This window comes from Amborella trichopoda, chromosome 11, assembly GCF_054954075.1.
Source record: "Amborella trichopoda isolate Santa Cruz 75 chromosome 11, AtrichopodaSantaCruz75HAP2 v2.0, whole genome shotgun sequence".
Lineage (NCBI taxonomy): Eukaryota > Viridiplantae > Streptophyta > Magnoliopsida > Amborellales > Amborellaceae > Amborella > Amborella trichopoda.
In genome coordinates, this window is record NC_142346.1 from 1,077,119 (window position 1) to 1,217,066 (window position 139,948).

The following is a 139,948-nucleotide window of genomic DNA, read 5'->3' on the forward strand; positions in this document are numbered from 1 at the left end:
AGGGAATAACTTTCTTCTTTCAAAACATAAAATTCATGTTTTTAACATTTGCCTCCTAAATTGTGACATCTAACTTTTTATAAGCCTATGAAATCCGAATTTAACTTGAGATCTAAGTAAACATTCAAGACTCTAAAATAACCCAAAAATAATACTAAATATCGATGTGAACAATAACACGTGAATGGTAATGTGTGAGAAGTACTGTGAAAATAAAAAAAAAATTGAAAACCCTAAAGTAAAACAAAGCTTAAAATCTTAAAAATAAATCCTAAAACCAAAACCAAAATGTACATTTTGTAAGATTGAACAAAAATTAAAAATAAGTCTCCCATGCCATCATTATCAAAGTCTTCCTTTTATTTTATATATTATTTTTTATCGATCTATTTCGTGTCTTGTAGCTGGGGCCCGTCTTCCTCCTTAGTCTGTTCACTCTTCTATCCTTGGACGTAGACCGTATCCTATGTGACTAAGGCCCCTTTCTTTGAGATTGAGAACATGTGGTCCTCACGGGGTCCGACTGATTCCTATAGCTTGCCTCACTGTACTCCATGTGAAGTCTTGTTCAGCATGTATTATTAATTTTTATTTTTTGGGGATTGAAGTGGCTCGTTCATCTAAGGGTATTTATCTCATACAACGAAAATACACTTTAGATATACTTGACAATATGGGCGAACACGTTCTAGTGACTTACTAACGGAACAACGTTTAAAACCTAACAATTCAAATTGTGATTTGCTTGACGATCCTTCTTCATATCATCGGCTTGTAGGCAAGCTCATTTATTTGACCATAACAAGGCCATATATTGTGTATTTAGTTCAAATTCATAGTCAATTCACGCAACTCCCCCGCAAACCTCATATGGGTGAGGCCCTCAAATTACTTCGGTATCTCAAAGGCAGTCCTGGTCAAGGTATCCTATTATCTGCTTCCAGCTCACTTCATATCACCGCCTATTGTGATTCTGATTTGGCCAGTTGTCCAATGACTCGTAAGTCTATTACGGGATATTGCATTTTCTTTGGTGCATCTCCAATTTCTTGGAAAGCAAGAAACAAAGCACAACTTCATGATCATCTGGGGAGGCCGAGTATAGGTCCATGGCATTTCAGTTTGCTCCTTGCCAAGTTGGGCATCAAGAATCTTCACCCTCTAACTTGAGGGGGAGTATTAGACTTATTCAAAAGTCCAAAAGTCTATCTCTCCAGATTTATCGTGTAACATATCTTTCCTGATTTAACTCATGTATTCAGGGAGATAAACCATGTAGCTTCTCTCTATATATCTCTGTAATTTCTCTTCTCTCGTTGATAGGGGACCTGTTCTCCTTTCTCTTTCACATTTACTCTTTTTTTTTTTTAATCTTATCATTCTCTTTCATTTTATGTTATGCATGTTTAGTTTAAATAATGGCTTCGTTTTTGTGATCTCCACGCTTTTTACTTTTTTATTTTTCTTGCATTTTATAGTTAGGTTCTTTACCTCTATGTATCTCTCTTTCCCTAGCTTAGTTGCTTGTTTGTGGTTCTCTTCTCTCTTTTTTGCTTTTCTAAATATCTTTTTGTTAAAAACTCTCTTTTTAATCTCAAACCCCTTTCGGAAAGTTCTTATGATCCGACTCTCTCTCAAAGCGTAATTTGACGGGACCAATACTCTTTCAACTGTACGATTTGTTTGCACTCGAAACCATGACGAGGGCGAAGTCCCTTGCTTGCATTTTCGAGTATAAACATAAATGTATACCCGATCATTCAATTTCTTTGCTCAAGTCTGTTTCTCTTTTTGGTGTGTATATGATTTGTAAATCATAATGCATCAATCTATTAAATTTTAAAAGAAATTACATTATCAAAAGTTAAAAATCAGGAAAAAATAATATTACTGTAGCAAAAATAATATAGCTGTGCTTGTATCCATATGAGTTGCATGCCAAATTCAGCATGCATATCACCATCTGTTACAACTGTTTTAACACTTTCTTCCATATTTGGTCTATTGCGTACCCACCTAGCAATGTTGCATTTTAAAATATAAATAATTAAGAGAATAGAATAAATTTGTTGTAATGTAGAGGCTAAATTTAATTTACCAAACTTGAGAGAGTGTTCCTTTGTCTTATAACAAGATCCCAGCCAAGTGATCCCCTTGCCATTCAAGACTTCTTCACATCGCTTTGCTACAATGGGAATTAGTTTATTGATTACATCTCTAAAAAAAAACCTTAAGAGTGGCAATCTATAATGGTTGCCTTCCAAGTGGAGACTCCTCACATGCTTCGAGTCCCTCCTCTTTACAATAACCCAAGCAGACTTTTCAAATCGGGTGCGGCTTACCTTCAAATAGTGTCGAGAAATGTAGTTTCAATATTGAAATTCATTGTGATAGCGTTAAAATATATTTTCATCTTTATTTATAAAGTTCAAAGCTTCAAAAATAGTATAGATCAATAGATCTATGAAAACTTGAAAAGTGACGATCCAAAAAATGCATTACAAAATATACTATTTTCAAAACCTGAGATCTATTTTTTTATCATGTCCATGCATCTTGATGTCGAGATGATCAATTTGAGAATATTTGGGCATCAAAACAACCTCTTCTATTGAGATTTTTGAGGTAGGCTCTAATTTGATTGTTCAGAGCCTCGGTTCTATGTAAATTTTTCCCTTTAAAATTTTCTATTATAATTTATAATTTAAAATATATTTTAATATTTAATTATAAAATTTATAATATCCCAAATATTTTCTTCCCGTTTGATGAGTAGACCACAGTATTTGGTTCCATTCATCAGAAACATTCTTTAAGTTCTTTGTGCCCAGTAGAACTAAAAGAAGACCATGTGAATTTGTGGCTACTCGATAGACAAGACTCCAGATAACCTTAAAGTATGAAAAAACTCAATATGGTTCAAAAATAAGATCATAAATGCTAAATTTGTATTATAAACTATAAACACAGCTAAACATAAGAATGAAATATATTATAAATTCACAAATTTGCATTATTAATAAGAAACATAGCCAAGCACAGTTTAATATTTTGGACTTTGCGTCATAAATAAAAAACAAAGCCAAACATAGCCAAATGTATATTATAATTTTTTTATTTTATATTATAAATTGGTATAGTAAAAAATATGTTTTAAATTTTCAAATTTGTATTATCAAGTAGAAACATAATCAAATGTTGCGTTAAATGCAATATAATCACAAAAATTGCATACCCTAAAAATTTAGAAAACACTCATGAAATTACAGCAGGGAAAAGTTTATATAGAGCCGAGGCTCTAAACAATCAAATTTGAGCCTACCCCAAAAATTTTATTAGAAGAGTTTGTTTTGATGCTCAAATATCTTCAAATTGACCATCTCGACATCAACATGCATGGACATGAGAAAAAAATGGATTTCAAGTTTAGGAAATAGTGTATTTTGTAATGCATTTTTGGACTGTCAATTTTTAAGATTTTTAAGTTTTTATAGACCTGTCAATCCACACTATTTTTTAAGCTTTAAAATTTATAAAAAAATATAAATATATATCTTAAGGCTATCACAAAGATTTCCAATATTAAAACCAGCTATTTGAAGGTAGGCTCTATACAAACCGCACCCGAAATGTAAAGCCGAACTTCAAAAATAAAATTAAAAAAAATGATGAAAACGCATTGAATAACACAATACTCATAATAAATATGAGAACCTAAACATAAACATTTGAATGCTAACCTTTCAAAAAACTAATTGAAGTAGGCTTACATTGGTCACTTTTGGCTGCCAAAACCTCTATTTTACAAACTCTATAATTCCTAAAAAGTTGTGGAATGAATGCCTTTTGATTTAACTTAAAATCCAGATTCAGTCCCTAAAAGAAATATTTTTGAACTAAAAAATTGTTGTTTTGGGGTACGGGAGTAGTTTTGGATTCTTTTTTTTTGACAAATATTATCAGATCTTATAAATAAAATGGGAATTGTTTTGGATTAGTAGAGGGCTAAAATGCCCTTAATTGCTATTTCCCCTTTTTAAAATAAAAAAAAACGAACCTCTTTTGCCTTTTTGGCGAGGCCCGTTTTCTCTTGCACTGAAATGGCCCTGGGCGGGTTCACAAGTGGCGCCTAGGCGACTTGTCTGATGCCCAAGGTCACCATCCTGTACTAGGTCTATGGAACCCAGCATGGTGTGGTGAGGCTTCCTAGCTGCATGATTGGCTTTGTCAGGCAGCTAGGCGGTTCGCTTTTTGAATCTTGATTATTTCCAATTATCTATTGAATCTTGATTATTTCCAATTATCTATTGATTTCCTACTTTTATAATAATGGATGGAGTGAATCTTTCGAAGTCTTAGCTAAAGCTTTGGAGCCTCCTTCCGTTTTTACAATTAGTTACTTTAGGGTAATATTTGAAGTTGTGTTGTTTATTTGTTAATGACTATTGTTATTACTACCCAATTAGTTTTTGTTGAGCTGTCATAAAATACTTGTTTTAGTAGATGGTGACTAAGTATTTATGTTGGGATGTAGTTTGTACAAGGTGTTTACCTTAAACAAATGAAAATAAGGTGAACTTCTAAATCTTGCTACAAGATGTGTTTTTGGTGCCGAAACTCTTATTATAGCCTAAAATTCTATTTTCACCCTTAGTTATAAATCTAGAGTTTTAAAAATGGTGTGGATTGTGGAGAACTATTAACATTTAAAAAATGTTGAAAGTAAATAGTCTAAAATATATATTGCAAGGTGCACTAAGTTTTTCCACATCGGAGAGAACTTTTTGACTGGATTTTTGAGGTGCATGTCACTTTTATGGTATAAGATTGATTCCTTATATAAATTTTTCCTTTATGTATTGCCTTATATCGTGCATAGGACTATATAGCAGAAAAGTCCATACAATAAACACAATATGTTTTTATTTTTTAATTTATGAGTGCTTGTAGCTAAAAACTAATATGAAGTGTACGTAAAGCTCTACTAGCAAAATAATTTTCTTTTCGAAATTTGAAATGTATAAGTATTTCAGTGAAAATAAATGAAAATTAACGCAAGGGATATTTTTGTTAAAATTGTGAGCTTGTATTGGCAATCCGAATATACATGAAACTACATCTCAAAAGAATCTCTTATTCGACTCATGTGCTTGGGTGGCGTTGCCTGAGACGGGCCGGCCTGGCCCAGTCGGCCTGACCCTAAACAAGCTCATGATTGTGTACAATGAAGGCTATGATGGAGTCCCAATGGTTTAGGGTCGGGCTGACTAGGTTTTTGGTGATTCTTTTTTTTAAACTTCAGTGGTATCTAACCACTCAAGCCCAAACACGGTTCATAAAATGCACCTGCGTTTGTTGATTTTCGAAAATCGATGGTTGAGATAAAGATCTTTGTGAGGCAATTAGGCTTAGACAAGTTCGACCAGTTTAATTTTAGACATTACTAATGGTTAAAAGAACGAATCGGTGGGGCGGATCGTCCACTCTCTATCTTGGTTCGGATACGTTGGATCGACAATCCAGATCATTCTCGAATTGTTTGGATCGATGATTCAAAATAATAGAAAATAAAGATTAAAATAGACCTTTATGGTGTGGGATTTAACGGGGACCATGGAATAAATTAGATAAGCATAAAAAACAAAAAAATATATAAGGGGGACCTAGGCTAGGATCCATAGCATTCCGGAATTTGTTTAGTCTCGAGCGATTTTGTGTATGGATCGTTGACCCGGATCGGAACTCGTTGGGGCATTACTATTGGGGACATGTATGACGAAGGAATACAATAGGAATCAATAAGACTATTTTGTGATGCTATAATTATTTTTAGCCCTCAGATGTGAAAGTGTGTGGGTAGGATTTGATACTTAGCCATGGTTATTTTTATGTAAACTAAGACTCATATGATTTTTGGTACTATTTCAGATTCTATCAGTGAGATGATTTTCTTTTCATTGTAAAAATGTTATAATTATTTTTAGCTGTCAGATATGTAATTGGGTGGCTAGGTTAAAAAATAAAGTCATAGTTGAAATCTTATTAAAAAAGCAAAAGTTTTCAAATTTTGTCTAAATCATAAAATTCCTGAAATTATCTTTAGCTACTGGATGCAAAATTGAGTAGCTAGAATTTAACACAAAAAAAAAAAAAAAAACCGTTAGATGTGAAATAAGGTGGATAGAAAGTTTAACATATTTGAAATCTTTTAAAACTTTCTTGGAAAAGAATGGCACACCCCAATCCACCTATACTTTTGACCTTGGTGATATGATAAATGGACCGGTCATCTTGTATGGAATCCACCTCTTCTTCGAGTGTAATTATTTTTCCCGAAACTTTTCGGGTGCGTTTGTGGAATTTAATGTAAAATGATGGGCCCGGGAGGACTAGTAATCAAAAGTTGGAACTTACTTTTCCTATAATCAAACGCGTCTCTTTGTCATCACTCTCCCGCAGTCTACATCAATCATGATCCTTTTCCCTCTTACTCTGGGCCATAGTTAGCAAATCCACGTTTGAAACGCTTTTTTTTTTTTTTTTTTCCAAAAAAACTGCGATTTTATGGAGAACATTTAAAACGGAGCCTTTTTTAATATGGTGTATATATCATGGTGTATCCATAGGTGTATTTTAAAATTTCTAATATTTTTAAACTCCCAATTTTTGGAATCCGATTTGTTGAGCCTAGTCCGATATATTTACGATATTTTTATATGAAGTGTTTTTGACTATCCGTATTTTTTACCCGATTTTTTCATCCGAATTTTTAAAATAAAAACTATTTATTTCCGACTTATGATGAGCCGAATTATTGATAGTCCCCGACTTGCTAACTATGCTCTGGGCAACCTTCGTTCGTCTATTTTTTTTGGGAAGGGGTGCAATGGACCTGAACCCAATCTAAGTCTGGGTGTGGGTCTAAAAATTGGACCCAAACACTATTTGGGGTTGGGTTCGGGTCTTACAAATACTTTTTGGTCCTAATTTATGAAAAATAGTTAAATATAATTAAGTATATATGTATTTTTATTTTTGGCTTGGATCCGATTGGGTCTGGATCCCACATTATATTTTAGGGTTTGGGTCTAGGTCTTGTGACTTCGAGTTCGGGTCCCATAATTCGTTTTTGGGTCCAGGTTTGGGTTCGACCCATTGCTACCCTAGTTTTGGGTCGACCAATTTAGGTTTGGGTTTAGATATGCACCATGGAGAAGTGAGTCATTCTTGGGTTTGGGTCTGGAACGTTTTTTTGGGTTGGGTCTGGGTCAAATTGAATGCTATATATATATAAAGAAGATACTACAAAACACGTATAGGTGAAAATGAACAGTGATTTCGGGAGTATTTTGATCAATTTATATTTTACGAATTATTTTTTTTATATTTTTATTAAGTGCGCCTCACTAATATGTACACATGCTCCAAATTTAAAGTAATTTGGATTTCTAAAAAAAAATTGAAAAGTGAAACACTACCGGGCCCGTGCGATGAAGTTTGGATGGTAATGAGGGTTGGCGAAATCATTGTTCATTTTTGCCTATAGGCATTGGGAAGAGTTTTCCATATATATATATATATATATATATATATATATATATATATATATATATATATATATATATATATTGATGTGGTTTGTATAAGATGCCCACATTATATACTAAAAGTAACGTGTCTTGAATGAAAGGTAATTTTGATCCATCCTGGACATTATCGGGTTGGGTCGAGTTCGTTTCAAGAACAACTTGATCTTACTAAGTATTTGTATAAAATGTAAGATACATATGCGACATTATTTATGTATGAGAAATTTACCAAAATATAAAAAAAAATCAGCTATTTTATATCTTGCCCAATTGCAACTATTCCAAGTCATTATCATGTCTATTTTCATAGATATTTTGAAATTAAATCAAAAGGCATAAATTTTTTATAAAAAAACTTATTCTTGGTCCTAGTAGGACCCAGTCAGGTTTGGTCCCAATAAAGGTCAATTCAGACCCAACCTGATCCACTAACACCCCTTGGAGAGTCGCATGGGACTCGACTTCTTATGGGAGAAAATATATAAAAATTTATTTCTTACAAGAAAAGCGTGATATAATTCAAATCATATTAATACTAAAAAAAGATAAATATTATCTATATGTCATAGTAAAACTATCCCTTTTATCCACGTCCACTCAACTTGTTGGACGATGATAGAGAGAGTAGGACACAATTCATGTATGGTGGGACCCCCTCTCTTCCATCCTTGTCCAACATTAATAAACTTCATTTTGATAAGGTCATGGTGACCCACATGGATGATTTTGTATGGGCTCTATTCATAGTACATATTGTATTTAATATATGGCATATATCAACCGTTCATTTTCTATTCTAAAAAAACAGATGGTGGGGATGAACTGATTTACTTGTATGCAGAATGGCATACTTGAAATCTAAGGATTAATGATCTTTGTTTTTTTATAAAACGGGTGATGGTTAATGGACCTCTTTTTTGGGTAATTCAGTGGGAAAGTCAGGCTCCATACCTGGTTTTGAATTAGTCAATGGTTTTTGAAGTTGTCAGTGAAAATGGAAGCTATACGGTGCAACTGAGGTATGAGATGGGCTACTTAAATCCTTTCATATGGTTAATGGTCCTTTACCCATACTTCTTTTGTTTGTTGCTTTAGTATTTTACTATGAGTAAGAAACACATATTTTGCATATGGGATACTAGAGTCCTTTGACAAATAATCTTAGGTCATACCCTATATAATTTGATCAAATCTTTTTTCCCGACGCTTTGGTGGAGAACTGAATCAAGAATTATTATTTTTATGAATCAAATCAATGAAAAAAATGATTGGATTGATGTAACTTATTTTTGGTACAAAAATGTCACAATCATCTCTAACCTTAATGTTTGTAATTTGGGTGACAAAAGAGTATCATTCTCCTAACAAACCTTGAGAAAATCCGTGAGACTTTGAGTGAGGCACACCCGAAGTGATTGATTTCACATCAGAAAGCCAGAGGTGATTATGACCTTCCTCTACCAAAAACCAATAGTGATCGATCTAGTTATATACTTTATGTTTTTATATAATTTCCCTTTGCATTTTATTTATTCTAGTAAAAAATGGGGTATTTGGCATTTTCTACTTTTTAATTGGTGTGGAAAGCGATGTTATTTTGTGTTCGGTGAGGTTTGTATAAGGTGTCAACTATATACTATTGAAGTAAGGTGCACTTCAAAACTATGTCGAAAATGCAATTTCGGTGCTGCAAAGTCTTGTGATGATATAAAAATTATTGTTCTCCCCAATTATGAAATTTAAAGTTTCAGAAATGGTGATGAACATGCAGATCTATAAACACTTGAAAAACTTGAAAATGGACGGTCCGAATAATGTGTTAAAAGATGAACTACTTTTAAGACTAAAAATTATCTTTTTTTTCATATCTATGAATCTCTAGGGCTAGATGATTGATTTGAGGGTTCCACTGCATATAAAAAAGCTTTCTTGAGTGAATATTTTGTGTGCACATTACTCCTACACTATAAGGTTGACACCTTATATAAACTTTTTGGTTTTGTATTTGGGTGCATAAAGAGAAAAGGAGAACCATGGAGGGAACCTTTAAAGTGATTGGGTGTTGCATGAGAAGTTGATAGGGCCTCAATACTTTTGTGGCTTGATTAATTTTGTTAAAGGTCAGGAGGGACCACCTGTTATTGAGGTCTTTGAAAAAGTGGAAAAAATGAAAGGAGGTTCTCTACGCCTTTATTGGATGACGTGGCAAGTTCTTATTGGTTGCAGTATTTGTTTTTTTTTGGTGACACGTGCTTTATGCTGCCAAATTTTCGGACTTTAAACCCTTCTTATTTTCCTCTTTGTGCGATCCATGTTATGAATCCTTAAGGGTAGGGCTGTAAATAGGACGGGCCTGGGTTAAGCTAGCCTTGATCTTAGCCCCGCTTTAGTCTCTACAGGGCCGACCCTACCCCGTAGCGGGCTTGATTGGGACGCTTGGCCTTGTCCTAACCTTATCAGGGTCAAGCCAGACCAAATATAATCCAAGAAGCAAAAAGAAAAAAAAAAGGCAAAATAGGTTAGGTCAGGCTGAACCAAGCCCGGCCCGTACCGGCCCTTGGGCTGTGGCAGTCCCGTGCTTCTCCTCATCTTGTGGCACATACTTGTTTTTGTGGCTAGGCCGATTGGGGCTGCTAGGCCCATTGTCACTCCTATTTTATGGGACGGGCCTTTAGAGAGCATTGCGATGATTGGGCTTGACAAAACTAAGACTATTGGTTGTAGGTAATTGATTTTGTGAATTAATTTATTATCATCATTGTTTTTTTTTTCAATTATTTGGGATCGGCTATTTTGTGAATTAATTAAAAAGCATATATAACGTCTTTTTGGGATTAACTCACTTCTTAGCAAAATACCTACTTTAGAAAATATTTTGGTTGGAAATTTTGATGCACTTATAGAATTACTTTGATAAGTATTTTTCTTAAAAAGTTAAAATTTTGATATTCTCTAGCCTAGAATTTGTTTTTTGAAAAGTTGACACTTTTTGTTTAATTTTGGGGTATTAAGTGCTACAAATTATTTATTTATTTATTTTGACGTTAGTCATTATGTTGAAGAGTCTGAACCAGACTCTTAGAAATTATTTTTGTTTTTGGGGAAGACATGCACTACCCGGTTTTTCAAATAGTTTAAAAGTTAGTTTTTTTTTTTTAAGATGATAGTAAAGTGGTTTTGAAAGTGTTAGTGAATAGTTTAAGAGTTAGTTTTTAGTTTTTTTTTTTTTAAGATGATAGTAAAGTGGTTTTGAAAGTGTTAGTGAAGTGATGTCAGCAAAACAGTTTTAATGTAGAAGTATAAAGTGCTTAATTAATACTTTATTAGAGTTCAAAAGCTTCGGTTTTAAATGTTAAATAATTTATTGATTTAATTATACATTTATGAGGGTCTCATGCGTTGTGGCTTTATAATTTGACGCATTCTTCGAGTAAATTTCACCTGAAGGCGTTCCTCAAATGTTGGGTTAGTAACGCCTTGGTGCGCCTGTTAGGATCAGATTGCATGCAACAAGGCCCCACCTCGTCAGCTTTGGGTTCATTCGACTGAACTCTGTCCGGTTGGAGTGTGGGTCCACCTTGTACTTTTTGGGAATACATGTGTCTTGATAGAAATCAACTATGTTCATCTTGAATATAAGGTTTCAACTTTACTTGTAAAAATAACGTTATATTAATCGAGAATTTTTTTTTATTTAGATGGTGTAGATTTAATATTATTTTAAAATACGTGTTAGTTTTTGAATTTGTCTTAAAAGACATTTTAAAATAAAAAATGTATATAGAGCCAAAGTTCTAAACAATCAAATTAGAGCCCATCTCCAAAATTTCACTAGAAGAAGTTGTTTTGATGTCCAAATATCCTCAAATTGATCATATCGACGTCAAGATGCTTGGACATGAGAAAAAAATGGATTCAAGTTTTGGAAATAAGTGTATCTTGTAATGCATTTTTGGATTGTCAATTTTCAAGTTTTCATAGATCTGTTCGATCTACACTATTTTTGATATTTTAAATTTTATAATTTAAGATGAAAATATATTTTAAGGCTATCACAAAAATTTTCAATATTAAAATCACATTTCTCGACACTATTTGAAGGTGCACTTCACTTTGATTGTTTAGATTAGAGCCTCTGTTCTATGCAAACGGCACCCTATTTTAAATCTACCATGGCCAACTAAACTAAACTGTAAAACATATAAGATATTTATATTATATAAACAACACCTATATGTATATGTATATGCAATGATTGCATGCAATTGTGTTATATTAGTATAATAACGCACAACTTCAAAAATTATGTTAAGAGTATTTATTTGACTCTATGTTTTAGACTATACTCAATTTACTATAATGAACCATCTCAAAAAAAAAAAAAAAAAAAAAAAAAAAAAAAAAAAAGAAAGAAAGAAAGAAAGAGAAGAAGAAAGAAGAAGAAGTAAAAGTGTACCAAAAACTTAAGAAGAAGAAGTAAAAGTGTACCAAAAACTTATTTTTTAACCTAACAAAAGCTGCCGATTTGATGGAATGATTAGATCAATACTTGAGAGTCCATGTTTATCCTTCTGTTTTGTTTTGTTTTTTATTTTTGGTTTTTTGTTTGCATGTGTGTGTGTGTGCGTAGATGGTCTTATAGGCATTAGATGAAAAATTCTAAAAAATAAAAAATTGATTTTGAGCTCTTAAAGGTTTAGATCTCAATATTCACCAAATGAACGGTCTGAATATAGTTGGAAAGTGACTGATTTTGACCTTTTCCATGATCCAAATTTAACATAGACTGTTAGGGTGGAGAGAGTGTGAGTATGAAATTTGAGATCATACAAATGCCATGAGCATAATTCTCTAAAAGAGCAATTTGTTGTTATACGATAACATAATAGTGACATAAAATCAGTCCTCCATATATATTACTTTTTTATATCTAGGCCCGGAGCCGATCTGACTTGACAAGTATGATATAGGTAAAGTAGTCTCTAACCAAGCCTAGATAGGTCAGGGGCTTCAATTTTTAATTAATGATTTTCCAAAATGCCAATCAAAATAGAAGTTACAACATGCAACTGAAGCACAGGGGATATATTATCACCCTAACTTCAACCCCAACCTCTTTTTTCATTAAAAAAAAAGGTTGGGCATGATAGGACAGTGTCATAGAAAAATCGAAAATATCTTCTCTTGGCACAAAATTGGATGAGAAATTTTTTCGAACTTTGCGTAAAGCCATCGGCTAGAGCGATCGTGACCTTTTTTTTATGCTAAAAAGTGGACAATCATGTTTGACATTTATAACAAATTATAATATTATTTGTTGGTGGTTGATTGCATGAGTTGATTGGAGATTTGGTAGTTGTTGGCAGTAGGTAGTAAGCGCCTTTTGTGCAGTTCTAGGTAATTTATAATTCGTTGTATGTTGTTTCTCTCTCTACTGGCCCCTCTTTTTCTCTCTCTTTCCACTAATAATTATATGTGGATGAGGTTTGTATAAGGTCTAGCCTTTATAAAAATAAGATGAAGTCTTACCCCAAATCTTGATTCGAAAAGCAGCAATATTGGTAATAAAGATCTTTATAATTACTCTAAATCAAATTTCAAAATAATGAAATTTAAAACTCAAAAAATTATACAAATCTTATGGATATCTGAATGCTTATTTTTTAGGCGAAATGAATGGTTTAGATAATTACAAATTTCAGTGAGTTATGAAGAGAGAATTTACTTATTTTGATAGGACTACAACCTTATCAAACGATTGTAAAGTTTATGTAAGGCTTAGGCTTTATGCAAATCAAATAAATGTCTCACCTCAAATCCTCATCTAGATAGCACTTTCAGCAACGAAAATTTTTATGATGGCTCTAAAATGAATTTCCAACACCGACAATAAAATTTGAAACTCAAAAAATCATACAGGTCTTGCGGATATTTGAACACTTATTTTTAGGAAAAATGAACGGTCTAGATAATTTGTTAAAAATATAAATTATTTTTTAGAGTTTGAAATCCTAATTTTTTTAAAAACCATAGTCTTCAAGTCAAGATGATCGATGTAAAGGTTTTTCATGCTTAAATTACAATTTTTGATGATTTATTAGGTGAGGCTTTATTGATAGGGCTGCAACCCTTCTAACCCTTTTCTTATTATATTCTCCAAAAAAATTTGCCGGCGCCAGTTACCATGCTTTTTGACCCATTTTGTTTATGGAATTGAAATATTCTTATGCCAAATATTATATGATCGCATATGTTTTCTTAGGTTAAACCTATCTAATAGTTTTATGGCCTCAAATTTTAGATATATGACCTCCTAGTCTAGCAATTAACATCAAAACAAAAAAAATATTTCGTACGAATTTTTATGTGCTTGAAAAAGTAATGCAATTAACATCAAAATTCAATCTCTTTCTTTTCCTTATTTTTATTTTATTTAAAAAACTCATGTGGTAATTTAATGGTATAAGAAGGATAATGACCTTAAACTTTCCTTTAACCCATCCCATGTTCGGGTAAAAGGGTATGGTTATGTTAGGTAGGTAGCCAATGTAAAATTTTATCAAAACCCATTATAAATTTGATAAACTTATATATGAGAACTCATGGTTTCACTGGGGATATGTCCTTTAATAGAACAGAATAAAGAACAAGGATTTATGTAGTCGATCCCAATTAATTGAAAAAATACTAAAATGATGTGGTGATTTAAAGTGGATTTCAACACTTTAGATTACAAAAATATTCCTAAATTGGTCTTTTACTAGAGGGAATAAGTATACAATGTTGATACGTATGAGTGGCTATGGGGCCTCACATGTCCCATATTTGTCTCTTTTATCATTTATTTTAATGTTTTAGTATTTATTACTTAAAAGGCTTCCTAGAGAGAGAAGATGCATTTATCCAACGGATAGATGATACCTACCCATCTCCCAAGATTAGAGGGCCTGTTTCTTAGAGATTCTAAGATGAAGCAGAACGTTGGAGAACGATATCCTCTATCCCTCTATAACTAGGTCTTTCATGATCATAGAGAGGCACACACAGAGAATTAATTTTTGAGTTATCAGTTGTTATGGTAAAGCCTGATCTTTGCGATCCCTAGGGTCACGACACTACCATTAATTCTAAGAGCTTGGTGTTTTTCATGTCTTGTCATAAAAAGTCCAACACTGGTATCAGAGCATTGATTTTTTTACTAATTAGGTATACATATCTATAATGTGAATAATCATTATATTTATGACATTATTAGAATGAATAAAATAACTGTAATTTATTTGTCATCTTCGGATATAATTGTAGACCCTTTAGCAAAGGGATTAAGTGTAGAAATATTATGCAACTTTGATGGGACTTGGAAATATCTAAGTAAGGAACTCTCAAATGAGATTTTTTTTTTGATGTCTTGATCATGAAAAGAAAAACCGCATTAGCGTGAAAAACCCCATGACATGACTTTGGATATTTTTTATGTTATGAGATTCATAACCGCATTAGCCTGAAAAAACTCATAACAAGGATATGCTCATAAATGTTAAAACCACTAAGTTGTATAAATTTTATGATATTTTAATGTATCTAGCCCTCATGGCCAAGTGGCAGATGTTGGTACGTGTGAGTGGCCATGGAGGCCCCACATATCCCATAATTCTTTATCTTATCATTTATCTTAATGTTTTAATGTTTATAACTTAAAAGGCTTCTTAGAGATAGAAAATGCCTTTATCTAACGGGTAGATGATAACTACCCATATCCTAAGATTAGATGGCCACGTTTCTCAGAAATTCCAAGAAGAAGTCGAATGTTGGAGAATGACATCTTCCATCCCTCTATAACTAGGCCTTTCATGGTCATGGAGAGGTACACACAGAGAATTAATTTTTGAGTTCTTGATCTCTGCTATCCCTAGTGTCACGACCCTACCTAATCATGGGGCCTTGGTGTTTTTCATCTCTTCCCATCAAAAGTCCAACATACAATGTGCTCCTGTGGAAGCACACTATATGCTTGCATTCTTGAAAGTAGAGATTTTTGCATCAGTCTTTGCTCGATGTAGGAGATGTAGGTTGGGTTGGGTCTGGGTTGACCCCAACCTAGACCCAACCCGACTACATATAAATTGGACCTGGACTCAACTAGGACAATGATCGAGTGCGTGTCAATTGGGATTGGATCAGGCCGGGTCCAGATCAATAAATGAAAAACATATAAAAAATATGGCACTTATTTTATATTGTATACAATATTATTACTATTTTTTATATTATTATATATAAAGTTGGGTCAGGTCGGATTGATCTAGACTCATATCTGACCTGACCGGTCAAGATCTGAGTTGGATCTGAACCCAGACTCGACCCCATTGGGGCCAAACCTAGACCCGATCCGTCGGATCCAAACTTGGACCCGACCACTTAGACTTGTTCGGGTTGCTCCGTCGGTTCGTGGGTCGACCCAACCCAATTTCCACCCCTAGCGCGATGCATCTTGGAATTTGTACTCTAAATGTTCATTTGCTAGATTTGTTTCTTCACGTTTGGTGAGTTCTAACCCTAAAATGTTTTCATTCAGATCTGTGGAATTTATAATGTGAACCCAATAAAGACCAAAACAATGTACCACCTTGCCAAACTTTAGAGGATAAGTTTATTTTGGATTCAAGCATTGAAACTACAAAGAAATGAGAGGCTATTATTCAAAATAAAGGTGAAAAATGAACATGTCGATGTATAGTTGGGATTGTCCTATTATTCATAAATGATGTGTATGCTAGTCAGCAGGCTTTCTTCTACTTTTATGGTTTCATATTCCCCATTTAAGGTCTCATTTGACATGGTTTTATATAAGGGTGAGTTTTGTATAAGGCACTTTATCTGTGCTATAGAAGCAAGGTGCACCTCTAAAATTTGTTTGGAGATGCAGTCGAGTGTCAAAAAATTCATGGTGACTTTAAAATCTATTTTTATCCTTAGTTATGAAATTTAAAATTTTAAAAATAGTGCAAATCAAGCAGATCTCTAAATGCTGAAAAATCTTGAAAATAGACGGTCCGAATAACTTGTTATAAGATGCACTATTTATAGGATTTGGTTTTATTTCTTCATATCCACACATCTTTAGGTTGAGATGATTGATTGGAGGATTCTCCAATATCGGAACACGCTAGACAACTTTTGAGGGGCACCTTACGACAATAATACCAAGGCCGAGCTAGCGGACCCTTGGGCCATAGTGGCCCAACAGCCCTTGATGCACATTTTGTGGTCCAATCCATAGTTTCTTAGGGCAGGGCCGATTGGAAAAGCTAGGCTTCCCAGTCCATTGTCAGCGCTAATCTAACACTAGAACCAAGGTTTGAAAAAATGGATCGGCAACCTAGAACGAACCCTCTAAAAATCGTGTCGGTCGGCAGATCGGCGATCCACATTAAAGAATTAGGTAGATTGGCAGCTTTCGGCCCAAAAAAATTTCAAAAAATCATTGAAAATCTCTAAAAGTAATGTTTTTTAAGTTTTTAAAAAATTGGGAGAGGCGCATTGTGTACTTCCATTATTTTGTAAAAATATATGTATATCGAGACGTCGTGTCTGGATGTCTGTTAACCATTCACTCATATCACTGATAAAAAGAACTTATAATAATCAACATAGATATAAATATATGGTTTAAAATAGGACATACATCAATTAAAATCAACCTGATAGCAAAATGAAATGTGCAGTTGTTCTTCCTCTTCATCGTATTGGTGCCACTCAATGAATTGTCTCGACAATTCATTGAGTCGTTCCATGTACACCTCAAAATTATCCGAACAAACTTATTATATATTCTATATAACAATAACAACTTAAAACTACATTAAATTTTTATTGCTCTATAAATAAGTAATTTAGTACATTAAATGCTGTGATTTTTTAATATATTTACAACAATAATTATATTCAATCAACATAATAATATTAACATAAATTTAATATAATCCTTTTCACATGATTATTCTGACATAAGTTTAACAAGTTATCAAGAAAAATGAACAATAACTATTTCAATATAATTATATTAATTTTTGTAAATTAATTTATGATTTTTTTTTTGGTAATTATATGTAATCAAAACTTAACTATATGTACTTTTATTTTTTGTAAATTATAAAAAAATATTATTAATCTAAAAAAAATTATTTTATAGACTATCATTTTTCTAAACGAACTTGCCCTTGTATAAGAAACAGAGAGAGATTGTTAATGGCAACGTAAACATGAAAATGTCTAACTTTGAAATAGAGGTTGGAGATATCCCACATCGGAGGATTGTGGGAGAAAATGTCACCATAGAAAGTATGAACCCCGTATCACTAAATGCTTATGATAGATGTAAAAGCCTATTGCTCACGAGGTAAGCGTGATGATAGGTGTTTATGTAAGTGAAATTTATGGGCCCCACCCCCACCACAATACTTTTTACTGAAAAATGTTGAAACTGGTCATTAAGAATCGACCAGTTCTCAGGCAAAGAACTAGTACAGACCGACTCGAATCGGTCGGTTCTAGGGCGACACTGCTGGATCCCAATATATTGAGAAATCTGGAACACCCCACCATAATACCTTTTATTGAGAAAATCCGTTTCATTAGGAATCGACCAGTTCTCTAGCAAAGAATCAGTACAGACCTGCTCGAACCGGACGGTTCTAGGGGGACACGACTGGATCCCGATATACTAAAAAATCTGAAACAGTGACGATGATATCCAATCCGGGTCAAACAATTCCATTCCAAATCAACGATTTTTTAAACATTGACTACAATTATTCTTTTATTTATTCTAGTTGAAGAGTAATTTCTTAGTAATTTATGGCACTAAGGGGTTTGAAAGAGAGGGATTTGTGGCTTTAAGCGTGCTTTCAACCTATGGGCGTCTTTGACACGAATACATGAGTGGTTGGCTGCTTGGTTTTATCCGTGGGTTCTTCTTGTCATGACCTCATTGTAGGGTATCAAATACTTTCAAGACATTGAAGCATCTTTTACCTTTAGGTCCAATAGGGTTAACGGAATTGTCTAGTAAGTCCGAATGGAACTTCATAATAGTTCTTGGAGCATTAAGCTCCAGTATGACATCATATATTTTTTTAACAAATATTGTTTACTTTATTTATAAAATTTATTAAAAAAGAATTATATAAGAGGAGATAGCTAGAGCGGACAAAGATGCCCCTTTTTTGCCAGAAAGTCAGCCAAAGAATTTGCCTCGTGAAAGTATGGCAAAAAAGAAATTGAAAGTGGAGCCACCAGATCTATAATCTGTAACCGGCTAGACCTTAGTTCCCATGGAATATGTTGCTCCTTGTACCAATTAATTACGTTCAATGAATCTCCTTCAATAATATAGCTATTCCCGATGTTTCTAGAGATAACTTTTTTTAAACGTTGCAACAAAGCCAATAACTCCGATCGGTTAGCCGTGGCTATACCAATAGGGCCAGCATATGAGAAGATGACCTTTCCAAAACAGTCTCGCACCACACCCCCAATGCTTGCCAAACTTGAAATGCCCAGAGAGCTCCCACCAAAATTTAACTTAATTCTCCCAGTATGAAATCATACTTCACTGCTACTCTTTGATTGTTCAAGTAGAGAGAGCAGTTACACTTCGCATTTGCTATCAGGAAAACTTAGGTATAGTATCAATAGGCGATAAGATGAGAGAGAATAAAAATATATTTGAATATTATGTTAAATATATGGGAAAAGTTTGTATAGAGCCGAGGTTCTAGATAATCAAATTAGAGCCTATCTCAAAAATTTCACTAGAAGTTGTTTTAATTCCCAAATATCCTCAAATAGATCATCTCGACATCACGATGAATTGTCAGGAGAAAAAAATAGATTTCAATTTTTGGAAATAGTGTATTTTGTAACGCATTTTTTTACCGTCAGTTTTCAAGATTTTCAAGTTTTCATGGATCTATCGGTCTACACTATTTTTGAAGCTTTAAAAATTTATAAATAAAGATGAAAATATATTTTAAGGCTATCACAAAGATTTCTAATATTAAAACTATTTTTCTTGACACTATTTAAAGGTGGGCCCTAATTTGATTGTTTAGAGCCTAGGCTCTATACAAACAACACCCTAAATATATACATGTATTAGTTAAATATGGTAAAAGTTTATACAGAGTTGAGGCTCTAAACAATCAAATTTGAGCCTACCTCAAAAATTTCATTAGAAGATGGTGTTTTAATGCCCAAATATATGCAAATTGGTCATCTTGGCATCAAGATGCATGGACATGAGGAAAAATTGGATTTCAAGTTTTGGAAATAGTATATTTTGTTACACATTTTTGGACCGTCAATTTTCAAGATTTTCAAGTTTCTATAGATCTATGGATTTACACTATTTTTTAAGCTTTAAACTTTATAAATAAATATGAAAACATATTTTAAGGCTATGACAAAGATTTCCAGTAGTTAAACCACATTTCTCGACATATTTGAAGGTAGGCTCTAATTTGATTGTTTAGAGCCTAAGCTCTATGCAAACCGCACCTTTTAAATATTATAAACTTTAATTAAATATTATAAAATAGTACATATTAAATTTAAATATTATGTTAAATATAAAATGTATTATTTAAATAAATATTAATTAAATAATATATACAATAAATATTTTTAAAATAATAACTATATTTGGATCGGGTTCACATGGACCCGCACTTGGATCTAGACCCAGAACTGAATAGTGATCGGGTCCAATATTTGGACCCGAACTTGACCCGCCGGGTCCAATTCCTGGACCTGGGTTAGGTCTAGACGTCGGGTCCAAGGTCGGGTCCGAGTCGATTGCCACCCCTTGTCCAAATCATTGAAGCAAAGGGGTCCGTTGAGTTGTACAGTGATCCAAATTTCCTTTATTGATCTTTGTAATAGTTTGAACATAAGCATTAATCTCTATTTTAAACTTAGACTTCCTTGTTATTCTTTGACACTTCAAAAAGTGGAGTGTTAAATGTGTAGGCAGATTTCGTTCATGAGACTTAGACTTCAGGAGCCTTATTTAAGATTTTAGAGGCATTTTTAAGCCATATTTATTAAAAAAAATCAATTATGTCCACTTTAATGGGCCTTATGGTGATATAGGGACTTGGCCTTACATAAGGTATGTAAAAGGTATGTTCTTTGATAGAGCATAATGACAAACCAAAAATGTTATAGCAAATCCCAAATTGTTGGAAAATGGCTCTGATGATAATAAAAGCTCATGATAACGTTGTTGAAAAGGGTCATTACAATAATCGTAACATCACATTGAAAAGTTATGCCAACCAAAAATTGTTGCAAATCTTCTTTTGTATATGGGAGGTATTACAATTTTTAAATATTATTGTAATTGTAATTTAATTAAATAATCGTTCAAATTATTTTGAAATAACCCTACGTAAATATCCATTATACTTTTCGTTAGTACCAAAATATCAAATACTTTCCGTTATTACTCGTATATCCTTTTTTTTCACTTCATAATGAAATTTAAAAAAGAAGACAATTTTACCTTTGTTTGGTTTTTGAACAACTGAAATAGCTGGAATTTTAGTTTTTTAAAAAGCGAAAATTAAACCTTTTCGGTATTTAAAAAAACTAAAAATTTTCCCGTGACAAGACCCTACTTAACCCCATCATAACGAGCATAAAGGTGCATTTTGATGATATTTTAGGGTTTTAAAAAATTTGTGTCCCCCAATACAGTATCCTAAGAACGTTTTTGTCCCCCAATATATTATTCCACAAACTTGAAGATATGTGCTCTCAACCTCGTCATACCTTTCTTTGTATTGCCTTATACTGTATTAATTTTGCCAGAATTAGTTCAATATTTTATTCTTGTATTAATATTTGTTGTGTATTATTGAATTGGACTTTTTTTGGATAAATATTGTTGAAGCTGTTTATTTATATTAATATTTGTTGTTTTGGGTAGTTTATTGAACAATCGATTTATTTAGTAGTACATTATGTTGATATATAGTAGCACACTATATTTTATTTGTTGTTTTGGGTAAATATTTTCAACTTGTTTACTTGTATTAATATTTATTGTTTATTGTTTATCTGTTGTTTATTTTGTGTTTGCATTATTATTTGTTCTTTTTTGTTGTTTATTGAATAATTGAATTTTTTTAGTGGTACAATATTTTATCTATTATGTAAAACTTACATTTTATGAACCCTAAATAAGTTAGATATATTCCAATTTTTTGTATTCCTTAATGTATTAATTTTATGTAACATGAATTTTGGTATTCATTTAATACAATAGCTTTGACGATAGTTACTGAGGGAGTGCAACTGGTATTTCGATATGGGGGACATTTGAGACGAATCCAAATGATAGATTGTTTATAAATGGGTAAAATTGAAGGTTATGAAGTATAATGGAAATAATTCATTGAAGGAACTAAAAAATCATTTTGGGAATTTAACATCTTGTGATCCAAACAAATTGACTATTATGAACCATAACACAATTCTATCTAGTGACATTAAATTGATTGATGTAAGTAATGATATAGATGTATCTTTTATGTTGGGAGGGGGGTCTTCAAGTATTGTTGTATACATTGCCTCTACAATAGTATTCGAGCGGAGATCTATGAAATTTCGAATGGCAGAACTTGTTGGTGATAACTCATATGCAAGGAATAGGTACATCTACAATTCTCATTTTCGTCTCTAATTTGCTTATTTAAATCTTTTATGTGTACAAATTGTTACTTCATTTTATACTCTATCTTTTGTTAACAGTCAGCGAACGCTCCTTTACCTAATCGACATGAGAACATTCAAGTGGTGCCTGAGCTTGAGCTTGTACCAAAGCATGATATGGAGGATATTGAACCAATTGAGTGTGCATGTAAAGGAGTTGGTAATTAGGTTCGATTGAAAATTGACCAATTTTTTGAAAATGTCTATGAAGAACAACATCATCTGGTTGATTTTGCTATCCAATTTTGAAAATGTCAATGAAGTATGATTTTGCTGTCGATTTCATTAACTGATCGAGACTTCATTACAATAAGATAACAATACATAACACTATAAAATACAAAAATATACAAAACACTCAAAAGTACAATAAGGGGTCATTTGGATACCTGGAAATATATTGCCTGTGAAATATATTGTTGGCGTAATACATTACCTGTAAATGTATTGTCACTGTTTGGGTACTATTTAGATGCAACCTGGGAAATACATTGCTACTGTTTGGCTGTTTGGAAGAAATATGGGAAATGCGTTACCAACATTGTACCAACGCTTGCCTATAAACTATCATTTCCTATAAATGCAAAATTAAAGTCATCATCACACCATTCCAAAAAGATTTTCTAATGATAACATCATCACCATTCCAAAAAGATTTTATTATAATAACTTGTACCATTCTAAAGTCATCATGATACCATTTCTTACTTATTTTGTATGCCTTTAGCACTTATATGAAACAATGTTTTAAAAAGCGGACCTCCCAGTGCTTGGGCTGCCACCTAGGCGGTTCTGGGGTCTAAGCACATCGTCCAGGCCTAGGCCCCCAAAAAAAATGGATATCCCTGGGCACCCACCTAGGTGCCCGGGAACCCGCCTAGGCGGCCTCCCAGGGCTCGCACTCGCCTTGGGGTGGAAATGCCCCTCGTTGAGGGTATTTTTGGATCATTTTTTAATACTAAAGATACCTAATTGTGGGTTTTAGGTTCATTTGAAACCTAAAACATATTAGAGCATATTTTGTGAGATTTAGGTTCATTTGAAACCTAAAACCCATTAGAGCTTATTTTGGAGAGAAAAAAAATATATATTAGGCTGCTGAAGTTCTGAGCGCTCGCTTAGGCATTGGGCGGCCTGGACCCCCGATCGCCTAAGTGCCGCCTAGCGCTTTTTGAAACACTAACATGAAATCACATGTCTTCTAACATGATTGAACTTTGGCTTCAACATGATAAGTTATTGGAATAATATGATTGAAATAACATGATTTTATTGTGATAAACATTATTTTTATTTATTTTTTATAAAAATCTTTCAAAAGTCTCTCTATATAATTTGAAATAAACAATAAATTTATGATTACAAATTCAAAATCTTTATGGTAGTTAAAAAATGGGAAGAAGTTGAAAGTTGGTAATTGCAGTAGAAAATTTTGAGGCATTGGAGGAGACTAAAGCTGTATCTTATTTCAATTGAGCTTTTACTAATCTTTTATGAGGATTATATTGTGGAGAAAGCTTTCTCTGTTCCCCCTACAACATAAAAGTTCTATGTTTCCCCTACTATCCAATCGTCTATTTTTTATCAAGAGAGCCACTCACCATTTGATCTTAGATCTGACGTCTCAAAGTATTTTATTTTTAGTTTTTTTAATACAATTTTTTTGAATATGAAATTTGGTACGTGTCATCTTCTCATTGGGGTGCACCTATAAAAAATATTATCAATAATTTTTAGATTAACATAATGACCAAAATACCTCTTGAAATTTTTAGGGGTATTTTGGTCATTTTATTTTATCAAAAATATTTTTTTAATGTTTTTCCTTAGTGCAAGTTTAATAGAGGAATGGATGTCCAAAATTTGGTATCAAAACAGTTTATAAAAAAAAAAATTAAAAATAAAACAGAGTAGAGACATGACATTGTGATTGAGACAATCTTAGCTCTCCATTAAAAAATGGACGGTTGGATAGGGGGAACATAGAACTTCTATGGCGTAGGGGGAATATAGAAAGCTTTCCCTTATAATGTGTGAAATTTTTTATTATGATTGTGTTGTATAATTTCTCATTGATTACTAATTATTATTTTTATTATTTTTGTTTTTATATGAGAGCTGATGGCTTCAGATGAGGGCTACCACCCAAATGGAGGTACGAGTGTAGAAATGGAGGTGCTGGAGGTTCACAGTATGAGCAAACACTTATAAGTGGAATTTAGAGAGAGAAAGTAGAAATAGATGTGAGCAGGAGGGAAGGAGAATGGCGGGAGAATAGATTGGCACTAGAGAGAGGGAGAAGTTTAGAGAGAGAAAGTAGTAATGGATGTGCGCAGGAAAGAGGGAGAATGGCGGGAGAATGATGGGTACATGAGAGAGGGAGAATCGTGGGAGATAGAAGATTTTTTTAGGTAAGAGACGCTAGTTAGATTACCTGATAAGCACGTAATGGATTTCACATCCACTCTGAGCGTAATAGATTTCACGTATTTTGGGAAAATCTTGTGTAATATATTTATATTTTTTTACTATTGAAGTATACCCAAACATGGTAAATCTCATATTTTCTTTGTAATATGTTTCCATGTAATAGATTATCAGGTACCCAAACGCCCCCTAACAGATAGTAGATTAGGAGTCATCTCCTTCTCTTCGGCTGATACTGCTTCTTTTGGGTATTATGCCTTCTAAGCTCCTCAACCACGGGTTGTGTGGACATGGCCATGTCTTCTGTAGTACGACTACTTTCACCTACTACACTATTTCTGGGCTCGTCATGCACCCCTTTAACATTTAATTCACGTTGTAAATATTTCATTCTGGCTTTTATATCTTGTACGTCCACATGAGTGTACTTGGATTGCATTTTAAATGTCTCCTTAACACAATTCAAAACTTCTAGATACCTCTTCTGCCTCAAAGCAAGTGCCTCTCCTAACATGGTTGTACTAGCATGAACTACTTTAATTTACAAAAACAAGATAGGTCAATATAATACTATAATTAATAGGTAATTATAGCATTAAAACATACTATCTGGTCGTCATGACCCCAATGTCTCATTATATATTGTGGTTCATGTGCATGAACCACATCTTCTTTTTTCTAGTTAACATATTGCATTATGTCATTTGGTGGGTTAACGACATTGTGGATCATAAGACGACTGACTTGACGATACCATGCATTGTACTCCTCTGAGGGCAGCCCATTATTATTATCAACTTCAATCCCCGGCATCATGCACTCATGTCGAGTCAGCCAATGTCGGATTTTGTCTACATTAACATTACTCAAATCAAGCTTTCCACCTTGTCTACTACTCCTCTTTCCAACATAAATGAGATTACTTGGTAATCCCTGTTTAGCTCCAAACTGTTGGCACACACAATCTGGCATATATGGCTACGCGATATCATTAAATATCAGTGTAATTATGCACATCGTAGTTTGAAATGCTTGCTGCCTATCTTTTGAAATAATATCATTGGGCTTGAAATAAGAATTCCATATTACCTGTCATATGATATAAAATACCACATACAACAATCAGTCTGTACAAAACTACAAGTACTTAAAAACAATCAAAATCAATCCATAATAATTATTGTTGAATATAATTTAGTCTAACCTCATTAGGTTGGAGATTATCGAATTCTTGTCTTATGGGAGGCATCAGGTTATGTAGATTGTCAAAATATTTCTTTTGTGGCTCCCATCTATTTTCTCTAGCCAAATTTGGAGGAATAATATGTGGTATGGGCCTCATATGCATGATATGCTCATAGGACCAGCATCGCATTATATCAAGATGTGATAAGTTATAATTATTGTTGGAAACTAGTCTAAATTATTATACCTATGTAAGATGTGAAAAAAATATAATTTACCTGCATAAGAGTGGTTGAACAACTAAAATACCTTTGCTTGAAAGTACAAGCCTTTCTAAGGGAGCAGTATAGAAAAGTGAAGGCTACAACACCCCAAACATATATGTTGGCTTGCTCAATATTCTAAAAAAATTGCAAATACCTCGTTGACATTGATGTTTGTGATGCATCTGAGAAAATGATGACGCTAATAAGGAAGAGTAGGTAGGGTGTATATAAGAACTTGATGAAGGCTTGCCTCAGGTGGAAATTGTTGAAATTTGGCCTTCAACCATGAGTGTTTGATGACTGTTAAGTTATCTCCAGTGGGGACTTCACCCAATTGGTTTTCTATAAACTTTCAGACATTATTGATTGGACGACAGATAACATGCTCGCCATCTACTGCCAGACTTAAGATCTCATAAGCATCAAATAGTGTCCGTGTCATCTCACCAATTTCTTCATTGTAATGAAAAGAATTGGTCTCAGAACGTCACCTCTCTGCATTGGCTACGACCAATGGATGGTCTATTCGACCTGGGTCGATAATACATAGAGGACCCAATCCAAAAGAATCCACTAGTTGAACTTGCTCATTCGTTAGATGCCAATCATGCAATTGATGTGTTTTTTAATCGATTTTTATTTTTTGTTTTTCCTGGAATACAACAAATAGACAACATATGAGGTCACAATACATATACATGTACTTCTTGTATGATGTTTAAACAAACTACAATTTGTTAAAAAATAATGAACTAATGGCAAGAGAAGATGAACATATACATATACATATCTTTCCCAAATGTAACAGGATGAATGTTCTGGATACAACTGTAGCAAACTAGGGTCCTGAGGACCTCCTCGATATCCTCTATCTAGATGGACACGATTCATATTCACTGAAACCCCATATGGTAACCATGCTAATCATAAGGTTACATATGCAAAATTTGATGGAATAACTGATAAACAATAATGACGTGCTATTATTAAACAGAATAGATGGTCAGTTTTAGACCATAACCTAGTGTTATGGAGCTCTTCAACTCAACCTATAGATTCTAATACAAGTCTCATACTTAGCTTATAATTATTTTCCTCTCTTTACCATTAACCATTACAATAGCAAGTACTAATCTATGAAAAAAATATGATAATACAAAGGAATGAATATCGAGATACCAAGAACTCATCACGCATTTATATATACAATCAATGAAACAATGCTAAGTCACAAATTAAACCTCCAAATAGGTGATTACAAATTTCCATATCGAATGAGCTCTCAAATAAATCTAGTCACGAATTATTCTATCCAAAATATTGAAGCATAAAGTTTTTTTATTTCTTGTGTACTCCCAAAACCACAATCATTTGCAAAATGTTCAAGGAAAATCTGTACTTGAATCATAAATCACATAAAAATTTTCATTTTTAAGCTACTCAATTTATGAACAAGACAAATCAACCATTTCCTAAGATATCACTAAATCTATCACAAATCTGTACTTAAAACTATCTAAGAGTATTAAAGTTAACACATAATACAATATAAAGAAAAATATGGCAAGCATTCAAAACAAAGCAACACATCAAATTTCGAGTTCTAAAAACAAAGCATTCATAACAAAGTATGCAATCATTCTCTCTCTCTCTAAAACTCCATCTCTCTCTCAAAACTCCATCTCTCTCTAAAACCCAAACTTCATCTCTCTCTCTCTCTCAAAACACCATCTCTCTCCCTAAAACTCAAACTCCATCTGTCTCTCTTTAAAACTCTCTTTCTCTCTCTAAAACCCAAACTCCATGCCTCTCTCTCTCTCTCTCTCTCTAAAACTCCATCTCTCTCTCACACATAAGAATGTGTGCTTGTGTTCGAACTCAAGCTAAACCCCTTGGGTGGTAAAGTCACTGAGAAGTGAAGAGAGAGAGAGATATGGAGTTTTAGAGAAAGTGAGATGGAGTTTGAATAGGGTGTCATTTAATATTTGTTTGGGTTAAAAATTTATGATCAAAGGGGTCCAGGGGGTTGTAAGATATAAAAGATGGAGACCTTTTATTTACAAGTAATATTTTCAATTCTTGAGTCTCATGAGATATAGAAGTTAAAAATAAAGGACAAGGTCATGTTTTCCATATATATATATATATATATATATATATATATATATATATATATATATATATATATATATATATATATGTTGTTTGTCTAGTTAACAAGCCCTCAAAATACCAAGGTTCAAGTTAGAAGGGGCTGTGATGGATATATTTATCAAAACAATCATTACTTTTTAATTAAAAAATTATTTAAAAGAAAAAGCTAGGGTTAGCCCACTAGCTCATATGAACATATGAGCCCAACAGTCTAGATTGAATCTGAGCCGATTTGACGATCATGGATGTCCAATAGCACTTGAAATTTATTTATTTTCTACAAATCCGAATCACTTGAAATTTTAGGTGTGTGTTCTTCTCATCAATGCGCACCTAATAAAAATATAAAACAAATTATTCGTAAAAAAAAGATCAAAATATCCCCCCGAAACTTTTCCCAACACCTATAGGCGAAAATGAATAGTGATTTCACCTACCCTCATCACCATCCAAATTTCAACGCATTGTCACAGTTATTCGATAGTATTTCAATTTTCATTTTTTTTATACAAATTCAAATCGTTGGAAATTTGGAGGGTGTATACATCTTAGTGAGACGCACCTATTAAAAATATGACAAAAATAATTCGTAAAATATAAATTAACCAAAATACCCCCAAAAATTTAGGGGGGGTATTTTGATCAATTTATATTTATGAAATACATTTTTCATATTTTTATTAGGTGCGTCTCACTAAAATGTACACACGCTCCAAATTTCAGATCATTCCGACTAGTAAAAAAAATGAAAAATGAAACATTTCTAGACAACTGTGATCGTACGAAAAAGTTTGGATAGTGATAAGAGTAGGCGAAATCACTGTTTATTTTCGCCTGTAGGCATTTTGTATTATCTACATATATATATATATATATATATATATATATATATATATATATATATATATATATATATATATATATATATATATATATATATATATATATATATATATATATATATATAGTAATGATCCTATAAGACCCTTTTACACCCATGTGTGTACGACCTCAAATGATCACTATTAAATTTGGCACAGATCTCTAGAAAAGTTATTGCATGGATATGAGATTTGACTTTTCTAGATATCTGTACCAAATTTAATGGTAATCCTTTGGGGTCCTACACACATGGGTGTAGGAGTGTCTCACAAGGTCATTTCCCTAACAAAAAAAGTCTTCCCAATGCCTATAGGCGAAAATGAACAGTGATTTCGCCTACCCTTATCCCCATCCAAACTTCATCGCATGGTCACAATTGTCTGGTAGTACTTTATTTTTCATTTTTTTTTTATAAATTTGAATGATCTGAAATTTGGAGCGTCTATTTATAAAAAATATGCGCATCTAATAAAAATATGAAACAAATAATTTATAAAATCTAAATTGATCAAAATACCCCCAAAATTGTTTATCAAACCATTTTCCTAAAAGTTGTACATGCAAGTCATCTCCAATTTTTTTCCTCTATTTTTTGGTTCAAACCTCCTAAAATGGGTACCTATCCTTAACTCAAAACCTATTGTGCCCAACTAATCACAAAAGATAGAGAGAGAGAGAGAGAGAGAGAGTGAGAGAGAGATTACCCACAATCTAAATTTAAGAAAGTAAAATTAATCTATTTCATTATAGTAATCTATATAGGAGAAATAAAAAAAAATCTATCGTATTATAATAGTATATATAGGAGAAATAAAATTCAAGAGAGAAAGATATATATTTCTTTTCCCACACCTCCATCTTTATGATCCATTCCTAATACTCTCCCAAAAACAAAGCCAGAGTTAAAGGGTGGGCACATGTTGTGAAAATAAGAAGGAGCCCTTATTCTATAGAGATTGTAGAGATATTCCTATCTCATTATGTTTTTATGTACAATGCACGTTAATCTACTTGTCTTTTTAAAGGAAGAATATATAATAATATCATTTATATTCTCGAATTTTCAGATTTCATATTTGATAACTCTTAGGTAATTATGGCCTCTTTGTGTTAAAGATGAACGGTCTTATAGTATACAATCCCTGTGTTTATTTATTAATGTCTTATGAACAAAATATTTTATGAAGGTTTTGATTTGGTAGTCCAGCTCTAAGGACCACATAAGGACTCCGAAAGAAAAGTGAGAACAAGAAAAGGAATCTCCCATTAGTAGATTGGGGATTTGACATACTTTGCAATGAATGAATATTTTAATTCAAGCAAGCATCTACCCAACCAAATTTAGGGGCTTTAAAAATTGGGATATTGAGATATGCAATTGGAAGGCATGTCTACTTTTAGTCCAGAAAAAAAAAAAAAAAAAAGGTCACAATTATTTGTAACTGTTAGATGAAATCCAGTGATTAGGGATGTCAAAAAAACATTTTTTCTCACTTTTTGAGAAGAAGTATTGTTTTTTCTGACTTTGTGAGAAAAAGTGACATATTACCCATCTAATGATTTTAGTGTGACTTTAAGCTCGTATAAAAAATAAATGGTCTTAAAATAGATAACCTTTATGCAAAAAAAAAAGATACAAAAATTTATGGACTCATGCAAATGCCCAAGCAAGCAACTATATGTGGAGGCTTTAAAAGAGTTATTGACAAGTATAAATGATACAAAGTTTTTTCAATTAATGCAAATGCCCAAGCATCCATATTGGATGGTGGGAACATGGATACTGAAAAATGTAAAAAGATCACAGTTTGTCAATAATTGCAAACCCCCAAGCATCCATATTTGGAGGCCGTATAAGGATCTTGAGATATCTAAGAGGATACACATGGATTGTTCAAGCAATTTTGGCATATTGTTTCTCTGTTGGGTTTGTGTAACATCGAAGGGAGAAAAAGTGATAATAAAGATAAAAATCATGGCTTCTTTAGGGAAGAGGGTTTAGTGATATGAGCATGGAAAACACTTCGGCCAAGATATTACAAGCGTTAACGTTCCCATGGGAGCATGTGCCCCCTTAGGCGATACCCTATCTAGTACTAGTAGGGGTCGCAATGGATCCCGACCCGGGACTTGAGGGGTAGAACCGATTTGGATCAAAAAATTGGACTTGGTGGGTCGAATCAGGGTAATATTTCGGATATCAATATATACATAGATATATTATTTTTTGGGTCGGGTCTGGGTCCCATATCATTTTTTTTTGGTATGGATCGGGCCTGTTGCTACCCATGCTATCTAGGAGTTTATAAAGCACTAAATATTGGGGATCTATCGCAAAAAAAAAAAAAAAAGTTTAAGTAAGGATGCAACTTTATACTATAGAAGTATGGTACACCTAAAAAATCAATAGAAAAGAGTGTTTTGAAGTTGTAACCTTCTAATAATTGATTATCTCTAGATCTATACTTACAAAGAAAAGAAAAGAAAAGAATTTCAAGAATTAAAAATTGTGTATCTTGTAACAAATTATTTGGCCTGTCTATTTATAAAATTTTCATGTCTTTATAGATCTGATTGATCTGCACTATTTTTAAAATTTTAAATTTTATAATTAGGGTTAAACAATAATCTTCAAACCATCATAAAGTTTATGAGACTGGAACTACATCTTCTAAGAAGTGCACCTTACTTATACATTATAAGGTGGATGCCGTACACAATCCTCACCCTCACAAAAAAAAAAGAGAAACTATTAGGCTACACCTGATATATCAGTAGATCTTAAAATTTTAGATCCAAAAAATCCTTTTAAGGTACTCTTTTGACACAAGGGAGCAGGTATGCTTTGTTCCCATTGGTACCCGATAATCGCTCAACGATTGAAGGATGGAGGACCACACAACAAATGAAGGACAGAGCACTGCCTAACTTGATGTTGAGGTTTAAAATGGTCCACAAATTAGTCAAAAGACTGTCGCTTTGAAAGGGTTGGCATAGAGAGAGAGAGAGAAAATATAAATGGCATGCTGTGGTCGTAGGAAAAATAGAGAGAGGGTACATATAAAGGGAAAAGTTTATATAGAGCCGAGGCTCTAAACAATTAAATTTGCGTTTACCTCAAAACTTTTAATAGCTGAGGTTGTTTTGATGCTCAAATATCTTTAATTTGATCATCTCGACATCAATATTTATGGACATGAGAAAAAAATGGATTGCAAGTTTTCGGAATAGCGAATTTTGTAATGCATTTTTGGACCGTCAATTTTCAATATTTTCAAGTTTTCATAGATATGTGGATCTACACTATTTTTTAAGCTTTAAACTTTATAAATAAATACGAAAATATATTTTAAGGCTATCACAAAGATTTTCAGTATTAAAACCACATTTCTCGATACTATTTGAAGGTAGGCTCTAATTTGATTGTTTAGAGCCTAAGCTCTATACAAACTTCACCCAAATATAAAGGATCCCAATATAAATGGGAGAGAGAGAGTAAATATATAGGATTCCAATATCAATGGCAGAGAAAGAGTAGAGGCGACAATGGACCCAGACCCAACCTCGATCCAATGACCGGATTTAACCCAGGTCCAGGTATAGGTCAAAAACTTAGATCCGGCCGGTTGGGTTACGTACAAATCTTGGACCCAAACATTATTTGAGTTAGAGTTTGGGACCATGTAGACCCGATCCGAATATTGTTAATATTTAAGTATTTATTTAATTGATAATATTTTAATAATATAACTATATTTTATAATTATAATATTTAAATTATATATATATATATATATATTTAATATAATATTTAAATATATATATATATATATATATATATATATATATATATATTTTTTTTTTTTTCTATCATATCCAATTCAATCCAATGGGGTCTGCCACCACCAAGAGATAGAGAGAGAGAGAGGGAGTAAACATAAATAGCATGCTGGGTAATTTAGGAAATGATGGATGGTTGGAGAGAAAAAAGTTTTAAGCATGAAGAGGTTAGGCAGGATGCTGGATATTTTTTAGTCCGGAAATCTGAAGGCCCTTAATGAAGAAAGAAAAAGTTTTGGAAGGACCACACAGCATGAATAACCACTTTTCCTGTCATGATCTTGATTCCTTCTCTAAAAAAGAAAGAGATAAGAGCGTCAGTAAAAAGCTTAGAGAGAGATGATACGATTGTCAGAAGGTTAAGAAAAGGAAAAGGGTTGGAGAGAGAGGGTTAGAAAAAGGCTTGTTAGGAGAGAGAGAGAGGGTTGGAAAAAGGATTGGCAGTGAGAGAGAGAGAGAGCGGTGTTAGAGAAAAGGCTAGGAAATAGACGGTGGGCCCCAACTTCTTTTACCTTCGTAGGCTCCATATGGGCTTGGGGAAACCAAATTACTAAAATAAAAGTAAAAAAAAAAAAACGGTGATGTACATAATGGTACAATTACTACCATCATAGTTTCTTTTTTTAATTTTTTTTTTGAGAATGGCAACACGAATATTGATCCATAATTTTGCTCGAAAGTTTTGGTGAAGTTTTATAATGGTTATTTACATAACACAACCCATCACCGTTACTTGCACTTGAATGTTTTATATTGACCGCAGACCTAACACAACTCATATCCTTTAAATGTGTTTGGGATGAGTTGAAGGGAAATTTAAGATCCTTACTTTTTTTAGATTAATTCATGAAAAAGTTTATATAAGGGTAATGCTCTAAACAATGAACTTAAGGCACACTACAAAAATTCGCTAGAAGATATTGTTTTAATCCCAAGAAATCTTCAAATCGATCATCTCGACATCCAGTTATATGAACATGAGAAAAAATGGATTTCAATATTAAAAATAGTGTATCTTGTAATATTTTTTCTAGACTGTCAATTTTCAAAATTTTCAAGTGTTTATAAATCTGCTTGATCTACACTATTTTTGAAGCTTTAAATTTTATAACGAAAAATAAAAACAAGTTTTTAGACGATCACAGATTTTGAGTACTAAAATATCTTTTGATACTATTTGAAGGTGGGCCCTATTTAATTGTTTAGGGCCTCAACCTTATACAAACCACACCCTTCAAAATAAGAACCACACCAAATTTGAATTGAAGAAACATGCAATAATAACCTTTTTAGTTCTTATTAAGCTAATGCAACTCAATAATACAAAATAAAACAATAAAATAAAATAAAGAACTCTTCTTTATTCGTTTTGGGAAAATGACTTTTTTTCTTCTCGGTTTAAAAGACCAAAGAATCTTATCCTCATTTTTCATGTTTAGCGGGCAGTCAGTCACCATAAAGAAATTGAGGCATCTCTGTAATAAATGGTATAAAGCCTTGCAAGAGAATCTTATTTTCCGTTTTCTAGGTTTTGTCTGTCTTAAAGTGAGAGAGATGTTAGACTCCTTTGCATCGTAGGACTCGAAATTTACTACAGTGCTAAAACACTAGAGTGGGGAAGTTGTCATATCATGGAATTCTAGAGAGAGAGAAAGGGCGTTAGAAGTAGGGCTTATAATTTATCCATTATGGATCTGACACCCCAATTTTAGATTTTATCCGGATCGGACCCAAATCTAAAATTTGGATAATCTGCATCAGATCCAGATACAAGTGGGGACTAGTTCCTGATATTTGTGTAGAAACGGACCAACACCTTTGCTTCTCGATCCGAATGGGCCAATTCCGTTCCCAATATATGACGAGCACATATACTATGCTCCCTCATGAGCATAATTTACATCGACCCCCTTGGTTAGAAGACCTATTTGGGAGGATTTTTTCAATATAAAAGTTTGGGAACCATTTAAGAATTAATATAATTATTCTAAAAAAAAATGAAATCTTGAGTTTTCTTGCTTTTATATTTCACCATCTAAAAACTAGATGATCTCTAAACTATTTCTCTCCCTTGAGAAAATCTTCTGGCATCAGAAATCGAGGGAACTTTGGTTCAAAGAACATGATTCTAATACTATGTTTTTTCATATGTGTACTTTGGTGAGGCGTCAAAGTGATAAGACTTTATTTCTAACGATGCATCGGGGAATGCTATTTTTTGTCATCCCAAGGTAGAATCCCATATATTGTCCTTTTTTCAAGGACTCCTTGCACCGGTAGATCAAGTTCCACCACATGATGTACCATTGCCTTCTGATTTAATACCAGAGGGGTTACTCTCCAATCATCAAAGAGAAGATTTATCTAGAGAGATCTTGATATAAGAAATTAGGGAATGTATATGGAGTATGAAGAGCGAAACTGTACCTGATCCAGATGGTTTTGGGGTTGAGTTCTATAAATTTAGTTGGAATATTATTTGCCAGGATCTTTTTGCAGCACTCAGGGATTTCTTTAACAAAGGTATGTTCTTAAGGGAGGTTAACTCTACTTTTATTTGTTTAATTCCAAAGAGCAAGTGACCTCATACCATGAAGGACTTTAAGCCCATTGGTTTATGCAATGTTATTCACAAATCATGAGCAAGATTGAAGCTAGCAGACTACGTATAATCTTGGATGCTCTTATTATGCCCTATCAAGCGACATTTCTGAAGGGTAGACTCATCTCTGATAATGTACTGATGGCTAATGAAATTATTTCAATGTGCCACAAACCAGCTAACAGACCTGAAATGTGCCTCCAATTAGATATAAGTAGTGCCTATGATAGGGTGTTTTGGGACTTTGTGTTGACGTGGTTGCCAGCTTCGGGGTTTCCTGATAAGTTTATAACTTGGGTGAAGCATTGTGTTAGTACGCCTAGCTTTTCCATATTGGTTAATGGCTCGCCTAAAGGTTACTTTAGAAGCAACCAAGGCTTGTGACTCTAAGCAGGCCTTAATTATTATGGATTTACTTAGTAGGCGGCTGGAGGCGGCCTTTAAAAATGGCTCCCTACCGTCAGCTTTTCCCTCTGACTCGAATTATGGGGTTTCCCAACTCCTATACGCATATGATGTCCTAATTTTCTGCGAGGCATCCCCTAAGGTTGCAATTGCGGTAAGTAACATATTGGCTTCTTTCTTTAGGGCCACGAGGTAAAAACTCAACGTTATGGAAAGCAAAATTCTATTCAATCCAGTGGCACCCAATGCATCCTAAAACTTTGATTTTGGTATCATGGTCCCCACACCCAGCAAGTCTCTATAAACTAAACATTGATGGCTCATCCCTTGCCAAACCTGGAGCAACTGATTTTGGAGGAATTATCAAAAACGATTTAGGAGGATTTTGTGCTGCTTTTGTTGTTCCTTTAGTGTACACATCCAACAATGGTGCTGAATTTCCAGCCCTTAAAAGGGGCATTCAGCTAGCTATTGAACTGCATTGTTTTCCATTGCTAATTGAGAGTGATTCGCAAATTCTAGTGCATTCCCTTCACGACCGCCATAAGCCATATTGGAATCTTCGCATTATGATTATGACAGCAAAGTACCTTTACCACTTGGACAGTCACTCCTGGAGTATTAAGCATGTCTAGCAAGAGGCCAACTCGGTGGCCGATCACTTGGCCAAGAATGCTACAAGTCTCTCTGAGGCCACAGTTTGGCCTGCCCGACCACCTAATTTTATTTCTCCTCTAATTTTTTCTGATATAATCAAGACTTCTCCAGAAACAACTGTATCATAAACTCTTTATCCTTTTGTGTCATTCGTATTTATTAATAAAAAACGGGTAGGAGCCCAAATCCCCACGATTGGACAAATTTACACTTGTGGATACTTAATAAACCTCAAAAAGAATTGAGATCTAACGGTCAGAGAAAGAAATTGAAATTGGCAAGAACTACACAAGAGTTTCAACTGTTTATAAAGCTTTAGTAGATGAGTAAGAGTGATTCCACGATGGGAAGTTCTCATCCAGGTAGAAATTAAGAGTGATTCCACGATGGGAAGTTCTCATCCAGGTAGAAAAATTTGCTACTCCCTCGGGGGCAAACTCTGTTTATTTGCTTCCTCCGGCAAACCCGAGCGAGGTCAACTTTTAGAGATGTAACTTCTTGTTGCAAGCAACTGAAAAATTAATGTCCCAAGATTGAATAAAGACTGTTCCTCGGGAGTGTTGAAGAACTGAAAATCCAAATTTTTTTCCTTTTTCTGAAAATAATCATCCAGTGACACTTCTGTGAATACTGTAATTTGATAAATCCTCCCAAGTAACTCATTTGCCCGAGGAAAATGATGTACATTATGCTTCAGCTAGAGCATACAACACACGCTGTACTAAATTTCTAGCCAAAAAGGGAGGACATATAGTTCTTCCCAAAGAAAAAGAGAAGAAAGAAACAGAAAAAAAACATATCATAGTACCCCTTTTTTGCAGTGCCCAAGCCCGTGATCTCTCTCGCATACACACATGGTGAAATCCACCAAAATAGGCTAAATTTATAACAAATTAAGAGGACTGCTTTTTGTTTTCCTTCGCTAGCAATGGGCTAGGCGGACAGGCCCTAAAAAAGTAGTGCATGGGCCACAAATTGTGGCCCAAGGGCCAGGCCAGGTCTAGTGACAACCTAGTTTGGCCCAGCCTGGCCCTCTTTTTTTCTTGCTTTTTCTTTATTTTTGCTTCATTTGTTTCTGGCCCGACCTAGCCCGAATGGCCCATGGTCAGCCTCATGGGGAGAAAGATCAAGCAAGAGCCAAGCCCGGCCCCTTGCACCCTTAGTTTCCTAGTGCCTAAAGCAACAAAATCTCTTACTCTCTGATGTTGAGTTTTCATGTACCTAATTATGCTATATTCCTAACACTACAGTTCCAAACAAAAGAGAGGACTATTGTGACTTTTCGTGTTGCTTGCCTAAAGCAGCTCTCTCTCTCGCTCATTGATGGTGAGAATTCATGTATTTTTTTTTTTTTTTTAACAGCAGTACTCAAGTACCTATTCAGGCTAAATTTCTAACAAAAATAAGGCGACAAAAACAGATCCAAACAAACGTAGCAAAAAATAATACAATTACAAACAAACAAAAAAGAGGACAATATTGTGCCTTTTGCTTTCGGTGCCTAACGCAATAATCTCTCTCTCTCTCTCTCTCTCGGTGCCTAAAGCAATAATCTCTCTTAGGGTTGACAATGGGTCCGGACCCTACGGCTAGGCCCACAACAATTGGACCCAACAGGTCGAATCCGGGTCCAAATTTTGGACCGTACACTAATCGGGTCCGGGTCTCACATTTCCCAATTTATGAAAATACATTATAATATATTTGAATACATAGATATTTTAATTTTTGGGACAGATCCGGTCGGGTCTGGGTCCAACCCAACCTGATCCGTTGCCACCCCTGATATCTCTCTCTCTCTAACAAAGAACTGTGAAACCTCTCGCAATTGGAGAAGAACAACTCTTTTACCTGTCTTAGCACAATGAACAAGCCTCTAGTTATTATTCAATAAATTGCACTGGAAAGTTCGGTGAAATTCTCGCTAAATGGAAAATACAAGCCCCAAGTTTTTATATATAATAAAATGCACAGTAAAGTTTGGTAAGAATTCCCTCTACTTGGAAAATACTAGCCCCTTCACCCACCACCTTTTCTGCTCGCCTTATCTCTCTCTCTCTCTCTCTCTCTCTCTCTCTCATCAACACCATTTAATAAGTTTTCCAACCTGCAAGTCCTCTCTCCCAGCAAAACTTTGTCAGTGCTCCATTTTCCTTGGCTGATGAATAACGGCAAATGTGTGGAGATTGATACATTTAGTAAACATATGGAAATATACGCCACGGAACAACCTTACAGTAATTGACCCAGTCCTCTTTATACTTCTCTTGGCACCTCGCTTCATCTCTTCTCTCTCTCCATATCAGCAGAATGAAAAGGTAGATTGGATAGAAGTATGGAACGACAGATCTGCATAGAGAACAAATAATTTCAGCATTGTATGCTGCTATGTTTTATCATATGTTACCTCGAGACAAACAGGTGTCCAAGGGTCTAGTACTTTGGTTCAACAAAGCCAATACACCACGACAAGTCCTTACAACAGTATGATTACATCTTTATCATAAAATAATAGACTTTCAATTAATATATAATAGAAAGTTCATATTTATTACACTTAAATGTGATTACATCTTTATCATAAAATAATAGACTTTCAATTAATATATAATAGAAAGTTCATATTTATTACACTTAAATGTTGTAGACAAAGCGATCATGGGGTATGGCACGGAACATCTTGGTTTCAAACCCCAGATTTGTGCTCTTGAATATTTTCTTGATATCCCCGTGTCTAGAAGTATAGACCCATGATACATCAACAAAAATGAAGTGTCTAAGTAACACAGGTTTTATGTGCATCAATGTTAAGTATGCATATATGTATGGAATCCCCCGTGTGGAAGTGTCAACACAGCGTGGACATGTGATACTTCACAAGAATGAAGTGCCTAGGTAACATAGATTTCGAGTACATATCCACAAGTATGCATGTACGTACATATGTTTGTAAGGATGCATGCATGCACTAACGTATGCATGTATGTGTCTATAAAGCATCATAAAGGTAAAGACTACTTACCTAGTGCCACATGGTAAACTAAAAGCAAAAGCAAGCAATATATCTCCAAGGTAATTACAATGGCGAGCGATGCCCCTGCAATAATTGAATACCATACAATAATGAATCTCAATGCATATTGTAAGCAGAAAATTTGAAAGGCTTTTTACATTTAAGCTGAAGACAGTTTTTACCCTATTTTAACAAAAGAGAGTCCATTTTTGTGGGCTACAGTAATATGAGAAACATGCAAAAAATTGAATAAATTATATAAAAAACAATGAAATGATTCCCTAACCACATGAACCCACTTGAAATAAGAGCTGTCCTATGAAATTGTACCCACAGAAAATTTAAATTTATAAAATCCCATGGGTAGAATAACAGGAAATAATAGAAAAGTGCAGGTACACTCCCACTGGTCATGGTAATAGCCCTTGAAAAGATGTGAACTCCAAAAGCATGAAGGTGGAGTTGGTATCATACCAGTAACCTGAAGCAAGCAATTTTCCACCTATAACCTTAGGAGGTTTTCCCCAAATGGGAGCCTTTGGATCCTTCTTAAAAATGTGCTTCTGTTTGTTTGCACCTCTAAACACTCGATAGCTGCAAAATGGATGAAGTAGACCGGACTTCAGAAAAGACTGAATTGTGTGAACCTACAGCCTCTCTCTCTCGAACACACATACACGTGTGCATACATGTGTACATGTGGACATGTATATTGCAAATATACGACATAGAAAGGAAGGTTTACCCAATCAAAAAAATGACGCAATTCAAAATGACAGCTGCTGTAGGCAATGTTACTTCATTTCTCAAAAGCCACCAACCCTGGACCACATGACAACTCATCAATGAGAACTTCAATTATGTCATGGACAAGACTAAGGGAGCATTGCAGTTTAAGAAAATTTAACTGCACGTTATGTACTAACACTGGCATGAAGTTGGCGTAGGTAAAGTCGGTAATATTTTCCCTAATATGATAGGGTATGGTTTACGTGCGTCTCGAGACGCACCTGTTACAGCAAGTCAAGACGGATTTTGGATCCAAAATTTTGAAACTCTAGCATCTAGACCACAGTGACAATAAATCTGGAAAATATGCATTTTGAGCCCTAAAAATGGTTTATTTGTACTTTTTTCCAGACCGCCCGTTTTAATTCCTCAAAGATCACCAGGATCCTGGAGCTCCAAATTCATGGAACTGAGGCGAAAATGGATTTACGGTGACATTTGATGTGTTTTGGTCCTAAATCCCTCAATAACCAGTATGGATGCATGAGTTGGCAGACTCTCCAAATATTTTTCCACATGATATTCAACTATTCTTTCGGTCCATAAAATACTTGAAGCTATTTAAATGATTTTGATTTAAAATCGCATAATCAAAAACAACAGAACAGCACATAACAGCAATGAGATGAAATTCCATATCACACTGATGGAATTAGAATATTCCGTGTACCATAGCTACTAAAGCGGGTACTATAGCCTTATTCCATGGCCAAAAAATGCATGGAAGATGATGGTATCCAACTAAAGTTGAAAGTTGCTTACCTGAATGCTGAAAGTGAAGGGAATCCAAACTAAATCTCCAAACACCAACATGAAGCCCAACCTTTCTGCAATAATGTCCCATCTAAAATAGAATAGATAACCAAATGACAAGATTGTCAAGATTTTCACTGCATTACAATAGAGATGAAAATGTCCAGATCAGTTCATAAGTGAACAGATAGAAGAAAACATGAGCATTTGAAAAGAATATATACCGGTGAGTGAACATCATAATCTGGAATTGGAGGGGCACTATTCCCATTCACCCAGTCTGGCTTGGGTGATTCTCGAGACAGAACAGGCTACAATTAATAAAAAGAGAAAAACCCGGAGCCGGAATAGTCCACCCCTAGATCGTAATCCAACTCAAGAAATTCCAAGTCGGATCATCAATTTTTAAATTAAAGTATGTGCTGAACAAGACTAGCTAGTCTGTCAATATGAAGTGTTGTGAGAGTAAAAGTTCTAGTTGGTGGAATTAAATATCCAAAAATACCAGAGAACATCTTGAAGTCTATCCTCATAATAAAAAGATCAGAGAAGGCAAATCATTGGAAGTCTGGTTAATAATTACCCAGACAAGGCAAAGCAATACTTAGAAGGGCAGACACCTGGATGCAACCCAGTTGATAAATTGGATCCACATAGAGTGAAATAACCTATTGGATGATTTTAAAAAATTTAACAAAATATGGTGAAGTTTTTAAAAGACTAAAAATATATGAACACCTACTTGAGTGCCATGGTACATGTTGTTCGCAAATGACATAGTTTTGATTGATGAGATCCGAAACGGCGTCAACACAAAGTTAGAACTTTTGAGGGATGCTCTAGAATCTAAAGGTTTTAAAATTATCCGGACTAAGACAGAGTATATGGAATGCAAATTCAGTAATAATAGGAGTGGAGATGAGGAAGTAGTTAAGATTCAGGCCAGAAAGTACCAAAAAGACCGCACTTTCAATATCTTGGATCGATAATCTAGAAAAATGGAGTGCTTGTGGAAGATGTCACAGACATAATTAGAGCTGAGTGGGCGAAGTGGAGATGTGCAACTGGAATTTTGTGTGATCGCCGCATACCAATGAAGCTGAAAGACAAAATCTATTGGACAACTGTGAGATCAGCTTTGCTCTATGGGGCGGAATGTTCGGCAGACAAAAAATAATATACCCCAAGAATGAGAGCAGCGGAGATGAGGATGTTGAGATGGATGAATGGCAAGACAAGAAGGGATATTATACGAAATGAATCCATTCAGGAAAATTTAGGAGTGATACCAATAGGTGATAAAATGAGAAAGTAGACTTAGGTGCACTGGCTATGTGTGGCGCAGACCCAATACATCACCTGTTAGGAAGTGTGAGTTAGTTCAAGTGGAATGATTGAAAAGGGCAAGGAGTAGGCCCAAAAGGATGTGGTTGAAAGTAGTTCGAAAAGATATGAGGGCTTATGGCCTCACTGAGGGTATGGCCTTTAATAGAGTAGAATGGTGAACCAAGATTCGTGTAGCCGACCCCAATTAACTGAGAAAGGCTATGATGATGATGATGATGATATTAATACCTACACATATGAACAACTACAGCTATCCATCACATTCTTTCTACAGTTGTTAAGCATAGTGTTAACATACAACCTCCAATCTGAGATGAACAGCTCGATAAGAAACCACATTGTGGCACAATCCGTTAAACCCATAATTTTTGTTAACCATCTGAGGCAGCAAAATCCATCTACTAGCTATTCATAAATGACATTTGCTCACTGAAACTTGAGCCCAAGTAATACCTTACAGTCACAACCAATGCTTAAATAAAACAGATCAGTGATCCAAATTGCCTATCTGGAAAACCGGCCCAGATTGGCAGTAAGGGGTCGGTGAATCAACCCGATCCAGCCATAAAAAATTTCAAAAAACAACTAAAATTTCTTAAAAATCTAGTTGATTAGGTTTCCAAAAACAAAAGAAATGGTATTGCACTATGGTTTTTCATTATTTTTATGAAAATATATAAATACTAAGACCCTATCTCATTCTAAGTGTTTGTTGTCCATTACAATCATTTTACAGTCAAAGTTTGAAATGCGACTAATTTCTAAAAAGTGGATCTCTCTAACTCAATTTTTTTTTATAATCTCCAAAGACATGAAATGGTTTTATTTTACAGGGGTTTATATATAATTATAAAAGATATGCAATGCACAAACCAATTTGTTGCTTCGTGCCTTCTCACAAAAGAAAAAATTTCTCTTATAAAACTCAAAGAAAGATCTAGATAAATTGTCCTCAAAGGCATGATTCAGAATTGATCCTAAGGATGATTTGGTGCATTTTTTGAGCTCATGTATGGGTTTGTTTTTAAATTATTCGTGGGAGACTATAGATGCTCCAAAAATTTCAGATAAAAATTGAATTTCATAGACAGATCAAACCATGACCTAGAGTTCTAGTGCTTTTAGATATAGCAACATTTTACCTTGTTTTGTTTGGATAGTACATTTTCTTTGATAGAAAGACTTATTACTACATATTTCTCTAGACACTTCAAGAACAATCCTGGACAAAGATGAGACAAAATTTTGTGCAGAAATTTTCATTAATAATCGTCTTTTCTTTTTCATTGACAGACCATGGTACCTTATAACTACACAATTTATTGATGATTTAACTGACCAAGTCAACAGCAAGTTCATCCTAATGAGCCAGATTGATGATGCTGTAAGAAGGATACTGAGAGTAAAATTAAGGGAAAATTCCGTATAGAACCCTAATTCCCCGTATTATTTCATGGTAGACCCTCCTTCCGTTTTTCTTTCAAGCAGCATAAGAAAACCCCTAAAGATTTCACCATAACCCCTCATCTCTTACCTCCCTCTTTTATTGACTTTTCATCATAAAAATTAGCCCCAATAAATCTTTTTATATCATTTCAACACAAAAACTTTTTTAATGGGTGGAAAGGGAAAAAGAGGGTTAAAAAAATTTTTGAGATAAAAAGGTATAAAAAGATTTGTTGGGGCTAGTTTTTATGGTCAAAAGTCAATAAAAGATGGAGATAAGAGATGACAGGGTATGGTGAAATCCTTAGGGATTTCTTTTTGCTACTTGAAAGAAAAATAGAAAGAGAATCTACCATGAAATAATATGAAGAATTAGGGTTCTATATGAAATTTTCTTTAAAATTAATGGATCTCTTCGAACTTTATAAAAGGAATAAAAAACGTAGCAAAACCTCCCTTTTTAATCAAAAAAAAGATCCCACATTGGGCATGTGGGACGGATGTGGGAAGGCAAACCCTCATAAAAGGGGATATAGAGGCACAAAATATATTCAATGGTGGTCGCCCATTTGACGAGATGTTTGGTCACTCCTCTTTTAAAGGATGGGCCCACTATGAAATGAAGTATAAAATTTAGAAAAGAAGATAAAACGTAACAAAAAATTGTTTAAAGGAGGTGGGCCCTCATCTATATAATAAAATATACAAAAATATACAGAAAAAAGAAAATAAAAAAGTACTGCAAAAGCAAATGTGGGAAACCAGGGAATCTGGGCTGGTTCCTTGACTGAAGCGCCAATTCTTTGACAGAACTGGCCGGATCCCGATATTTATTGGGAACCGAACAGGCCCCACCAATTAGGGATCTAGATCGGGCGATTGTGACCCAAATCGCCATTTTTTAAAACCTTGGTCATAACTAATAAATTTTACTTTAAAAAAAAATGTTCATTTTGCCAATTTAGTTTCCCATAAGCTTATTGAATGATCCAGTGATCTACTACCATTACCATATCCCATTAATGAATTTTCCATATAAAATGGATAGAAAATAAAGTCATAACACATTATTAAACAAGACACAGTTGCATGTTTGAAGGGTGAATATTGATCAGGGTTCATAAGATTGACATGGCTAGAATGGAACTTAAAAAGACAATGGATGTTCCTCATTCTGACAATTCAGATTGTGAAGGCAAGGAAAAGTTAACAAATGAGAGAAACTTGAGGATAGAAAAGCACGAGAAAGGGTTTAGAAAATCAACATAAATGAAACCAGTAAGAAAATTACTACTTACGTTGATGTCATGCACTCCTCATACCAGAAGTAGTCCAGAACGTACAACTAGAAAGACAAGTATTTAGATAGCATCAGTCAGTAATCTATCAGATGAAAAATATACATAAAAATAGAAAAGATAGTGACAACTCAGTATATATAACAAGGATAAAAAATGTGAACATTTGAAAATTTACCATGCAATATGTTTGGTAAAGGATCATTGAGATGCCTAAACTGTTATCTTTAATACTTTTCGCAAGAACAGAGAGATTGATAAGAAGCCAAGCCATCATTCCAGCTCTAACAAAGAAAAATCTGCAAAAGAAATGAGACTGCTTAATACAAAGGAGGCCTACCACAGTAACACACTTCACTATAAATTGCGATGCAATCGGCAAGCTGAGATGGCTTTTTTAATCAATATTACAGAATAAATAACCCTCAAATGAGATTTAAGTACAGCAGCATTTTGTGAACATGGAATGGCTATCTGACTACAAAAATAGTTCTTCTACTTTTTGTCTTTGGTTGCTAGTGGAAAATGTTCTGTTTAAAAATGGATATACACGTAGGTAACAAATAAGTGGCTAAGCAGTTTGGAGAGATGATTTCGAGCCAAGGACTGGGACACTGACCTAGAACTGTCTAGGATTCCTAGATAATGGTATCCAACCCGGACAAGAATAACAAATCCAAGTGAAAGGATATTTTTAAAAAGTAACTATGACCTCGGGAGAGAATTTAAATGAAAACCATAATCAATATAAAAGGAAAGACCAATTACCAAACTTATAAACTGCTTTACATACTTGAGGTCAACTCCCATAATTTCTGGATTCAATTGGATACCAAGCCACCTATAGAACGAATCAGTGAACACAAAATCAAAATAAATTCTCTTTTAACAAAAAGTAACTAATAAGTAAAACTCAAGCAACAAAAGGACTGTTTCCATGTATGTAACTCAGAAACAGCGACCATCATCTTAAAATAACAGAATTTGAACAGAATATATATGGATCAGAGGCTAAGTTACGCCACCAAACTATGCCGCCCATTGGAACAACCATATGCATATATAGAAATACAACTGAGAAAATCAGAGGACCAAGAAAGCCTTGACTTAGATAAAGCAGAATCCATATGGGATGAATTGGACTGCCAAGTATTAATTTTCTTCACAAGTATCGACTATCTTATACAAGGATCACTATTTTAAATAAGTTATAAGGGCAAGCATAGTTTCTGTAAAATTTGCTATATAAGGATAAGTAGATTCAGAAATACCACTAAATAACTACATCAACTGTCTAAAGTAACAATGGAGCCGTCTAGCTGCCAGGGTATCTCAAAAACAAGGAGGGGCTGCAGTACAGTTTGAAACCTCCATTTGAGAAACCTCCAATGAAAGGTTTTGAGACAACGGACTCAAAAGAAAAAGGGGTCGGAATACTAGAGAATAGAAGTCCAAGATGTAAATTTACAAATATCAAGACAAGAGCAGCAGTCACTGTTTTGAACTGCATAGCCTAAAAATGCACATCTACAAACATTAGATGTCAGCTGAGATCTCTCATGACTCAGCAAGCAATGAAGACACCCATTAGAAAACCTGAGATGTTTGTCATTATTTTCGTCCTTGCTGGCCATTCCATAAGAGAGATATTACACAAAACTACAAGAATTCTATTAATTGTATGAACAACAGCAAGAAAAGATTCAGCCCAAATTTAAGAAAGTGCATGAGAGCGAAGAATGATACATGTGATTTCTATTATGACTAATTTTATGTTGAGCAATTCCAATAAGTTGAGTATAAGGCCATGTTCTTCGGGTGATAATGGATATTTGCAGATCTTCAGACTCATTATACAAATGAAAATTGGACAAGGTGATCTAGCACGGTGTATGTAATTTTAAATTTTTCTTTTTCTCACCAACTAGAACACTTACAATTGTCCAAGTACAATAAAACTCACTTGAAATAAACAAATAAATAAAAGTAGTTTTCTCTTGCTACCACTAATTACAACTCCTTTTATTGAATAAAATACTATGGGAATAAGAAAGGCACATGAAAGAAAATACTGCAAAGCATAAAGTAAAAGATGCCGAAAATTACCTCAACCTGGCTTAGTACACCCCCACAACGGGTCTCCTCCTCCAATGGCACATGGGATCAATGGTCAATCTCGGATATGTCAAGTATGGGAAAGCTCAAAGCTACACCCCTTAATATGAGAGCATGGAACTATTAGAACCTAAGACCCCCAAGCTTTACCTGACTTGAGTGGGGCATGCCATTCCTTATAACCTAGGTGGGGCATGCCACCTTCCTCTACCCTTGAGAGATGAGAGAGAAACCTTGAAAGAGGGAGAGAAGAATTTTCCTAAGAGTGGCATGCCACCCAATAGTAGAGAGAGAGTAGAGAGAGAAGAGAAAAGTATAGAGATTATTGGGGAGAGATCTGAGTCATCCAATCCTTAGATCAGCAATCATGATTCAAAAGAAGGAGCTAGAACCTTATCCTCCAGCTTCCTAAACCTAATCCCATCAATATTGAATATAGAAAATAATGTCATACTTTCTTATCTTATGAATAAAATCTCTAATTTATTCTATCTTTGAATAATCAAAACTTCTCAAAATACAAAACATTCCAAAAGAATTCAATCCTGATTCACAAGCCAAGATGGCTTGCCAACTTAATAGAAAAAGGGGGTTTCCCTTTGAGTGGGGCATGCCACCCTAGGTGGCCACATGTGGGCCCCACTCAACTCCCTCATGTGCTTAATTAAGGTGGCCCCCACATCTCATGGTGGGCCCCCATACTTTAGTGAAATAATAAATTTTTAGTGAATTAATAAATTATTAAATTGATTTTTAAAATATTAGAAATAAGTTTTAGTTTTTTTTATTATTTAAATATTAAAAAATGAATATATCTTATTTTATAAATCCATTCTGTAAAAATAAAAGATCCAAATAAAAATTCAAATAATCAATCTAAAAATCATATAATATTAAAATAATTAAAATCAAATAATTTTAATGGGAATCGGATCTGACAAGATCTAGGAATTATAATATCGCTTGAGCACTCCACCTTCTACTGTAGATTATAATCCGCACTGGCTTTCTCAAATTGACCCAGCGGTTCCTATGACCCACAAACGGTTCATGATTGGGCCACCAAAGTCAGCCACTAGGCAAAAAGGACACAATCCCAGTCTATAGACTACAGGTTCTCCCCTAGAGACGAATCTAAGGTCACACAGACTATGGTGCAACCACAGCTCTGTGGTGCATAGGGGTAATCTCTCGCACATGTACACGCTTCATCCCAAAATGTGGTTCGCTTTCCCGATACGGCTACATATGTATATGTCATGTGATGGTTTAGTGATAAGGTTTTGTCCCTCGTCTCTAAAGACCAACCATCACATACAAGAGTCACATAGTCCCTTGGCTCACTCATCTGGGCAACTCCGACCTCATCACGGGATGACCTATAAAATCTTTATTAGTTTGTTTTCATGCCCAGGAATAAGGGGTTTTCCAACTCGACTGGCCTAGCACATAAAGCCAAGTATGAGTATCGAAACTAGTATTTGCCTATCATGGTTCATAAAGGACCACATTCCCACTGAATTTATGTTCCACTATATCAGATATTGATTACATGCTCTCATAAGGTCTTTAATGGCCACACAAACCGAATATTCTCCTAAGGCCAGAGGTTTGAGAGAATATTCTTAATGGTCAATTTCAGCCATTGGCACACATTTCTATACAATTATCACACATATTTCTAGTTGTCTCTAATTTGGCCTTTATAATTGATATGAATTGGTAGTTTTTGCTTTTGTGAGATTGCCAATACATGATCATGTGATGGTAACATCTAAAATCTCAGAAGTTAAAGACAACAAAAAAAAATGTGGATTTAAATTATTGAAGACAGATAGATTCATGTAGGTCTTGGAGAAGACAGGTATGCATGTTAGAAGGGAAACTGTAGTAGAGCTCTTAAGAAAATCCATTATCTTCCTCTCTATTACAAAACATATAGATATAGAAAATGGAAAAAAAAAGATAAGCCAACAAGTACACCATGGCCTAAATTCTAGATACCCCAAAACCCAAACAGCTGCCTTGTGCACAAACCTACTTCTCCCTCACAGCCAACCTCCCCAAGAAAGAAAAACAAATATTGACACTTGCAATTTACTGAGTAGACTATTGCCATAGAATTTAGCGGCCAATATAAGATTAATTAATCTACCTCAAAATATAGAATTCATCAAATGCTTCAGTGGGTCACTAAATGTGAGTGTACCCATTAAGGGCAAGAAAAAGATTACAATTGTTACATCCAATAACAATACCAACTACTTATGCTTTCACTATCGTGAAGTAAAAAAGACAAGCAAATATAGGAGTATTACATTGGCGAATGATCCAAATATTTATGGAATTACTAAAAAAGAAAAGAAGCATGAGCACATGTACCAGTCATGAATTAAATTTCCTGTTGTGTGTGGCTTCAAAGAGGAACCCTTCTCATGAGACATGCATCCAGCAGCATACAAAACTATTGAAAACTGTTAATACACAGACCAAAAGAGAGAAACAGCAAAGAGAAACATGAGTTCCAAATTAATCACACATAATCCCATGACTGGAAAATGAGTTACCAAACATAAAATGTCTTGCATGCTTAATGAAAAAATCGGACTTTATGCCATCATAACTTGATCATGTACTCAAAAGAATAATTCATTTATCTTATTATCCAATGAAGAGACTCTCCATGTATGGACAATTAAAAAGTACGAACTGTCCAAGTTCATCTATTTGTGTTCCCTAACTACCATGTAGGGGAGGTAGCAAAGATTCGCCATATAGCTAATCTAGAATCTAATATTTTTAAAATTAATTGGACAAAGATAGAGTACATAGAATGCAAGTTTAGTAATAATAGGAATAGAGACAAAGAAGTAGTTACGATTGATGGCAAAAAATTCCCAAAAAAAACACACTTTCGATATCTTGGATCAATAATCCAGGAAAATGGAGAGATTAAGGAAAGATGTAGCACATAGAATTAAAGCTAAGTGGACGAAGTAGAGATGTGCAACCAGAGTTTTATGTGATCATCATATACCAATGAAGCTGAAGGAAAAGTTCTACAGGACAGCTATGAGAATGAGGTAAAATGTTGGGCGGTCAAAAACAACATACACATAGAATAAGTGTAGCTGAAATGAGAATCTTGAGATGGATGAATGGCAAGACAAGAAAGGATAAAACTCAAAATGAATACATTTGAGAGAATTTACGTGTGGGACTAACGGGGGATAAGATGAGAGAAGGTAGACCTAGATGGGTTGGCCACGTGTGGTGCAGACTCAATACAACACCTGTTAGGAGGTGCAAGTTAGTTCAAGTGAAAGGCTCAAAACAAGAAAAGGGTAGGCCCAAAGGTACATGGTTGGAAGTAGTAAGAAAAAATATTGGCAGTTATGGTCTCACTGAGGGTATAACTCTTAATAGACTCGAACGACGGACCAAAGGCTTTGTTGATGACGATGATGAGGGATTCTATGTTGCACTACATGAACGTGATATATGCTTCCGACCTCTGTTAAGGTGCTGATAATGAATTGTAGAAACAGGCCAGTATAGGCACTTTTTCAATGAAATACCACCTAAGTGCTGAACAGGGGATGAAGGGAATTCTGCCAACTCCCAAGTGCCTTTCCGAGGTGTACAAATCCTTCCCAAGCTTGGTGCTTCGGTTGGCTAACTAGGTTACATGAGATTCCCATTATGAGAAAGCAGTGATCCCTAGTTAATGTGTCAGAAGAAAGAATACCTATAGACCGCCTTTTCCAACACTGCCAACTTAGAAAGGATTTTGAGATTCTTCCTAAACTTGTCCCCAAGGTTTCTGAGGTCATGCACTAATTGGTGGACTCAGGGATTACTAGTCTCAGGTGATGGGTGTCAACCTCCTCTAGAAGATGTGCCATGAGCTATCTTTGGGGCAGGATATTCAAAGGCACTTATATAGAACAGGAGAACACTAATATTACAGGTTCTATGATCTTGCCAGCACCTAGCCTCAAAAGGATCTTTGCATCCAGAGTAGAGGACCAGACCTGAAAATAGATGCAAATAGCTCAAAGGGCAAAAGACAATCCTAGGTCCTTATGGTGTCAAATGGTCATGTAAAATTCAATTTCAAAGGCACCAAAGGAAGCCCAGGTTCTTCTGGAGTAAGCAGTTTAACTAGAGACAACATCAGAAGGTCTCTTACAACCTTCACAGGGATGATGGATATGGTGATTCTTCGGAGGAAAAATTGAGAGATTCAGTGACAACCCATAAAGTTCCAAACCTCTAGACTATGAAAGGCAATTAACTCAATGTCCGGGTACACAGACTAGGGTACCCTGTCAATAAGCTGATCTCATGGAGGAGATATTCAGGAAAGGCCAGAGGATGCTTGTCTATTTCTCCTGTACACATAAGAAACAAGCTACATGTCAGATCCCCTCCCTTGGAGGAAGTTAAGAGGGATTCATGATATGGGACTCAGTTGCTCCGTAACTTCTTATCACTTTAGTTGATTCTATTTGGATTAATTTTTCATCATTCTTTTTCTCTATTATTATTTCTTTCATTTCCAGGTATATCCTAGGTTGTATACTTTATGCAACTTAACAAAACTATCCTACTTACAGATTACTCATAAAAGAGAGAACGTGTTAATTGTTTAATTAGGCAACAATATTACAAAAGTAATTTTTTTTTTTTTGGGGGGAATAGGTTTTACACCCAATTTTTTGGCAGCTGCACGCATTCATGCAGTCCAGCCCATGACATACAACTCCTCAATTAGATGACCATCTGAATTCTACAGATGGGTAACTGGTTTCTGAAAATGTTTGTTGAAAGCCTAGACACCTATTGTTTGTTATACTTTAAAAATTTTGAGAATTGCTTTCCAGCAAACCAAAAAGGAAAAACTGCGGGAACTTTTGCCAATTTCCAAGTTAATACAGATTTGTCCTAAACTGAAACCAAGTTGCTGCTGACTTTAAAATATTCTAATAAATCAGAGCCAATGGACAATAAGACATTTCACGTAATGAGCAAGAGAGTCTCCTAACAAGGTTTTAAGTACACAATGCCCAATTTGCAAGCAGGCCTTGAATAACCCAGCTAGATTACTCACAATTTAATGAAGACTAAAAAGCAAATGATATGGCTGTGATCACAGTCCGAAAGTTCATGAATATAGCTAAAGATTTTATCACATGAAATCTCCATAATACTGATACGAAACATCAATGTTCTGTCTCCTGAAGTGCAATTTGCAAACAATTCAGTACTATTTAAACCAATGCCAGCGCATATTGGACTTACAACTAAGCTGAAGGCAAGTGTTGTAGAAAGAAGTTGAGCTCCTCTATCAACAATAAACTACAAACAATGTCAAAAGATTAGCTTGTTGCTGGAGAACTATTTATTTCATTATCTTAATGGAACTTACATATTTGTAGTAGAATTCTCTTGAGAAAGGGACAATGGTAAGTTCTCTTAAAAAATAAAAAATTCCACTGGCATCTCTGCAGGTATGCATGCATAGAGACTAGATCTAATAAGTTTTGTCCAGACCAACATTCACGTATAGTGCAAGTGCACTACAAGAGCATCTAAATGCAATAATAAAGATGTTTCTCTAAGCAATCATAAGTATGCATACAAGGCATGATATGAAAAAGAATATGCTCTATATTAAACACCAATGAAGAATTTTTTCTCAGGATACTCATTAGAACTTAGAAGCACAATTGTGTTACAACACTTGATATATTTTCGTCTCTAAATTTCCTGCCCAGAGCAATGCAAATCCTCTGTACTACAATTGCTATAGCAAACTGTGCGAGGATTTGCATATTGGGCTTCAGGATATCATATTTGTAGTAACAAAATATGAATAGAGCATAAACATGGACAATGAGTGCCAACAGCAAATAGAATCACGTAAGGATTATGTTTTCTGAATATTTGAAACATTAAAAAACAGATATGTATTAAAGAAATTTAAAGCCTGTAATGATCTTAAACTTGTTTAAGTGGCCAAGGATATGATCTTGACTAACATCATCAATAAAGAGGATCATGGTTGAAGTAACGTATTACACCCCATCTGCTACGGCATGTGAAAAATTGTGTGTGTAATTTGAAGGTTTGTCTGTTGTTACTTCAGCTTAACTAAAGTACAACAATGACTTATTGCAAAAGTGCAATTCACCTTGAGACATCAAATAAGACAGATACTTTTAGATGCATAGGAAGAAGGCATGGCTTTCTCTAAGAAGGAAAAATAAATTACATATGAATTGAATACATCACTTGAACTAAAGAACTGCCACAAATAATGAAGAAAATACCGTAGGCGATATCAATCGCATGCTAACAGCAATGCCTAGAAGAACAATCAGCATAATAAGTGATACCAGACCTGGAAATAAAGTGTATAGTTAGAATCCACAATATGGAGTAAGAGCTTGATTTTCTGCTTGCCTTAGGCATAATTGTGAAACCAGTATGGGAAGATTAAAAATTATCTTTAGTTACTATTACTACAATTGAGCATTTGTTTCAAACAGGCTGTGTCAAGTTAATCTACTTTCATTATCCCAGACCTCCAACATTTATTGACAAGAGAAAGAGATAAGTAGCAATCAGCATTTAAAAAGTCCAAGTCGGTGGTGGACTCAGTCAGTGTCAAAATCAAGTTGACTCGCAGAGCTTATCAGGGAAATCAGAAAATACTTGGATGAGTTTTTAAAGTTTTGTAGTAAAAGAAAATTAAAAATTAAAGTTGGGAATACGAACCTTCTTCTCACACTGTCCATAATGCATTCTTACTGCCTCACCAAATGTCATTTACGTGACAAGGTAACATATATATATATATATATATAGGGTGTAGTTTGTATAGAGCCTAGGCTCTAAACAATCAAATTAGAGACTACCTTCAAATAGTGTCGAGAAATGTAGTTTCAATACTGGAAATCTTTGTGATAGCTTTAAAATACATTTTTATCTCTATTTATAAAGTTTAAAGCTTCAAAAATAGTATAGAATGACAGATCTATGAAAACTTGAAAATCTTGAAAATTAACGGTCAAAAAATGCATTACAAAATACACTATTTTCAAAACTTGAAATCCATTTTTTTCTCATGTCCATGCATCATGATGTTGAGATGATCAATTTGATAATATTTGGACATCAAAACAATTCTAGTAAATTTTTTGAGGTAGGCTCAAATTTGATTGTTTAGAGCCTCGGCACTATATATATATATATATATATATATATATATATATATATATATATATATATATATAATGCTGGCGTAGGCTCACTAGCCTACAGCTACATATAGGCCCAACGACCTAGATTCAATTTGGGCCGATCTGATGGACACAACCTCATTTTGTATTTTAATTTTAATTTTTTTTCTACAAATCCAAATCATGTGAAATTTTAGGCGTCTATTCTTCTCATCAACGTGCACTTAATAAAAATATTAAAAAAATACTTTGTAAAAAATAAATTGACCAAAATACCCTTGCAATATTTTGGGGGTATTTTAGTCGTTTATTTTTCACGAAATATTTTTTTGATATTTTTATTGGATTCTAATATTTGTAAAGAATACACGCCCAAAATTTCAAGAGATTTGGATTTATATAAAAAAATAAAATTCAAATACGAAATGCAATCGTGATCATTGGATCGGCCCAGATTCAATCTAGCCCGTTGGGCCTATATGTAGTTGTAGGCTAGTGGGCCTACGCCAGCATTTCCTATATATATATATATATATTAAAAAACTCATCAGATCCCAATTTTTAATTTCTAGAACAAGGTAAACTGGATGAGTCGAGTTGACTCAGGTGGATTTTTCTGAGTCAAACTCAAGTCTTTGTTCGTATCAATAAAATGAGATGGCAATCCAATGGTTAGCTGTGCAATATCCATCAACTCTCTAAGCAAGGAGCCATGGACCTACTTTTTCCTTTATATTTTCTTTGAGTAAGGAGTCAGTGACCACCCTATATGGGTCCCTATGGAAGTCATAAAGGGGACCATCCAACAAATTGATGCTAATATTTAAAATCTTAATTTTAAAAGAATGTAAACTTAATTTTTCATGTTCATATCTGTTGACAGAAGAATAGTTCATCCTTATATGGGAGCCAAGAGGTGGAACTTAGAAGATGATAAGTTGGTTGAAAAAGTAAAGCAAGACAAGAAGAACAGGGGCCATAAATAATGGATATGTGTAGAGAATTATTCGAAGACTTTGCCGAGTCAACTCGGAATCTTCACCTGTTGAGCTGAGTTATTGTGTACAAACTCGGAAATCAAAACCATAGAATTTATATTTTTTATCAAATGAATGTATAAAATATACACTATAAATATGTTTATACAAAGTTTTGATGCTTTCATGATAATTTGTGAGTTTTTCTTATTATATGCGCTATTTTTCTATTTCCCATTTTTGGGCTTTTCTGAACTGTTTTGAGCTGTAATCAATTTTTTCCATCTAGATAGTTTTGTCCATCTTTCATAGATATCTAATGCTTTGTATAATTTCTTTTGATTCTTACTGTTTTTTATTTTTAGCATTTTTTAAAAAACTATTTTGAGTTTTTCAGCCCTTTTTGGGCTCATATACTACTCGGCCGAGACCACTCAGACTTGCCTGAGTTACTCGGCTGGGGCAGGGGCCGAGTCTCGAGCCCGAGCCAAGTTTTCAACCACTGGTTTAGAGTACTTGATCACAACATTTTTTCCTCAGAAATATTGAGGCCAACCAGTGGCCATTGTTGTAAGAACAGATGCCCAATTTGTCTCAAGAGAGCAATCAGTTGCATTCCCAACTTAATTGCCACTTCTCGTAATGTACTGTCCGACTTGACAAAATTCTTGTAACCAACAGAAAAAAACTACAACCTGGCAGTTGTTAACATGAAATAAAGAGCTTGCATAGACAATAAACGTTTGTTATGGAAAAGATTTCTATAATTCCACATGTGAGCTCAAGTTTTATGTTCCACACAAAATTCTCAAGTCAAACAAAACTCCTCACACATCTTCTCTTTCTTTTCAAAAAGAGAAAACCCATCCCTAACAGAACTAGCATAAATATAATCTGGTGTGAGCCACACGCAGCAACCTGTGAAATATTTCATTGCATATAGAGAGTTTACAATTAGAAAAACAAATGAAACTAGTGCTAAAAGATTGGGACGGAAGTAATCAACTAATGATCATATGATTAAGCAGAGACAAAATCCAAGGCTCAGATACTAGCATAATTGAACTGAATACATTAAAGCATGTTATTCAATAAGTCAATTTCTCAAGAATATAACAGACAACATAGAAAAGGTGAAGTCAAAAGCAGTGAAATAAAAACCTAAAAAGAAACAGGAAAAAGTTTATAATTTTGTATCCACTGAGAATTGAAACAAATTGATTCAAATTAACGAGAATCTCACCATTACAACGATAGTATTTTCTGGTGCCATCTTGTAAAAGTGCTCCAGGTATAATCTTACCAGGACTTAGGGCTCCAGCTACACTGAAGAAGCCAAAGTAAGATAGAAGAATGACAGCCTGGTGCATCAAATAAAATAAAAAATATATAAATGAATAGACAACTAAATCAAAGGAATGCAGGTTCAATATCAGCTAGAATCATCGTTTCCATCCCAAAAGACATTATCAGAAAGACTTTTCAGTCTAAATGTGTGTATTATTGCAAAAATACGGAGAAAATACTTATTGTTACGAATCATTAGCCTGAAAGTTAAAAAATATTATTCATAAAAGGAGAGCAGACAGTGTACTAAGATCATCAATATGAAAGTTGAAAAATACAGAGAAACAATAGATGAAATACTGTTTCCTACAAACTATCAGTCTGAAAGTTGAAAATCACAGCAAAAAATGGAAAAAAATCTGTTTGCTAAGAATCATCAGCAGGAAATTTGAAAATTACAGCAAAATAATGGATGGTATACTGTTTCCTACGAATTATCAGTCTGCAAAAGCTGATACAGCAGAAAATGAGAAACTCCAGTTTGCTAATAAACATCAGTAGGAAGAAAATCACAGCTAAAGCAGCGATGAAATACTGTTTCCTACGGATCATCAGTCTGAAAAACTTGAAAATTACAGCAAAAAAAAAAAAAAAAGAGAAAATAATGTTTCCTGAGAGTACGATAAATATAGCAGAAAAGAATTAGAGAATCGGAGAAATTACCGCATTCAAAGAAGGTATAAATTGTCGAATAAGATCTTCCATTTTCCAAGAAGCTTTCCCCTGATCTGATGAAGCTCCTCAATGGAAAATGCAGGTTGTCTTGATATATTTAAACGAAATGTTTAATTTACTTCACCAGCTTAATGCTTGCCAATGCGACAGAGCGAGAATGCTGGCTGAGTGCTCGTTAGATAGAGTTGTTGGAGAAAGAGAGTGAGAATCATGAGATGGAGAGAGAGGGAGAGATGTTCTCCGTAATTTATAGAAGGATTTGTAATTGACCCCGAATTAGGGCAAATCACGAGTCCTGCAGATAAATTACGAAACGTAAGCCCAAGGCTAAATACTATTATTTATCTTATGAAGTTTCTATGAGGCCTAGTCTTTATGAAAACCAAATAAAGCGTCACCTCAAATCCTCGTCTGAAAAGCACTTTTGGTAACGTAAATCTTCACGATGGCGCTAGAAATGAATTTCTCATACTAACAATAAAATTTAAAACTCATAAAATGGTACAAATTTTATGGGTATGTCAATATTTATTACTAAGGTGAAATGGACAGTTTAAAAAATTTATTACAGTATATATATATTTTTTTAGAGTAGGATATCCTCATTTGTTTTACAACCATAACATTCATGTTGAGATGATTGATATGAAGGTTTTTTAATACTTCATTTGAAATTTTCTAATAGTTAGAAGGTGAGGCTATACTTATTACAACCCTATCAAACCGTTTTTTTTATATTTATAAAAGATTAAACTAGTCAAAAATTTACTCTTTTATACTCTTTGCAATTATTCCTATACTTTACAACAATGTATATTTTTGTGATATTTTGAAAATAAATAAAAAAATATGGTTAAAGTGCCAAATCGTTTGGGCAATTTGGTAAATTCCCTAATATTAGTATGAATTTTGATATTTTGAGGCTTAATTGAAAATTCTGGATGACTAATAACTTATTTGTAAACTCTAAAAAGTTGACCAAATTGTATTGACCGAAAACGAACATCGTATATTTCGACAACTAATAGTATTTGATTTTTTTATTTTTTTAAATTATATCAGTGTTTGAAAAATCAGAATATGACCCCAAATTTACTGGATGCAATTCCACTTCATTCAAATAACTATTTCAAATAATGGTTCTATTTATTTTATACTTTCCCTTTTTAATTTACCTTCATAACAAAATTAATCAATTTAGTCCAAATGGCTAATCTAATGAAGTTTGCAAAAGTTTTTCTTCCAAGGAAATACCACCAACCATGCAATTTTACAATTATTATTAGCTATTAGATGCGAAATTTAACTGTTAAAATTGTACTATTGACTAGGCTCAAAGTTTGAAAAAAAAATATTTATTGAAAAAAAACATAACTCGATATCTAATTTTGCATCCCAAAATTAACAATATCATTGTATACCCTTTTTTTAAAAAAAAAATTCCCATTTAATTTATTAAGAGTTTTGTAAGATTTGAACTCTCAATGCATATGACCACAACGCTGAAAAACGCAATGCATATGACCATAACGCTTAAAAACGACCGAGTGTCAAAATTGCCTTAAATATTGGGCCATGCACAAGGCCAAAACGCCCTATCCCTTTAAATATCCTTTAAATAGGAGATAAGTTGCCTAAATACCTTTATAAATTGACTAAAATGCCTTTCTCTTTCTTTTACTGGATTTATAGAAGATAGTGACTGAGAGTCTAAAATAGGCTTTCATCCTTTATGTTGGATTTCAACCGCATTGTTTCCAAAAGATTTCAACATCGAGAAAAGAAAAGCATAATGAGACTATTTACCTTTGACACAAGGTAGTCACAATTAATCTTGACTATTGAAAGTAAAATTTGATGGGTATATTTATTCCATTGATCAAACTCAAACTTCAAAAAAAAAAATTGAACTTTATAACAAATCCAAACAATCAGATTTTACATAGGATAGTTATAAGTAGTCACGATCTCCTTAATTCAAAGAGTGATATCTTTATATTAAAGATAAATGGTCTCATTACATACAATCCCTTTGATTTTGGACTTTCTTTCCCTTCTTCAAAGGACACACTCTTGCACAATTGGCCTAATAGCCTAGCCCGGCCTAGTCAATTGGCCTTGAAAAATTCGGACCTACACCAAAAGATGTGGCTTCAGGAACCAACCAGGGCTGGGCTACCTTTGCCTGAGGGCAGGGCCAGGCTTGGCCTGAGCCATGACTGCAGGACCAGTTGGTTTTTGTTTTCATTGGATCTACTAGGCTTGGCCTAGACATGACTAGTGCCGAGCTTAGACCGGGACCTTTTCGGCGTGTCCAGGCTTGGGCTAGCTCTGTAGGGACCATGGCAAGCTATGACTAGTGCTGGCCTGCCCAGGTGGCCATTCAGTTCCTCACTCTAAAAACTTTTTGAAAAGAGTAGGGCTTGTTTTGTCTCCTACAAGTCTTGCAGAGCAATTGCTCTCTCAATACCTTCGACGTTTGAACCACCCATCCAATCCATATGAGTAATCTAGGGCACATTTGTTTCGCGTGAGAATATTTCCAATAAACATTTTCGAGTTAAAGAATTTCCTTGTGCGGTATGATTAGAAGTGAAAATATTTTCACAGCAATGCGTCCCAGGTGCATTTTTTCACTTCACACTAGATGATAACTAAATCGATCAAAATATTCTCACACGTAACGACACGAGAATGTTTTCACATAAAAATATTTTCTAGAAAATATTTTATTGCAAATCCATGGTCGAGGATCATTTACATCCAATATGTGGCTGGATGGCAATGGTGAGAATGGGCTTGATCACTTGAGTCCAATCATGTGTCCCACTCGCACTCCATCACCTTCAAACCATGGATCTCAGCTGGTGATCCTCATGACTACAGATTTTTGCCATAGTAATGACAACTATAGTCCATCTTTTCTTTTCCAAACACAGGCAAGAACCACCAGACTGCAAACAACAGGGTAGCAAACAGAGCACCGAGATTGAGCATGTGCACCAACACTCTTGCTGATGACTCAAGCACATCACAATATATTCTCTTGGTCACAAGAGTAGAGAGAGAGAGAAAGAGAGAGAGGAACATTGTCAAGTAGCATCACTAGTCCAAGCATTGCAGAGGTATTTGCAGGCACAAAACATCAACAGCCTTCAAACTTTTTGATCTTTCCCTAACCTGCTTATTCCGTGGCCTCGAAGCACTGCCCGATAAAACTCGGGCTAAAGAATGTAACGGAGAAGACCTACTCTGTCTATGGCAAAATTCTCTATTCTTTTGACCCACTTTAAGGCCTGCATATTTGTCCAAGGAATAGGGAAAATTCACTGAGTGAATCATATGTGCTTGATCTATGCAGCTTCCATTGCATGAATTAGGAAGCTTTGTAGTTTCAGGCCCCCTTTGTCTCTTCCATAAAAGCAAGGACACCTGCAACTTTGGCAGAACCTGCACATGGAACAGTAGTGACATGAACACAGTTCAGCAAATTTCTCAATTTTGCTCGTTTGGGTTTCATAGTTCATCAAACTTGTAAAAGTGTTTCTTAAAAAATTTCACTTCTGTCGTACTTTTTACTGTGTTTTCATATGAATACATCACAAAAGCTAGCTGAGTCCAAGTGAAAACTTTCATTCTAGGGAATTCCTCGGAGAGGCATCCCATGGGAGGTTTCTTACATTTAAGTTTTCTTCTTAAGTTCTTCAGAAAAATCTTAGTGAAGTGCAGAAAAATGGGGTGAAGTTACAAGGAGCAAGAAAACAAAACTAGGAAACTTATAAACGGAAAAAGGTTATAATAGTTAAGAAAAATGAATAAGCAAATATTATCCCATATTCAATGAACTCATATTTCCATGAACTTAGGAGTCGTATTTTTCTCAATATCATATTTACATTTAAGCATAAATATTTTTGTGTTTCAAAACACATGGGAAAAATTACAAAATTAGAGAGGATCTTACAACGTCAACAAAAACATCTTGTCATGAACTCATGACCATCAAAAAATTGGAGCTAATAGTGACAATGATTTCAACAGTACTCACCAATGTAGCCACATTCGATGGAGTAAAGGACATCGTAGTAGTAGCGAAAGGGGAATTTCCAGGTTGATTGTCATCTTTATCAGTTTTAGAATTTCCCTGCTCTGGCTGGGCTGGCCCAAAACTCCTTGGAAGGTCTTCAGCCTCATCATCTTCTTCGTTGTTATCCTCTTGCTCAGCTAAATCAGAAGCACCCTCTTGCTCTCTCTTCCTACCCATACTTCTCCTCTTTTTCTCTTCCTCTTTCTCTTTCTTCTCCTCCTCCTTTTGCTTCATCTTAAGCTCCATTTCCATGTCTTCCAAAGTCTCTTTCAGGCTAAGTTCAGCTTCAATGAACTCAAGCTCTGCTTCTATGAGCTTGAGGTTCTCGTCGCTGGCTTTCTTCTTTTCTTCCAACCATTTGTCCCACTTCTCAAACAAGGGGAGGCAAAATTTCTCAATGGCATTTAATATGCGGATTATGAGTTTCTCTTTCTTCTCAGCGAGATCAGTTCTTCCATAGAATTCATCAAAGCCAAGTGGTAGGAACTCAGCCTTCTCAGGGTCTACCTCACCATTTTCAAGTTGTGGTTGCCAAAATAAGCGCACCCCATGTTCTTCATCATCAATGTAATTGATTATTCGACCGGTGGGTGTGTGAAGAATGAGAGGGTCTTCTGTATAAATTAGCTTTGATGGGTTGTCAGGGTCTGGCACAGGCTCCTTGTTGATAAGTACAAATTCTGGGTCCTCATCTGATAAGCATTAAAATGGTTTCAAAATTCCATACAGAGGCAGAGAGAGGAGAGAGAGGAAAGAAGAGGAAAGAGGGGGGAGGAGAGAGAGAGAAAGAGAGAGAGAGAGAGAGAGAGAGAGAGAGAGAGATGGTTAAGAAATATATGATCTGATAATTTTCATCAATTGCAGTTTATAGGTCGATCTTCTGTATCCTTTTATTCTTTCCAACATATAGTCATAGCCATCAAATTTTATCATCTATCAGTCTCAGGCTTAGAAGAATCATAGGTTGTTTAATGAAAGACAGGAAAATTGTACAAGAATCCTCAGTATTTTTAAAAAGATAATATAGATCTCAAAAGTTCTTTGTTGAGTGGGAAACTATACTGGACCTTCTGTGATAAAGCAAATACTCTTACCATTTGAACCACAACTTGGGGTATTCAGACATTTCTATGCTATATAGAGAATTATATCATCATACCTTTTGACCACCAATGTTCAAGCTCAGCAGGCATTGGAAGCCGCAGTGGTGCTTTGATGAAGGAATTTAACCACATTTGCCTTTCTTCATCCACATCTTCCACATAGCCTTTCCAATAATCAGGAACCTGCCATCAAAATTTGCAACATCCCACCTAAAGTGTTTTTCTCATAGACCGCATGTCCAAAGTGACCAATCGAATAACAGGAATATCTATAAATGATAGACACGATTAACTTATTTACCTCATAAAACTGATTAATGAACCCCGGAGCCATCCACACATCTTCTTCCTCATACAAGTAAGGATGTTGAGGGTCACCATATGGTCCCCTTGCCTCCCTCACCACTGCAAGGACAACATCAGGCCATAAATAAATTGCAAACCGTTGCATTTGAGTATCTCAAGACCTATCAGTAAATAGATTGGTTCAAAAAGAGTGTTTATGAAAATATTCAACTGAAACAGACATCGTGATTTAGTGTAGAAGGCAGCATACATAAAATGAGCATATAAGAGATGAACAACTTCAAGAAAATTCATTAGACACATGTGCTAATGTCTTGTGTGTCTCTGCTCATTTTTCAGCAATTTACAACATATTTCCTCATCCCTTAGAGTCTTCAATCAAATGCATGACACCCTCAAAGACTAAAACTGTACAAGGTGGATTTCAAGAAGGTTTAGGAGAAGTACTTCCATCAGGCTTGTTGACGAACATTCTAGCCTTTGCAGCAGCCACCTCGGCTATGCCTGCATGGAGCTGGAAATAAAAATTGATCACATGTAAGCCAATAAACAAGAAAGGAATGTAAGATTGGTAATTATGGAAAGGTAAAAGCATACTATGTTCCAATGGACTGTGGTATACTCATAATTAATTGGGGTTAACATCATCCATTCAAGTTATGGACAGTGATGGAGAAAGAGAGAGAGTGGAACTGGACAAAACCCCAATGGTGGGTCCCACTATCTCTCCATCTCGGTCCATTATTTCAATGACAGTGATGGCCCCAATGAACTATGGTTCCATAGCCCATTGGTGTCATTGAACATAGTATACTTTCCTTTGTCATAATGCCATACAGTTGCTATCTCCTCAGGGCACCCCGTAGAATCTTCCAAAAGCTCCCCAAAGTAAAATCTGCCCTGCACAAATACAAAAGCAACCTTTTATTTTACAGATTAATTGACTGAAAGGATCAAGATACAGTGCACATATTAAACAATCACATCCAATCCGAGAGGAAGACATTTTTATGCAAGTGAAGAGTTAAGTTAAAGGGCATACAAAGATAGGCTGCTCATTAACTTCATATACACCACAGCCATGCATTTTACCATGCTTCCATTGCCCAGCATACCTGTATCTACCTTTTTCCCTGCAAAGAAAGGCAAATAAATTGTAGCAATTGTCCAATTGAGCCTTATCGACAACCAAATATTCAGAATATAAAGCAAATGCATTCAACTCGATTCATTGGATACAAAATCTAGGAGTGAGTCACATGCAGACTCTATTCCAGAATTCTTGCAAGGTATTCAAAATGAAGGGTTTACACATGATTATAATGGCGTGCTAGCAAACTGTTTCATGGGAATGGACGACGACTATATATGAGTAAGAATAAACAGCAAACATGAAGGAGAAGGTAAATGCATCCATCCAGTACACAGCTATATCAAAAGTTATTGAGAAAGATTACTATCATTTTTCTTGATGGGTCTGTATTATTAGCCCTTTATTGTAATTAAAAAAGAGTATATTTCCAATTAATAGGGGACAAGAAAGCTTACGGCTTTTTTCCAAATTGCCGGATCCATTCATCATTTTCATAGAATGGAATCTCACGCCAACCATCAGCTTTTGCAACAGTGTCTTCAATATCCATTACCATCCATTTACGATCTTCTGGGGACATGAAATCAAGAGCCAGAAGTTTCCCTTCTGCACGCATCTTAGCTTCGAGTCTGGATGCATTAGGCATATTACATAAGATGGTAGTACCATCTCTACAATGTTTTAATCATTTCCAAATAATGTAAACGGATATAATCAATTAAGAGTAACATACTCGGAACCTGGAATAGGCTCTACATCAGGAATGTCTACTTCAACAACCCCATGGCCCTCCATTGTATTCTGAGACCATTCACCCTCATACCTGCAAAGCATCCAAGATTTTTTAGCAAGCCCAGATGAACAGTACAATGAAAATCACACAAGAAATGATAAGCCTAAGGGGAGATTCACAAACACTGCCTCAGCATGCATCAATATGCATAGTATGCTGAAGCCTTTGTGAGATGTAAAAATCCGCCCACAGTGAAAAATTGTGTTCCATAAAACCTCTTTTGCCTTTTATACCCTTTGTTAATGCCTATTTTACTTTGGTCCAGCCTTCAAAATACAGGACAGGGAAGGGCATTTGCATATAATATAAGTAAAAAAAACAGTAAAGATTACCTTGAACATTCACTAGCACCTTGACAATTTTTCTCCACCCTCTCAAAACACGAATATAAAAAGGTATATTTGGAAATGCATCAAGGTTTACATATATGTACTTTTTTTTAACAGATTTACCCTTTACTGTTTATAAATTTTTAAGTTGCCTCAGCTTGGTCCATTTTACAAACAATGGATTAGGAAGGCTAAAACAGCCATTCAGTGTTAGAGGGACCGGTCCTGCTCTCTCCTACTTTAGTTTTGCAAGAATAGGAGCAAGCGCAAATTAGGCAAAATTCGGAAAAACATGACTGCTGTGAGTTCTACAAATTTAAACTGCTGCTAGGCATATTGATTATTGGTGTAGGCACCATTAATTATATTTTTCCTAAGCATAATAAATTAAATTTTAAAAGTACAAGTCTATGATTGCTCAAGGAACTCGATCACATTACCTTTGCATGTAGCAAAAATTCACTTCATGCAACAATTTATGCATGTCTTATGCAAGGTCTACCTCCATAACTAAGTCTTCCCATATATTATATAAACGAGTGAACTAACAGAAAGCATATTAGAAGATTGAATAATTCTTTTATTTTATTTATTGACAAGTAATACTTCGGTACATAACATGCTTGCAGTCCTATATTGATTTGATCTTACATACTCTACTTATGAACTAGAGAAAACGCAAGTTCGCAATGAGTTTTCCAAGGGAGAACTTGTTTTTAACACAGGGAAACTAGTTAAAAAATGACACTTTGAAGCATGAGCAGTGAAAATGCATAAAATTAAAGAGCACAATATCAACTAACTTGACAAGCCCTTGCTCAGCGACGTAAACCCCTTTTCCATGAGCATAGTCGTCCCAAACAGTCCCTTCATACCTATAACAACAGTCAGATAAAAAGAGATCAGCAACCTAGAAATAGTTTGCAGAAAGCCCATCATACATTTGGTGTTGTTCAACGCACACTTTTACGTGATATCAAAGTTATCATAAATTAAATGTATAAATAGACCACTAAGCCATGAGAGAAACCATTAGACTCATCAGAGAAACTCATCAAAAGCCAAACGAACCTTGCGTAGCATAATGCAAAATATAACTTCAAGTAAAACCTGTCACTTAGATGCACAAAAGTGGGTTAGTTTTCTCCAAATTCTTCTCAATGAGCCCATGATCCATAATTCATTCATGTGCTTCCAGCTAAGAGAACATACATGACTCTATTCCATAGGATAAGCTCCTTTTCCAGTCTTCTTCTGAAGACTACTCTTCACTCCCATGTGGGTGGAATAAAATCCAAGAGAGCTAGCTTGATCTACCAAAGCATGAAACAAGGAATTACAAATTGTCTAATTGAATCTTAGCTAGCATACCATTCCAAGACAATAGCACCTTATACCATGTATTAGTAGGAGAAGTAGGAACTGATGGGTGCTTACCTTTCACTTCCTGAAGGCCCGCTCTTCCTTTCTAGGTGCCAAAAGATCATTTCATCTTGCACCTATTACAGTGGTATTCTTTTGTCTTATTGGTTTGTCAGCAGAAAAAGGTCCCCAACTACTTTGACATGAGCAGTAGCACATTCACTTATCCAATCCATAACACTGATGAACTTGTTTCTTGTTTTGATAAATAAGACACAAAGTGATAACTAACGCAGACTGGAGCATATAGCCAAATTGTTTTACACAGTAATGAGACAGGCATAGCTACTCATTTTGCTTAGATAAGCCAAAGTTGGACTTTATTGAGCAGAATGCTTTCAAATATAAACAGAGGCCTCAGATTCACCTCCTTCCCCACTTGGATTGTTTGAATGTCATTTTCACTACTTGGTGAACTAAATTAAGCTTAATCATTCCCTCGTCTTGCTTCCTTGATCACTTGGCACACAATGAATACGAAAATCATGCTGCACTTTAGGCTGAATCAAAGAATAACTGAACCAGAGAACACGAAAATGAACAGTACATAAGTGCAAACCAGCACTAAGAGGAATAGAGAAGGAATATCGATCATTGTTCTACATAGATGCGATTGCGAACCAGTTCATTATGCATTCACTCACTCTTGGGCCCAGTTTGTACCTACCTTCTTCGCCTACTCAACCAAATACCTCATTCAATCCATTCAGTTACCCATCCCCTCCCAATTAATAAGAAAAGTAAACCCCACAATGGTGAGACAGGAAAGAAGAGTAAACGTACTCGAATACTGAGAAGGGCTGTAACACTCACAATCCTTCGAACCACAGATCAACCAAGTACAAACACAAAAAAATAGTACAGAGAATCCACTAACATCGTAGTAAACAAGTACATGCACACACAAATAGTATTCGAGAAGACCTACAAAGGAGAATGGCATTCCCACTCTCGCAGTGCAATGCTGCCCTGGCATAACCACATTTAACGCACATAAATTCAAGCTCCCAAGTATGAAGGAGAATACTGAAGAAACAGTAAAACTGCTAGAGAGAGGGTGAGAGAGAGTCTAAAAGAATTAGCATTCACTAGCTCTCAGTCCAATTCCACCCAGCCACAAATGCATTTAATGCACATGTATTCAAGCACCCAACTATGAAGAAACACTAGAAAAAACAACAAAATTGGTAGAGAAACAGTAAGAAAGAGTGAGGGATAGAAATGAATTTAAAACAAAACAAAAAATAACAAAAAGATTTTTAAAAAAAAAAAGCTAATGACAAAGCTCAGTCCTATTCTATCCAGACAAGCATTGTGAAGGATATAGATAAAAAACAGTAAAAACTGGTAGAGAGAGAGCGAAAGAGAAACACGTAAAACTCATAGAGAGAGAGACCGAGAGAAAGAGTGTGAGTGAGTGAAAGAAAGAAATGGAATTGACTCTTAAAAATAAAAAAGAGATGTGCACAATATATCAGTCTAAAGCTACCGAACCTCAAACACGTTCAATGTACATCAAATTCAAGCAAGCAAGGTGAAAACACTTCAAAAACAGTAAAAACTGTTCAACACAACTAAGAGCTCAAACACATTAAAACAAAACAAATTCATGAACATTCACAATCACATGGAATACACACCAAACACTCAACTAACATCAATTTCAATCTCCCAAATCATAACCAAAACCACCACACAAAATAAATAAATAAATAAATGAAAAACTGGATTCGCTCAAATATTTAACAATCATCAAATGCAAGCTCCAAAATCATAACCAAAGCCCCCCCTATAAATTTTGAAAAACTGGGTTCCATCAAACATTCAATAAACATCAAACTCAAGCTTCCAAAACACAACCAAAACTCCCAGTAAGGATCAATTTCAATTGCCCAAATCATAACAAAAACAACCAAAATTTTTTTTGGAAAACTGATTTCAAAATTCAATCTCCCAAATCATGATCAAGTTAACCCAAACAAAAATAGAAAAACTGGGGTCCTTCAAACGTTTAATAAACATCATATTCAAACTCCCATATCATAACTAAACCACCCAATATGCATCAAATTCAATCTCCAAAAACATAATTAAAACACCGAACAAGCACAAAAATAAAGCTCCTGAATATCACGTCATATTCAAGCTCAAACATTTAATAAACACCATATTCAAGCTCCCATATCATAACTAAACCACCCAATAAGCATCAAAATTCAATCTCCAAAAACATAACTAAAACACCCAATAAGCATCAAATTCAAGGTCCCAAAATCACATCCAGAACCACCAAAAAAAAAAAAGGAAAAAAAGAAACTAGATTCAACAACTTACGAGCTCCCATCGGCAAAAATGAAGCTAACCCAAGTCAAAAACTCCTCAATTCGGTCCAACTCCTCGACTACATCTTTGGCATTCCTGATATCATAGTGATCTTCTGGAATCGCTGGATATGGCTTAAAGAATGGAACATAGAAAGGAGCAATTGGGGGGTCTCCTCCTTCTTTTTTCTCATTACGCATGGCTTCCCAATCTTCATTATCTGCAAAAACAGGGTCCCATCCAGGCTTAGTCATCTCCAGAGGAGCATTGGCCCAGTACTCACCCAAATCCTCTTCTCTCCATTGCTCTATATCAGGAGGGAAATCATATTTGTCTTCATGAGAGACGTAGTTCCTCTCTTCTTCTTCTTCTATCTTTCGGAGCGATTTGAGGTTGAGCACGTCGTTGAATTGCTTCACCACCGCTTCTTGAGAGTTGTCCTCTTCTTCGTCGCTCGAAGCATAGTCGCTATACTCGTCCAAGGCGTACTCTGACTCGGCGGACTCCGACTCAGGTTCGGACTCAGAGTCGGATGAGGAATCAGACGTTTTTGGGTTCTGGTCTTCTTCCTCCTCCGCCATGGGGGTAGCAAAAACCAGAGGGAAAGAATGTTAGAGAGAGAAAGTATGTGTGAGAGCGAACGAGAGAGTGAGGGTTTGGATAGGAGGAAGAGAGAGAGGGGGTGAGAAATAAGGTAGAGAGAGAGGGGGTGAGAGATAAGGTGGAGAGAGGTTGGGGGTTCAAGGAAAGGAATGGGAGGGTTAGCTTTAAAAAACAGATTGGGCGCTGGAGTTGAGGAAAAGGTTTCCATGCTGCCCCAACAGCATAGAATTTCTATCCTCCGCTACCGTCCAGCCGTTCAATTTTATCAAGAGAGAAGTTCTATCCTCCGCCTATCATCCAGCTGTCCAATTTAATCAAGAGAGCTATTCACCGTTTGATCTTAGATCCGACATCTTAAAGTATTTTATTTTTAGTTTTTTTATCCAAATTGTATGAATATGAAATTTTGTATGTATCATCTTCTCATTGTATCGCACTTATAAAAAATATTAAAAAACTTTTTTGATAAAATATAATGACAAAAAAACCCCTTAAAACTTTCAAATATATTTTGGTCATTTTATTTTATTAAAAATATTTTTATTTTATTTTTCACTAGTACGAGTTTAATAGAGGAATGGACATCCAAAATTTGGTGTCAAACTAATTTATAGAAAAAAATTTAAAAATAAAATAGTGTAAAGACGTACCCTTCATTCAGAATGGACGATTGGATAAGGGGGGAGGATAGATCTTCTATGCCATTGGGGAAGCATAGAAAGCTTGCTTTGGAGTTAAAGCTTGAGCATTGAACAGGAGGCCAGTAGAGGTGGCAATGGACCATGACCCGTCAGGAATACCCAACACAGGTTCGGTATGGGTCCGACATTTGGACTCGCCAGGTTGGGTCGAACCCGACTCGTACCTGTAAATTGTTAGAGATAAAATATTTCAAGCCCTATTCGGTTAGGTGTATTAAGGATAAGAACTTGTAGCCATATTTAGCTATTAAACGATAAATTAGACGGCTTAAAATCTAATAGCGGGTGATTGTGACCTTACTGCCAATAATATGAGTATATGAAGGTAAAAAGAAAGCAAAAAAGGAAAAAATAGTGAGGGTGACAATGGACCCGATTGGACCGAGACCCGATGGGTACGGATATGGGTTTGACTTTTGGACCCAACTTGTTGGGTCCGAATCCAAAACCTAGACTTGAATACTATTCGGGTCTGGGTCTAGGTCTAACCGGACCCGACCAATACCCGACCCATTGCCACCCTTTGAGGCAACGTAAAGAGTGAGAGAGTAAGATTGGCAACAACTGCGGTTTGGGCTAGGAGGGCCCTGGCTGCCCTGAGCAAAGCCCAGCCCGATCTGGGCTTAAGGGTTGGCCTAATTAGGGGTGGCAACGGCTCAGGTTAGGTCTAAGGCCGATCCGAAAATATAGTGTGGGACCCGAATCCGGACCCAATCCGTGGAGTTCCAATTGTTAGATCCATAGCAAAACCTAGATCCGGATTGGGTCTATCCCTCGGGTTCGAGTCCATTGCCACCCCTACTCTAATATATTTAAAGAAAAGGTTAGAATAAAGCTTAGGTTTTATGACATAAATAAATCCCCACCTTAGTACGCATAGAAAATTGCAGATCTAACGTTGGAAAATATTCAAATTGATAATCTTGATTTTGATCATCATAGTTGTTAAAAAAATAATAATTAAGATTTCAAGATCCAAAAACTAGTGTGTATTTTAACGCAGAGTCTAGACCGTTCATTTTCACATATCCACAATATTTGTATATGGCAAACAAGATCTCGAGGTGAAGTTTAGGTCTTATGGAAATTGCATCCTATACTCAAAGGAAATATAAAGATTGGGGAAATGGAAAAATTGGGGAGGAAGTAATTAAAATTGATGGCACGAAAATAGTAATGGAAAAAGTTTATATAATGTTGCAACCTTAAAATGTAGAAGTACAGATGCACCTCAAAAATATATCGGTAAAGGTTGTTTCGATGTTGAAAAAACCTCTAATTGATCATCTCGACATGTATGAATATGGAAAACAAAAAGATTTTAAATCCCATAAATAGTGCATCTTTCAACACCTTAACTACACCGTCGATTTTCAAGATTATCATATGTTTATACGTCTACTTGATTTTAACAATTTTTTGAGTTTAAAATTTCATTATTAGATATGAAAATGGATTTTGAGATAATCCTATGAATTTTTTACACCAAAATGACATGTGATGATAAAATTTGGGGGCATGCCCTTAATTGGATTGTTTAAGGTTGCAACCTTATAAAACCCACACCACATACTAAAAAGAGCGCATTTTTTATATATTGGGTCTATAATCCAGGAAAATAGAGAAATTGGGGAAGATGTTGCACATAGGATTAAAGTTGGGTGGGTGAAGTGGAGATGCAATTAGAATTTATATGATCGTCTTGTGCCATTGAAGTTCAAGGCAAGTTCTATAAGACAGCTGTGAGACCAGCTTTATTTTATGGGGTGAAATGTTGGGCGGCCAAAAACCAATATATCCATAAAATGAATTTAGTGGAGATGAGGATGTTTAGATGGATAAGTAGCAAGACAAAAATGGATAGAATTCGAAATGAATACATATAAAAATTTTTAGGTGTGGCACCAATAGGCGATAAAAATGAGAGAAGATAGACTTGGATAGACAGATCATGTGTAGCACAGACTCGGTACAACATCTGTTAGGAGGTGCGAATTTGTTCAAGTACAAGGCTAAAAAAACATAAGAAGTAGACCCAAAATGATATTGTTGGAAGTAATGAGAAAATATATGAGTACTTATGGTCTCATTGAGAATATGATCCTTAATAGAGTAGAATGATAAACTATGATTAATGTAATCGATCCCAATTAGTTGGAAAAAATATGAATGATGATGATGATGATTACTTAACAAAAGACGTAAAAAAAAAAAAGAAGAGTTAGGGTAACTTGGTCCATATGGCCCACATTTAGCTCTTAGGTCATGTTGTCCTGGTTTTGATTTGGCTCCCCTTTTATTATAATCTAGACCCAAGTTTTGGCTTCAATACTCGGGCCGCGTCTCTTGGCCCATTTTCAGCCCTATTAAGTAAAACGGGTCAGAGAAGGGGAGAGCCACGCTAGAACATAGGTTTTAAAATCAAGAGAGAGAATTGGACTTGACGAGCTAGTGGGCGATAAGGTAGAGGGAGAACAATGTTTAGAGAGGGCTAGAGAGGTTTGGATTGCATATATAAGAAAAGATATTGGGAGTTAATAACGTTTGGAAATGCTGACAGTCTTATATTATTATGCTATGGGCGGCAATGGATTCGAACAGGACCTAAGACCCGACAACCAAACCCGACCTAGGTTTGGGACTTTGTGTAAGGTTTCAAAAATTGGACCCCACGGGTTGTTTTATTTTTGGGTCGTGTCCAATCGGATTCAGGTCCAGGTCCAATCGGATCCTGCTCCAGGTCTGATCGTATTTGGGTCCTTGACCCGACCTGACCAGTTGCCACCTCTTGTGGTCGACCTGTCCTCGGTTTACTTTTGTGCTTTACGACGTTAAAATACAAAAATTTCATATTTTTTAGGGAAAATTAAGTAAATATCTGTAATAGTTTGTGTTATTATTAAAATACCAAATAGTTTCTTTTATTACTGCCATATCCGTTTTTTTCACTTCATAACGTTTTCTTCTTTTTTTTTAAATAGTTTTACCCTTTTTCAGTTTTGAACAACTGAAATGGCTGGAATTTCGGTTTTTAAAAAAACCAAAAATTAAATTTTTTTGGTTTTTTAAAAACCAAAAATTTTCCCCTGAAAAAAACAATTTATCCCCATCATATGAGAATAAAGGTGCATTTTTATGATATTTTAGGGTTCTAAAAAATTTGTGTCCCCCCAATACTCCTACGAACTTTTCTGTCTCCCAATACAATTTTCCACGAACTTGAAGATATTTGCTCTCAACCTCGTCGTGATTGGTACCTTTCTTTCTCTTGCCTTATACTGTTGATTAATTTTTTTAAAATTAATATAATATTTTATTTTTGTATCAATATTTGTTGTGTATTGTTGAAGTTTACTTTTTTTGGTTAAATATTGGTGAAGTTGTTTTTTTGTATTAATATTTGTTGTTTCTTTTGTGTTTGTATTAATATTTGTTGTTTTGGGTAGTTTATTGAACAACTGATTTATTTAGTAGTACATTATCTTGATATATATAGTAGTACACTATATTATATTTGTTGTTTTGGGCAAATATTGTTCAACTTATTTGTTTGCATTAATATTTGTTATTTATTGTTTATCTATTGTTTATTTTGTATTTGTATTATTATCGGTTGTTTTATGTAGTTTATTGAATAATTGACTTTTTTAGCAGTACAATATTTTGATCAACATTTTATGAACCTTAAATTAATTAGATATATCCCAATTTTTTATATTCCTTAATGTATTAATTTTCTATAACATAAATTTTGGTATTCATTTAATACGGTAGTATCGACGATGGTTACCAAGGGAGTGCAACTGGTATTTCGATATAGGGGGTCATTTGAGACGAATCCAGATGACAGACATATTGTTTATAAAGGGAGAAAATTGAATGTTACAAAGTATAATGGAAATAGTTTTTTGGAGTAATTAAAAAGTCATTTTGGGAATTTAACATATCGTGTGATCTAAACAAATTGACTATTATGTATCACAACACAAGTCTATCTAGTGACCTTGAATTGAATGATGTAAGTGATGATATAAATGTATATTTTATGTTGGGAGGGGAGTCTTCAAATATTGTTGTATACAGTGCCTCTATAATAGTATCGAAGAGGAGATCTATAGAATTTCGAATGGGAGAACCTATTGGTGATTGCCCATCTACAAGGAATAGGTACATCTACAATTCACATTTCATCTCTAATTTGCTTTATTTAAATATTTTATGTGCACAAATTGTTGCTTCATCTTACATTCTATCTTTTGTCAACAGTTGCCGTAACGCTTCTTTACCTAATCGATATGAGAACATTCAAGTAGTGCCCGAGCCTGAGCTTGTACAATAGCATGATATGGAGGATATTGAACAAATTGAGAGCCCATGTAGAGGAGTTGGTAACAAGGTTCAATAGAAAATTGACCAATTTTTTGAAAATGTCAATGAATGCCAGTATGATCTGGTTGATTTTGTTGTCTATAATAATTTTGTTCTGAAAATTAACAAAAGCGAAAGGGGGTGGGTGTGGAAAAATTGTAAGTCAGAGGGATGCGCATGGCAAGTGCGAAGCTTATGAGTTAGCAGTACGGCATACTTCAAAGTGAAGTCCATGTTTAAGGAGCATACATATAGCGGTCACATGGGGAGGGTCAATCAGCCACTAGCTCGTAGTGATTGGGTGGCAAAAAAATTAAAGCCCGCATTCATGACCAACCAAAAAGTAAAGCAAAAAAACATCATAAAGGATGTCCAGAGCTACAGAGTTAGGTTACTTGGGAGATACTCATTTCTGAAATGCAGTGTGTACCCAAAGCTGACTTTTTGAGCATTCACATAGCATAGATGCAAAGAGCAGGGAAGATGAGTGGTCGAGCTATCGAGGCCATTTTCGGTTTTTGAAAAACCGAAATCATGGTCATTTCGGTAGTTCAAAAACCGAAAAAAGGTAAAACTGTCTTTTAAAAAAAAATCGCTATGCGGTGAAAAAGAAACGGACATGCGAGTAAAACCGAAAAATATTTGGTATTTTGATAATAACGGAAAGTATAACGAATATTTATGTAATTTATTGTTTTATTATTTCTTTATTAAGTCTACTTAAATTTATTACAAAATCTTCATCTCTCCATGATTTACAATGGCTATTAAAAAATTTTAAATGGCGAGATTGAGAAATTAAAAACGCACCATTTCATATTTTTCTTATTTCTTTACTAAATTTACTTTAAATTTATTACAAAATCTTCATCTCTCCATGATGTACAATGGCTAATAAAAAATTTGAAATAGCGAGCTTGAGAAATTAAAAGCTCGTCATTTTTTCAGCTGAAAACTTTCTATTTCAATGGTTAATAGGACATTCTAATTTTTTATGAAATGATAGGTATGTCTTTCTTCCTCATGTTAATTTTTGCCCATTAATTATTATTTATGTATTTATCTATTTTGCCCCCTTACTATTGCTCGTGTAGCTTACTATTTTTTGTTGAGATCGGTTGGATATGTACTTTTTTTTTTTTTTTTGGGTGAGTTAGTGGGCCCCTACCTTTTGTAGGAATTGAGCCTAGGTGTCAAGCACTCCCAATTAAGTTCAAGATCTTTTCTTGATATGTACTATTTTTAGAACTTCAAATTTCATAATCACGAGTAAAAAATAAGTTTTCCAACACCAAAACTGGGTTGTTTGTTGGTTTTGCAAAAATGACTTTACTTTTTAAGTTTTTATTGTAAAGCATAGGCCTTATGCTCACTGCACCCACTGAATATTTCAGCACCTACTAAAATATGTTAGCATTTTGTAAATTTATAATCAAATTATTTTGATATTATTATATGTTACTAACAAAATTGGGCAATTGAAAAATGTAGGGCAATTAAAGGATGTGCAACAGTAATTTGAAGCCCATCTATGTCCCTGAAATCAATAAATAAATAAAATAATTTCCACTTCCAACTTTTCTTGATTTTTATTAGAGTAGTTGGGATAAGACTTGGATGATGATTATGATTTAGGAGGTTCTCATTGAAACCAACAGTACATGATACTAACAATACAAATTAAATAACTTAAGCAGTAAATATCTCATATAGATCCCTTTCAAAGCCTATTTTACTCTGAAGTCCACCTGATTTTTCTCCTGCAAAACATTATTTAAGACAATTTTTCTCGCATAATCATTGGGGATTAATTGTTAGGGAAAATGACCAGCACCCCCCTCCCAACAGCTTTCAGCCCTTTTAAACCCTCAGGTCTACAGAAATCCCTTAGATCTCCTCGGGTTTAAAGCTTTAGGACCGCCAGCCCCCCAACTACGATTTTCTTTATTTTTTTTACAAATTTCATTATTTTGTTTTACAAACTATCAAATACGTCAATTAATGAAAACAATTTCCATCCCTCATTTCCCTCTCTTCCGTTGTCCACAACCACGAACGGTGTAATGTCCTTGTACCCCAACTCATAAAAGATTGAAATCTCAGCAATAAACTCTCTTTTCTTTTTTGTTAAAAGTTGTTTTAAGGCCATATATAATTGAGCATGATTCATTTGCAATGGAAGTGGTTCTTAAATGGTGGAAATTATGGCATTGAATTGATCCAACAATTTTTCTTAAAAAATTTGTCAAATGGCAAACCAAGGCTTCAACAAGTGTGGAGTAAAAGATGCTTAAGAAAGTAAAAACAGAAAAGCTTGACATGAGCTTAATTACTCAAATAGTCAGAATTATATAAACATGAATCATAATAGTACCTAAACAATAATTTGTAGAGATAGTATAAAGATGGTGCAGGTTTTCAGGTTCTAAAAAGTTTAGCTTGTATGTTAAGAGAGATTTTGTGCAGCTACTGAGTAACTAAGTTGTTCTGTAAAATGTTTATCAGACTTTCGATCAAATTCAGTTTGTTTAATTCGGGCAAGATGCATGCGTTGCTAATAGCTTGGCTAGATATATTCAAAACAGAAACTAAAAATATTGCTCTGGTTTAAAAAAAGAATCCATTGAAAAGAAGATTCTAAGTGTTTCGCAATTAGACCTACCATTGAACATTACCAGAAATCAAAACCGAGCAATATGTAATAAACTCTGGTTTAGTATGCAAATGTCAATAAGCGAGACTTCAAAAGCCATGATTGCTTATAGAGTAACAAAAAGAGTACGAGATCTGGGAAGTTTCTTATTTTATGATTTGACTGGTTGGATGTCATCAAATTGCATGCAAAATATATGGTACGAGTCTTCTCCGCAGCTACAGCAGCAGTTTAGTGGAGCATGAGAGACATGATCTGTTCTCAAGCAACTACCCAAGCTGAGACTCCTGAAGCATGAACACAGTGTGCATGGAGAACTGTGAAAGCACAGGCAAGTGGATTTACATGTTGTCTTGAAGGCTTTGTGGTTCTTTTTTTGGATACTTGAAGATTGAAATACTTGTAATTTTTCAACCTCAATATCCTAAAATGTATCTAGAGGTAGAAATATAGAATTTGACACTGTATTTTGGAGAGTTTGTTTACTGACAAAGGTTGAAGTATTTAGAAAGAATGGTATTTCGGGTTTAAAGAGTAAATGTTATCCATCAAAATAACAAAAGGAGACATGATAAACCTATATAATCTAACCTAATACCGTTAATCATCCAACAAACTATGCAGCTCGAGGCTGGTATTTGTAGAACGAAGATATGAATCATTTGCATCTTCACTGTCCCCTTCTTGAGATGCTTGGGCTGGATTTTCCTTCTTGTATTCCTCATAGACCATGACATTCTAAATGGAGTCATGGTTACGCCTCGATTTGCTTGATTCAAGGAAGGAATAACCTAGAGATGACATTGTGAATGGTCTCAAATACTGAAGAAATCATATGTGTTACTCCTATTGCAGCACGCTATATGGTTACCCCCTATACTAGCTTAGAGGATCTTTTCTAATAAAAAAATTTGGTATCCACTTCAGAATCACTACAAAAGTATCTTTTACAAAAATCAATTGGATGTTGAGTTCCTGAATGCTTGACTTGCCTATCCAAAATTGAATGGTCTCTATCCAAGTTTAGGATGTTTCTTCAAGCGACATGTGGAGTGCATTTTTTTTTTTCCTTTGTTGAGGTTAGTCACTAGGTAAGGAGGTTACATCCTCATAATTTGGGGTCATAAACATACTCCTATGTAGGATTTTACTTCAGTGAATGAATGGACGATATGCTCCTGTGCAAAGATATAGTCTTTTGACAACACAAAAATACGGTTCAATATTTTTATTGGATATGCATATCCATGCATGTTGAGTAGAACAAGTAGCAATTGGACATCTTTTTGTCAATTAATTGTTCAGTTTTCCAAAATTTTAGGCATACAAGTCTAAGGCCCCACTCTATACAATAGTAATAAGAGTTCACAGAGGAAAGCCAATAAAATCTGTACAGTGGAGCACAGTAAATCTATGCACTGTCATCTTTAAAATAACAAACTCATATTTCATCTGAGGAAGGCAAATTCAAACCTTGAAGGGATTTGCAATCCAGGCTCACATCTATGTGAGCCAAACCGGAGTCTGCAAGTTTCAATTACCCGGCAGCTCCCATTAATAAGTCATGTCCCTGCATGCTCAGATAGTTCAATAGTTACTTCCAAAACATAAGTTGAGGCAAAAATAATAGTCAAAATACAATTAATTTCTGACTTAATTATTACAATAACACATTTGACAGAGACGCATTCCCATGGAAATAAATCACCTGTTCACGACTCAGTTTCTGTAACAATAAGCAAGGCCCTTAAGCATCATCTGCACGCATGACTTTATATCAGTTGGTTAAAGGTCAATGTTGTGATCTCAAAATGACAGCTTCAGGATCACTCTCCATGAACTTTAAGATAAGACGCAGATTTCCTTTGTGAGTATAAGCATCTATTACTCAATTACATTACGATCCTTGAGCTATTTAGTTTTTCTTAGTGCAGTAATATTTATGCCTTCCCTTGCTTCCGCAATCGAGCTTTTTGATAGCAACCGTTTGATTCATCTGCAAAAAAAAACAAAAAGCCCAAGTTGCACCATCCAAAAGTGAAAAGCATGCACAATTGTCCTAGATAAGATCTTCTTTGCATCAGAATTCATTGATAGCTATGAAGAAAGAAAACAGTATAAGTTCGCAAATTAAAAAAAAAAAAAAGAACTCCCTTTTGTCTCTCTGCCAAAATTCAAAGGTGATAGGTCCATGTGTTTTTCTTTACTTTTCCTTATCAGCTATATAACTAACGTGAACTTTGGTTCAGAGCCATGAAACACGATGATGAGAACATAGTTCAACTTTCGATGCAACAGACCCTTTCCTTGCCTTCTATAGAATTTTCACCATGGAAGGCTCTCTTGTGGATAATAATCCAGGAATCCCTATTCCTTCCTTGCAAGAATTAGAGGGCAGATTATCCTATTAAAAGCACTCTGATCTTCTAAAAGACTGATAGAACTCCATCAGTCCATTTGTTCAGGAGTTCTGCAGAAAAGAGGGAACTTTGCCAGATTAATGAGCAATATAAAAGGAGTTTCTGGCAGAAAGAAAGGGTGCTGTGATGGAGTGGGTTCTATCTCAAAGTGGAATCAAAACAGGCCATTCTCAGAGAGACAAAGATACAATAAGGGATATTCTGTTATCAACCAAATACACTTAATAAAAATAAAGTTGCAAATTTCAACTAACAGGATTATATAATTCTTTGTTACAATTTCAGACCCCAAATTCATTATATATTTGTTCTAAAATACTTGAAGAATGCTTAAAAATGTTGTCATTCATGCCAGTATGAGTTGCCAACATATTTGGTAATCCTAATGAAATAATACTACAGACCCAAGTCTCAAAAATCTAACTTCGCTTCTTTTATGCAAGTTTGTTTAGGAACAATGTCAAAAGTAAAGGAGAAACCTCCATTGAAATTCTTTGATAGAAATAGAAAGTGGTCCTGTGAGCTTCACATTGTACTTATTGATCTCAAATTGTAGAAATATTCAATTCCAGGAAAAATGGTTGCTTACAGTATGAACCCAAACTAGATAACAATGAATTCATTAGCAAGAGATGTATGATGGTTCAAGAAAGAAAATAACCTGGACGATCCTCTTGTAGTTCAACCACAGCTTCGTCTAACAACATATTTTTACCATAAATTGGTTTCACCCATAAACATTAATGCACTGCAATAACTCAGTCATTAAATTTGTGGCATCATAATCAAGAGATATGCTCCATTAAGACAATCAATAAAGGCAATCAGAAAAGGCCTTGATGTGCAAGCAAAACAAGCAATAACAATGAAAACGAATAAGTGGGTATGAAGTTATTATAAGATATAGAATAATAAAGGGCTGATTCTGATTTTTACCTTCGCATTGAGAGCTTTGGAAAACAAGAGGATAAGTTCTGTAACCAAAGGTCACTGCTTTAAAATTGATTTACAACCCTTTTACTAGGGAGCTGGTCCAAGCTGGAATCTGCTATTGAATCTAAAGAAGCACCACAGTTTTAGTCTCATGATTCTGCCATGTTGTTTTAAGGCACCATTTGGATCTTCTAAAAGTGTAGACGTGCGCTGAACCCATCATTAATGAGAGGAAACAGGTTGACCATCAGGGCCTTCTCAGCAACTTGCATGGTATTTGTTTTTAATTTGAAAAATTTTGAAGGGCTCTACTGAGAATGTTGTTTTGAACAGAAGAAGACAAATATATATATATATATATATATATATATATATATATATATATATATAGATGGATAGATAGATAGAGAGAGAGAGAGAGAGAGAGAGAGAGAGAGAGAGAGAGAGCCTCTCTGAGGGAGACAGAGGGAGTGGCAATACTGGATCCCGTTCAATTAAATGAAAGAAAAACAATATGCCACAAGATAGGAGTTTTCGGAGTCATTCAAGAGGGACTTGAATTTTGTGGGATACAGAAATTGGGCCCTTATCTAGAGTTTGAAGCTTATTGTTTTAGACAATCAAACAAGGCACTGAGCCTTTTATGTCAAAATTAATATAAGTCCCACAACACCATATTGTGAGGTTATCAAATAGGGTCTAGAAAAGGAGCTAGCAAGTAGTGTCTATCAACAAAATCATGTTAGAACATATATACAGTAGTAGATGCACACAAAACATTTCAAATACCTGAAATTTATTAATTCTAGCAACGATCATGTATATAGAACAAGGTTGCCAAGTTAAAATGGTCATGGTCCACAGTCTCTCATGTCAGGATAGTGTTCGTCTCCTTTTCAAGCATGAACCCGAATGCTTTGACTCCTTTTCTTGCCATGTTAAAATGGTCATGTTCCTCAGTCTCTCATGTCAGGATGGTGTTCGTTTCCCTTTAAAGCACGAACCAACTTTGATTCCTTTTCAAAATATTCATCCACCACTTATTGGGGCTCCTCAAATAAGGGGTTCACATTCGTACACTTCCTGCACCTTCGGTCTCTGACACACACTGCGTGAAAGCTGCAAATTGTGCAAGAAAATTGTAGTTGTCTCCCAATTTGGATTGTTGATGGGGCTGTCAGTTAAGAACCTTGGTAATAGTTTTTGTGGCAATGTTTCATGCTAGAACCTGAGCTCGAACTTTTTTTTTGTAAGCATGATAATTTAGGGCCATCTACCTTAAGTTTATGGATAATCCACATTGAATGTACTGGATAATGTTGCAAGAAAAGGCTCTTAATTTGTTCAAGGACATTAAAGTGAAGGCTCTAAACGCTGCAAAACGGTTTGAAGAACTGAAGGCAAATGAGCGTAAATTGAGGAAAGAAGCTGCTAAGCAAGAAACGGCAAAGATTGAGCAGAAGAATCACAAAATGGAGGAGGAGAAACTAAAGAAGCTAGAGGAGGATAGATAGAGAAGGGAAGTTGAAGCAGCTGCCAAAAACGGCAGAGAGAAGAAGATGAAAGGAGAGAAAAAGAGAGAAAGCTGAAGTGCATTGAAGATGCACAGAGGCAGAGAAGAGAACTTGGAGAGTGCTTGCAGTGAGAAAAAGAGGAGAAAGAGCAAAAACACAAAGCTGTGGTATTTTTTTTATCCTTTCCAGGTTAGTTTCCTGCCTATCACTTCTGCAGATTACTTTTCCAACAAGAAATTTGTGAACTATAGATTTTAAGCATCTCTAATTGTTGTAAAGGACAGTGGTTGAATACTGAAGACAGTCTAATCACAATGTTTCCAGTAAATCTCACATAACTCTAAACGACAATAAGGAAGGCATCAGATATGCTACAAATTGGATACGATGTCAGAAAATGTGTGGCACAATTTGATTCAAGTAAATTAAAAAAAAATCAGGAAGGAAGTTAATAGACCAGAACACCAAGAACTTGCGTTTGTAGAGGTTGAAGATGAATATCCTGGTCGTAAATGTCCATATTTTTGCTGAAGCTACGAGCTACTGCAGCCTGGAAAATTTAGATTACCCATTATCAATATCTGAAAAGATCCACAAAGTGATGAGAATATAGAGAAGAGATCAAGCATGTGGTTGGTATGTGAACATCCTAATCCAACGGAAACAAAAATGCCCAAGGGAAATGAATACAGCCGAACTAATGATGGCAGCCACGTGCACCTGGTCCTCCTACTAAAGTTTAATGTACTGTAGAAAGGATTGAACCATAAATAACTAATAAATTAACATTCAGCAGCTGTTGCTTTTAAATTATGCTAAGGGATGCAGGGGGTCATGAGAATCAAAGCGGCTTCCACATTCAATACTACTGCCATTGGGCAAAACATTTTGGAAATCTTGCCGTACCTTATCATTGTAATATGGTGGGGAAATGTTTCAACTTTCAACCAGTAAATGGGGATAGTGATAGTAGATTCCTTGGTAAAGGACCTAGGCTCTTGAATTCAGAAACCTAATCAGCACTCTTCCAAACTAGCAAGAACCTTCATTCAATGTCATCCCAAGTTCCTGATCAAAATTGATGAACCTTAGTTCCCCATAAATCTAAGAGCTGCCCAGTTACAAAATATATATCTAAATAAACTTACAGCACCAAAATCAACAAAGTCAGTTCATGGTTCCCAATATCTACTAATAACCAAAGGGCCCCAAAACAAGCATCCTAACAGATGCTCAGTTCTAACTTTCTTTTTGTTGCTGCATATCACGGAGTTTGAAGCCTAATGTTTTAGACAATCAAACAAGGCACTGAGTCTTTTACATCAAAATTAATATAAGTCCCACAACACCATATTGTGAGGTTATCAAACAGGGTCTAGAAAAGAAGCTAGCAAGTAGTGTTTATTAACAAAACCATGTAAGAACATATGTACAGTAGTTGATGTACACAAACATATATACAGCAGTAGACGTACACAAAACTTTTCAAATATTTGAAATGACTAATCCTAGCAAAGATCATGTAAATAGAACAAGGTTGCCATGTGAAAATGGTCATGTTCCTCAGTCTCTCATATCAGGATAGTGTTCGTCTCCTTTTCAAGCATGAGCCCGAATTCTTTAACTCCTTTTCAAAATATTCATCCACCACTTCTTGGGGCTCCTCAAATAAGGGATTTGTGAACCCTGTTGAGTCTGTTAATCTGGATGAGCTCTCTGCCATATCGCTGCCAGGATGGAGCAGAAATGAGATCATTGATACTCTATTTGTTAGCTGTGAGCGATGAAAGAAAATATGGACTTGGGTCGGGACTCGCCAAGTCTGAGTCTGACTGACAGACATGGCTGAGTCTCGGACAGAGTCGGCGGAGTCTGTGCAAAAAATATATTAAAAGAATGGATACCAGCCATCTCAGTCTGTTCCCATGTGAATTGCTCCAGACCTGGCACCCTGCTGAGTCCGAGTGACTTGGGCTGGGCAAGTCCAAGTGACTCACCCAAGTTTTGTGTCACTAGTTGAGAGAGAGAGAGAGAGAGAGAGAGAGAGAGAGAGAGAGAAAGAGAGAGAGAGAGAGAGAGCATAGTAGAAAGCTAACAATGCCTATGAATGGAAAATGAAGATTTAAGAAGTCTCATGCTAAGGGACATAAGAATATGGCTGGCTATACAGCAATGAAAATCACAACTAATCTCTTAACACTTACTTTACAGGTGCCTTGCCTTTCACCGCTGATCCCTTGTCACCAACATCATACCAAAGAGGAAAGGATCTCCATTCATCTTGGCTTTCTTCTTCTTCAACCAATGGTTCATTCTTCTCTGATGAAGAAGAAGTCGCACTCACTGTATGAAACATGGACATGGACTGGTCCCTTCTTTGAGACCAAGTGTAGCCCTTCTCATCTTTGTCAACAACCTTATTACTACGCCCACTTGTGTCTCTTCCCAAGCTATATGTTGTTGATAACTTCTCTTCTATTGTCTCCCTTTCAGCAATGGTTTCTCCTAACTTGTCCATCACTTGTTCTTCCTCCACACCTTCCTCATCCATCTTCTTCTCCAAGTCTGATATCATCCTATCACACATCTTCTTTCTCAAGTGGAGAGAGCGCTGCAATTCTAACATTTATGAGACCGTAACATCCTAACATCTTTTTTTCATTTGGTAACTACTTCTCAAGTAAAAAACTGGAGAACATTTGGAACCTTTGGGGCATTTTCTAAAGATCAAACGAAAAACTCAGATAAGAGAAAAAAAAAAGCTCCAAAAAAAGGCAGAGAAAATCAGAGATTGGGATGGCATAACTCAAACAAAATATACATGTACAGACTCTTACTCTTAATACAAAGTCCATAGTTTCCAAAAAAAAGAGAAAAGTTATCAAAAGAACAAAAAAAAAAACTATTACTTCTTTTTCTTTTCGTATTGTATGAGAAAATCAAGTGACAATAGTCTAGAGTTCTCATATTAGGAAAGAACCTACTGAACATTCCGGCTTTCTTAAGGAATGAGATAAGAGTGTGATTACTTACTCTCTTTTCAAGGAAACCTCCTAGGCCCTGCTTCTTCAATTTTTGTTTGTTCCAAAATGTGCAACAGAACCAGACACACCCAGCAAGTACTATAACGACACAAAACTGAAAGCCTAGAAAGATAAGTGTCTTCTTCTCATTGCCTGTAGAGCACATGACAACACTAACTTCAAAACCAAAAGAGGTGATGAAAGGAATAGGTCTATATCTCTTATCAAAAGCTTAGTCACCTGGGAAAGCAATCTTCAGTGTGTTTGGTTTAGCATGAGAACATCCCCACATAAGCTTTTCATCTGGTAATAAAGGCCAGAGCAGAAATACCAATGTAAGATGAAAAGACAACATAGATAAAATTCCAGATTTAATGTTATTTGAACAGTAAGATCTTACATGAAGACTTGCATGGAAATGGGTTGCCGATATCTGCATTTTGATGCCTCCTAATTAGTCCGAGAAGTAAATGATGCAAGGGTTGTAAAAACTTGATCAATCAACAGAAGATCTCATCCAGAAGGAACTCTCAGCTATATTATGAACTTCAGTCATGGTTTCTACAACACCAACTTCATCTTTTCTCATCACATCATTTTCTATATAAGCTTGACACTCTGGAGCAGAAAACTATATTGTACAGAAAAATACAAATTTCACAAACACTCTGGGTACACATCCATATGAATCTCTACATGTGCAAGTCTGCAAATATTATTTTTTATTGGTGATGCATGCATGTATATGTAATGTAATACAAATGCATTCGTATTAATTCCATGACCATGGGGAAAGGAAACAGAATGATATGCATTAAGCATTTAACTAGTAAAAATTATGCCCACCATAAATAAAAGAATATCTGAATGCAGAGCCATGAATTACTCACTGGCCGAAGATACAAAAGCAAGAAGAACCCTTGCATCCAGCAAAAAGTGCCTTAAGTAGCTATCAGACCATAACGATGATATATGACCTGATTCAATCACCTAGGTGCAAATTTAGTGAGGTAAAAAAATTAAAATACGTTAGAATATGTTTACTGTACTTTGAAAAACTTGATCTCTCAGGGATAAAATTTTAAAACTATTCACGCATTTATGCATTAAACTCAATATAGAAGTTTTACTGACCAGGATACTCTGCTGTGAAATAAACCTTTCCAGTAGCTGGAAGAAGTTTACTAAACACCAGCTTTACAGGCTGCAAAGCCGATGTATAAGTAGATCCACCAATGTTGTGTTCTTTCTTTGACTTAGTTCTTAATTGTGCAACATAAACTGCACGTCCAGAGCAATCAAGGATAGGATTCACTTGAACCACTGCATTAGGGGCAGTTTCTTCTAGATGCTTCTTGATAACACCAGTTGGTGATACAACGTACACAAATCCATCCAGTGAGCCAATAGACACCCACCCTATTTGTAAACAATAACTAGAAGAGTAAGAATAGCCATATAGACCCATATGAACGTAAGATAACATTGGTTCACTTATGAGTCATAACCACAATCAAATAATATCATGATGGTTATGGATTTACCTGAAGAATCGACAACAGGAGAGCAATCCTGGGTTCTTAATGGACCAATTGTTTCTTCCCATAAAATGTATCCATTAGTAGCATCCAATGCCATCAAAATTGCCCTTCTTGGGAATGCAAGATATACACGACCATTGTTTCCAGATGTTACAGTGATAAGTTTGTCTATAGTGCTAAAATCTTGGATCCAATTGATGTATGGCTTCAAAGCAGAAAAGGAATACACTTGTCCTTCTGAATTTGTGATCTGCTGATACATTAGCAAAAGATGAGGACTGCCAAACACACACATTAAGAATCCAGTCCCCCCATATCTATTTCCCTAGCAAGGAATTGAAAACTCATTGTTAAGGCTAAAAAAATAATCATATGTTCATGGGCTTTTCCGTGTCTGTGTTTTGCTATCTTTGCTTAAGATGACTGATCCAGAATTAGTAATTGACAAAGACAACATTAGACAAACGAGAGGCTTGTTGTTCACAATCATGATCAATATTGACCATATCTAGATAAATGACATCCATGAATCTACAAGCACCATTTGGAGAATTTTCATGCCATAGAAGATACATGCACATTCAAGATGCATTTGTGACATGAACGTTTTTTGGTTTGTAATATGGGTTTGAACCATAGCCATGACTCTACCAAAAAAGAAAAAAGATAATGACATATCAACAAACAAAATAAAGACGAAGCAATGGAACATCATCGCCAACATTATCTAAAAACTCATCAGGAGCCTAACTTTAATTAGCTCACCAATTGGTCAAGTTAAACTAACATCGGTTTTATCAAGTTTTTTGGAATCAGTCTCACTAAATAAGCAAAGTTAATCTTTCATTTGTTATCTAGTTTTGAAAGTTTAATTTTTGACAAGGTTTTGACTTTTGTTAAATTGAATCACATCAACTGAGTTCAAGTTTCTGACTATTGATTCTAGAGCAGCATCATCAAATTCCTTTTGTTTTTTGTTGTTTTTGGCTACATTCATGATACAATGGGACTCACAAAAGGAAATATATAAGAAGTAGAACTTACATAAACACTTCCTTCACATTGATCAACAACAGGGGTTGAGGCAAAATAGCAAGATGTCTCATTGCTTTTGCAGCCTTGAGGATAACCTGATTGATGCAACACAGGTCCAACACTCCACAGAGAGGTGCCATCAATCATGAATGCAAAAAGACCAAGCATTTTTATATTAATAAATAAAGATGAACCCCAAAAACTTATTGCAAGCCCAATTATCTCATTTGACGACTGCTCATCATTAAAAAAATCTTCTGCAAAGGTTTGGGAGGTCCTATTGCTTGGGGGGCTAATTACCACAACCTGATTTTCGGCAACCACATATATCTGCCAAAAATGATGTTAATTGACATAGAATCTACACTTGGTTCTTTATTCTATTAAATAGAAAGATCACGTTTCAGTGAACATAATAAAAAAACCACTGAAACATGTCACTCATGAAATTGCCAGGTCTAATGAACAGCTTTGCAAACCACAAGATACAACAATTGTATGCAGATATTCAGATCATCTCAAGTTAATTTACCTAATTGACTAACTTACAAAAAATTTCTGTACCCCAAAATACATAAACTCAATGACAAAAGCATAAACGCCTCCTTTCAGAATGAAAGTAGATGTTCTCAATATCAATTCCTTGTGATAATTAAGAGCTCCAAACACCAAAACCATTGAGACACTGAAATTAAAAATAAGATAATAAAACTAATAACTGAAGGACACCAAAAATTATCTTCATGAATCCAGCTCGTCTCTTAGGAATAGTGAAATAACCAGCCCAGTTCACGTCAAACAAATTTGCTTTAATTCACTATGCAATGGCACAAAGCAAACAGGCATAGGCCTGAAGCACAACTGCCTTTGTTTTAAAAGCCAAATTGAATAAATTCCACCTTCTACCCCTGCTGTTGAGTTTATGAAAAGCTATCAATGTGGCTAGGAGATCAATTTTTCAAATTGGATAGAGCTCTAAAATTTCAAGTAATAATGTGAATAAAAATCAATAAAAGCAAAATTCAAATACAAAATGCATTCATATTCTTTACAGAAGACATGTTTAGGCAGAGGATGGAAGAAATCAAGAAATTAATTAAAAGACCCTCATATCAAAGAAAATGTTAAATGAAACATGAAACTAGAAAATATGATAAGGCAAGGAAAACCGACCCATATTCGCTTTCCTCTAGCTTGGTTAGATTCAGCCCTTAAACCATATTGGATCGATTAAGAATCCTATTTGTTGTGAATTTATAATTCGTCTTAACTCTTAATAGATAAAATATCTATTGAAAATACTAATAATTCTCAATTAACTGAGAAGGAAAAGTTCCAACTTATTACCTTTCCTGTAGCATCACGAACCGGAGATAAATCCTCATGGCAAGTATGATTAAGCCGAGTTGTCCATGCAACGGAACCATTGCTTTCGAATGCAATAAAGTTATTTTCCATACATGTGTAAACTCTTCCATCATCACCAACAAGAGGGTTGGAAAGCTTCTTTATAGTATTAACTGAAGGCCCTTGAGCTAAAAGGAAAAACATCAATAAATAAAAAAACCTGGTAATTCTCATTGAATGAGCTCAAAACTTCAAATAAGACACCCATAGTGCAAATTTAAAACAACAGGTTAATCTTTTTATATATATAAAAGGATGGAAATTAAGAAATTAAAAAAGAAAAAAAAAAAAGAAGAAAAAGGAGAAAAACATTTTGTTTACAAATGAAACGTCTATTCATACTTTAGATAACAAACCAGTGGATTATATCATCTACTGTGTAATTTTTCTTATTTTATCCATAATTAAATTCATAAAAACTGTTTTAGTCCACAATTATTTTCCCTTGAAAATTACATGAACCTCACAATTATTCTTAAAGAAGAATTTTGTTTATGCAAATTAATTCAAGAATTTTAAATTTCAAAATTTGAACCAGTTAAGGAACAACGATCACTCAATCATAGCAAATAAAATCTCATATTTGAAAAGCAAATAAAACAGTTGAATCCCTCATTTTACTCGCAGGATATCTTCCTAACATAGCAGAAGACAAACCAGAAACACTTCAACTCTGTATTCCATAAAAAACCTTCAAAAACCTAAAACAACACAGTAGTCTTCATTTCACACCATTTGTCCTGGCATGTTAACTCGTTTAAATGTCAAACCACAGACATTCATTGATTAAAAATGGTGCAGAGAGAGAGAGAGAGAGAGAGGAATAGAGAGAGAAGAAGAAGAAAAAATCAAAGAGAAAAACAAAAAAATCAGGGCAAAAATGAGAGAGAAGATTAACCTACCTCTGATGTCAAAGAGAGAAGAAAGAAAAATCAGGGCAAAAATGAAGAAGAAACTGAAACCAAAGTGACCTCCCACCATTAAAATGGACATTCTCACTCTGTCTTCTTCATTTGTTCAACAAATTAGGGCACAAAAAAAGGCCTCAAATTAATTGAGCTTCGTCTCCCGCCAAAATTCTGGTTTACCGTTGCTTCTTTTATAAACCGCTTCACAAATCCTGGGACGTGGGTTTTTTGCTCGAGGAAGTAATTCTACAGTTTGCTCCAGCAGGAGCCATGTCAGCTTTCTCTTCCCTCCCCCCCCCTCTCTCTCTCTCTAAATCAGGTACGGACTTATTGATATTTATCTATTTTTAGAATTTTTGGGCTTTTAATTTCTCTTCTATCCAATGCTACACCCTAAAATCCTAAACTCCGAATCGTTGACTCCCAAAGTCCTAAACCCGAATCGTTGATGCTTCTTGAACGAGTTTTGTTTCAGTGGAAAAATCACACATTCCATTAGGAGAATAACAAAAACTATCAATCTTTATTACTAATTGTTTTTTACAAAGGAAAATTGGTTAAATCTCCCTCATTAACAAGTATCAGTCACAATTGGTAAGGATGTAGTTGTAGGTAGAATGCTATGAAACACAACTTCTGCTGATATTGTGAAAAATGAAAAGAAAGTTACAACTAAGGCTACTACAGTTGTCCTTCAAATAAATGAGTAAGAACAAATTAATAAGAAGTGTTTGATAGACAACTGAAAATTTTGAATACAAAATAAAGGTGAAAAAACTAGTTGGAGAACACATTAATAAGAATTGACTTTAGTAATCAACATATCTCGAATCCACCTCTAAAACACCTAATTTACGGACAGCTTTGAGAGATGAGAGAGATATGATTTTGTTTTATGTAGAACCCTAATTTTTTAGGATACTTTAGAGAGAGAAAGCCATTATTCATTTGTTAACAATGAGAGAGAGTAGGAGTGGAGGGAGTATAGAGCTTGGGGAGGGAGTAGAGTGTTGGAAATGTGACCTATCATGCCATTTTCTCTGGAAAATTTAGTTTTTCAATAACGGTACAAAAGCCATAGTGAAGTATATGTGAAATCTTATGTGGTTAACATGAGGCAATACCATATACATTGATCTATTTTTGAGCTTTAATAGGATGTATCATTGAAGAGAAAAACCAAGTATCACTGGAAGAAAAACCCAGTGGTGTGTTTGGATTCTTTGCAAATTGTGAGAATGCTTGGATGATATCCTATTATATGAGTCATTAGTGGACTAATGACAGGTTTAGCTCATTACATAGGATTAACAGTTTGATGGCAACTTGTTAATCCTAATTAGCTGCACTCAAAGAAATTATGACAGGAGCTACACTTGGATCTCAACTCCTATAAACCATGAATGTAAGAGTTACTAAATAAATGTGTTCACTATAAAAGGAGGTTAACCCCTCTAGAAAAGAGATCCAGAAGATTCACCAAGAGGACTCTCAATGTAGTCTGTCACCGGATGGTTCGGTCTATAGGATTTGGTATGGAACTTTAAGTCCCTTGTGTGATTTAAGGATAGATCTAAGTAAATTGTTTATCGATTTCAAATTTATTTATTCATTATTATTTTCATTAACAATAATATCATAGCAAAGTTAATTGAGAGACCAAGTAGATCTCATAGAGAGGCATCCCAATTTGTTTCCAATGAATGCTTTTGAAGCCATTGTAAAGAAGCTTCAAAAGCTGGCCCCAGATTTCCAATGAATGCTTTTGAAGCTATCCTAAAGAACTGCATCATGCATACTATTTGCAATATGAGACAAGCCTTTTGTGCTTGGGCATCATGCATAGTCATTTTGGGCATCCTAATCAAGCCATAGACGCATTAACTGAAGCAATATGGATTTCTCAGCAGAATCATGATGATCCCTGCCTTGTATACTCCATGGTAGTTGTTTGTAACCTTTTAGTTTATAAAGGAGTCTCAACAACAACTGGAATGATGGGCTCCACGTATTCACCTGGGGATGATATTTGTAGGGGTTCTTCCTTGTCTGCCCAACAACAATTGCTGGTGCTTCTAAAGAAGTTTCTGAAAAGTGCAGAGAGTTTGAAACCAACACGGCTTGTGGCCTTCTATCGCCTTGCATTGGTGAAATTTGATCTTAAGCTTGTTAAGAGATCATTGGTTTCTTTTAGTCCTAAATCACCTATCAATTTGAGATCATGGCCAATCGAAGTTTGTAAGGAATTGACATTAAGTTCCTATCTACTTAGTGAATTTGGCTCAGATGGGAGCTCGTTTCTGGCTTATGGTATTTTCAGTGCTGCATGGTTGAACAGTTTACAAAAATCAAGAATTGCCATCCATTATGTCATCAGAAAATGGAGCAAAAACCAATTATGATGCATATTACTTTGCTGGTTAGCCAAGTCCGATTCCTGGATGTGTTTTGTAGCTGGCTGGAACTTCATATTTGCTTAAATGGCAGGTTTCAATTATAAAACATTTGTAGTAAGTTCTTAAATATGCTTTGTGGGAATCTTTTGGCAGGTTTCAATTATAAAGCATCTATGGTGAATTCTTTATCGCCTTAAATTAGAATTTAACAAGTTCCAATTATAAAGCATCTGTGGTAAATTCTTTATTGCCTTAAATTAGAATTTGGCAGATTTCAATTATAAAGCATTTGTGATAAGGTTTTTTATTGCCTCAAATTAAAATTTGATATGTTTCAATTATAAAGCATTTGTTGTAAGTTCTTTATTGCTTTAAATTAGAATTTTGCAAGTTTCAATTATAAAGCATCTATAGTAAGTTTTTTATTGCCTTAAATTAGAATTTGATAGGTTTCAATTACAACGCTTTTGTAGTAACTTCTTTATTGCCTTAAATTAGAAATTTGTTGACATTCTATTTTATCTTAATAACATGAAATGAATACAAATCAATGTCCAGTCCTTTTTTTTAAAAAATTAAGTTACTCTTCATTAGATAGTGGGAGTAAATCATCATTTACCAAATTAGAATTAAATTTGTTAGCTCTATAATTATAAACGCACGTTAAGAAAGAGCAATTACTGATGTAGCATGCTAGACTATATTGGACTATTTTTTGTTATTATGATGACAACCACATATTGAGAATAGTGGGACCTATTATTGAATAGTTTGATAACATCATCGATTTGAAACTTATTGAACATGTCAAAAAGAAGTGATATTAAATTTCTTCCTTTTATTATTGTTTAGGTTGAGACCACTTAAAGATTTCTTTATGTATATAATAACACCAATAACTTTGTCAAATTATTATTGCTTTTATTATTTTGACCTATGATCTGAATCTAAGCGTTGGACTTAAAAACTAGTTGTGGACGACATGTTTAAGAAACAAGCGAAAGCAATAAGCCTTTTCTTTTTTTTTTCTCTTGGTTAAAAGATAGATGTAAATAAAATTCAACTTGTTGATGAATAATTGATAAGGTATATGAGAATTCCTATGCAAGTAGTATGAGGCAATGTCATATACAAAATTATTAAGGCCAAAAAATCCAAGTGTAGTGTTTGACCACATTGGGTGGGTATATGTGAAATCCCATGCAAGTAGCATGAGGCAATGCCATATATGAAGTTATTGAAGCCATGAAATCTAAGTGTGGTGTATGACTACTCTGGTAAGGTATATGAAAAATCCCATGCAGGTAGCATAAGGCAATACCAAATACAAGGTTATTGAGGCCAGGAAATTTAAGTGTGGTATATGACCACATTCGTAAGCTATATGAAAAATATCAAGTAGGTAGCATGAGGCAATGCCTTATACAAAACCATTGAGGCCAATAAATCCAAGTGTGGTGTTTGACCATATTGGCAGGGTATATATGAAATCCTATACAAGTAGCATGAGGCAATGTCATATATAAGATCATCGAGACTAAAAAATTCAAGCTTGGTATAGACCCTTATGGTAAGGTATATGAGAAATCCCATGCAGGTAGCATGAGACAATGCCATATATAAAATCATTGAGGCCAAGAAATTCAAGTGTGGTGTTTGACCACATTGGCAGTGTATATGTGAAATCTCATGTAGAAAGCATGAGGCAATGCCATGTACAAGATGTTAAAGGGCCTTCAGGCCAAGTGGGAGTTGTTGGAAATGTAGCCCATCATGCACTTTTCTCTCAAAAATTTATCTTTTCAAAAATGATACAAAAGCCATATTAAAATATATGTGACATCCCATGTGGTTAACATGAGGCAATGCCATATACATTGATCCATTTTTTAGTTTTAATAAGATATATCACTGGAGGTAAAAACCCAGTGGTGTGTTTGGATTTCTTGTAAATTGTGGGAATGTTTGGATGACATCCTATTATATGAGCCATTATTGAACTAATGATAGGTTTAGCTCATTACATAGGATTAACAGTTTGGTGACAACTAGTTAATCTTAATTAGTTGCACTTAAGGGAATTAAAGCAGGAGTTACACTTGGATCTCAACTCCTATAGACCATAGATGTGAAAGTTACTAAATAAATGTGTTCTCTATAAAATGAGGTTAACCCCTCTAGAAAAGAGAAAAATATAAAAGAGGTGAAGAAGATTCACCAAAAGGACTCTCAAGATAGCCTATCATCGGATGACTTGGTCTATAAGATTTGGTATGGAACATTAGGTCCCTCGTGTAATTTAAGGACAAATCCGAATAAATTGTTTATCGATTTCAATTTTATTTATTTATCATTATTTTTATTGGGTCTAACGTAGAGAGAGGAAAAACTTAAAAATGGTGGAGAGGAGAGCTATGAGAAGGGTGGTGTGAGAGAGTCATGGGGTGAGACGGGAAGAGACGCATGATAGGGATGATTTTGGGGTTCTCTCATTTTGTTTTGAAATTTGGATCACTATGTCATTTCTTTTGAGAAATGGTTGTTTTTGGTGAATAACGTGTGGTAAATGATGGAAAAGGGGGTGCTGGTCCCTTTTTTATAAACTTTGGGGGACCAAGGGTTTTACACAAACTCAAGGGTCTACGAGGCCCGTAAGTATGAGAGAGGGGGTAGTAGGTCATTCTCCCTAATTGTCGTTAATGGTCATACAAGCCTTGATTCTAAATATGCTACATTTATCGGTGCTTGGATCGTTAAGTTCAGAACTTCAAATGTATATATGGAAAAGTATTCAATAAGATAATTTATATTTGGTTCATGAAGGTCGCAATTAATCTTGACCATTGGATGTGAAACTAGGTGGTTGTGTTGTTCTATTAACCAGACACAAATTCAAAAGAAGTTTTCTAAACTTAGTGACACATCCAAGCTATCAGATTCTAAATGTGAAGGCTACAAGTGATTGTGACATCTTTGTATTAAAGGTAAATAGTCTTATTTAATACAATTCCTTTGTATGGTTAGAGTTTGAACAAAATAAAAACTACATATTCGAAATGTCTGAATCCAGGCAGGGCAGATACAATCCATTCTCTCTGGAGTTCCACTCTTACATTATCATACCTAAAGCCCACTTACCTAAAGAATAACCTCAGAGAGTGTATTCAATAATTTATTGCATGATTATTGTTTTTGAGAATTTGTTAAATGGTCATTGCTACCATGCTGATTATCAGGTGCACTGTGCAGAGTTAATATTACAGGACTCAATCCTTGATAATTACCAAAAAGAAGAAGAAGATCTCAATCCTTGATTGGAAGCAAATCAATCTACTGTGCAAACCATATGGCTCTGGTCCTAACATGCCCATCTTTTCTTTTGCATGTTGGTATTAGGTTCCGTGATAGTCAAAATCACCGTACCTATGTTTTTATTAAAAGATCAATAGGTATTATGATAAAAAGAGAAGGGGTTTCTTGGGAGTAAGAAATAAGCTCAAATGATCTCTATAAGAGGGGATCAAGATAGCATAATACTCATCCTTTTGAAGGTCACCCCTTCGGGGGTTATGAGAATGGATCTTCAATATGGAGATGGGTCTCTAAGAGAGAGAGAGACGCATGACATCCGAGAGAGAGGCGGTATTCCGATAAGTTTTGGGTTGGTAAGGCTTCCACTTATAGAGAGAGAAAATCTCTCTGTTGCTTTTGAGGTTATCTTTCCAGTAGCGGTATTACAGTGGAAAAAAAGGTATTGATCGACGGTGTTGTTCGGTCAGAAAAGTGAGTTTAGAAGGAAAGATTGGTGATGGTTTTTTATTGATATTTAGAAATAAGTATTATATCTCGTAACCCAAAACTGTAATCTTCATTGAGGTAGTGGATTTCTAGTTGCCGAGGCCGTGGATATAGCCCTATAGGGTGAACCATGTAAATCGAGTGTTGTTGTGGTGTGATTTTTATATTTGCTTTATTTCTTGCACTCGATTTATAGTTGTATTAATTTACTTCGCATTTAGCCAATCATATACACGATCTTGGGTGGGATCCCGATATTTGCGATTCCCAGTTTCGCAAGCGAGGGGTTCTCGAGAGCCATACAATTGGTATCAGAGTGCAAGTTGTGTACGGGGCTAGGGCTTGCATTAAGAAAATGATGAATGGTGGAGTTTGATGTATACATGATTTGAGGTGGATAAATATGGAGGCAAAGTATTTGTAAAAATTCCACAATGGAGGCAAGTGAGAAGAAATCAAGAAATCTATTCAATGAAGATCGACAAGATGAATTTGGTGATTTTGCTATTAATGTGGGGATTGTTAGGTTTTGTGATAGTCAAGATCATCATAGCTATGTTTTTATTAAAATATTAAAGAGTATTATGGTAAAAAGAGAAGGGTTTCTTGGGGAGCAAGAAAGAAGCTCAAATGATATCTATAAGAGGGGATCAATGATAGCATATCATCCTTTTAAGGGTCACCCTTTTGAGGGTTATGGGAATGAATCTCCAATATGGAGATAGGTCTCCAAGAGAAAGAGACGTGGCCTACGAGAGAAAGGCGGTATTTCCATGAGTTTTGGGTTGGTAAGGCTTCCACTTTTAGAGAGAGAAAATCTTTTGGTTGCTCTCGATATTATCTTTTCGATAGCTGTATTGCGTTGGGAAATAGTGTATTGATTGACGGTGTTGTTCGGTTGGGAGTGCGAGTTCAGAATGAAAGATCAGTGATAATCTTTTACCGATGTTTAGAGATGGGTATTATCTCTTGTAACCTAAAATTATATCTTTATTGAGATAATAGATTTCTAGTTGCCGAGGCCATGGATGTAGAAGCCTTATAGGGTAAACCACATAAATCGAGTGTTGTTGTGGTGTGATTTTTATGTTTGTTTTATTTCTTGTACTCGATTTATTATTGTATTCATCTACTTCGTATTTAGCCAATCATGTACACTATCTTGGGTGAGATTCATGGTTCCGCAAGTTAGGGGTTCCACGAGAACCCTACAGTTAGTTTGTCATGGATAGAAATTTCAAAATATGAAATTTGAGCTTTATTTTTTTATTTTTTATTTTTTTGGGGTAATTCAGTGGAAAGATAGGCCCCTAAAAATTCAATAAGATCGCATTTGTTTTTGGGTGAGTCAGTGGGAAAAGGGCTCCTATCTTTGGTAGGAATCGAGCATAGGACGTAGCGTTGCAAATCCTCAAGAGCGTTGACCAATTAAACCAAGGTTCTTTTTCTAACGTAGTGTTGTAATAGTCAACTTTCTCAACAATATATCAGTTTTTTTATCTTATTCTTCATAATTTCATTTTGGTTAGGTATATGATAAAAGAAAAAGATTCTAGCCTATGGCTACAATAAAGATCAGAAGACCAAAACACCTGTAAGTGTTATGTTAGAAAGTCAATTGTGACTTTTTTAATTTTTTAGGAGGGTGTGGTTTCTATAAGGTTGCAATCTTAAACAATCCAATTAAGGTGCACGTCTAAATTTTATCATAACATGTAATTTTAGTGTAAAAATTCTTAGGATTATCTTAAAAGCTATTTTCATGTGTAATTATAAAATTTCAAACTTAAAAAATGGTTAACATCAAGTAGATCTATAAACATATGAAAATCCTGAAAATGGATGGTCTAGATAATGTGTTGCAAAATACACTATTTTTAGGGCTCAAAATATTTTCTTTCCATATTCATATATCTCAATGTTGAGATAATCAATTAGAGGGATTTTCAACACTAAAACAACATTTTCCAATGGAGTTTTGAGGTGCATATGTAATTCTACAATTTAAGCTTGCAACCTTATATACACTTTTTCTTTTATAGAAAGTCAAGTATAACTTTTTTCAAACTTTATATAGAAAAAAACACATCTTTTGTATTTTTTTGGGTAATTTAGTGGAGAAGACAGACCCCTATCCGTTTTCTTCAAATATATTAGGGAGTTAGTTTTTTTGAAGGTGTCAATGGGTGGTATCAGGAATATTGAAAACCATAAATCGATAAGTAGGTATGAGGGTGCTACCGCTAGGATACAACCCCTTTTTTAAAATTAACAATTTCAATCCTCGTAAGTTGTAACTAATTTTGACTGACTGTAAGAAAAATAAACAACAATGTAAACTAAAAACTCTTATTAAATCTCAAAGTACCATAAAACATTCACTAATTTAAAAGGAATGGCACTGAGGAGTTGAACTTCTGCCATAAGGTGACAACAAACTTGGGTTGCGTCTCACTCTAGGCTATAGTGAGCACCACCATTCTCACTTCGCGTGCTCCTCCTCCTCTCTCTCTCTTTCTCTCTCTTCCTTTGGGATGCCAACACAAGACAATTTCTCTCTCTCTCTCTCTCATTTGTCACTTGAAACTGAAAACTTTGAAACCTACCAGTATAAGCTTGCTTTCTCATGAATAGGTAAGCATGTCTACAGAAGGCATTATTGATTGGTTTGTTTTGTGGAATATAGAAAGATTTCACATCTTTGTCAGAGTATACTGTCCATTTACTACCTCAAGCAAAACTTAACCTTAGAGTATCTTTAGGACTCCATTGGGATATAACCTCTTTAACTCAACAACTAACCTAAGAAATAAGAGTTCGAACCACTCACTCTATGTGTCTAAAATATATGTTGTCTTAAGATCGAGCAAGGACTATCTAATTTTTGGAGGATGAGATGAACTCAAAATCCATTTTTGCTTTTAAAAATATCTTAGATGGATCCCAACATTTCATATAAAAATATTACCAGGCTGCTCATTTGCCCAAGGGAGTAAATATATAGTACGCTCCTACGGGAGTAAGTATAGGCACTAGTTGGTGATTCCAAGACCAATAGAAATAACCTCTCAACAACTTTTGCTCAGATATATGGTCAATTGAAGTAAGGTAGAGGGTCTAAAAGTCTAATTTTCAACATTTTCTCTTTATAACTACTCCATAATTTTCACAAGGAAAAAAATTATATAGAGGCAAGGCTATAAACAATCAAATTAGACCCTACCTCCAAAATTTCACTAGAAGAGGTTTTTTTGACGCCCAATTATCTTCAAATTGATCATCTCGACGTCAAGATGAATGACCATGAGAAATCTATTTCAAGTTTTGGAAGTAGTGCATCTTACAACGCATTTTTTTATTGTCAATCTTCAAGATTTTTAACTTACCCAAAAATCTTCAAGATTTTTAAGTTTTCATAGATCTGCTCGATCTACACTATTTTTTAAGCTTTAAATTTAATAATTAAAGATGAAAATATATTTTAAGGCTATCACAAAGATTTTCAGTACTGAAACCACTTTTCTCGACACTATTTGAAGGTGTGCTTTACTTTGATTGTTTAAACCCTCGGCTCTACACAAAGCGCCCATTTAGTTGCCACCCTCAAAAAATTAGTGTGGACCTTGTCAAATGACTTCAATTTTTTAGCTTGAATTCCGTGAGCCATTCACTCACCTAAAAAGTGGGTCAATTACGTTTCTTCTCGTTGACTCAATGGCCCAAGTCCCATTATGTTGCGCCACAATTCGATCCCACTTTCCTTTCTTTTTATTTTTTCCGTTACATTCGTGGAACAATTATTCCGTCTTATACATCATCATCATCATAGCTTTTTTCAATTAATTTAAAAAAAAATACTCTCCTCAATAAATGACATGAAAACACTCCCTATATTTTACAATTCATAACCTTTCAAACTTCAAAAGTTAATGTTAGAGTGAGTTGTCAATGGTATATTTATTAACTTTACGGTTTTTTTAAAAAACAATTATTTTTTTGATATCTTGTTCATCAAGTAAACGTGTTTTTCAAACTTGAAATAAAAATTGTTTGGGCATAATCTACCAAATAGCCAAGAAAGTATCTATTCGAAACGATTTTTAAGAGCGTCCACTTTATTGATAAATTTGGTGACTTAACCACCGCAATAATATTTTGAGACGAATGATCTAATTTTATTTTATGTTTTTCCAGCATAAGATTGCAAGGTAATACTATATTATTTTCCATTTATTTATTGAAAAATATTTTGATATGTAGAGATAGAGATAATAGAGATAGTCGAGGAGATATAGATAGTTGAAGATAGTTTTTTTTAATTTTAAGTTTATCTTGTATTTGATGTAGATATCTCTCTTGATAAGCCTAGATTAGTTCATTATTGTCAACAACTGATTAGTACTCTCTTGATAAGACTAGATTAGTTCATTGTTATCAATAACTGATTAGCCCTATATGTATAGGGGACTTTGTATATTCTTGATAATAAATCAATACACAGAGATTCCTCTGGAGGATTCAGAATTTTAACATAGTATAAGAGCCTGGTTGATTTATCACTATTGATCCATTGTTGTACTGCCATTGTGATATCTAATCTACCACTAGCAATCCATTGCTGCCCGGCCATTTGTATGGATCTTCCTCTCTCTATGATCTTTCATTAATGTGGCTGACCTGGTTTATACAAAGAAGATATAGAAAAGTCGGAGAGACTGCACTGATACCTAAAGGAGATACCAAACTAGTCATTTCGTTTGCCCCTAAAAGATTTATTTGATAAAGTATTGATGATTATTTCATTCACCAGTAATGTATTATGCTTGACAAATATTTGCAAGGTCTGTTATCCATTTCCAATGTTGCGAAACATCATGAAGTGTGGGATATTTTGAGTATATCATCAAAGAACTATTCTTTTGGAAAGACGCCTTCAGTGATGAAAACATGGGCAATTATTCTTCATCACTGTAATTTTTTTAGATTAGTCTGATAAGCAATGGGTAGGGGCATGAAGAATCAGAAGATGGCCTCGGAAAAAAAAAGGGAGATCAAGTTGGGATCATCGAAAAATCAAAAGTTTTTGCGTGTTTGAGATATTATTTTGCTAGTTTGAGATATTATTTTGGTGCGGTTAGCCTCCGATTTGAGGCTGAAATTTAGCAGAGAGATTTAATTTCTGACAATAGAGTTGGAGATTGGTTTTTACCTCAAAGAGATTTAATTTCTGACAATAGAGTTCGAGATTGGTTTTTGCTTCAAAAAAAAAAGGGAGGTGGTCTATAGGGACCATATTATATCAAAACTCTTTTTTATGTTCATGAATTAGTTACTAGATTCAAATTCTTGATCACGTCTGTGAGTTCTGATAGACGTGCTGGGCATATTATCACAGAATGTTGAAATCCTTCTTGGCGAGGCAACTGGACATTCAATACACGAAGACCTTTGTATAGGGCATACCAAGCTGCTATTGATGCTTCCAAGGGATTAAAAGTAGAGACCCCTACATCCAGCACTATTCATGATCCAAATATGACAATGTCCAAGGCATCAGATGATATTCGACAGTTGGTACGAAACTCTGTCTCTACGGCTATTTCTTCTGCTTTTTCCGTTATGGGCTTGTCAATTTTCTCGTGATGGTTGTCTAATATATGACCAACGCACTGGGAGAGTGATAGGGAAGGGGCGTAAAATTGGTCGTTTGTTTGTCTTGGAGTTAGAGAAACCAAATCATGATACTTCTTTCTTTTCTCCATCGAATTCTGATTTTTCTGTTTCCAATAAACAATGGCATATGTGGCATCGGAAACTTAGTCATCTGAATGCAAATAAATTAGATACTTTGTTTCGTTCTGGTTCATTGCCAAATAAAGCACTTGATTTGAATTATATCAATAAATATTGTATTAGTTGTTCTTTGAATAAAAGCACCAGTTTGCCTTTTTCGACTCGAGTAGATACAACAACTGTACATTTTCATCTCATTCATATTGATATGTGGGGTATTGCTTCAACTTTATCCAAAATGGGGTATAAGTATTTTGTTTTGTTCATTGATAATTGTACACGCTATACATGGATATACTTTATGCGCCATAAATCAGAAGTGTTCTCCTATTTTAAAACGTTTTTATCTATGATTGCAACTCAGTTTAATACCAAAGTAAAAATCTTACGGTCAGACTCCGGAGGGGAATATTTATCAAATGACTTTCAATACTTTTTGGAAATACAGGGTATTTAATCACAGAAAACTTGTTCATATACTCCACAACAGGTGTATGGCATAGACTATGATGATACTACTGTACGAACCGTAATTGCCCTCTCTGCTATTCGTCAATGGACTATATCTCAAATGGATGTGAAAAATGCATTTCTCCATGGACATTTAAAAGAGACAATATATATGCGACCTCCTCCTGGTTATTACAATAATAAAGCTTTGGTATATCATTTGAAAAAGTCCTTGTATGGTTTAAAATAAGCTCCAAGAGCTTGGTTTGAACTATTTCAACATGTTGTTCTGCATGCTGGGTTGTTGTTCTGCATACTGGGTTGAAACAAAGTGCTCATGACTATTCGCTATTTACTCATCATTGTTATTCAAGAATAACAATTATTCTTATATATGTTGATGATATTCTCATCACAGGAGACGACCTGGATAATAACAGACACTTGAAAGAGCTTCTCAGTCAATCATTCAAAATGAAAGATTTGGATCCGTTAACTTATTTTCTTGGGCTGGAGATTCATTATTCCCCTAATGAATACATAGTTAACCAGAAGAAGTATATCAAAGACTTGATCAAACTAGCCAACTTATCTGATGAGAAACAAGTAGATACACCAATGGAGGTGAATGTAAACTATAGAAAGGATGATGGCGACAAACTTCCGGATCGTACTCTCTATAGACAACTGGTTGGGAGTCTACTTTATCTCACTATGACTTGTCCATTTTATTTCAGGTCGTTAGCCAATTTGCTGCTGATCCTCGTTGCATCCACCTCTCTGTTGTCCATCGTATTATTCATTATCTACGGGGTACATATCATAGAGGTCTTTTATTCTCTTCTAACTCTTCTCTCCAGTTACGAACCTATGCCGATGCGGATTGGGCAGGATGCCCCGATACTAGACGTTCAACCACTGGGTGATGTATTTTTCTTGGAGATTTTCTCATCTCATGGAAATATAAGAAACAACAAACTGTGTCTAAATCTTTTGTAGAAGCCGAATACCGAACAATGTCCTCAGCTTGCAGTGAAATTACTTAGTTGAGAGGCCTTTTACAGGATCTCAATATTCTTCATCGAACTCCAACACTATTGTATGCTGATAATATGACCACCATACATATTGCGTCAAGTCCAGTGTTTCATGACCGCACAAAGCGTATAGAGGTTGATTGTCATTTCATTCGTGACAAGCTTATGGTCGGAGAAGTTACACTCCCATATATTACCTCCTAACAACAACTTGTAGATATCCTTACCAAGGCAATGACTCGTGCTCGTCATGATTATCTCGTTGATAAACTGATAATGTTCACTCAACCTCAATTTGAGGGGGAGTGTAGAGATAGAGATAGTAGAGATAGTCGAGGAGATATAGATAGTTGAAGATAGTTTTTTTTGAATTTTAAGTTTATCTTGTATTTGATATAGATATCTCACTTGATAAGCCTAGATTAGTTCATTGTTATCAATAACTGATTAGCCCTATATGTATAGGGGACTCTGTATATTCTTGATTATTAATCAATACACAGAGATTTATCTGGAGGATTCAAAATTTTAATATGATAGGATTGCGGCTCTATCAAAATAAGTAAAGTCTCACCTCAAACTCAATTAAAATTACAATGTTTGCATTGAAAACCCTCGAATCGATCATCTGGGCCTTGATTATTATGGTTGTGGAAAAAACTAGGATTTTAAGTTCTAAAAATAGTGAATATTATAACACATTATCCAGACTGTCAACTTTACCCTAAAAATAAGTGTTCATGGATCCACAAAATATGTACCATTTTTTTAGTTTCAAAATTTATTTTTTTGTGTTGGATATCGATTTTAGAGGAGATTTTATTTTGTTTTCATAGAGCTTAGGTCTTATTGAAACTACATACTTATTTATTTCTTTCAAAATATTTTCTATTTGGGTGCGATTTGTATAAGGCTGAGGTTCTAAACAATCAAAGTAAAGCGCACCTTGAAAAAGTGTCGATAAATGTGGTTTCAATATTGGAAATCTTTGTGATAGCCTTAAAATATAATTTTATCTTTAGTTATAAAATTAAATATTTTAAAAATAGTGTAAATTGAGCATATCTATGAAAACTTGAAAATCTTGAAAATTGACGGTCAAACAATGCATATTACAAGATGCACTATTTTCAAATCTTGAAATCTATTTTTTCTCATGTCCATACATCTTGAAGTCGAGATGATGAATTTGAGGATATTTAAGCACCAAAACAACCTCTTCTAATGAAATTTTTTAGGTCTACCCTAATTTAATTGTTTAGAGCTTTGCACTTATATAATCTTTTTTCATTCTATTTTATATGGTCGCCTCAATTGAATCGTTGAATTGTTGGATTAAAATATTTGCACGTGTACTGACCGCTAAAAACAAATAACATTAAAATAAAATAAAATTAAAGGCCAAGAATCATGAGAGTGTGAGGCATTTTTCATGGAATAAAAAGGGAAGATGCCTTTCTCCTTTGTCCACACGTGACCTAACCCCTCAAGTGATCTTTATGGAGACACCCTACACTAACATCCATGCACAAAAAGACTATAATACCCTTGTATTTTTATAGAAAAGCAACGTAACCTTTTTTTTGAATATTGCATTTGGCAGCATAACTTTGACGGAAAATTAAATAAATATTCGATATATTTTCTGTTATTATGAGAATATCTGAAATTTTTCAGTATTACTTAGATGTCTGTTTTTTCAACTTCATAATATATATATATTTTTTTAAAGATGAAACTGCCCATTTTTTTAAATTTTGGGTTTTTCCAAAACTTTGGATTTTTGAAAAAACAAAATTAATAACTCAATATCTTAAAAAAAAGAGATAACAGAAAAATAAGGTATATATGGGTTTATTACATGAAGTTTCAGGTATTTTCACAATAACGGAAAGTATAAAAGATATTTATGTAATTTTCCCTAACCTTTATATATGAATTCATGATCTAAATATGCTTTATACAAACCGCACTCTTTTCGTTTTCTTTTATTACTGAGACAATATTGTAAGATGCGTTCGATTGTACCCACTATTCTTGATTTCTTGAGGTATGGAGCAATTCAAAGGTTTTTTTGAGATTTTGGGGTGCATCTTACTTTGACAATATACGATTTCAATGAAAAAATGGTGCTTGATGTTCTTGGTAATGGATGTTTCAGATTTATATGCACATGAAAACACTGATCCTTGAAAGAAATTAGTCTCATGGTGTTTTGGCCTAGGATCAACGGCTTAATTTGACAATCATCTCTGATAAATTGAAATTGCCTTCTTTCTTTTCTCACAATAACTTGCATTGTTGATCATAGCTCTGAGATTATCTTGGTCAAATGATTTTGTCTTGATATTTTTAAGGCACGTGTATACTGATTTGATATATTAACATCTCAATAATCATCCAATAATGTCTCAATAAAATTAGAGCACCATCTCCATCATCATCATCATCACCTAAACTTTATGCCAACTATTTCGGATATGCTAAACAAAACTCGTTTCACCATTTTTCTCTATCAACGGCTATACCTTCAGTCAGACTATCAATAAAAAATGAAAAAAGTTTATATAAGTACAAGGCTCTAAACAATCAAATTAGGAAATTTCCAATAGAAGAGATTGTTTTGATGCCCAAATATCATCGAATCTATCATTTCGACCTCAAGATGCATCGACATGAGAAAAAAATGGATTTCAAGTTTTGGAAATTGTGCATAATGTAATATATTTTGGGACCATAAATTTTCAAGATTTACAAGTTTTCATAGATCCGCACGATCTACATTTAATTTGTGACAAGTGATATACCCATACAAAACAAAAAGAAAGAAAGAAATCTAAAAATTATTATTTTTTGAACCTTAACCAACATTTTTAGAAAAATTTAAGAAACCATATTTTATACTTCGAGATATTAGAAAAAGAATGCGTTTTTTATAATATTGTAATCTTAAACAATCAAATTAAGGTGCACCTCCAAAATTTATCATAACATGTAATTTTTGTGTAAAAAATTATTAGGATTATCTGAAAATCATTTTTATATCTAATTATAAAATTTTGAATTCCAAAAATGGTTAAGATCAAGTATATAGATATATATATATATATTGTTTTTTTTTTTATATTCATACATTTTGATATCGAGATTTTTGAGATGTATATGTAATTAGAGAAAAAAACAAAGGCTACGTCAGTGTTTTATGTGTCATATTATTTAACGAAAGGGGTAGTTTTGTCATTTTGCTAATTTAATAGTTAGAACATCTTGCCTTCGTGTGATGTTTACTATATTTGGCGCTCTTTTGTCTTTTGCATTTTACATGTTGTGCCCCCACTAACTTTCTTTTTCTTGAATACAAGGCCCACTCCCCTCGCTCTACGTCAATGACTTTTCCTCTCTAACCAACCAGATCCCCATTTCTCTCTCTCTTCAAATGCGGTCCTTTCTCTCTCTAAACACCCACCCTCCCTCCATTCTCTCTCTTAAAATGTGCATTCCCAGACCAATCGCGCTCCCCCTCTCTCTTTCTCTCTCTTCCAACGTGCCTTTCTCTCTCTAACCATTGAGATCCCCTCCTACTAATCCTGGAATTTACTCTCTCTCTCTAACCAACGAGATCCACACTTCCCCCTCTCTCTAACCAAGGAAAAGGAAAAAGTATATAAAGCTGAGGCTCCAAACAATCAAATTAGGGTCAATCATGAAAATTTTACTTGGAATGCTTGTTTTTGATACTCGAATATCTTCAAATTAATCATCTCGACATCAAGACTTACATACATGAGGAAAAAAATAGATTTCGAAATTTGAAAATAGTTCATCTAATAATGTATTTTTAGATAGTGAATTTTAAAGATTTTTTAAATATTTATAGATTTGTTTGATGTACATTATTTTTAAACTTTAAATTTTATAATTAAAAAAAATATATATTTTAAGATTATTATGAAGATTTTCAGTATTAAAACCTCATTTCTAAATACTATTTGAAGAGGTTTTAATTTGATTTTTTAGAATCTCGGCTCTATACAAACGGCACCCATTTATTATTTTTCTCTCACTTACTAATATTTGAGGCTGTTTCTCTCTCTAAATTACTGATTTATCATCGCTGGAACGGTCCATTTTCTTGCTCTACAAATTTCTCCATTTCTCCGCCACTGGTCTCGAGCGATGTGTCATTCTCCTGGTTTTTCAATGCGGCCTTTCTCTCTCTAACCATTGAACATACCCACCATATAAATGGCGTTTTCCAAGACCTTGTGAATGCCTCTCTATAACCAGTGCTCACCTACCATTTTCACAGCACAAACACTCATGCTTGGCTCTCTGTGCTCTCGCCCAAAGCCCTGGATTCTCTCTCTCTCCTCTCTCTACCTATCACCCCACCATCGCCCCCTCTCTCTCTCCTCAAAACCCATCCCCTTTTCCACGAGGAGCAATGGCGTGGCCACCACCGCCAATGCTTGGCAATCTCTGTTGCCTTTGGTCCAATTTTCCGGCCACTTTTCGGGCCAGAATGGGCGGGTTTCTGGTGAGAACGGCGTGAAAATTGGGTGGTTTCCTGTGAGAGAGGAGGGGTCATGGAACGTGGCTTGGGATTTGAGGCCCGCCCGGTGGTTGCAGGGCTCGAACTCAGCTTGGCTGCTCTTTGGTGTTCGTGCCTGCTTTAATGGCTATTGTAAAGAGGAGGTTGAAGGTCCAGAGTTAGAGTTAGGACTAGGGCTTGAGACTGAGAAGATCAGCTTGGAGTTCAGCACTTTGCCTCTGGGTTTGATCTCGACTGGTAAGAATATTGCAGTTCCTGCTGTGAAGAAGCGGACGTTTAGTGATTACAGAGTAACCGGTATAACTCTATCTCTCTCGCTCTATCTCTGCCTGTTAGAGTTTTACATATTGCAATTTCTGGTTTCTCCTTATCTCTGTCTCTCTGTAACAAATTTTGCATGCTGCAATTAGTGTTTTGCTCTCTCTCTAACTATATATGTCTATGCATCTCTGTCAGTTTTAGATATTGCAATTACTCACAAATTTTGCTCTATATATATCTATGTATTTCTGTTACAGTTTAAGATATTGCAATTACTCACAAATTTTGCAGGCTGAAATTAGTGATTTGCTCTTTCTCTCTCTCTGACTATATATATCTATGTATCTCTTCTAGATATTGCAATTACTGATTTCTCTCTCTCATCTATTCATGTATCTATGTTACAAAATTGCAATTAGTGGTTTTCTACCTCTCTCTCTCTCTCTCTCTATTGCTGGGTATTTTTGGATTTTGCAGCGTTACTGGTTCTCTCTCTCTCTATATATATCTATATATCTATCTCTGGGTATTTTCGATTTATCGATGTTACTGGTTCTCTCTCTCTATACATATACGTTGTAGAATTGATGTTAGTTGCATGCTCTGTTCTGATATTTTTTGGGATGAATTTGGTGTGCCGAGTTTGCGGAGTTGGAAGTAAAAATATTGTTATCAATAATGATAAAACAATATGCTCTTCTTCTTCTCTCTCTTCTTTTCTTCTGTTTGTTATTGTTATTATTTTTGAAGATTCCAATTTATTTCACTTATGGTGTTAGGCTCAAAAAAGGAAGGTTGTTTTAGGGGAGAACCAAAGGGTAGGTCAGTTTCCATTCCCCAGGTCCAGGTTGTTAAACGACAAGAATTTTGTTTTTTGATTGGATGATCTATAGGATGGGTTTGTAGTTTAGATTTGCGCCAAGGTTTCAGATAAAAAGGAAATAGAATCTTTATCTGAGTACCTTCTTTTAACCAATTCTTCGGAAATTTTCTTTCTAATAATTGAACACCATATTGGTGGAAGAAGAAGCTGCCAAAGCAGCATCTTCAACCAATGGAAGAAGCAGCTGCCAAAGCAGCGTCTTCCACCAACTATAGAAGCCCCTACTTCCATGGGGTACCATAAAGCCGCTTCCCCCAAACCATCGTTGTTTTGGAAGCCAATGCTCTTTCGGAAGCTGCTGTAAGCTAAGGCTTCCAAAACAGCATCGCACTTCCGCATAAAGTGCTACAGTTTTGGAAGTCACAGTTTTTGGAAGTCGTGCTTCTACAAAACAAACATGCTCTTCGTAATTGGTGCAATGGTTTTGAAAGCCGCAGTTTTTGGAAGTCATGCTTCCACAAAACAAACATCATCATCATCATCAAAGCCTTTTCCCAACTAATTGGGTTCAGCTAAACAAACATGCTCTTAGTAATTCTGGTATAAGTTTCTTGTCGGAAGGTACGAGGAAGCGGTCTTACATAGAGAAATTAATGATCCTTATCTGTTTATTCTCATAAAGTAGCAAATTGTTATTGCCTCTCTCACTCTCTGATTTGCACTGATCCTTATCTGATAATTCTCATAAAAGTAATACACTAATAATATTTCTCTATCTAGTAATACAGTATTAATCTCTCTCCCTCTCCGGTTATTTTCTTACTGGTGTTTTCTATTTTCTTTTCTCACTTTTATTGTTTTTGGTAGTACAGAGGATAGCTGCTGTTCCAATATTAACATAGGATTCAGTAGTAGACTCTCTCTACCTCACACATACACACACAAAGGCAGCTGCTAGATTCTCTCTATCTGTCGCACACGAAGGGACATATATCTCTCTTACATGCATGCGCAACATTTCTCTTCTCGCTTAAATACATCCCATAGCAATCCACTCTCTCGCTCTCTCTCCCTCTCACACATGCACACGCGCACACACACACACAACAAGGTTACTGATGTTTGCTCTTTGTTTATTATTTATAGCTGTTAGTTTGACTTAGCGAAAAATATTTGCATTATTTGTGAAGCTTTCAAAACCTTTATGGCGCAAATATCATAGCAACCCCTTTCACTCCGCCCCCCAACAACTATGTGTGTGTGTGTGTGTTGATTGGAACAATCCCAGGATTCTTTTGATTATGAATGTTGTCCTCAGTTCTGAACGAATGGTTTGAGAATTACTTACTTTTTGAATATCAGACCTGTCTCTTTAGGCCCGGGTTGCATGGACAGAAGTATTTGTGTTAGCATCAGACTTGGGTATGAGATGTCAGATTTTTCATTCGTGAAAAGCAGGATTCAGAAAATGACTACATTAAAAACAGATGAAAGATTCCAACACTGTTTACTTGTAATGCATCTCATTCTAAGTAGCCAGATAAATTTCTTAGCTGGCTAAATTACTGCATATTTTCGAAGTTCATTTGGGCCTAAAAGAAAACAGAAATAAGTTCAAGTCTCTAAAAAGATGTAATCAATGCTTAGTTAATAAGAAGGATCCAGAAGGTTCTGTGTCGCTATGTATGTCGATGCATGTCCGACACGGAAATGGCACCCAGACAACAAGTCAATGTAACATTGCTTTAGACACGTGAAATACCTCTCTACTCATTCTTACCCATGTCATGCAATTTTTGGAATACCTTTTCTAGAAAACATTGTTTGAGTTATTATTTTACCCTTGATAATGTTTTTCTTTCTTCTGTCTCATCATGGAGAAGCAGTGATGTTTTATTACTCTCATACTAATTCATTGGTTCTGTGAATGCTTCCAGCCACAATCCCAACTTTTCTTTGGAAGTTTATTGGTTTCCATACTTATCTTCTTGGTGTCTAATGGTATTTTACAATTTTTGGAATAAGTATTCATTTATTTATATGGTTCTCTTTAGATAAATACTCTTTTTGCTATTTTGTACAGTGCTTGTAAACAAACTCACAACTTAATATATGTCCGTGTTCATTCGTTTAAGCTTTCTGTGTGAGAAGTAATTGAATGGGTTATCAGTCACAGAACGGTGGATCTGGTAATTAACTGTAATTGAATTTGCAGGTGTGCCTGGAGACGGTAGATGCCTTTTTAGAGCTGTTGCTCATGGGGCTTGCCTTAGAAATGGGAAAGCAGCTCCCAATGAATCTCTGCAAAGGGAACTTGCTGATGATTTAAGGGCTAAAGTAAGATTACTAATTTTTGCCACCATTGTTTTTTGCTGCATTTTTCACTGGCTTTGCTGTCACCAAAGAAGCTTTGATTTAGCAACCTAATCAAGAATATAAACTTCTTAAATTTTCTCAGAATTAAAGTTGTAAACATTTTTATTTTTATTTTGAGAAAGAGTAATAAACAAAATCTTCCTTCCATCAAATATTAAATGCTGTAATGAATTCATGAACTCACAAATTCACATGCAGCAATGATCCCTTGGGCACGTGCCCCAGCCCGCCTTCCCTGGGGGGAGGGGGCCGGTTAGGTTTGGTTTTGAAAGTTTTGAATGAGACAGTATGGTTTAGTCTCTAGCATTTATAAAGTGTCGTGAATATCTTTTTAATAAATAAAAAGCATGTACTCAAATACGTTATCTTATTGAGGGGGGGTTCCTCCTGGAGAAGATTTGGTTTTGTCTTGTAACAATTCCTGGAATTTTTTGGAAGCTATTCACCACCTGTTCTTGCTACTACAATTGTTGTGCTTTTTGTTATAATTATTTACTTAATGAACGGGAATGTGGATATGCCCTGCAGGTGGCGGAAGAGATCTTAAAGAGGCGTGAAGAAACAGAATGGTGAGATTTCATGCTCTTGATCAGAGCAATGCACATTGAGAATCAAAATTTTGTTTTAGATTTATTAAAAATTACAAAATTTTTCATTTAAGAAATTCTTGTTAGTTGACAGTTCAAAGCATTCTTCATTCTATTGATTGTGCAGGTTCATAGAAGAAGATTTTGAAACTTATGTTAAGAGTATCCAACAGCCTTACGTCTGGGGTGGTGAGCCTGAATTGCTGATGGCCTCACATGTTCTTCAGTAAGATGCTTTCTAAAATCTCCCATTAAAATTAAAGCATTTTCCTCTACAAAATTTTGCTTAATTCTAGATTATAAAGACATAATTAAACAGCTAATGCTTTTCTTAAGACATCAGGAAAAAAAATTAAAGGAAAAAAGTCACCATTTGCTTTTGTACTGATTTAGTAATCTTCACTGGAGGGATGAAATATGTGATGCCTGTTTTTGTTTTAAGGAGGATTTTTGTTGTGACATTATTTTAAACTGATTAAACGTTTTGGGGGAAATTGCAGGGCCCCCATATCAGTGTTCATGATGGACAAAAACTTGGGTGGCCTGATAAATATAGCGAATTATGGACAAGAGTATGGGAAAGAAAAGGATAGCCCTATTAAGGTTTTGTACCATGGTTATGGACATTATGATGCTTTGGAGCTTTTCGCAGATTAATTTTACAAAGGACCAGTGATAAGAATTTTTGTTAGATGAAAGATTTGGTTCAATAGGTTTACTGTTACTGACACGATTGAAATTGCCAAGAGTTAGCAATAGTCTTGTTTAACTCGAAGAACATAGATACGGGTAAGTGGTCACTTCCCTTTCTTGTAAAAATAAGTTTTGTTTGTTCTGGAGAATGAAATTATTTTCAATGGAATAAGTGGACCCTATGGTTTTTTTGGACGATATTGATAAAAAGTTGGTGCTATGTGCTCCATGTCTATATTCCTTAACATAAATGATTTGCTCACATGTGATTTTTGCTGGGTTTGGGCTTTTGGAGCTTTTGGCCATACCATCTCCTTGCAATGTTGTTTTCATTTCATGAGAGGTAATTTGTCTCATTTAATTTGAATTGTTTCTGTATAGTTTGCTTTCTTCTTATGTCTTCTAAGCGGATCCTCCTTTTTGTTTTATGAGATTGGATTTTCCTGCACTTCATGCTCTCCTCCCATTCATGCATTGGAAAAACTGAAATGCGCCTAGCTTTGTTCAATCAAACCAAAACACGTGATATTCTGACCTTTCTAGTGGTTTATAAAAGGTTGAAACCTTTCTTGTAGAAGTAAAGTTGTAGTCTTCTATACTGCCCATTTTAATTGGACGACGGAGATTTGGCATCTGCTTTTTAATACAGTCAAATTCAAGGCAATAGCAAATCTTGTGAAAGACATGCCAAGTCTGGACATTGTCCTGAAAAACATCCCAAATCTATACTGTACAACAAAAATAGACAGTATAGAATATTGGAACCTTACTTATGCAAGCAAGGTTTCCGCTTTATATGAAATTTTTCGATATGTATGGAATAAAAACATGAGTAATGATCCTATGAAACCTTCTTACACCCATGTGTGTAGGATCCCAAAGGTTCACCATTAAATTTGGCACAGATATCTAAAAAAATCAAATTTTACATCCATGTGATAATTTTTCTAGAGATCTGTATCAAATTTAATGATGATCATTTGGGGTCTTATAGAGATGGGTGTGGGAGGGTCTCATAGGATCATTACTTCTATGGTAATCTGCTAGCGTTAGCCATGCAGGGCTATAGTTTGCCGTCACTTAAGTCAGATTTGGGTATGCTTTGGGCGATTTTGCCAAAGTCGCCCGAAGCAAATAAATATTTATACAACTTTTTTTTTTTTTGAAGTTCTTATTTTTAATTTTTCTATTTTAATATATTTTTTAAATAAATATGTAATTTATTTATTTTAAATTAAAAAAGTCCGAAGTTTTCTCTTGAATTGGCCGAAGCACCAAATTGCTTCATTTTTCTCAACAAACATAAAAAGACTCCAAAGTGAATCTGACAACATTGTTGTTGCCCCTCTCTTTTGATTAAGGTATTATATGAGCTGCTGTTTAAAACCCATGTCTTTTTTGTTCTCATCCGAAAAAAGAAAAGAAAAAGGTATGGGTTTTCACTGAGGTGTTTCTTGTGATGATTTTATTAGCTGATACTGGTATTGTTCAAGTTTCTTTGTTAAACACGCATGGTGTTAAATTAGGATTATGCCAAAAAAAAATTTGTGCATGGTGATTTTGTTAACCTTAGGCCCTAGATATGGGTGTTCAATGAGGTGTTTGTTGTGATGATTTTGTTAATTAATGCTGCTGCGTGCCAAGGTTTCTGTGATAATCGTGAATGTTGTAAAATTAGAATCATTATCATCGCCTTATCCCAATTATTTTAGGGTTGTCTATGTACAATTAGCATTATGCCAAATAAGATATTATTTTTCCTGGCTCATACATAATATTTTTTTGTTTTTTATTTTATTTTACAATTGATCTAAGTTGCAACGGTTATATCCACAAAAGTTAGGGTTCTAAAAATACTTCAAAATAGGGATTTATCCAAGAGAGCAAATGTACGATATGCTTCTTTTAGGATTCAATTTTCTTGGCAAAGTTTTTCCTCGAAACAACCATCACAAGGACCCTACTTCTCATGTAATTAGCATATTATTTATTGGAAAAAGTTTATACAAGGTTGCAACCTTATAATGTAGAAATACAAATGCACCTCAAAAAGGGTGTAATTGGCATACAGATGCATCTGGCATACAGATGCATCTATAGTTGTAGAGGTAAGGCGCGCTTTCAAATTTTATCATGGTATATAATTTTGATGTAAAATGTTCTTAGGATTATCTCAAAATCTATTTTTATATCTAATTATAAAATTTTAAATTTAAAAGTGGTTAAAATGAAGTAGATCTATAAACATATGAAAATCTTGAAAATGGATGGTGTAGTTAATATGATGTAAATTCTAAGACTTAAAATCTTTTTATTTTTCATGGTCATACATCTCGAGGTGGAGATGATCAATCAAAGGGTTTTTCAACATTAAAACTACCTTTTATGATGGATTTTTGATGTGCATCAGTAGTTCTACATTATAAGGTTGTATCTTTATATAAACTTTTTCCCCAAAAAATCCATCATAAAAGGTTGTTTTAATATTGAGAAACCCTCTAATTGATTATCCAAACATCAAGATATATATATATATATATATATATATATATATATGATATTTTGAGTCTCAAAAATAGTGCATCTTGCAAATACATTATCTAGACCGTCCATTGTCAAGATTTTCATATGTTTATAGATCTACTTGATTTTAACCATTTTTGGAGTTTAAAATTCTATAATTAGATATGAAAATAGATTTTCAGATAATCTTAAGAAATTTTTACACCAAATTACATGTTATAATAAAATTTGGAGGTATACCTTAATTGGATTGTTTAAGTTTGCAACCTTATAGAAACTAGACTCTTATTTATTTAGGTGCCTCGTCTTTTATAGCTATTATCACATTCTAGACTTAAAATTTGGCGATAGGCTACATTTATTCCATTGACCAAGTTCAAAGTCCAAAAGAAATTTTCTCGAATTTTATGACACTTCTAAGTTATCAAATTTCACATAGGAAGGTTATAAGTAATTGTGACTAAAAATAAATAGTCCCATTGTACACAAACCCTTTTCCTTTTCCCTCTTTTATGAGTACTAATACTTATATATTCCTTAGAAAGATTGAAGGTATTATGGGCCTTGAACAAAATGACAAAATGAGGTTTTTTTGGGGAGCAAGGAAGCCTTTTCCTTTTCCCTCTTTTATGAGTATTAACACTCATATGTTTCTTATAAAGATTGAAGGTATTATGGCCCTTGAGCAAAATGACAAAATGAGATTTTTTGGGGGATGAAGCCAGGGTGATTCTTATACAAAGGGATAGGGGAGACATGATACTTATACTTTTAGGGGTTGTCCTTTCTGAGTTATATTAGGGGATCTCCAAGAGTGATGTCTTCAACAGAGAGGTATGAACTCTTAGTGTGATACAATTTTTCCATGGGGTTTCAGATTGGTTTAGTTTCCACTTTCAGGGGAAAAAAATTCAGTTTTCTTTAAGGTTCTATTTTGGTAGTGGTGTAACAATGGGAAATAGGGAAGTTTTCAAAGGTGGGATTTAATTACGAGAATTAATTTAGAAGGGAAAATATGCCGAGGTTTTGCAATGTTTAGAGTGGGCTATATCACGAATATCATGTCAGACACTTTAAAATCTTAAATATTGATGGCCCTTTTTTTTTGAAATTTTATTGGAAAAAATACTTCAATGCCACCTAAATTACCACAACTCTTTATCTAAATAAAATACTGAATCATCCTACTTGGGAGGAAAGTTTTTGGGTTGGTATTTGCCACACTTATATTTGAATCAGAGACATACCTGTCTTTGTATTTGTAGAACAGATCGGTGGGATGGATGGTCCACCCTTAATCGATATGGTTCGAGTTGCTCTCAGATCATTTGGATTACTTATGTAAATTTTTCTAAAAAAATAAAATAAAAAATTAAAATAGAGGTTTATGGGGTAGGGATTTTTAGGGGTGGGGGTACAGAAAACAATAGATAAGTTTAAAGAAAAGGAAAAAATAAAAATAAAAAAGAAAGGGCAGGGAATCGGGAACCTATAACATTTTGAAACCAGTTCGGTCCTGATCGATTTCTCACTCTAATCGGCTGTCCAAGTAGAAAATCACTAAGTTTTAAAATACTGTTTGTAACAAATATGAGAAGTCCAAAAGAATGGCAAAAGTTATGAACACAGAGCGACATGGAATCCACATTTCTTTAGCACGCACTCTCACGGAGAGAGAAAAAGAGGGAGGGAGGGCAATAAACGAAATTAGTTGGGATCAGGGTTAAGAAAAAAATGGATAGGTGAGTTGGATCAGCAGCCCCAAAAATTAAGTCGGATCGGTGGATCGGAGAATCGGCTGTTGGTTTCCAAAAATTTCAAAAACCACTATAATTTCTCAAAAAAATAGTCTTCTAGGTTTATAAAAAAACAGTGAACAAATAGTTTTTCATTATTATATGTAAATCTTACGAACCTATCTCATATTTGAGTGTTTGTAGTCTATTAAATTCATTTGACAGTCAAAATGAACTTTAATATGCAACTCATAGCAATAAATGGTTCTCTAAATTAATAACAACAAATTAATTCAATTTAAAATAATATTAAACTTTTATTATTCTATAAAATAAATTATTATAATAATGACAAATTAACAATAAGTTATTTGTTAACATATGTATAGGTTATAAATATATTAGTTTAAAATTACAATCTATATTAAATATGAAAATAATATAATCTACATAACAATAACAATTTATTAATAACACAACAATTAAATACATTAAATTATGTAATGTTTCGATGTATTTATAACAAAATTTTTTTCAATATAGCAATAGCAATTTTAACATAATTCTAGTAAATAAGTTAACAATTTTTACATAATTATATTCACATAATTATACTAATTAAGTTTAACATAATTTTATTAAATTATTAACATAAATAACAATAGTAATTTTAATATAATTATACATATTTTTGTAAAGGGTGTGGTTTCGATTAGGTTGCAACCTTAAACAATCCAATTAAAGCGCACCTTCAAATTTTATATAATATGTAATATTGACGTAAAACATTCTTAGGATTACCCCAAAATCTATTTTCATATCTAATTATAAAATTTTAAACTTCAAAAATGGTTAAAATCAAGTAGATCTATAAACATATGAAAATCTTAAAAATGGACGGTCTAGATAATATGTTGCAAAACACACTATTTCTAGGATTCAAAATCTTTTTCTTTTTTCATATTCATATAACTTATTGTCGTGATGATCAATTATAGGGCTTTTCAACATTAAAACAACTTTTTCCAATGGATATTTGAGATGTATATGTAATTCTACATTTTATGGTGGCAACCTTATATAAACTTTTTTCTTTTGTAAATGAATCATATAAAATTTCTTTTTATAATCAAAACTTAACTATATATAATTTTATGTTAGCAAATTATGAAAAAATAAATATTATTAATCTAAAAAACAAATTTTATTTCATATACAATTTCATTTATAGATGAACTTGCCCTTAGATAAGCAAGAGAGAGAAAGAGAGACGTTAACGAAAACGTAGAAGCCCACGCCATACATGAAAGCCTAGTGGTCATGAGATAAGACCGATAAAACGTTTACAATAAGGGTGGGTTACCGCAACATTTTTTATTGAAAAAATGTGGAAAAGCTTAGTATTTTAGGAACCGTATGGTTCTGTGACAAAAAGCCCGTTTAGACCGGCTCGAACTGATCGAATATGGAGGGACACAGTCGGATCCCGATATATTATGCGGTCCAGATCGTTTAGGACAATTTTTGATATGGACCAGCAATTTTTCAAACACTAGTTAAGATTCATGCCTAAAAAGAAAGGAGTGAGAGTCGTTACTTGTACTTTGCGTTAGAATCAACCGAGAGAAGAGGTAGGGGCATCGGTGATTAGGTTTTTTATTATAAATAATGAGATTGTCTACAAAGAAACTATTTATCTTTCGTACAATGAGGTTACAATTATTTTTGTCCCTTAATTTTCAAAATGAGTGGTTGTAAGAGTGTCATTTAGTAGACATAAAATTTAAAAAAATAATTAAAAACTAAAAATAATAGAAAAAAAAAGGAATGAGCTCAAGACCAAGTGGTTAGGGTGGTGGGGTGCGACACACATGTGACTTCTTTTAGTCTTACTCCAATTATAGGCAAAAAATAAAAGAAAAAAAAGGGTAAACAAAATAAATTTCCATTTCAAATCTTCATATGAAAAGCACTTTTAACTACCGAAATATTTATGACGATTTTAAAATTAATTTCTAACACCAAAAATAAAACTTGAAATTAAAAAATAATACATATCATAGGGAAATGTGAACAATTATTTTTACGGTAAAATGGATGGTCTGGATAATTTGCATCGATATACATTTGTTTTAGAGCTTGAAATCTTCATTGTTTTTTACTACTATAATGTTCAAGTCATAATGATCGATAAATTTTTTTTTTAAAACTTAAAATATAATTTTTCACGAGTTATAAAGTGAGGATTACTTATTTTGATATGGTTGCGGTCTTATCAAACCATTTCCCATTACGCAGCAATTATTACACCTTGACCCACCGAAATAAAGCGGCTCCAGCTAACAAGGAAGCAACAGAAGTTGTACACGTGGCTATTCATTCCAATGTGTTGGACAAATATTATGAAAACACCAAAATATTGTTTGTTTTAATAAAAAACAATTATTGCTTGGTGAGATGAAACATTGGTAGTTCCTATCAACTGAAAAATAAAAAATTAAACATTGGCTTCTCCCATATAAAATTTAAAAAAAGGGGTGGTTTGTATGAGGTTCCAACCTTAAACGACTGGGAATAGCGTTGAGGCGTTGTGGTAGAACCATTTGAGTGTGAGTCATTGGTTTAGGTTTTCATTCTTACAGACGTACTAAAAAATTACTAATTATTTTCGAAAAATGAGTAAGGGCCTGTATTCCACATTGGTCTGCAAAAAAAAATAAAACAATTAAAAGAGCACCTTTGAACTTTACAATGAGATGTGATTTTTGGGTTGAAAATTCTTAAGATGATGCGAGAAAATTCATAAGATGATATAGAATCTATTTCTTTCGTTAATCATAAAATTTAAAATTTGAAAAACAATTCAAATCAAGCAGATCTATAAATAAATGAAAATCTTGAAAATAGACAGTTCGGATAATGTGTTGTAATATATATTTTTAAGCCTTACAATATATTTTTTCTCCATATCTATACATCTCGACATCAATATGATCAATTAGATATTTCCTTCGTCAAAACAACATTTTTGACAAATTCTAGAAGAGCACTTGAATTCTACATTTTTAGGTGTCAATATTATATAATTTTTGTCCAAAAAATTAATAATAATTATATAGGTCCACAGGTTAATAGTGTAGCATAACTCTGTTGAAGCTAAAAAGGGTACAACTGACCTCATTTTTACATGGACCTGGTTTCTATGCGGCTAAGCTCGCATATGTAGAAATACGGGCCTATTAATAAATCTATTTTTGAGATGTCTCTAACATGGAGATCATGAATATGAAAAAATAACTAAATTTTTAAAACTAAAATAATAATTCTAATTAGCAAACATTTAGACAGTTAGTTTCCCTCGTTTTAGATGGAACACCCACTTGCATTGCATCCATCTTTAAGATGGATGCTTTACAGTTTTCGGACCACATATGTAGTCATGTGATCCAGCCCGCATAAAGACAATTTTCCTTTTTACATACATATTCATCACTCGAATTTTGTACTTGTGCTCATGGTTAAATAAAAAATAAAGAAATTTATCAAGTTACACTTAATTGTTCAACATTTCAATAGTTTATACTTTTGTTGACTATTGCAACTTATGGTTATGTGTATCTTAAAATTAAATCAAAATATATGGGTAAAATGCTAAATGGTTACTCATGCGTGTTTTGAAAATTTTTCCTTAAAGAACTAGGTTTCAAAAATAGCCGAGGCAGCTCGAAACTAGTAGGACTGGGGGACCTGTTTGAGCCTACCATGGAATGGGGACTCCGACCGGTTCCCTTTAAATTCACATTCTCAGAGTAATATGGCCATTGTTTCTAAATGGTTTTGAGAATCCTTAAAATTTTACACAAAAGATTTGAATTTTATATATGTACTTTTTTCTAACTTTCACCTAGGGGTGGCAATGGATCCTGACCCGGACCCGACCCAGGACTCGATGGGTAGACCGGATCGGGTCTGGGTCCAAATCTTGGACCAGAACATTATTTGGGTCAGGATCCAGTCGGGTCCAGGTCCTATAATATTTTTTAAGTTCCAATATATAAAATATATTTAAAGATGTTTAGACGCTTTAATTTTTAAGTCGAGTTTGATAAGACCAGGGTTCGGGTCTAGGTCTGGGTCTGATACTATATTTTTGGGTCTGGGTCCAGTGAATTCAGGTCCGATAGGGTCTAGGCCCCTACCAGACCCTTTGCCACCCTACTTTCACCAAGTTGGTTGAGCTAGTGCTCCAAATTACACAATACAGCCTAGAAGCCGTGGGTGAATAGTTCGCCCCACCTACCGAACCAAGAGTTAGTTAACACCCAACTCCATTACAGTTTAGACAAGTAATCTTTCCCATATTCAAGGCAAACTTAGTTCCTAATTTTCTATGACTTGTTATGAGATGTACAGCAGAACGTGCCTCTCTTTTTCCAAGCATGTGATAATGACAACAAATAAGAAATGACAACGACCTCATGTGGTTGTAATTTCGTCCAAAATTCTCCAACTTGTCTATTCTACTTTTTTTATAAACCCATTAGTCATTAATGGACAAAAATGGCACTAATTGATTGGCATGAAGTCATAGTTTTAATCATCAGCAAACAGGCGCGGCAAAGATAACTTTTTATGACCTTCTAAATTTGTGGGTGAATATCATATTAATGACAGAGCATACTATATATTTACTCCTTCGAGCAAAGGACTCCCTAGAAAGATTTTTGCTCTCGCATTTTGTGATCCACTTCAGAATTACTATATGAATGTTTAGAATAAAAAAATAAAGAAATTTTGAGTTTATCAAGATCTGAGTGTTCAAAATTGCATAACTTTAGTCATTTTAAAAGAGGGTTAAGTTAGGGCATTTATATATATATGAGTATTCCATGTTCAATGTTTTAAGATATTTATATACTCTTATTTTGTAATACAAATTTTTTTTTTTAATAAATGTGTTTTTTATAATTAGAAAAAGTCGAATAGATATTTCCATCAAAAACTAGTAGGCATTTATTAATAATTGAGAAGTAGTCATTGTTGTATGCGGGTGGTGATATCACAATGAAATCACCTTTCACTATAAATATTAAATGTTATTCTTTCTATTAAGGCATTCAATTTCGTCCATTCACTATAGGGAATAAAACTTTCAATTTTATTCCTGATAAATTACTTAAATACCCCTAAACAAAAATGTTATTACATAGGGGAGCAAGTATATCCAGTATCTAAAAATGTTAAACATATTAAAGAAATATTCATCATATATATGAGTGTTAAACATATTAAAGAAATATTCATCCTTTAAAATATTATTCTTTTTAAATACCTTTAGAGTGTGTATAATTATTATTTTATTTATTTATTTATATTTTTAATTATATGAAGTTGGTTGCTGGATTGAAGAGATAACATCCTAAAAACTGGACTATGGCTTTACTTGAGACTTGAGAGTGTGAATGTATAATATGCTGCCGCGGGAGCATATGATGCATCAATAGGGATATACTTGTCTAGAAAGCCTACGGCTCCTTAGAGTAATTACTTCCCACTAAAGAAATGAAACTAAGAAAGGTGAAAACGACCCCATTATTATTACTAAATGCCACACATTGCTAACGTAATGGTTCTAGTTGATTATTTATTTTTCTTTAGCCTAATGGTTTTTCTATTTTTATTTTAGAAAAATACCTTATAACCCCTGGACCCAGTTCGCCTTTCTTTTTGGAAAATATCTCCATACGCCATATATATGGTGCACAATTTCCCAAAACTCAAAGTTTTAAAATGTTTTTGGCAGCACTTATGTTCTAGAAAAAATATCTTCTAACTCCTTAGACCTTATTTGACCCCTTTTTATCAAATTATTTAACCCAAACAAAGTTGAAAAAAATACCTCTATTCTTTTGTAAATCTCTCTTTCTCTCTCTATAAGAGGTTATATATTTTTTTTGTAAATCTCTCTTTCTCTCTCTATAAGAGGTTATATATATATATATATATATATATATAAAAGTGATAGAGGTTTACAGAAAAATAGATATGTTTTTTTAAATTTTGTTTGGGACAAAAAAAATTGAGGTGGAAAGAGGTTAACTAGGTCGGGGGTTAGGATATATATTTTTAAAAACCTCTATGCCATAAGAAACTTTTTAAAATTATGGGTTTGTTAGAAATTGATACACTAAAATAAAGTGTATGGAAATATTTTCTCTTTTCTTTTTATGTATTCGTTAAAGAATTTTTATTTACAAGAGTTTGCCTAACTAAAGCCAAAAGTGAGTAGGATACTTACCCTATTTCTCAAAATGAAATGGAAGAAGTACCATCCCTTAATTAGTAAATTTATATAAAATTATAGAATCTAAGAATGAAAGAAATATTAAAAATAGATTTCATCCTCTCTATCGATCGATGGATTTACTCAATTATTTTACTTATTTATTTTTCTTTACAAACAAATTTTGTGGGCTTTTGTTTCTTCTTCACAGTGTTTTTGAATTTCAAAATTTGTAGACACCAAAGATTATGCTTATTCTAGTCCTGAATCATGGGGCACTGATAGAAGCCAATAGATTATATGCTCCATTCAGTCCCTTGGGTAAAACTACTAGCTAAAAAGTCCAACACTGGTTGGGACTTGCCAGGGTCCCGATCCAAGTGCCCTAGTCGGATTCGAACAGGTTTGAGTTCAATTGGGGAAATTTTAATAAATATTAAATTTTTTTGAAAATTTAGGACATTCGAGATATTTTAGGGTTTTTAGCCATGAGTAACCTTCTAGATCTAGTTAGACTCGATTGGTAGTTTTTAAACACAAGGGTGCAATCGGCATAGACCCGACAGATAGACCCGACCCGTTTCCGATTATGGGTTAAAAAATTGGACCGATCAGGTTGGGTTTGGGTCCAAATCTTGGACCAGAAAACTATACCGGTCTAGGTCTGCGCCGACCAGACCACGACCTGACATGTTCGTCCCCCTCCCCATTTTGGTGAAGTAACCTGCTCAACCTAGAGATAACATCAAAAGAAAATATTTCATGCACATGTTATACCTACCCCAAAGACTAATGTCCTAAGAATGGTCCGAAATATTGAAGTTTTAGGGCGTTCCAAACTAACTTGTTATGAACTCAAAATTCATTTTCAAAATACATATCTTTTGTTGGGAGTAAGTGTATAGTGCGGTCCCATGGGAGTATGCTACACCATACGAATCTCTTAAATAATTGTACTAATTGAGAAACTTTAGCATACATCGATTGAGAAACTTTAGCATATATAAAAATGGGTGCCTAGGCTCTAAATAAAATTAGAGCCTACTTTCAAATAGTGTTGAGAAATGTGGTTTCAATACTGGAAATCTTTTTGATAGCTTTAAAATATATTTCATCTTTATTTATAAATTTTAAAGCTTAAAAAGTAGTGTAGATCGAGAGATCTATGAAAACTTGAAAATCTTAAAAATTGACGGTCCAAAAGTGCATTACATAATACACTAATTCCAAAACCTTGAAATCTATTTTTTTCTCATGTCCATGCATCTGGATACGGAGATGATGAATTTGAGGATATTTGGGCATCAAAACAACCTCTTCTTGTGAAATTTTTGAGGTTGGCTTGAATTTGATTGTTTAGAGCCTCGGCTCCATAAAAACTTTTCCCCTATAAAATTGTGAAACTTTATATATACACCGTTATTCTAAGCCCGGTTTAGAAAATATTGATATGGATCAGTATCCTCCAATCTAGATTGAGAATTAGCAGGACCAGTCCCATTTACACAAAATTGGGAATCAGTCCAATCCTATTCAACATGCTAGTTTTCTAGCAGAATTGACCGACTCTGTTAAGGAACTGATTGATCCGTCGCCACTAGTCATTTTTATTAGTTTTTTCAACTTTTTATTTTGTTTTATATTTTTCTTATTTTTTATTGGCTGATTTATTTGGCCAAATTGCCAATCTGTTGATCCAGACCAATTTTTTGGATGGGTGATTAGATCACTGATCTGTTTTTTAAACACTAATTATGCATATGGGCCGTTGAATTGGAATGTCTTACCAATTGGAAAATTATAACAATAATTAATATACGATATTGTTGTCAGTTCACTTCCAGCTGTTTGAACAAAATCGTATTAAGTGTGATATTTATTGTATATGCACAATGTTTCGCATTTTACTTATAAAACTTCTTAGTATAGTATGGAGGCCAATAGTCATTGGATCTTAATAGAATGGTTAAGAGAGTTGAAAATAATTTCATGGGTTAATAAATGATATGTAAAAGGTGGGTTTATTAATTTTGTAATTTATTTTTTAATGATCTTTTTGATAAATACACCCATCACAACCCTTTTTAACTTTAACCATTGTATTTTGAGGGGTTGTTAACTCAAGATAGATCCACACACACACACACACACATATATATATATATTGATTGTCGCTCCACTCCCAACTGCTTGAACAAAATCATACTACTTTCTTGAGACACCAATTCCACAAACTATGTCACTACTTTCTTGAGACACCAATTCCACAAACTATGTCTAAAGCATAGTTAGCAAGTCCGCAGTTAAAATGCGACTTTTTTAAAAAAAACACAGAGTTTTTTTCAAAAACGTTTAAAACGCGCCTTATTGATCTATATGAAAAAATCGGTTCAAAAAAACTTTGCTTTTTTTACCTGTATTTTTTTCCCTAAAAGATGAAAACTTTTTTCCTATTGTATGTAATTTTTATTTCCATGCTTTCTAAAAAGTATATTATTTCTCAAAAAAAAAAACTTCCCTAAGAAAATATATTTTGATCCCCAAGTATATTGTTAATGTTTATTATCTTAGGGTTTATTCTCAAATCCATTGAATAAAATTAGAATAAAATACCATAAAAACCATTGAATAAAAGATCTCTAAATTTTGACTTGACAAAATTCCACCAAAAAATCCATCCAAATTAGGGCTCAAAGACCCAGATTATCACAATTTATACATCTTAAATACCGAAAACAAAAGGTTAAAAAAAAAAAAAAAAACAGATTAGGGCTCAATCCTCAAACTTAATTCTTGATTGGAAATCATTGATTAGTAAATCTCTAAAACAAAAGCTTAAAAAAAAAAAACTAGACTAGGGATCAATCCCCAAACCTAATTTATGACTGAAAATCTTAGATTAAGGTTTGTCCACCTTGTTCTTCATCTTCAATGAGATTTTATTCTATTTTGTTTCTTTGTGCCTATGCATGCTCTCTCTCTCATTATGCTTTTCTTTATGGAATGTTTTGTATTTGCTTCTCATCTTTTGGTTATGTGTTTCTTCTTTGGTCTACTATGTTTGTTGTTGCTCGTCTAACCAAAAAAGTGTACATCTTCCCATTATATAACTATGGTTATAAATGGATAGTCATCATACAGAGAGAGAAATGAATATACCCAACTCAATTCTACTTATCTCACATTGTCGCATTTTTTTTTTTTTTGCGTTATGTATTAAGTATGTGTGGTGTTTGTTAAAGCATTTAATGAGAAAATTCATATCGTAAATTTAGAAGCAACTTATCATTTTATTTTTTATTTTTTATGTTTAGTTAATTTTATTTTAATTTCTACTTAATTTTATTTTAGATATGTCCATTTTTTTCACCCCCATTTTTTGAGCCTAGTCCGATATATTTGCGATATTTTTACATAAAGTATTTTTTCCGATCCGTATTTTTGACACTATTTTTTCATCCGAATTTAAAAAAAAAAAACGATTTATTTCCGATTTTATGGTGAGCCGATATATTAATTTTCCCGAAGGCTAACTATGGTCTAAAGACATTTGACCTTCTCTTTAATGATCTTTCTATGGGTTTCCCGACAGATGTAAATTAGGAGAAAATATCAAAATACACTTAATTTATCAAGTATTTCATATGTCGACTATTTTCAACTATTCTAACCCATTATCATGTATTTTGATGGATTTTTGGAAACTAAATCAAAAAATAAAGGTAAAATGTCAAATAATTCATCTCTTACCCATTATCATGTATTTTGATGGATTTTTGGAAACTAAATCAAAAAATAAAGGTAAAATGTCAAATAATTCATCTCTTAGATGCACCTTTGATAAAAAAACCTGTAATTTACTTGTCAAGCGACTTGCCGTTGTCTGATCATGGTCAAACAGCTCGAAGTGAATCGACAAACATTAATTGCAACCTACTAAAAATATTAGTATCAATTTACAATATTATTATCAACTCACTATCACCCAATCCAATAACGTCGAACATTGTCCAAACACATGATAGTTATATGTAGCGATTGTATACAAGTACTTTTGATACAAGATAATCACAATTAATTACTACCATTTTATATAGAGATTGTATACAAGGATTTTGACAGTTATATATAAGGATTGTATACAAGTACTTTGATAGTTATATATAGGGATTGTGAAGTTTGATAGTTTGGATATATAAGTATCAATTTTATCGTCTCATTTTGTACCAAAGGTAAATGATCTTCATATATACTTTACCTTATATACAAGACAAATAAAAAGTTCATTTTATCTTTAGAGTAACAATCCTATATGACCTTCTCCCATTTATATGTGTTGGACCCAAAAGATCACCATTAAAATTGATACAAACATTTAAAAAAATTATAACATAAATGAGATATTTAATTTTTCTAAAAATCCATATCAAATTTAATATATTCTAATGTGGACCCTACCCGCAGGGGTAGGGGAGGATCATCTATCTTATCTTTATTGTTGAGGATTTACGCCTATTTTCATGCCCTTTTCGTTGTCAATAAATGCTGGTAAAATCCTCTTGGTGAAAGCGTCACCACACATGTAACGGGCAGACCGGCCGCCTTTTGACTGGTCCTCTACCCGTCATAACCCGCCCCTTTCCTCATCCAAACCAAACCCACCGTTATTTTGTTTTTCTCTCTAAAATTACACCATTTTCTGTCTCTCAAATTACACCATTTTCTCTCTCTTCCTCCATTTCCACCACCTGAGCAACTCTAAATCCACCGCTTTAAACTTACCCCACATCAAAACCAATCTCAAAAACTTACTCCATAGCCCAAATAAACACATCTCTCTCTCTCTCTCTCTCTCTCTCTCTCTCTATCTCTAGAATTGCACCACTTTTTCTCACTTCTCATACATTTCCACCACCTCCATCGCCGCCAAGGCACAGGCCTCTTCTGGGGCCGACGCTAACTGCAGCCACCCGTGGGGCCACCAATAATTTAAGTTTCCAACCCTATAAGAACCCTCTCCATACCCCTCTCTTCCTCCAGGGCAAAACAAAGAAGAGAGAGAAAGACAATCCATTCTGTTATGAATCCATTTAGGGGGGGAAGCCGAACAGAGCTGAAGCCCTCGCCTTAGGCCGCACCGCCCCCTGAGCCGTTGCCATAAATGCCGACCCCGAGAGCGATGACACGTCGAAATCCCGAAGAGAAACAGTCGCCGAGGAAGCATAATCAGAGTTTTGGGAAGAGGTCGGTGTCATTCCACGGGGGCTCACCCTTGGGAGGCGGCGGTGACCGGACCATGCTACGACGCCCGAGCACGCAGCCGGACCTCATCGCCGGCCGTCGGAAATCAGAAATTGAGTTGTGGGGCAGCGAGGGGGCAGCGGCGCCGCCCAGGCTGACGAAGTTGTTGGTGAACGTGACGGTGCAGAGGAGTCTCGGGGCGGTGCAAGTGGTGGCGGTGCCAGAGTCGACGGTGGGGGAGCTGGTAGCCGCGGCCGTGAGGCAGTATGTGAAGGAGGGGCGGAGGCCGTTGCTTAGGGAGAAAGACCCTGCGGGTTTCGACCTCCATTACTCGCAGTTTAGCCTTGAGAGTAAGATTTCTTTGCCTGTGTTGCAAGCGTTGTGTTGTTGCAAATCTCTCTCTCTCTTCCCCCCGGCAAATACATAAATACCTCTCTCTCTCTCTCTCTCTCTCTCTCTCTCTCTCCTTGCAGATAGATTATTACCTTTATTTCTCTCTCCTTGAAATAGATACATAGCTATGTGTCTTGCATATAGATAATTCCCCGTCTCTCTCGTTAATGGAAATTTTATTCGAATAAAATAGCTGAAGTACTCTCTCTCTCTATCTCACTACCTGTGCCTACAACTGGTTCCCCTTTTCTTGACAATTTAATCTAAAGAAAAATAACAACTCCCTTTCTTAGATTCTCTTCTTTGTTTTTTTTCATCTTTTTTTTACTTTTTCACTGTATACTTCTCTTGAGAGACTTCTCTCTCTCTCTCTCTCTCTCTCATGCCTGCCTCTGTGAGGTATTGTGCAACTTTTCCTATGAAATATCCCCCCACTCTGTTCTTTCTCTCTCTACTTTTGCTGTGAAATATTCCCCCCTCCCCCTCCCTCTCTCCCCTCTCTCTCTTATTCATATGCTTTTCATGCTTTTAGTTTTTGTTTGGAGTGGACTCCTGCAAGAGTACACTATATCAGTAGTAGAGTACACTAGATACTCCCTCAGACAAAGGACCTAGTTTTTTATGTGAATTTCTTTTAAAATGTTAAGTTGGGTCTCTTCTATTAACTTATTGATGAGTGTACAGAGACTAAAAGATCCCAAAATCACCTTATGGAGAACCTATTCACTAACAAAAATCTTTTTGAAATTCCTTTTGCCAATAAGTCGGACTTAAACCTTGCTTCCCACTAACCAGATTGGTATTTTGCCATCAGAAATTTCCGATCCACTTTAAAATCACCAAATGAGTATTTTGTAAAAAAAAAAAAAAAAAAACAAAAAAACAATCGAGTTCTTAAATATTCCGATCTGACTGTCGAAATATTGGCCGCTCTCTCACTCAATTAAGCAATTCCTTCCCAAAATTTGGGGTCCTTAAAACTATTTTAGATAGCGTTTTATGCTAGAGGTCAATGTCCAATATGTTCTTGAGGGAGCAAATAACTACCCCTCAGTTGTTTGGCTTTTGTCAATCTTCCCCCTCTTAATTACTTTCTAATTTGAATATTGCTTATGCAGCTTAGGGGTGGCGATGGACCCGGACCTGACCCGGGACCCGGGTCCTTGTATGGATCCAGGAATTGGACCTAGTGGATTGGTTCAAGGTCCAAATATTGGACCTGAACACTATTGGGGTCCAGGTCCAGCGGGACCTGACCTATTGCCACCCCTACTTATGCATGGTTTGTTTTTGACTTATTTCTAATGCTCTTTTAAGTTTTGTATTAGTTTCATTATCTTTTCCTCTCAAAATTGTTCATTTTGGACTTATGTTTATTTGTGTTTTCTCCTTTGTTATTTGTGAACAGGGTTGGATCCAAACGAGAAGTTGATTGGGCTTGGGTCTCGCAATTTCTTTCTTTGCCCAAGGGATACTGTTAATAATAATACCACTACCTGCTCAAACCAGGCTGAGAAACCTAATAGCAAGTCATGGCTTAGGTTCATGGATTTCTTATTGTGATTTTCCATGATATTTTTTGTTTTTTCTTCAATATTTTAGATGGGTCTTGTATATATTCAGGGATATATGGTATTTGTGTAAGCTTTATTTGATAAAAGCATGTAAGAACAAAGCACTTGTGCTTAATCAAATCCCAAATCCTTGGTTTTAATGATCTCTCTAAGTAATGTGGCATGTGTAGCATATTTATTTTGAGGGATCAGGGCCGGTTAGTTGAAAAAGGCTTTGATGATGACAATATGTGATGAAGGCATAAGCGTCATTTTTATAAAATGATGAGTCTGCATCCATGCACGCCCCAAAATATATTTGACTACATTGGTGATATGATTAAATCAACCAATTTATTAACACAGTAGTTATTTTAGAAAAAGCTATTTTCCTTGAGTTTGTTGTCAATTATTTTGTTAAATTTATCAAGAAGATGGTTACCTTAGGAAAGGCTATTTCCCTCGAGTACATTGTCAATTATTTTGTTAAAAATCTTGAGAATGCCACTAATTTGTAGGGATCCACTAGGTCAGGTCATCCCGAGTCTATTCTGAACCCAAAGAATGGACCCAACTGGGTAGGTTTGGGTCCTAAAGATCCGAACCTAGCCAGAGTCGAGTCTAGTCATGTCCAGGCCAACCTAGAACCTACCAAGCTAACTTTACATTCATGCCAGAGATAACTATACATATGTATGAGTGATCAGACAATCAAGGGACATCTATGGAAGATAGAGGTTTCATGCAGAGATAACTTGTTAAACTTTTTAGCACATCCTTTACCGACAGTTGTCTGTTAGTTCTTTTGTCCTTGACCTTTTTGAGGAAGACCAAAATTTTGAAATTTTAAGCAGAAAATGCTCACAAATAGTTCCCCCAGCAAAAATTATTTTTCCTTGGAGATCCTCTTAAAAAACAGATATTTTCTCAAGAAATTATTTCCCCTATAAATCGCAAAGAATAATTCTTGATTCCTTCTCAATAAGATAAAGGGCATAACATCTTTTATACTGTTGTTTAAAAAATCGCCGAACCGACATGAGAATCGTTAAAAATAACTCAGATAGAAGGCAAAATCTTGAGGCAAATCCTTACGGGGCACCGTAAGTGACTTTTTACAGAAATTAGTGTCTTTTGGAAAACCATTGATTTGACTCAACACTCGCCCGAGTCAATATCGTGTGATCTGGGACTGACCTAGTGAGCCCCAGCCCAATCCCATGCTTTTGAACAACTCAAATTGAATATTCTTTCTCTCTCTCTCTCTAAATGATTTGGAATAGCTAAGAGTTAGAATGGTGAAGTTGTCTAGGATTTCATATGACTAGCTCCTCTTTCTGTCTCTCATCAAGATCTTCTTTTTTGAATGTTAATTTGCAATACCACCATATTTTATTATTTGTTGTCAAAATATTTTAGGATGGCTTGCGAATCCATTTTCATTTTTAATTATAAATTTTTGGACCTCAACAATTGTTCAAATCAAGTAGATTTACAAACACATGAAATCTTGAAATATACTTTCTTATTTTGTTATATGTAATATACACTTTTCTATCTTGATACATTCTTTTCTCAAAAACAAAGATCGTGGCCCTTCCAAAATCATACATTTTTAAATTTTGTTTCTATTAAGGGTGTGGTTTCTATAAGGTGTCAACCTTATACTATTGAAGTAAGGTGCATTTCAAAACTATGCCAAAAATGAAGTTTCAATGCTATAGAGGTTTGCCATGATATGAAAATCTATTGTTGCTCCCAATTATGAAATTTAAAATTCTAAAAGTGTGACGATCAAGCAGATCTATAAATGTCAGAAATGCAGTTTCCATGCCATAGAGCTTTGCCATGATATTAAGATCTACGGTTGCCCCCAATTATGAAATTTAAAGTTCTAAAAATAGCGATAAACAAGCAGATCTATAAATACTTGAAAAATCTTGAACATGGACGGTCCAAATAATATGTTAGAAGATAAACTATTTTTAGGATTAAAAATCCATTTTTTTTTCATGTCTATGAATCTTGAGTTCGAGATGAAAAACAACCTCCTCATAGTTGGGATTTTTTTGTTGCATCCTACTCTTACAGTATATGGTTGACACCTTATATAAACTTTACCTCCTATTAATCCGCTTTTTAACCATCAATACCTAAACTTATTTCTTCTCTCCTCCCCTCTCTCTCTTTCTCTCCTCTCTCTTGAGACATTACATAATTGATTATTCTCTCTCACTTTCGCTCTCTAACTCTCTCTCTCTCACTTTCTCTCTCTCTAACTCTCTCTCACTCTCTCTCTCTCACTTTCTCTCTCTAACTCTCTCTCTCTCTCTCTCTCACTTTTGGTTGCATTAGGTGTAAAGGCCACATCATGAAACCGGAAACAGTCGTCCACTAGGCTAAGGAGTTGCAACGAAGCTTCCTTTCTTGGCCTCTTCTTCACTCGGTTCCAAATGTTAAACGTCATCTCCTTCCTTATTTCCTTTTCATTTAAAACGAGGAGCAAGCCCCCCCTCCCCTCCCCTCCCCTCCCCTCACAAAGGGAACAATGCACGTGAAATACAATACATGCTTACATAATGTAGGCGTACAGTTTTGGCGCGGCCGGGACCGCATTTCTTTGGGTGTGTCCTCTTTTTAAAATTTGAAATATATGTTTGAAATTGATTTTGGATACAAAACTTTAAGGTACAATGAAAAATGTTTCATCATCATCTAAATCTTGCTCCAATTGTTTGGGGTCGGCCAATTTTTTTTAGAGAGCATTCATTTTTATTTAAAAGATCATTCATTTTGATATTTCGAAGACATTCAACTCTGCAAAAAAATATTCCGACCCTACAAATTATTCGACCTTGTAGTTTTTTTGGACCATTCATTTCGCTTATTCAAAGACCATCAGGTCCTGTGATTGTAATATTGACGGGTTCAACTAAGAACCGAATAGTGCCAGGTTACGATTTTGGTCGGTTTTGGTGATTTTTTTAAAAAAAATATATAAAATCTAAAAAAATAAGAGATTTGTTTGTAATGCGTTTTTTAATGTTTTTATCATTTTGGTAAAGATTGGAAAGTGTTTGGCTATGAATACTTATTTTTACTGTTTTCCATTTTTTAAAAAAAAATTCAAAAATACCTTTGGGTACAAATTAATTATTTAAAATCCATTTTTCATTGATTTTCAACTGCATTTGGAGGTGTTTTGTTTAATCATGCTGTAAATATACTTTTCATATATTTTTTAGATTTTTTTGTATGTTTTTAACACTTTTTTTACCAAACAAAACATGCCCAGTTAGGTTGATTGAACCGGCCAGTTTATCGGTTACTCGGTACAGGCCCTAGGTTGGTTTTCGAGGCCTATTCGATTTTTCAAACACTGATTAGGTTTACATTACTTTCTAGAGGTCCAAATTCGCGGAAAGGGATTCACAGTAATTTAAGATGTCTTTTGAATCCTAAAACTCTAGAATGCCTGGGTGAATCAGTAGATTCACCAAAAACTTGGCACGCAATTTAAAATGCTAATGTTTGCTGTAATAATCCTCTGTAAAGGTTTGTTGATTATGCCCCAAGTGTACTGAGTAGTCACCACCACACACAAAGCATGGAGAACTGCCCTCAAGATTATTTTTTTTTGGCACAAATATCACAAATCTTCAAATGAAAATTTTTATGATTGGGGTGTGCTATATCCTCAAACAAAGTTTGTAGAATTGTAAGCTTTTGTGTGCTTTGTCTCCATCCAAGGTCCAATTATGTATCTCATTGTAGGTATTTTTCTTGTGCTTTCTATATTTCTGCTAAAAAATTTGCTTTTCATGCTTAAATGATGATCTACCTAGCAAGAATTATACTCTTTTCAGGCCTCAAGAGGAATAATTTAATCGCTTTTTATGGTAAATTTTAGCTTATATCAGTGCTTTACTGTATCATCATCATCTTCCAAGCTTTTTTCCAATTAATTGAAATCAACTACACAAATTCTAGTCTGCCATTCTGCTTTATAATATAACTATTGAATAAAATCTTCGCACTTCAAGGACTATTTTGCATGTTGGTTAGAATTATTTCAATCTTAAGAATTCTTTCTTAAGATTACTTGTGTTGTTTTCGGTATATATATATATATCCTTTATAAGGCATTTTAGACATAACACATCTTTGTTGATTGAATCTAAGCCTTTGGTTCATTGCACGATAACTGTCCCTCTCTATGCAGTTGCCATTTTAATGATTCTTTTTCATCTCCTATTATTTGTGTTGACTTGAATTTAGCTTTGTTTATTTTTTCATTAATTTTACTTTTGCTAGTTGGGAATTTTAATGGGATCTCTAGATGATTCACATTTTATGCTGGAAAAATAGAAGGATTGAATACTATAAGACCATTTAGTTTTGCTACAAAAGGTCAAAGTCATTTTTAGCAATAGTTTTGCTACAAAAGGTCAAAGCAATAGTTTTGCTACAAAAGGTCAAAGTCAGTTTTAGCAATTAGATATGAAATTTAATGGATAAAAGTGTGTCACAAGTCACAATATTTGAGAAATTTTGTTTTGGACTTTAAGCTTAAACAATGATACTTTCTAAATCACCAGATTTCAATTTTAATGATCAATAATGATTGTAACCTCCTTGTATCAAATGTAAATGGTCTCATTGTATATATTTCAAAAAAACTATTTGTATAATTTATTTTACTGCTTGTTTTAGAAAATTTTGTTCAATAACTTATAGACATTGTTTTAGTTGAAGTTTTACTAGATTCATGGGGGTTGTCATGCCTTGAGGTTTCTTCACACTGATTAAGATATTTTTCTAGATATATTGCAGGTAAACTTTCTCGATGTGTAATTTGTCCAATGTTGATTTGGATTTTTATATGGATTATATACTGAAATATGGCATTTTAAGAAAAACCTCTAAGATTAACGGGTGTATTTAGATTAATTGTTTATATAAAAGAAATTTAATGGCCACTTAAAGAATGAGAATAGTCTTGTGGAGTCCATACCACTTTGTAGAAACACTTGAACTTGTTGACTTAGGGTGGCAACGGTTGTGTCGGTTCGGGTCGGGTCGGGGTCTAGGTCTAGGTCTAGGTCTAGTCGGACTTGAAAATCGTGTCGGGCCCGGATCCAAACCCGATCAATCCTTACCCAAAACTTAAAATATCTTTATATTTAATTATATTCAAATATATATATTTAATTATATTTAAATATATTGAAACCCAAAAAAATTTTGAACCCATACCCAGACCCGAATCAGGTCTACCCTTCGGGTCCCGGATCGGATCCTACGGGCATTGCCTACACAAATGACATAGAAATTTACCGTTTCAATGAAACTTACATGATGTTATTAATGATGCGTATTTGTAACATATTGATATTCATCTCTACTGATGAAGAGAAAAGATATTATATGTTTGGGTTTCTTACACGAGGGTCAATGTCCATATCGATATTAGTTTGCCCTCGGTTTATCCAAACTATGTTGTGCCAAAAGGAGAGAAGGAACTGAGAGAGAACACAAGAGAGAGAAGGTTGCAATGCATAGAACATGATTGTAGGGTAAGAATGTGAATACCATCAAGTGAAGTTGCAGGATCAAAGAATGGGAATAGTAATAATGACAGGAAGGGAAAGATGCCAGGTGTGTGTCTCATCCATAGTTAGCAACTCGGGGATTTTCGATAAATCGGTTTATCTTAAAATCAGAAAAAAATCATTTTTATTTCAAAAAATCGGATGAAAAATCGGATAAAAAATACGGATCGGCAAAAATACTTCATGTAAAGATATCGCCAATATATCGGACTAGGCTAAAAAAATCAGAGTAAAAAAATTAGATAAGTTAACAAAGATCACAACTACTTCTTATCAAGAAAAAACATACACGATATAAATTTTCACGTTAAATAATTTAAAAAAAATCACAACTACTTAAAAAAAACAAAAAAAGGTACACCATATAAATTTTCACATTAAATACTTCAACTAATATCAAATCTACTTAAATATCAACATACCAAAAAAAAAGCACAATTTTTTGTTTACAAATATCAAATCTATTTAAATATCAGCATACACCATATAAATCTTCACATTGAATACTTCAACAAATATCAAATCTACTTAAATATCACCATACCCAAAAAAAAAGGGCTCAATTAAATATCAACAAATATCAAATCTACTTAAATATCAACATACCCAAAATCAACTTTAAAAACCCAAATCTACTTCAATACTTTAGCAAATATCAATATACCCAAAAAAATGTACAAATTTTTTTTTTATCATTAAATGTTTTAAGTTTTAACTATGGTTAAGTCACTTATAACTATAGTTAATATAACGGTTACTTTATACTTTATATAGTTGTTTTCATTAAAAAATGCTTCTTCAAAACCATTTGTGAAACTCGAAGATTTTTGGGAAAAAGATGGAGCAAGGCTTTAGAAGACTTGAGAACATGAAGAAGCTCGATAGAGCTCTCTTCTCCCTTGATCTCACTGATAAGGAAGCTCGATAGAACAGCAAGGTCTTTCGAAGACCTGCGTTTCATTGAAAACAGGGTATGCTTCTTCAAAATTGGGGATGGGGGGTTTGCTTTGTGAGTTTGGAAAAAGTTCAAAATTGAAGATGGGGGTTTTCTCTGTTAGAGAGAAAATCAAATGGGGTTCTTGGGGAAGGGGGTTTTCAGGAGCATGAAGATTATGAAATTTGCAGGAACATGAAGGTTATGTTTGTTGATGGAAATAATATGTTTTTTCAGGAACATAAAGATTATGAAATTTGCAAGAACATGGGTTTTCTCTGTTAGGATTTTTTTTTTTATGGAAATTGTACGCTTTTTTAGAAATTACACATATCAGAAAATTTTTTTCTTTTTTTTTAAAAAATACAAGTAAAAATGCTTTTTTTGGGCCCGTTTAATTTGTTCTCCAAAAAAACGCGTTTTTAACGTTTTAATGAAAAACCACGATTTTTTGACGAACTTTTAAAAAAACGTCGTTTTAAACATTTTTCAAAAAAACGTCGAATTTTTCAAAAAATCGGGGGTTAATCGCCTATTTACTAACTATGGTCTCATCTAAAGGAGGACAGAAATTGCATGTGGGGAAAGATTAGGGTGGCAATGGCCTTGGACCTGACAAAAGACCCGACGTCCTAAGTCTGCTGAATCCCAGTATGGGTCCAAGAAGTAGACCCAACGGGTCGAGTCCAGGTCCAAATATTAGATTCGAACACTATTCGAGTAGGTGGACCTGACCCGAATAGTATTATTATATAAATAATATTTAAATAAATATAACTATATATTTTTAATTACCATAACATTTAAAGATATTTAAATATGGGTTTTGTTACGCTACACCACATGTGGTATATAACCTTAAAGTCTTTAACATATATTTGAATTGTAATACAAAATTTTTCAAGTAAGGGTATTTTTTATCATTTAAAGGGGTAGAATGAATATTTTTATAAAAAAATAGTGGCATTTTATTAATAGTTAAAAAAAAACTAGTGCATCATGTAAGTGATATCGCATACCCAATGATGTCATTTTTCACTATTGTTAATAAATGTTTTTTTTTCTATTAGTAATTTCTACTTTGCCCTTAACTAATTACTTAAAGGATCCCTACACAAAAACTTACTGCACTATAGGATAAGGGTATCTAAGTTTCAAAAAATGTTGTAGATTTTAAGGGTATATACCTCACAAGTGGTGTAGCTTAAGAAAACCTTATAAATTATACTAGTAGATTGTTAGAATTTGTGGGAGCATTCATGCACATACAGTAGACTTTAAGGGTATATACCTCACAAGTGGTGTAGCGTAAGAAAACCTTATAAATTATATTAGTAGATTGTTAGAATTCGTGGGAGCATTCATGCACATACATTCAATGGAGAATATAAAGAGGAGAAAAGAGAACGCAACATTTATGTAATTCAGGCTGAAGCCTTACATTTACGGATCCAAAGCTCCAACCGGCTATATCTTCACTCTTTTGGATAAATGTTTGCATCAATAAATATCTCTACATATAGAGGACAATTACACAATTAGAGGAAAAATATGGTATAATTCTTGAAAATAGAGGTAAATAGTATAAGGCATTATCACCAAACTAACTTGACCAAATAACTTTGACTTCCCCTCTTCTTATCTTCTAGATACCTAATCTTATTAAGAGATATATATATTCATATATCCATAACGATGTATATCAATATGAACCCGAGATATTCATATCCCAATACTCCCCCTCAAACTTAAGATGCTTTGAGACAAAACAATTGGAGTTTAAACAATACTAAGCTGCCAAAAAATAAGTAGTGATCAAATCCATTATAAATTTTATAAGTTACCATGGTCTTCCAAGAAACAACCTTTCTTGGGCTCTCTACTTTCTTCTAAAGACTTTATCTCTCTACGGTCTTTCTAAGAAAGAATTTTCTTCTAGAGATTTTCTCTCTCTAAGGTCTTTTTTCTCTGAAAATCTTCTCTCTCAAAGGCTTCTTTTCTTTCTAGAGGCTTTCTCTCTCTAAAATGATTATCACACAAGATGGAGCAATGAAAAACTCCATCATCCAATAGAATTGAGTAACGAAAAACTTAATCATCAAACATGATCAAGTAACGAAAAACTTGATCATCAAACAGGATCAAGAAATTCGATCATCAAACAGGATGAAGTAACAGAAAACTCATCAAACATGATGGAGTAGTGTTGCACCTCTTCAATTGAGATGACATTTAATTACTTGGTTTCTTTGATGCTATTAATATCCAAAATTGGTGAACATCTAGTCAATGAGGTGACCTTGCAAACAGAATTCAGACTTTTTTTTTTTTTAAGAGAACAACCCCAAAACGAGAGACTTTGGTACCAAACCCGTACACATAATAATACTGCCAGATGAAAAAAACTCATTAATAGCTTACAACAACTGCATAATTATTGCATCAAGACAAAAGTCTTCTCAGCCCTTTAGAAGTTAGGTATACTTTTGACCATCAGAGCCTATAAGTCCTAACTTCTTAGGCTTTGTCTTTGTCGACAAGATAGTCACTTGCTCGC

General features: G+C 34.4%; 5 protein-coding genes and 1 long non-coding RNA gene across 28 annotated transcripts; 3 read left to right on the plus strand and 3 right to left on the minus strand.

The window, feature by feature from the left end:
- Positions 1–38,638: 38,638 nt before the first annotated feature.
- FK (Ergosterol biosynthesis ERG4/ERG24 family) lies at positions 38,639–57,891 on the minus strand. 7 transcript variants are annotated; one of them, XR_016044401.1, is made up of 13 exons: positions 57,778–57,891; positions 57,011–57,093; positions 53,879–53,949; positions 52,848–52,904; positions 49,926–50,017; positions 46,222–46,269; positions 45,607–45,727; positions 45,429–45,475; positions 41,347–41,474; positions 40,541–40,617; positions 40,270–40,389; positions 39,805–39,879; positions 38,639–39,131 (listed from the first exon to the last, which is right to left on the minus strand). XR_016044401.1 is itself a non-coding variant. In XM_011627684.3 (13 exons), exons 1-13 carry the CDS (start codon positions 57,780–57,782, stop codon positions 38,978–38,980), a joined length of 1,032 nt encoding a protein of 343 aa, XP_011625986.1. In that variant the 5' UTR covers positions 57,783–57,891; the 3' UTR covers positions 38,639–38,977. The 7 variants fall into 7 exon arrangements, 5 of the variants coding, with proteins under 5 accessions (XP_011625986.1, XP_006851719.1, XP_088708039.1 ...); XR_016044400.1 differs by having other exon boundaries at positions 57,011–57,128; XM_011627684.3 differs by having other exon boundaries at positions 41,347–41,428.
- A 2,887-nt stretch (positions 57,892–60,778) lies between these two features.
- EMB1211 (MORN (Membrane Occupation and Recognition Nexus) repeat-containing protein) lies at positions 60,779–70,111 on the minus strand. 5 transcript variants are annotated; one of them, XM_020671631.2, is made up of 13 exons: positions 66,938–69,740; positions 66,713–66,813; positions 66,572–66,610; positions 66,304–66,375; positions 65,112–65,201; positions 64,834–65,007; positions 64,328–64,418; positions 64,123–64,185; positions 63,733–63,799; positions 63,281–63,384; positions 63,036–63,162; positions 61,838–62,568; positions 60,779–61,239 (listed from the first exon to the last, which is right to left on the minus strand). In XM_020671631.2, coding segments are annotated over exons 2-13 (1,905 nt in total). In that variant the 5' UTR covers positions 66,715–66,813; positions 66,938–69,740; the 3' UTR covers positions 60,779–60,894. The 5 variants fall into 5 exon arrangements, with proteins under 5 accessions (XP_020527290.2, XP_088708044.1, XP_088708042.1 ...); XM_088851918.1 differs by having other exon boundaries at positions 65,119–65,201; positions 66,572–66,616; XM_088851916.1 differs by having other exon boundaries at positions 66,572–66,616.
- Positions 70,112–78,836: 8,725 nt separating this feature from the next.
- On the minus strand, positions 78,837–91,043 carry GEX3 (gamete-expressed 3). 13 transcript variants are annotated; one of them, XR_016044402.1, is made up of 14 exons: positions 90,345–91,043; positions 89,383–89,570; positions 88,045–88,365; positions 87,004–87,250; positions 86,594–86,878; positions 86,350–86,436; positions 85,860–85,892; positions 85,700–85,762; positions 85,470–85,612; positions 84,641–85,047; positions 82,894–82,986; positions 80,651–80,737; positions 79,278–79,565; positions 78,837–79,139 (listed from the first exon to the last, which is right to left on the minus strand). XR_016044402.1 is itself a non-coding variant. In XM_020671740.2 (11 exons), exons 1-11 carry the CDS (start codon positions 90,433–90,435, stop codon positions 79,562–79,564), a joined length of 1,869 nt encoding a protein of 622 aa, XP_020527399.2. In that variant the 5' UTR covers positions 90,436–91,043; the 3' UTR covers positions 78,837–79,561. The 13 variants fall into 13 exon arrangements, 6 of the variants coding, with proteins under 6 accessions (XP_020527399.2, XP_088708046.1, XP_020527396.2 ...); XR_016044403.1 differs by lacking the exon at positions 80,651–80,737; XR_002282158.2 differs by lacking the exons at positions 80,651–80,737; positions 82,894–82,986.
- Positions 91,044–107,958: 16,915 nt separating this feature from the next.
- LOC18441419 (uncharacterized) lies at positions 107,959–113,326 on the plus strand. The gene is made up of 5 exons (XM_006851652.4): positions 107,959–108,673; positions 111,676–111,797; positions 112,365–112,405; positions 112,551–112,649; positions 112,924–113,326. The coding sequence occupies exons 1-5, from the start codon at positions 108,094–108,096 to the stop codon at positions 113,078–113,080; spliced, it is 999 nt and encodes a 332-aa protein (XP_006851714.1). The 5' UTR covers positions 107,959–108,093; the 3' UTR covers positions 113,081–113,326.
- Positions 113,327–128,837: 15,511 nt separating this feature from the next.
- Positions 128,838–129,326, plus strand: LOC148779663 (uncharacterized). Its single transcript, XM_088852302.1, has one exon. It carries the CDS (start codon positions 128,838–128,840, stop codon positions 129,324–129,326), a length of 489 nt encoding a protein of 162 aa, XP_088708428.1.
- A 1,084-nt stretch (positions 129,327–130,410) lies between these two features.
- LOC110007858 (uncharacterized) lies at positions 130,411–130,865 on the plus strand. The gene is made up of 2 exons (XR_002282135.2): positions 130,411–130,574; positions 130,701–130,865. It is a non-coding gene; the product is annotated as an uncharacterized LOC110007858 (long non-coding RNA).
- Positions 130,866–139,948: the final 9,083 nt, after the last annotated feature.

What these genes read in the sequence shown, in the direction of transcription:
- FK (XM_006851657.4), bottom strand. Translation starts at nt 57,819, where the DNA reads ATGGAAGATCTTATTCGACAATTTATACCTTCTTTGAATGCG. An exon ending in CCTTCACTTTCAGCATTCAG is followed by an intron (nt 40,618 to 41,346) that starts GTAAGCAACTTT and finishes CATGTGGTCCAG; the next exon opens with GGTTGGTGGCTTTTGAGAAA. An exon ending in TTGCTTGCTTCAGGTTACTG is followed by an intron (nt 39,880 to 40,269) that starts GTATGATACCAA and finishes CAATTATTGCAG; the next exon opens with GGGCATCGCTCGCCATTGTA.
- EMB1211 (XM_006851656.4), bottom strand. Translation starts at nt 69,825, where the DNA reads ATGGCGGAGGAGGAAGAAGACCAGAACCCAAAAACGTCTGATTCCTCA. An exon ending in TGAACATTGGTGGTCAAAAG is followed by an intron (nt 62,569 to 63,035) that starts GTATGATGATAT and finishes AATGCTTATCAG; the next exon opens with ATGAGGACCCAGAATTTGTA. An exon ending in CATCGAATGTGGCTACATTG is followed by an intron (nt 61,240 to 61,837) that starts GTGAGTACTGTT and finishes TTCCATGTGCAG; the next exon opens with GTTCTGCCAAAGTTGCAGGT.
- GEX3 (XM_020671737.2), bottom strand. Translation starts at nt 90,435, where the DNA reads ATGTCCATTTTAATGGTGGGAGGTCACTTTGGTTTCAGTTTCTTCTTC. An exon ending in AATGTGAAGGAAGTGTTTAT is followed by an intron (nt 87,251 to 88,044) that starts GTAAGTTCTACT and finishes ATGTATCAGCAG; the next exon opens with ATCACAAATTCAGAAGGACA. An exon ending in TCCTGTTGTCGATTCTTCAG is followed by an intron (nt 86,879 to 87,003) that starts GTAAATCCATAA and finishes GTTTACAAATAG; the next exon opens with GGTGGGTGTCTATTGGCTCA.
- LOC18441419 (XM_006851652.4), top strand. Translation starts at nt 108,094, where the DNA reads ATGCCTCTCTATAACCAGTGCTCACCTACCATTTTCACAGCACAAACA. An exon ending in CTGATGATTTAAGGGCTAAA is followed by an intron (nt 111,798 to 112,364) that starts GTAAGATTACTA and finishes TATGCCCTGCAG; the next exon opens with GTGGCGGAAGAGATCTTAAA. An exon ending in ATGGCCTCACATGTTCTTCA is followed by an intron (nt 112,650 to 112,923) that starts GTAAGATGCTTT and finishes GGGAAATTGCAG; the next exon opens with GGCCCCCATATCAGTGTTCA.
- LOC148779663 (XM_088852302.1), top strand. Translation starts at nt 128,838, where the DNA reads ATGACACGTCGAAATCCCGAAGAGAAACAGTCGCCGAGGAAGCATAAT.